Genomic DNA, 144,179 nt, shown 5'->3' with positions numbered 1-144,179 from the left:
GCCATTACTGCATTTTAGCCTCTCACTTCATCTAGGGACTTTCATTTTTAGCCTTTACTTTGCTTGTAAGAAATCAGAGGAACGGGGTAGATTGGCAACCAGCTCAATGCCCCACCACCAATGCGGTACTTGCCACACAGTAGACCTCAGTAAGTATTGTTGGGTGGTTAAATGAAAGCATTGGGATTTGAACCCAGTGCTCCCGGGCAGTTAAGACGCAGCAGGGGCCAGAGGCAAGGGACAGGATGGATCTGCAGTAGGGTGAGGAGAACAGTGGTAGGACTTGGTGACTAGAGCCCTCTTTGCCAAGAGCGGATAAAGATGGGGTAAGAGTCCAGTGGCTCCCAGGCTGGCTGGTTGCTGCAGATGGATACAGGATGGTTGGGAAGCGAAGTGGGTTTTCAACACCTTAGACTCCTCTCAAAACGCTTTAAAAACAAGCATACTTTCTCAGCGATCATCCTCAGTCCCCTTCCTGATCTCCATCTGCCTTGATTTTTCTCTCCTTCCACTTTGAAAACTCCTCGTCATATTGATTGTAAGACATCTTTCAGTGACATACCAAACTTCTGGAATCCCAAGACTTGCACGTGGGGATATCTGCACCCTCCAGGTTCTGTGGATTTTGTGTGGTAAATGCATGTTCTGGGAACTCCCATTTCCCATCAGTGGCCTCTTAGTTTCTTCAATCATTGGAAGGCCACATTGCCCTGGGCTGGGCTTTGCTGCAGCCAAGAAAGAGGGAACACCTGGATCTCACTGTTAGCCCCACAGAGGACCCCGTGCTCTGCCATGGCCAAAAGGCCTCAAAGATTGAGGACAACCCAGTTTCCTTGGAGTGGGGCAGATGGGGTCAGAGCCCAGAATATCCACCTCCTTGTACTCAGTGCCCTTAAACTAGGGGTGTCAGGGATAAGCAGAGGTGGTTATTCCTTTTTCCACATGCTGACCGCCCTCTTGCTTCTCACCCATCCGCCCCTAGGAACTGACCCTTGCTGAGACAGCCCCCACTTGGCCTTCAGAGGAAGACAATGCTCATAGAGTAACAGGCAGTGAAAGGAGGGTCTCGTTATGAATGTACAGAAAATGTGTCTGGCTTAACAACCATCAGGCACAACACAACTAAAGGTCCTGGCTGCCCTCTTATGGAGCTAAGGGGCCCCCAGACAGTCCCCCCAGACTGCCTCAAGCCAGGCTCTTTTTATAAACCCGTGGTTGCTAAATAACAAGATCAAACATGAAACTCAAATAGGAGACCAAAATTGCAAGGAGCTCTATGTTTGACTTCAGATAAAAAAGAGAATGCAGTCGTTAAGCATCTGCCTTCGGCTCAGGTCATGATCCCAGGGTCCTGGGATCGAGCCCCGCATCGGGCTCCCTGCTCCGCGGGAAGCCTGCTTCTCCCTCTCCCACTCCTCCTGCTTTTGTTCCTTCTCTTGCTGTGTCTCCTTGTCAAATAAATAAATAAAATCTTAAAAAAAAAAAAAAAGAAAGTGTCATTTCTCTTCCTCAGGAATATAAAAGGATCCTGAGTGGGAGGATGGGCCAGACTGCTCTTTCTCTGGACAATCAGGAACTTTTTCCAGAAACAAGTCACCTCTTTTCAAACAGTGGCAAAGAGGAGGAAGCAGGGAAGCAACTTCTGTACTCCTGGGGGGTATCCTCAGATGGCCAAGAGGTCAGGTCAAACCAGGTGGGGAAGTGACACCAAGGGGAGCCAGGTGGTGACCAGTCTTGCCCTCACTCCATCCTCTCATTATTTCATTCATTCCTGTGTGCATTCACGGACACTCATTCATCTTTTCCTTTCCCAAACTCTCCTCTTGGAAGCCCCCCAGTTGCCCCCATCCCCCACCCCCATAGTTCTCTGCAGGGAGCCCCTCAAGAAGCAGGTGCCCTCTCTGGTGGGACTCTGTCCCTCACTCAGTGTCTGGCACTTGGAGAAGCTCATGGAAGAATAAGTGAGTAGTAGAACGCTTTGCCAATCCCGGGTGCTGTATCCATTTTTGTGAATATCACACAGCACAGACATTGCTGTGAACATTATGGCATGAGGTGCTGTTACGAAGAGCTATGCAAGGGTACCAACGAAGCACAGCGGGGTCTTGGAGGACCGGGTGAGGATGGCTGTCCTGGGTCATGGGAAAGCCTCCTTGGAGAAGGTCTCCATCCATTGCTTCTTCACTGAAGGAACATTCGTGGAGCGCCAGCAGCCTGCTAGGGGCTGGTGCTTAGGATGAAATCCATGCCGTGAGGCTCACATTCTGCGAGGCTAGCTGACAAGTAAACAGGAGGTTGCACTGCAGGGTTTTAGGGGCTGTGGGCAGGATGTGGAATGTGCCTCGGCCAGACTTAAGGGGGCCCGGGAAAGCCTTCAGGATGAAGAACACAAAAGTGAAGAGCCAAAGCTCGGGGTTCGGGGCAGGAGTTTTGGAAGCTGAAAACCCACATATGTAAAATGCATGGAAAGCTTTTGCAAACAAAAATCGACCATCAGCGTCGGGGAACAGATCAAGGAGGCTGGCGTATGGACACGAGTGATGGCAGGTAGGTCAGTGGTAGAGTGGACAAAGCGTGGGTATTTTAACATAATTCTTAGACATTGGGAAGCCACTGAAAATGTCTGGGCAGGTACATTACATTGTCAGACTGGGCAAACCTCAAAGATGGAACAAAGGCAGGAAGACCAGATTCTTATACCAAGTCCTTTGGAGGAAGAATTGCCCTCCTGGCTGATGTAGGAACCAAGGAGCCCCGGGAGAGAAGGCACCGCATTAGATGCATCAGGGACAGAAATCAGGCCCCAAGCACCACTCCTGGCTCACTTTGGGGAAACTTCCCTTCTCCAACACTCAGCTTCTCCACCTTCAAACTGACAGGACAGAATGTTGTGGAAGGTCTTTCCCATCCTCCATAGACTGTGATAGAGGCTATTTCTCTGCAAGCAGCAGATCAAGCTGCACTCAGAAGGGAATGTAGAGGCCACGGCCACTGTGTATGGTTCTAACATAATGTGAGAAGGGCCATTCCAGCAGGGGCAGGCAAGGCTGTGGGGTCTGGCAGGACACCGCTAATCACTGCGGCAGAGCCCCAGCCCAGAGGCGGCATGGGACACACCAGTGCCTCTGGGTGGGTGATGGTAACAATAGCGGGAGTTTGCGGTACAGAAATTGGTTTACAGAGACAGTGACGCCCCGGAGAAGGCTGGCGTGCACAGTAGGACAACCAGAGAACGAATTCACTGGTGATGCTCAGAGACAGCTCGGGTGACTTGGAGGGCTGGCCCTTCAGTGATGGGGACACGGGGTGCTGCCCAACTGGGTTGTCTTTTAACTGTGATTTAAAAGCATTGCCGTCTGAGGGGCATCATTCACCTTTGTTGTGATGTGGCCCAAGTTCCCTGGAGTAGACGGGTAGCGTAGACACCACTGTCTCCCTGAATCCATACTATTGGGCTCGGTGGAAGCCACATAGGGTGTGGCTTGTGGCTGGGGTTGAGGTGGGGGCTATAGGGGAAGAGGGGCCCAGAGGCAGGATTCACGTGCTCTCCTGGTCGGGCCCCTGGTTGGCTGATAAAACCAAATGCGAGCAGACAGAGGACAGAGGAGAGATTGTGTGTTCAAGCAGAGAATTTGGGAGAAAAGGCATTTGCTCCTGTAGTCTCGAGAGCAGGGACTCAAGTGTCCGAACTGATGGGCAGTGTGCTTTTCCGTCTGTTTGGTCATCCTCATGTGTATCAAAGGACGTCCTTTGTGCCATTAAAGAGAAGTCCAGCCCCTGCATGTCATGCCCATCTTTCACTCCTGTCTCTGTGGCAGGGACAAAACCACTGCTAACTGTCCCTCGTTCCTGCATCCTAGAATGGTTTCCTTGGCCAAACGATCATGAAAGAAATAACGCATTTCCTTTCAACATTGATTTTTTTTTTCACTCACCATTTATATAAAGCCTCCATGAAAGCAGTTGTGCTGAGAAATTCCTTGAAAATATAGCTTGAAATTTGAGGACATGGATCCTACTTCTTTCTTTCATGTTAGGTAAAGGCCAGGATTGGGGGTCATGCCCACACAGATTCTAAATGCCGGGCAGAAGCCCACTCCTGCAGCATAGCCTCATTGGAACAGGTCTTGACATGCTGATCCCTCTTAAAACGAATCCATGTCTTAAACTTTCTTGGGGCCACGTGGCCCATGCAGCAAGACACACGGGCACCCACTTAATCTGGGGGGCATCCCTGAAGAGGCGGCGGGAGTAGGTGGCACAGGGGGCTCCCGGTAAGAGGCTAGAAAGCAGCTCTGAAGACAGGCCTGGGAAGGTTTGAACGGAAGCAAGGCAACCCACCCTCACCCAAGATGAATCCCCCAGCTCCCCAGCCCCTATGCCCTCTGGTTTGCATCATCTTCAAATATCAAAGCAGCCCCGAGCTCACGGGGAGCCTGGGGAGAGCGCATTCTGCCTTGTCGACACTCCCCAGATTGCTCCAGCCTCTACAGTTCTCTCTCTTGTGACTTTTTCACCAAGACGAAATCATCTTGTCTGGGGCTGACTCTGCCTGCATTTTGTTATTGTTCATATTCTCCTTGAGAGTGAAGTGTGAGGCAGCTAAAAGCATTCCTTTGGAGATGCTATCTAATCAGCCAGGGACTTGCAGAGGTCCTGGAGCGGAGCGGGCCACACGCAAGGGCACAGTCCTGCGTGGGGCACCGTCCCCCCCAAGCCCACGTCCGTGCTGAGGTTTGGCAGGTAGCCGTGAGATTTCTCGGTTTGGGCAATGTGGCTTTTTACAGGCATGGGTCCCGAATGCATGACAGTGTTGCATTTTTAATTATGATGATGTTAAATGAACTTAATGCGTGACTCTCTCCCGATTCAGAGCATTTTTATAACATTTATTAAAAAAGGCCAAAGTTTATTTTACAATCAGTAATAAACGGGAACACAAAAATGCAGCCACTGGCCCAATGGCCCTAACACGTTCGTTTGGTCCACAAACTGCATATTATTCTAGCTCGATAAGTGATGAGAAAAACAAAATTGAAGTCCTCCACAACATTTGACCACCTTACTTAATAACAACAGATGCTCTGAGCGGTGGCATTTTGAAAGGAGCTCTATCTGCTGCTGGTTATGAAATGGCAGGACATTTGGCGTCCTCACACATCACACCATTTGAACACCGTAGAGTCACATAAATGGCCAATGAGAGGTAGGAAAATGTAGCTCCTGTCTGCACAGCACGAGTCATTTCATTCCAGTGAAGCAAAACTGCGAATCTGCCTTCCAAAAGAGAAGTCTGTAAAAACTTGCCAGACTCTACCGTGTCTCGTAGTACAGAAGACCCACGCACACCGGCGCCACCAAACGCTGGTGAAAAACAGACTTAATAAAGTGATTTTAATAAAGAAATGCTATTTTCCCATCCAGTGTTGTGTCATGACTTGAGCATTATTAAAAGGGAGTAGATCTACATCCCTGAGCAGAGCAAGGCTGGACCGGCCCCAGAGGAAATGCCTTCTCCCCAGCAGAGCTCATGTGCAGACCTTTGATGGGGGAGCTGGACAGAGGGCCAGGAGAAGCAGGGGACCCATGAGGCGCAGCTCTGTTTGCATCAAAAGCCACAAGATGATTTTACTGTCCCCAAAGCCCAAGAAGTTGCCCATCTCCCTTAGGAAGGATAAACATCTCCATATGGCTGACCCCAGTTGCTTCCCTTTGTTAAGATCTGGGATGTCTCTTCAAGGTCAATGCTTCGAGATGCCTAAACCTCCTTCCAAAGCCCCATCCCTTCTTGCCCATGGGACACATGAGCCTGAGGGGAATGTCCCAGCCCCACAAATCCAGTCTTCTCCCATACTGTCCTCTTCGAGATGACAGCCCCAGCTCCCGGTGTGACCTCCCAGCCAGCAGAACTCGCATCGTTCAACCGTGTGGTGTAGAATACACCACCAAAGCTAAGATAGATGCTCTCCATTTCTCAAGGAAAAATGGAGAGGAGATGTGATTATTTAGGTTATCCAAGCTCAAAATTGCTTGAACTCCAGCTGCTTATATGTTGGAGACAACAGATTAGAACAAGACTCACAGGGCCTTCGCTCCTGCACATTTCGGGCAAGCCTGCACGCGGGCCTTCTCCGCTTGCTCATTCCCTTCTTTCTGCTCTGTAAGGGGGCCGTGTGGAACCAATCAGCAGCAGAGCTTCCAGGCTCTGGGGGCCTTTGAGGCTTTCGGTTCTCCTGGGCACTCAGGAGGCTTTGAGCAGAATATGAAAGAAATCAGAATCAAAATCCTGAAGGAAGGAATTTTAGCTTTGGGAAAAAGAAGTGAACGATCCTACCAGAAGTCACAGGAAAAGACTACTTGCAGACTGGAGTGGTTTTGAATTGATTACACCTGTTGATGGGCCCCCCAGACTCACGTGGTCTAATGACGACCGGGTATGGCCGTCACAGTTTTCGGGGAGGATCAGACATGATAGCCATTGTGATCAATGCACAAGGTGCACCCAGCAAGGCCCAGTCAACTGGACCAGAACCCTCCATGATGTGGGTAAGGCTCTCAACAATTTCATAGTTTTGGCCTTGAATGATGGAAAAACACAAATATTGCCAGGTGCCTCACTACTGTGTGTTCGCAGAGCCCACGACAGAGAAAACTCACAGATATTTGAGCGAGGTTCTCCCGACTCTGTAACCACCACCCCTGAACGGAGCCCAGGGTCCAGCCTCCCGGTGACTCCCTCCTCCGATGGACACTCGTGCATGGTGCCCGGCCAGTGTGGGCGGTGAGGACGTCACCCGCCCGGCCAGGTGACTCTAGTCCTGTAGGAGCACACTGTCGTCTCTTTCTGGGTGGACAGTTTTCTCTGTCATTCAATACAAAATCCCACTTGATATTTGATTCCGTGAATCCGAGGAAAGAGAGTTTGCAGCCAAAACTTGGGGCAATCGCCACATGTTTTTTTCGAGTGTCATTGAACATAAACCCTCCTGGCTAAGAGCTGATTGGTTGGGTTTTATTTCAGCCCAGAGTGATTTTTTAAATGACTGATTTACAAAATCTTTGAAAATAAGAGTTTCTAATGGAAGTGCTTACACAGCCATAACTGGCGTGGCAAATGGCACCATCGTCGTTAAGGGTGTGTTGTTGTTTGTTTTATGCTAATCTGCCTTCAATGTGACAGACTGTCACCTGCATGGGGGGTACCGTTCAGCACTATATTAGCCCATATGGCAAAAGCTAAATTGTATCGAAGCTATGGGCTAATTACGGATGAGTTAATAAAGCCAGGCAGAGTGAGTCTGGCCGTTCCCCCCCCCAACCAGCCCTTGGAGGACCCGCCCCCCACTCCCCAAAGTGAATTAGCCCTGTTTGAGCTTTTCCATTCTTCACAGTTTGGTCTCCGAGAATAAACCCATCGTTCCATTTTAAATACACGTTTTGTCCTTCTGAGTTCCCAGGATTTTGATGTCAGACTTGAAAACAACTTTGGAGACACTGGGTACTTTCCTCTAACAGCCAATTTCCTGATGAACAGTGTGGATCGATTTCATCACAACAGGACTAAATGCGGCTGGGGGCAGACACACGAGTTGATTCAGTGTACTTGGGTTTTGATAAAGAAAAATTAAATATGTTTTACACATTAAGACTGTGAGTAAATCCCCCAAGTAGAGACGCTTCGGAGCCATTAATTATAGTTTAGAAGTGGCAAGAACAACCTAATTGTGGTAACACGTCCATCAGGTTTTTAATCAGAAGAAGCAAACATTTAATTTAGAAGGAATTAATTATCTAGTTTGAAAACATTTCCTTTAAAACCTATTTTGGGTTTCTGGCAAACTCTTCTCTGGAGCTCTTCACCCAAGAACTGGCAGGCTGTGCCTTCCGATGTGGGGATGGTCGCGAGTCATCTGCTGCTTCTCGGGGCTCCACCTCCACCACTGGCCAGGGGAGCAGATCCCCTGCTGGCCGGGAGGGTAGGCTCTGCAGGCCTGTCCTCAGAGACTCACATTGATGGCACTCTGTTAATCAACTGGCACCAGGAACATGGGACACATTTGGCTTCTCCCTCTCCAATGAAGCCCAGGCTGCTTGTGATATGTCAGCCTGGGGAGTCAGATTTCTTGGGTGACACCCTCGGCTTCTCCCTGTGCAGTCTTTAGATACCTCAATTAACTGGGACAGTGACTTGCAAAACATGACAATCTGCCACTTTACTAATATTTGCAAATAACTGCACTTTCCATCCCCTGGAAAAGTGCAGACTGTGAGGGGCCAAGCCAGCGAGACTTCCAGCCCATCTCTCGACACCTGAAATTCACTTCTGAGCACCAGAAAAATCCCTCTGTCTCTCTGATATTTTTAGTAAAACACAACATTTGTGTTCATTCTCTTTCTGTGTTCTCACTTAGGTCATTAGCATCTAAACTGAAAAACCATAAAAGCCAGGAAGAAGAAAAAAAAAAGGGAAAAGGCAAGAAAGTCAGTGTGATTTGCTCGCGAGGGAGGCGATAGGTACCACTGAGCAGATGGTGTCGGGCAGGCGAGTTTCCTCCCTGTGCCCCCACTTCCCCATCTCTGCAAAGGGGACAGGGGCAGGCAGGACCCACCCAGTCAGTGTTACGAAGCTCAGTCAAGTGGTACCGTCTGACCCATTAGCACTGCTTAAGAACTCGACAAAGAGTAGGAAAAGCACGGAGACCACCTCATCACAGGCACTGGGCAAGTGACCTGGGATGTCCAAGAAACACGAACCTTCCCTCCACAGGATCCTAGACAAAGGACTAGACCTAGAGCAGAAATAGCACCGTTTTCTTGAAGAGGCTTCTCCCCCACCTGCCGCCTGAGGTTCGCGCAGCCGGGACAAAACGGGTCCTATTGTGCTCAGAAGCCTGAATGGGAGCCTTTTCCGGCCTAAAGAAGATGCCTGTGGACGTGCATTCTTGCCCCTACGAGTCGGGGTCCGATACAGGGTATAAGTCACAGAGAATGCACCGGAGGCATTGCTCCCAAGCGGTCGTGGAGCCCGATACTCAGTGTAGGTGGACGGGCGGTCCAAGAGGGAGGACAGTCGTGGAGCGGGAGGAGGTCAGGCCCGGCTGGTGCTCTGCGGCCGAGCCGGAACCCACAAGTCACACTAGAACCAGGCGCCACCTTGCCGCCCCTGGCCCCCAGCCTTGCTACTGGGAGTGGTGCTGTAGGAAAAGCGGGTGGGCATCCTCCCTGTGGCCCAGCCGCCCCCAGGCCCAGGGCTGAGAAGCAGAGCAGAAGACTCTGTAGGACCTAAGGGAGGCCTGTGTCCACTGCAGCCGTGAGCTACAGGGGCACCTGGTGCCCCCACTGACCCTAGGCCCCTCACTCACTGGCCGCTTCCAAACACATGGAGCCTCTCCAAGGCCACACCAGCCCAGCCCGCCGGAGGAAAGGGAACTCTAAACCGACCCACACAAACCCACCTCAGTGCTGGCAGGAATGAAAGAGCCAGACCACGGCTGAATTTAATATGACCACCAAATCTCTCAATTTATACAAAAGCAAATGTTATGAGAGTCCATCCAATGTCCATGCTGAGCGTTGCCTCTGGGTCACACGCGCCCAAGGCCCCTGTCCTCGGCCTTCGGGACTGCAGCTTACATGGGAGCAAAGAGGCTTCTAAGGGACAGAGCAGAGCTCGGCTGGAGGTGCATCCCAGGGTCAGGGGCGGCGGCAGGGGCCGGGGGCGTCTTTGCACCCACGGATGAACCGCATGGTCAGGCAGTTCCAAAAGAAACAGACACACACCAGGATGACAACACTGAACTGATTTCACCTGAAGAATGAAAAGACCCCTTCCTCTCTCTTTCCTATGAGGGAGGGCCTGTTCCTCATTCACTCTGGGAATTAACGAATCTCCTGCTACATCAGCCATCCACGTAACACTGCGCTCCTAAGTCCGGCAGCCCCTGCTTCCGAGTTTACACCAACACTAGTGTTTTTCATTCTCCCTCTGGGGGAGACTGCACTGTCCTAGCCTCCTGTCCTTGGCCCACCGCTGACACTCATACCTCCTCATGACCCCTTCCATCTGGGGTGCAGCGAATCACCCCCGAGTGGCGGGGCCCCAGGAGCCAGGCCAGGCCCCCACTGCATGAGTAAGGATTTGCAAGGGCAAGGCTGTGAAGGTACTCCTTCCGTCTCAACATCCACAGGAAGGACATTCAGCCCCTGCGGTCAGCAGAGTGGGCACCATGATTGGATTGTGGACTTGGAGGGGTCCCCCTGGCATGGGGGCAGTGGCCGTGGGCATTGCTGAACATCCCATGGTGTACGGGATGACCCCACAACAGAGGACTACTCAGCCCCAACTGCAGGAACACTGAGGTTGAGGAGCCCTGGCTTATGGGGAGAAGTCAGCCTCTCCACCTCATTCCAGGTCTTTACTTTCCCAGCCAAGCACCTGTCATGTCCTCCTGAAAAGGCACTGTAGGTGCTTCGAGTGGGAGAGATGTCCGTTGTGCAAGTTGTTTAGAAAAAAAAAAAAGCATGGACTATTTTACTGGAGTGGCCCACAAAACAAAAGGAAGACGCTTCCCTGTCTTCTAGAATGCCCATAGGGAAGCAAGGACGCATTATTGCCCCACCAGCCCGTTCTGCCCGCAGACGTGGTGCCGTCTTGCATGCGGACCAACACTGAAACGCACAGGCCCCCTGCACTGTACATCTCAAGCTCCACAGAACCTGCAAGACATGGACATACAGACGGTGAAAGAGGTAGAGACAGGCAGCAGTGCTCCTAAGGAGACCTGCCCTCGGCGGCTGGCGCGTAATGGAAAACAGGCCAGTGTGCGCCAAGCAGGAGGAGGAAACCAGATTTATGGCCAGGCAAGATGATCGGAGGCCCGGGTTGCCATGGAGTCTCTGAAAGCATTACCAGCAGCTCCCGTCACAAAAGCCTGGCTGCCTCTAGCTCTCCTCATGGCCGGACGCCAGTCACCCGAGACCTCCACAAAGATGGTTCCAGTACCTCTAGCAGCATGACCCTGTGGAGGGGACCCAAGGCAAATGCCCACCCTGGCTGGTGGCACCATGGCGAGGACACCCATTAGTATTCTGCCTGGTCTGGCTGCAGAAAACGCCCAAAATAATAACTAAGGCTTACATCGTCCTTCCCACGCGGGCACTTGCTCAGCATTTCCCATACGCTATTTTGTTTACTCCTGTGAGGTAGAAACTATGGTCAGCCCTGATTGAACCATGAGAACACAGAGACACGGAGAGATTAAGGTGACTCCTTGAAGGCCACACAGCTATTACGTGGCAGTCTGGATTCAAACTCAGAGAGCCTGACTTCAGAATCCCTGCTATTAGCTAAGCTACCAGCCCAGAAGGCTGGCATCTGGCAAGAGACAGGTGGGCACCCTGATTTCTAAGGCTTTGTTTTCTCATTGGCGGAATGGCTTTGACACACTCTCTGTGGCACCCAGGAGTGCTCTCGGGTCACTCCACAAACGTGGTGGAACCCATTGAGCTCTAGGTCTATCCTTTCAAGGTGACGTGCCAACCCATCAGTCCTGACCAACGGGGGCCCTGAGTCCCCACGGGAGCATGAGATCATGGTGCCAGAAGCCTCCACCTCCCTGTCCACACCTGGAATCTGAGATTCTGGACTGTGGTCCTGAGATTGGTTCTACCCAAAATGCTTGTTCAGAGCAGGAGGACCATTGGCTGAAAGGGGTGCATCTTCTAAACAAGAGATTCCCTTACGTTTATCTCCATGGGATGTCATCCAGGCAGTAAATGTTTTGCAACTTCCTTCAGAGACCCTTGTTCATATATGTAAGTGTTTCCACTGGTTATTTTTGGTTAGTTATTCCTACAACTTCCCCATTTCTTCAAAGACATCCGAAGACTGGACCATTTAACAGCATACTGTGTTTGCGATATATTTATTGATTGTCTGTTTTTAGACCGTTTTCTCACACAGCCTCCTGTTGTGAGTTGAGAATGGACTTCCACTAGTAAAGTGCACCCTTTTCTCAAGTTCAACCACCCAAAACACTTCTGTGTTACAAGACCTATAGGATGTTCTTACCTTTATTTGATGTCTTCCTGCTCCTCAGGGCAGAAGTATACGCCTTGCTTATTTTGATCATGTTTTTGTACAGTGCGCCGAGGTGCACGGGCTATGGTGGGAATTTCGCGCTTCCTAAATACAGGATAGACTCAACCTATTATGAAATAGGGATCCAGAACTGGAGAAATCACATTGCTTTTCCCTATCATGAAAGCCCTTCTAGTGGCCTGATGGCTGGCAATAGACGTAGGACAAATGTGTGCTTGGGTTTTGAAAATTCTCACAAACATTTTTTAATGTCCTGAGCTGAGACAGAGAATTTCCCAGAGGGCTCATCAGTGACAACAGATTGATTTATATTTGCAATTGTAAAGGTAAAAAGGAGGGTAAGCTTTAATGTCTGGGTTCCACACCAGGAGCATTTGGGGATGGTGTGGGGGGCTTGTGGTGGTGGGGGGGCAGGTCATAAGCAGTAACGGTCCTGGGGGATGAAAGCCATGGCTGTATTTTGCCAAGCATTTGGGAATTTACAAATATCCAGATGTTTGAGTCATAAAGTTAGTTTAATGCCCCACAGCCACACTGAAGTTGCCATTGTCTCAAGAAGTTGGGGGTCCTGCAGCCCCATCCGGAGTATAGGTGCCTGAGACGAGTGTATCTGCATGGGATTTCTAGGTTTCGCTGGCTAATTTAATTTTACCATGAATTGTTATCATACCAAAAACATTACAGCTGGTGTTTTGCAAAGAAAAATAATATTTTAAAATATACTGGCTTTCCTGAAGTGGCATGTCGATCAAATCCCTTCAACTGTTTCACAACCTACTAATTAGATTAAGCCAATTTAATGACTCAGGCATATAAAATGCCTTACCTTACCTCTCCCTCCTTCACTAACGCATACATAGACAGAGAATTAGGTAGGATAATTTTAAGGCCAGACCCGTATAAGCTGGGAGATTCAAATTAAGGTTTAATTAACCTGCTTAGTACAAGAATCTCTGAACAGCGGGAGATTTTACACACTGTTACGTGTGATCTGTAATAACCAGGCACAACAGGCTTCTCCACAACCATTATGTGTACCAGGGTATCCGCCTTGGCCTATGTACTTGATCGAATGTCTGGAGTCTGCTGAAGCCAAAAGAAAAATATTTGGAGATATACTTACAGATCATCCTTAGGCTATGTGTACATACACAAAAGAGTCTGGGAAAAGAAGTTTGCATTCGGTCAAGCTACCTATGATGTTGCAAACAGCTAGTTGGACTCGTCAAATGACTGACTAGTAAATACATGAGTTATTGATTGCCTGCTCAGACCATTTCCCACATAACAGCCCACGGTGAGTTGAGAGTAGAGTTGAATCTGTAACCTGTACTCTTTATTCCAGTTTAACCAGTTGAACACTCATGGGGGAAGCCAGATCATTTGCTTTTATCTCTGCGTTAGAAAAAAATACCTGGTTGGGCTCAGACATTGGGGTCTATGTGGATGAGCACGTTACCACATTTTTGGAGCAGAGGGGCGTGTGGGAGAGTGACTTTTACCATAAACTTCTGGACTGCCCCCTCCTTATCTCAACCTAATTCCATATTAATATGATACCAAAAGTCAGGATCAACTGATAGTGAAGACATTTTCCCATTTTGCAGCCAATACCTCACCTTCCTAGTCTCAATGGTCAACTCTGATGCTATGTTTTATAAGGAAATTATGGGAAGATTGACATGCCATCTAAGTCATGGCTTTGTGTGTGAGTATGTTGACTAGGATGAAAAGAACTCCTCATACAGTTAGACTGATGAAAAATGGCAGCAAGAAAGACCTGTCCATTAACTGGATTCAAGACTCCTTCCTAGAATCACTGAAGAGCTCATGGTGAGAATCTTCATATCTACAGCTGTTTCTTCCCCATCCATGTCTTCCCACTACTTCTGCTCTCTTCCCCACCACTCTCCAAATCCAACATGGTAGATTCTCCCTACTAGAGATGTCAAGTCCTCCAATGGGATTCCTGGGGCGGGGTGGGGAGAGGGTAGCCATGCATAGTTACCAAGACTGGGTTTAGACATGTGACACTTTCCTGGACCTGTCTGGAAAAGGCCATACGAATTAGCAGGGCCTCTGGTATGCCAGCCTCATGGGAAAGGAAGCAACTCTGTTTACCTAAGTCAGCCAGTCATCACTGACTCTTCCTTCCCAAAGAAACAACCAGACATATAGATGGCATGCTCATTGGGATGAATCATTCTAGGTTTACATCATGAGTATCTATATAATAAATACAGTTGACTGGTGAAAAACACAGGCTTAAACTGTGTGGGTTCGCTTATACGTGGATTTTTTTTTCAATCAACATAGTGCGGTACTGTAAACATGTTTTCTCTTATGATTTTCTTAATAACATTTTCTTTTCTCTAGCTTACTTTATTGTAAGAATACAGTCTACAATACATATAAAACAAACATATGTTCATTGACTATTTGTTATCAATAAGGCTTTCGGTCAACAATAGGCTATTAACAGTTACATTTTCAAGGAGTCAGAAGTTATCCTTAGCCTTCCAACTGTGTGTGGACCAGTGCCCTTAAACCTCATGATGTTCAAGGGTCAACTGTATATCAGTACTCATATCTGTTCACTGAGCAGAAAAATTCAAACAATTGAAATTACATAGTGTGTAATGCTTTTATACGAACACTATTTTGGGAGAAATCAAATAAACCTAGTTGATGATGTAAAGTCTTTCTAGAAAAATTCCAGCTGATGAAATGGAAAGGATGATAAAAGGAATAATTGCCAGTTTGTGAACCCCAAGAAAATAGCTGATTCAGGAAGCGATCATTGGTATATGAAACCTTTGGGGGAAAGGTTGTTGGTGAACTTTGCAATGGGGGCATCATGCTGCCATCTGAACTCCTTGATCTATTTCAGTATCATTAAAAATGAACACCCAGACAATACGGGCCTCGTGATATAATGCCACAGGCAGTACTTGAGGGATCTTTGCAAAAAATAAACAAACAAACAAAAAACAAGAACAACAACAAAAAAAACTCTAAATCTAATCAAGCCTTTGGAATTAGCTTCCAGTTTACAGGAAATATGGGGCTATTATTAGGTGCTAAATGACACAAGAAGGAAACAACAGACAAATTCATTCTGAAGGACAGCTGAGCTGGCTTCTTCAACAAATCAAAGTCACAAAATAGAAGAAAAGGGAAGGCTGATGTAAATTTAAAGAGACATAAGGAGACTTAATGACCACATGTAAAGCATGGGCCTTGTGGACCTGGATTTCTACAAGCCAAATTTCACGAGGCCAGAGACAACTGAGGACATTTGATTGGGGGTGAGGTATTTAGTGATGACTCCAAATGTATATTTCTCCTTGTTCTGTAATAATGGCATTGTGTTCATATGAGAAAATGTCTATATTCTTCAGAGTTTCACAATGAGGTGCATAGAAGTAGAATGAGATCATATCTGGAATGTGAATTTAAATACTGGAGCACACACACACACACAAATCAAGTGAGGCAAATTGCTAATATCTATTTAATCTGGCTGATGGGTACTAGGGGATTCATCATACAATTTTTTTTCCATTTGTGAGTATATTTGACATTTTTCTTAATAAAAAAATCATGCTGTTGTGATGGATGGATGGATGGATGGATGGATGGATGGATGTGTGGGTGGGTGGGTAGATGGATGGTTGGATGGATGAATGGATGGATGGATGGATGGATGGATGGATGGATGGATGGATGGATGGATGTGTGGGTGGGTGGGTAGATGGATGGTTGGATGGATGGATGGATGGATGGATGGATGGATGGATGGATGGAAGGGGATTGGGTTGTACCTGACATTTCATGCACACACCTTGTCCATCAGTGACGATTGCCCATATTTACCAAACCATGGTATCATGTCATACCCAAAGACTCCACTGCCTGGACCCACACGGCCAGCCATAGTGCTAGTGAGAACTTTGTCCTTTCCAGAGAGCGATGCTGGATGGCTCAGCAAGGCATCAAGCAGTTGAGCTTCCTCTGGGCACAGCCTCTATCTGAAAGTGCCCTTGAACCAGTTACAGCTTGCCTTGGAAACACCAGTGGAGGACAATAATATTTCAAGATCAGTTCAATTATAAATTTAATTTTAAAATAGCATACAGAAATCACCTTCCTTCTATACCCCCTTGGTCTCAATTTTGAACCCTAAGAAATATCTGAAAGAGGGAGAAACTTGCTAAAATGGCGGATGTTTTGATAACTCCAGAACAAACACTTTTTCAAGTGTATGAAATATCAGTGGGCTATGAAATCAATTTAAAGGGTCATGACCAGCATTAAAAACAATAGCAACAACAAGCTGGGACAGAATAGATAAGAATCAAAATGGATTTCATATAAGCATTGTCTTCTCAAATTTTTGTTTCAACTATGTAAACATGAGTGCAGGGTCATGATGTAAACTATATTTCTTACTTACTCCCGGGACTGCCCTTAAAATATTTGATAAACACATTTCTAGAAATAAGCATGATTTTTTGTGGACTTTCCTTTCATGCAATTTACCCTTTTAACTTCAAAGGGACATACCATGCTTATTCATTATTAAACATCATTTCCAAAAACTGTGCAAGGTTTGAATAAGTTAAGGGAAAATATATAACACAACACTGGATTTCCTTGAAATTATGGTCACCTGCTCTGATTTGGACATCTGGAATGAATTACTGTCTCTGTAAGATGTAATCGAGAGGAACAAGAAAATTTAGTGCCATGCAGGCAAGAAGGTAGAGTTTAAAATATTTGGCATTTCTTCAGCGAACACTAGGCAACCCCTTGCAACAGTGCAATAAAGCATATGCCTAAACTGTGGGCTCGAGCACTGCCTTAGAGAAGTCTGCTTCAGGAGAGAAGTCAGCAAGCTCAGAATGGACGCAAGAACACTTCTTTTGGTTAGCTCTTGGATGCGATGTTGCCATGTGCTTTTCTGACTTCTGGAACTTTCTGCCAGACTCCCTGGCTTTCACCTGGCCAACTTCAGCCATCTTCAGGACCTCCTTAGCTGACCGTCCCAGGAGAGCAATCTCACAAGTGTGGGCCCCTTGGTGTCTGAACTGTATCACTGCTCATTTGGCAAGAGAAGACTCAGCCACCTTTTTCCAGGGGCCCAACCTTAGATGCTACAGTATTTCAGCCAGAGAGTGAGAGAGAGCCTGGAAAAGCAGTGGCCTTCCGGGGCCAAAGGACAAAGAGCTTAGAACACCTTCTGTCATGGCTGTCACACCCAACCTGAGGAAAGATGGAGGCAGTCTGGGCACAGCTGCCTGGAGACTCACTGGCCACCTCACATCTTGAAGGCTCCTGCTTGGGACATTTTTCAGCCCTTGCTTTTTATACCAATCTGGTAGTCGTGAGGAGTCTCTTGAGTTTCCATGGAATCCCACGCTGCCTTCAGACAGTTGATCATAACATTTCATTTTTTGAATCTTATTTTTTGCCCACACACTGGGTCGAATAAGGTCTCCCTAAAATGCATCCACCAGAAAACTGTGAGTGTTGTAAAGAGGGTATTTACAGATGTAATCAAGGTACAACGAGGTCAGACTGAAACAGGGTGAACCCTAAGTCCAATATGACTGGTGTCCTTTGAAGAGAGAGATTGGGACTCGGAGACAGAGGGACAAGGTGACCTGAAGGTGGGGGCAGAGCTTGGAGCGGTGACTTTGCCAGCCAAGGGACTGAGAGATGCCAGGAGTAACTAGCAGTCACCAGAAGCTAGGATAAGGCAAGGAGAGGTCCTCCCCTAGAACCTTCAGTGAGAGCATGGCCCTGCCAATGCTTTATTTACAGACGTTGGGTCTTCAGAATTGTGAGAGAATAAATGGGTTGTTTCCAGCCAGTTCATATTACCAGTTGGTGGTACTTGGTTGTGGCAGCCCTAGGAAACGAACACAACCCACAGACTAATTCTAGATTGAGGAAGACAGGATGGGCAAAGTTCCCTAGTGAGGGTAAAATCAGCACTCACACACAGGAAACAGAGCTGCGTGTTTTCTCTGACTCGGGGCATCCCATGAGGGAAGCACATGATGCCTTCAGGCAGGTGGGTCTGCTCTCTTTGAAAAGTGGCCAAGCGTGGTGAGACCACCAGTGCTTTTCTCAATCTACCTACACTTTATGTAACAGAACATCTCCTGAGATGATGATCTTGCTGGTTGTCTGTCTTGGGTCTGGTATTGCATTTACTGTGTGTGTGTGTGTGTGTGTGTCCACACCCCCACCATGCACTGCACTGGATTTTTGGAGAAATGAGTCGTATGAAAGAAATGACTAAACAAGAGGGACTCAAGGTGAACGTAACAGTTAGACCAGACCCGGACCTAAATGCCCCAGGCTGCTGTCCCGCCAACCCTCACTGCCACCCACCGTGACTTGTACGCAACAGAGACTTCTCGAAGACAGAAATGTTTTCAGGACCAGATGGAAGAGGTCAGATGGTGAAATGGTGGGCAGTGGGAACTTCCTCAGAGTCCCCTAATCCTACGAGCCCTCTAGTGCGACAGGCTGGGGAGGCTAGGGAGGACCGAGTGTTCTGGTACCTGGGGAAAGATCCAGCTCACTCAAGCTAGCTCAAACTTAGTGGGTATGCTGGAAAAAGCAGGAAAGGAATTTCATGAAAATCCGGAAATAGAACACTAGCAGGGGCTGAGCCCACCAGGGCTTTTGGATTTCTAGTGACTTTTAAAACGACAGCAGGAATTCCAGCTTCTGGTTTTGGTCTCCACCAATGGCCCAATGCACAGAACATGAAAGAAGTTACCAGTGGCCACAGGGCAGAAAGTGCTATCCACATGGAGAATATCAAAGTTAGGATTTCTAAGGGAACAATCCCATTATCTCAATTCATCTTATTGAACCACGGGTCACTGGTCAGTAGAAAAACTAGATATCTTTGAGTTCAGTGTCTACCCCAAGAAAATCAGCGATAGGCAGAGTGGCAGGGCCCCATGGCACTGCTATGGCTGCTTGGGAGGAACAGGGGCCACGGGTAGGGTCTGTTCCGGAGGGTCGCGTGGGCAGGCAGCCCGCCCACAGATGTGTGGCTAACACAGGTGTGAGATGAGCCTAAGCCCACTCCTCAGCCCGTGGCGCACACAGTAAATCACGTCCCTGAGGCCGCAGGTGTGTGCGCACACACACACACACACACACACGCGTGCGCATGGGTAGGTATGCACAGCACGCACACGGTCTACACACGTCCTGGAACAGATGCCCCGCTACACTCAACAATACATAGGTCAACACAGAACACACATGCACTCCTACACACACACACTTGTTTCCCCAGACCCCAGCTCACACACAGGCACCCCCCCAATGCCCATATGCACTCAGACCCACATGCACAGCAGCACAGACACGTCCGTTCTTGTAGGAAGGGGCGTGTGCGTGAAAGCAGAACCGGACAGGTCCAGACACCGGCGAGGAGGCGCACAGCATGACGGGCGCACACGGGCAGGTCGAAACGCGGGGGACTTCATCAGTCCATGTATCTTTCCCCTCTCCCCACAGCTGGCTCTGCCTGGACGACACTGGGCTGGGGAGGCAGCTTCTGGGCCTTGCGGGCGCAGGAAGCCCGAGTTCGCTATTGATTTCTGCCTTTCGCTCGGCATCAGGACGGGCTCATCAGAGAGTGAGGCGGTGCGGTCTGCAGGTGGTCCTGAACGCAGGAAGCCCAGAGCCCACAGACTGGAGAGAGAGCAGAGGTTGCTCAAGACAAGGGGTTGCTAAGAGGAACAGAAGTCCCTCCAGCCAGAATCCTGCCCTGCCGGATGTGGGGTGGAGGGGGCGAGGTGCACAGCGAGGGAGACAAGCCTCTGGATATGAACCTGGCGTCCGAGGCAGCATCCTGCCGTGGTCTCGAGCTGGGCTCTGGACTCGGCTGCCTGGTTTGAATCGGGATCCACATTGCCCTTCAGAGCGGTGGTCTGTCCTTCATCAGGCTGCCCGCACCGCCCTCCCCACCTTCAAAAAGCGGGGAGCACTAGGGTCGCATGAGAGTGAGTTGGACTGGTGCAGGCGCGGCTCCAGGCCGTGGAGGGAGCGGCGGAAGGCAGCTGAGGGACCCTGCAAGCCGGCCCGATCTGCTGCAGGGCCCCGTGTGCCCCGCCTCAAATCTGAGAGTGCCTTGCACTTACAAATGGAATTTTTAAAAGTGAAAATCAATGCACCCTAACAGAAAGCACAAATGTTCAATTACGAAATAAATGGAGCATTAAAGAACACATTACGTAACGCGATTGGTTGATTGTGCAGGCGTTAAATATCCAGAAACACCAGCGGACCTTTGGCTATGCAATGAGGCATGGCTGCCTCAGATGAGAGCAAACTCACAAGGCGACTCAGAGATCTAGAAAGACAAACGCCTGCCACTTATCAGTCCTGTTTGTGGGAAGGGGAATGAATCCCGGTGCTCCCATACCAAGAAAGTCCCCAGCGGCTCTTACTCCGATTACTGCTTACCTTAGTATCCGCGTCACCATTGTAGGTAGGCAGAGGCCTCCCTCAGTTAGAGGAAAGGTCTGTCTGCCTCCCCCGCCGACCCCGTGGAGCTGCTGCCGGTGGGGGGCTCGGGGGTTCAGAGCCAGGGGTCCCTGTGAAAAGGTGGGTGCTGCTTCCGGCAAAGACATCAGCTGCTGGCTGTGGGCGCAGGCACCCCGATGCATGAGGACAAGCACCTTTGCCCCTCTTCAGGCCTCCCCGACGCTGGAGGAGGCCCCGTATGCCCTGGCTGCTCAAGGGGCGTTGCACTCCATGCGTCCCCCGGGCTGTGGGACTCGAGTCCAGCTGCCATCACGGTGGTTGTCCCTGGGTCATACCCTCAGGGCACATCCGTATGAGCACACAGCGTCCTCTCATGCTGGCTCCCAGCACCAGGAAGTAAGGATCAGGGCCCATGCACTCACACAGGACCTCCCCTGCCGGCCCCCCTTGCCTGGTCGGCAGAGAGAGGGCAGCTTCTGTGGGAAGCAGCAAACAAATTTTGGAGCGAGGCTGCCCAAGTTCAAATCCCAGCTTCCTGATTTTACTGGTGGGGTGACCTCTCTCAGCTTCAGTCCCGATAACTGTGGGGGAGGTCACTGGAAGGGAGAGGAGATGGGACTCCAAGCTCTCCATTCGGCACAGGGGACGAGAAGTTATCACCAAGTGGCCTCCGTTATTGCTCTTACTGCCAGTGAATTCATGTGCTCTGGTCTGGAGCCCCAGTGGACACAGGGCAGTTGGGGCCCCAGCCCTGGGGGTGCTGGGTGCCCTGTCTTGTATCATGTCACCCCACTGTGGTGACGAGAACCCTGGACAACAGAGCGCAGGGCCCAGGCTCTCCAGGGATGAAGCAGGGACATCCCTGTCATTCAACCGACCCCCAGGAAATCCCCCATGGGATCGGGTGCCTGTCCAGGGAAAGCTCCAGTCCCCACCTGCCCTGGGGCTCCTTCACCCACCCATCCTTGCTGCCGGGCCGATGCCTCTTGCCTCTGGCAAAGTGGGGTGTGGGGGTGCAGAGGCTGCTCACACGTGCCAGGCCCACACCTGCCCAGCTGGGGGTCTGAAGACTTCCTGGAAAGAAACAAATGACTCGGTTTCATCAACAAGCATAGATGCTCATTCGAAAGAAATGATTCCCACTTCACACCTTACTGTAATTTTCCAATTAATTGTGATTTAAATATGTAAATGTGGCTAAGTAGGCTGAGCAGCAACTTACAGACTTCCTGAATAATGAAGCAAGGACTCCTGGTGCACGCGAAGGGGGAAATTTCCCCGCTGAACACAGCAGGATAAAGACATGGCACTGGCCTCAGCCCAGCGGCCACACTAACGCACGGGCAGGTCCTGCAGGTCCTGTGGGGTGGGACCCAGGGGACAAGCCGCAGGAGCTCAACTGGGCCCTCCCTTGGGTTCCGTCTGGCAGAGTATTAGCAGTTCCCTTTACAGTGCTTTTGAGGTGCTCTGGGGAGGTCCCTGATTCCAAAATATTCCCCTTCATAGCCCGCTGCCCCCGCCTGATTAACCCCATTACTGTTTCACCTGCTATCAGTTTTGCCTTTGGATGCCCTGCCCGCAGAACCTGATGCCTGGGGATGTGTTGACCTGGCCACTGCCAGGAGGAGGGCATCCTTCCCTCCCTGGATAGAGCCCCGGACAGGCAAAGAGGAGAGTGGGCTTGGAGGCTTGGCCGACCCACACTGGCCTGAAAGGCTTGGGGCTTGCGTGCATTCTCCCTTCTCCAGGTGAAATGAGCCAAAAGGGACCTGGGACAGAGAGGGAGCTCCTTGGTGAGAGAAATCCACACACACAGCCCAGCTGCCCATCTTCCAGCCCAGGGCAGGCTCTGCAAGCGCCGCCAGTCCCCAGGGCCATTTCTGAATGATTGAGTTTGAACCGTGGCTCTGCCCCTCCCCTGGATTACCTACAACACAGCATTCTTCCCCCACACCTCCCCTGCCTCCCTGCCTATTACACACAGAGGATAAAGATGCTGACCTCAAGGGTTATTGTAAAGATTAAATAGGATCAAGTACATGAGAGAGAACAGGAAGGACAAAGCCCTATGTGTCAGCTGGTAGAGGGCGCCGTTCTGGGTGCATGTCACCGCTCCCTCCGTGGAGGACATAAAGCTTATGCCCGGCGGGCAGGTGGGCAGGACGGCCCTGGCATCACGGTCACCCAAACCCCGAAGCACAGGTCATAAGACAAAAAGCCTTTAAACGCCTCTGACATCACTGTCCAGCATTGCTTTGACTAGGGCATAGGCTCGTCTTCTAGCCCAAATTTACTTGTTATTCAATCAACATATATTTATGGGGTGCCTATAATATACCAGATCGTATTCCAAGCAATGGGGATACGATAGTGGGTGAAACAGAAAAATTCCTACCACCAAGCAGTTTGTGTCTTAGAGGGGTTACTGTGGACTGAAATGCATCCCCCAAGTTCATATGTAGGAACCCAAATCCTGAAGGTGACTGTATTGGAGATGGGGCTTTTAAGGAGGTGATTAAGTTTAAATGTGGTCCTAAGGGCAGAGCCCTGATTCTATAGAACCTGTGTCCTTATAAATAAGGGAAAAAATCAGAGATTTCTCTTTCTCTTGGCCATGTGAGGACATGGCCAGAGGTGTAATCTGTAAGTTCTTGTCAGAAAGTGAGTCTTGGGGCGCCTGGGTGGCTCATTCGGTTAAGTGTCTGCCTTCGGCTCAGGTCATGACCCCAGGATCCTGGGTTCGAGCCCTGCATTAGGCTCCCTGCTCAGCGGGGAGTCTGCTTCTCTTTCTCCCTCTGCTGCTCCCGCAGCTTGTGCTCTCTCTCTCTCTCCCTCTCTGTCAAATAAATAAATAAAACTTTTTAAAAAAAAGTGAGTCTTACCTGAACTTTTATCTTGGACTGTCCAGTCCCCAGAACTGTGATAAAATTAATTTCTTTATTTAAACCACCTATTCTGGGGTATTTTGCTAAGTAAGGTGGCCTGAGCAGATGAAGCTGGGGCAGGGAGGCGATGTCAGGCAGTAGTTAAATGGACAAGTACTCCGTAGGTCAGGTGGCATGAATGCTATTCAAACACTACAGTAAAGGGGCTAGGAAGCCCCGCCCACTCCAGAAGGACACAGCAGCCTGGCGGACCTCTCGTGACTCCAAAAAGCCGCTCGCACTTGGGCATCTAGATGGAGCTGGCCAGGACCTCACCTCTGGGAGCACTAGTTCTGCCCCAGGCTGACAATTCTGTAATGATTCTTTCGCGTCGTCAGGCATTAATGGTTCATTTATCTGAATTGCATCTTCTACTTATAAATGGAAGAGTTAGTTTAGACATTGCCAGTCACTGTCAATTTAGGAAGGCAGCTATGATAAATGCAGATTAATGGGGAGGATTTACTTACCTACCTAGGGCTAGGCAGTGTTGCAGTAGCCTAATTAGGTAAGAGAAGTAGGAAGAGTTGCGTTTGTCCGTGCAGAAGGATACGTTCAGCTTCGATACACAAGAGGCAGATAAGGAGTCATGGCGGCCAAGAGGCCACAGCAATGATAATGGGGCACAAGAGAAAATCTTCCAACACCTCCAATGACAGGTGTGAGGGACAGATTCAGAGATGTGGAATTATTGGACCCAAACCCACAATGAGACAGAAGCCTGGAGCTCCCTGGGCCCCACCTGCAGGGAAGCCATGAATCTTTACCTCTCCAGTCTACAGAGCCAGCCCTGGCTTTTGCAACTGTTCTCAGTCCTCATGCTATGGCTTTTCTTTATAGCAAAGGAGAAGAAAACCACCAACCTGGATGAGCAGCTCCCTATGCTTCTAACCCAAGGCCTCTTTGTGCACAGAGGAGCCCACAGGAGGCTGGTTCCTCTTGCATCTGGAAGAAGAGCTGGAGCCAAGGTGCGTCCCAGGTAGTTTCTGGAAAAAGCAAAGTCTGCTCTCCCCAGGAGGCTGATCCCGTGGAGACCTCGGGTTCCATGCTGGGTAAGAAGCTGAGGCCTTCCTCCTTGTGCTGAGGGTGTCATTGTTTCTAGCCACCAATGGAAAGACAGCTCCCGTTTGGCCTGATATGTTCTGATAGATTTTTCAGCAGAACCTACAAAGCTTCTAATCAAACAGTTAACCTGGTGCTAATTCGGTCAGACAGGCTGGGGGTGGGGGTTCTCTAGGCTCTGCAAACACTGGCCTATTGCCCCGATGAAATTTCTCTCCCGGAATAGTCAGGAGTATTCAGCTTTGGCTGTCAGACCGTTCATTCTAGTTATTTCACAGAATCTACCGTCATCCACTCCTGCTCGATAGCCCAGCCTATCCTGGCTAATATGGGACTGCTCTCAAGTCCATTCTCCAGAGAATGCAAGCTCTGGGTAGGCTGGGACCAAGTGCGAATTCTCTTTGGGTCTGCCCCACTGCTGCTAGAAGGAAGAAATCGACACACCCTGGTACATGGACGGTGCACGGATGGATGGGTGGGAAGGCGGCCTGGTGACAATCCTTGCCCAAAACTGATATGTCATTCTGAGTGAACAGAACTGAGGTGTGATCACCAACGTGATTGGGGACAGAATGATGTGGGATGAACACTCTCAAGAAAGCACAGCCCAGGGTAAAAGATGACCAAGAAGCCATGCCCCAGTGCTGCCCCCTACAGACCAAGTCCATATTTAAGGGGAGCCAGAAAAACCTGGTCTAGTTCACTTCCATGAACTAATCTGGAAGTTTCCATTAAAAAAAAAGAAATCTAAAACATCATAATTCCAACATATCAGTAATTTTTGTATCAGAGGTCTAACATTGCTCATATTTTAAATTACATGTTGGAAGAGGGAGCCATTCCAGTGTTCTAGCATTCTAAAACCCCCCACATGCCCCACAGAGAGCTTTTTCTGAGTCACCAGTTGGGCAGTGGCAAGGACCAAGGGGATCCTCAGCAGAACCCTTCAGGGAAGGACCCTGCGGGCCTGGGTCTCTGAGACTTGTACCTAGGGCACACATAAGGACCTGCCAGGTAAATGTTTTCACTAAGATGAATTTGCTACTGCCTCATAAGAAATGGACTCATTTTATACATGAGGGAACTGGAGGCTCAGGAAGTTGGCAGATTGTTCTAGAAAAGAGCAAGGCCAGGTTCAAACCCTGATTGGTGTGAATTCTCATACACAAGATTCTGCCACTGTGCTAAGCTGCCTCTCTCTCTCTCTCCTGGGCGCTCCATTGCCTTCTCAGTGGTTTTCCCAGCTCCAAAATCTCCCCTGTCCTCCATCCTCTCTCTGTGCACAAGGCTGACACACAACAGAAGTTTATTTTCCACAGTTCTGTAGCCCCAAGTCTGAGATCGGAGAGCCAACAGGGTGAGGTGAGCTCTCCCAGGCTTCACGTCTCCTAGTGTCCTCACCCGGTGGAAGGAGTCTCTCCTATCAGGGCACTAATCCAGGCATGGGGCTCCACCCTCATGATCTAAGCACCTCCCATAGGCCCCATCTACTAAAGCCATCACCTTAGGAGTTAGGATTGCAACATCTGACTTTTGAGGGAATGCAAACCCTCCGACCATGGCAGAAATGTCCCCAGGACTCCCGTTTCCAGTGACTCTCCTGTACAAATCCCAGGGTTACAGTTGGTCTTCTTGCTTTCCCAACTTTTGGGATACTGTCCCCTCTTCCCTTTGTAGCTTTATTATCCTCCATTCTGGCCCAAAGCTGTTTCTCTGCTTAGTCAAGCTCTTGCCTCCTGACTCCCCGACACAAGGCCTTTGCTTCTGCTCTTCTTCTTGCTGGAGAGGCTATGCAGAAATGTCCATCCTTCAAGCCTAGGGTTAAGTGTTTGCCTGATGCCCCTGGGACTCTGCCACGGTAACTAGCAGAGCTTGGCACTGAGCAGAGCCCAGTGTCTACTGATTCATTTAGCCCCTTACTGTGTTCTCAGTTATTCAATAAAGTCGGACTTGATTTTAACCCCACTGCCTGACAGTTCATATTTGTTTGTCACTTGATCCAGACAACTTAAAGGAGTTGTTCTACACCAAACGCCATCCATTTCAATTGGTGGTTTGGTGAGCCATCTTGAAACAGAATGGCAGCTGATAACAACATTCTGATGTGTGTTTGTTAGTCTAATGAGCGACAGAGAGATGGAGTATGCAGGCTCCCGAAGAGACTTCTCTGATCCTCCAACTTACCAGGCTACTTAATGTCCCCAAGAGACACACCAAGGCCACAAAGGAGGTAGAAACCAAGTGACTTCTCTTGACATCTGGTGCACAGGCCCCATCTGGATAACTGAAAGACCTAGTTTGTTGGAGAGTGGCTGACTCATCCCAATATTAATTGTTCATATGTGAATTCCTCAAGGCCTATGCCCCTTGCCCATCTACTTTGGTGGCATTGCTTTTCCCCATCAATTATTTTAGTCCATGTCTTGGGTAGAGTGTGATGCCTTGAGTCTGTGGAATAATGAGTCAGATCCCTCATCTTTTGGTTCTTTGGCATTTCCCCAGCTTTCCCCTCAGAACCTGCCACTTCCTTTGGCTTCACAAGTTGTGTGGCTGATTTCTATTCTCCTTGAAAGACCTGTTTAACGGTGTCTTCCTCCCTGGACTTCCTGGTCCCCCAGCTTCCCAGACCAGGTTCTTTGGGCTCTTATCACCCCCAACCTGTCCCTCTTCACACCACTTAGAACGTGGGTGATTTTTCGCTCACTGGCTTCCGCCACGGATGCTGAGCTCCATCAGGGCAGGGACCCCCGACCCTGTGTAACCACTGTGCGGCATGATATCACCACAGAGAAAGCACTAGTAAATATTTCTTCAGCCAACGAATAAATGTTCAAATTAAAGCCATTAATTCAGTGTGATGATGCCAATAACCCCCACTTAATAATCTGTCCGAAAGCCTTTCTGTCGATATTTTCCAAGAGGGAAACATAAAGAGCCCGGAGGCTCTCAGGGAGGCAACAGCCACATGCATGACAAGGCTTGTTAAGGAAGCCACAACTTACAAAAACAACCAATTCTGGTGTTATCTTTTTTCGTTTTTCTCCACAGAACAAAAGTCGTGTGGAATGAGGTCCCAGGGTCTCCTCTCTAAACATGTTTGGATGTTTCTCACTTAGGTCAACATTGACAGTCATTGAAAGTGGCACATTTAAACACAAAAAGCACGAGGCATTAACAGATCCAGCCACTAAGGGCCCTGCACCCTTTACAGGAAAAGTCCTTAAATAAACACAACAGGCACAAATTGTGTAAATGTCAGGGCTTTCGAAGTCACTCACTCCCATGCCCTTGATGGGCCTTTCTCCAGCATCCTGTTTGTGTGGCCACAGAGGACACGGGCCAGGTGGGCAGGAAGCGGGCAGCCTGGCTCTTGCAATGCCTCCATCCCAGTGAAGCCAGGAGGGACAGGGCACTCAACCCCAAACCACACTTATGGGTATTACACCCGTTAAAAGGGATGCTCACACACTTGTTGGCCCTGCATCCAGTTGGGGGGGGAGGGTCACATTAGATGTGTCCCCTGCACATCTTGGATGTTTTTCCCTAGAAAGCTACATTGTCCCACTGCAGCCCCCTCTGGGTGTGTGTGCATAACCCTGCATCCCACTGCCCTTTCTATCATTCCAAAGGTCTTTGGGATGCACGGTCTCATTGTGACCCTCTCCACGCACCTGTGGGGAGGTTGAACCGGTAGGGGTCCCATGTATTCATGGAGACATTGAGGCATAGACTGACCAGAGGCTCCCCTCCAAATAACACACAGCCCTCCATTTCCACCTGCACAGGTGTTGGTCCCTCTGTCAATGAAGGCCCCACTCCACTGCTCTACTCGGGCCACTCTTAAGACCCTCATGTCTTTGAATTAAGATCTTGGTAGAGCATCATCTCTCAAAGACCCAGCTCATGGCTGAGAGATGCTGGCATATGGAGCCATCGGGGTCTGGGCTTGAATGCATGCCTCGCCAGCCCTGGGCACCCCTCTGGGCACCTGCTGGCCAGGTCTGGAGCTATTCCCTCCAGGCACAGCTCTGGGAAGATGGACACACTGAGTGAGGTTTGACACAGTGAGATGTCCTTCAAGACAAAGAGCTTTGATTTTGCAACCATCATTTGAAGCTAAGAGTGACTTCATTCTGGGCACCTTCTCTGGTGCAGTAGAGAAAGGGTATTTTTATAGGCTCAGGATCAGTCCCCTGAGCAGCAACAATGTCAGGTGAAACTATAGTCATAGGGGTTTCTGTGCTCTTAGGACCATGTTTATGTGTTGGGTTGGGACGGAGGCAATGGCTTCACCCTCTTCAAAGTCTTTGAAAAAAAACAGAACAGGAGTCTCTCCTCTCTACCTTTTTCTCTTTGGCATCTCCCAGCATCCCTGTTGTCTGCCTCCTGGCAGAACCTGGCCTTAATATTTCCAGGTCTCAGCTAGGAAAGCTGGAGAAGGTACAGCCAGGGTGGCAGGGCCACCATGAGGGTGGACATCATTCAACTCTCCTAGGCCACTGGGGATGCGAAGGTCACTCCATGAGCCACTAAGATGAATTGAGAAGCCCCAGGAGACATGGTATCATCAGTCTGTACTGGGTTGACTAGTGTCTCCCAAAATCCATGTCTACCCGGAGCCTGTGTACATGACCTTATTTGGAAACAGGGTCTTCGCAGAGGGGATCAAGTTAAGATGAAGTCATACTACAATGGCTTGGGTCCTATGTCCAGTGGCAGATGTCCTTAGAAGAGGGAAATTTGGACACAGAGACACACAGTGAGGAAGATGCAATCTGAGGGTGGAGACAGACGCTGCAGTGATGCGCCTATAAGCAAGAAGGACCAAGGGACACCTGGAGCTACGGAAACTGGAAGAGGCCAGGAAGGCCCCTCCCCTGGAGCCATCAGAGCGAATGCAGTCCTACCGACGCCTCGATTTCAGACTTCGGACCTCCAGATCGGTAAGAGACTAAAATGCCTATTGTTTTTAGCCAAGCATTTTGTGACCTTTTGTTATGGCAGCTGCAGGAAACTCATACAGGCTCCTTGTGACTTCACCCCCATTTAGGACCAAGAATGGGGAACTGTGCAGGAACACATGGTGGAGGATCTCATGTGTGGGTGTGTGCGCGTGTGGGTGAGTAGGTGGGTTTGTGAGTTTGTGCACATTCAGGCCACAGGATCACCCAGAGGATCACAAAGGCTGGTAGCCTGGTGCACATTTTTGTCCATGTCCCCCCCTGTCCTGTCCTCCATCCAGTGGCTGAGCAGGCAGGTCCCAGAGAGAAGCACTGTCGTCTTGAGAGCGGCTCCACCCGAGTGCTTGGGTTCAGGCAGCCGGCTTGTGAGCTGCTCTCCAGATGGAGCCACGGAGCTTGGCTCCATGCAGCTGGCTACAGCTGGGGAGCCACAGCTGGGGAGCCATGGCCAGGTTTCTGGGGCTCAATGTCACTCGCGGTCATCTTGCAGAGGCAGCCGTGGGCTGCCCCAGACCTGCAGCCTGAAGGAGCATAATGGTCTTCTTCCAGGAGGAGGGAAGGGAAGGCAGAAAGAGAGCAGTTGCCCTGTTGCTGAACCCATCCTCCCTTCTAGGCTGGCCCTGCCAGGCCCAGGATGGGAAGGCTGGTGCCATCGGCCACAGGGGCTAGGTGCTCCACAAAGTAGGAGAGAGAGCCTAAGCTCGGGAAGCACAGTTCCTTTCCCAGAGCCCTCTGGGCAGCCACCACCTCTGGGCTGCCGAGACCTCCTGGCAGGTGCATGCATCAGTCAGCCAGCAGTACCCGAAGCCACCTTCGGGTGCTGGCTCAGCTGGAAGAGATCAGAAGCGCTCTTCTGAGGGAGCTGTTTAGACAGTGACCACAAGGCTGCCTTGCTGGACGAAGAGGGGGCTTTAATCCAGCTAAACCCCAACCCGGGCTTTCCGGTGGCAAAAGTCTGTCTGCCTCTGAGGAGCTCAGGCTTGGCCAGCGGAGGCTGAGAACCCGGATAGGGACATGGCTGTGGAGCAGGGGGAGACTTCCGTGGGGGGTTCACCCCGTCATCCCACTCTCCTGAGGGTGCTGGCAATGTCCCCACCTCTATGAATTGCCTGAGCAGGCTCTGCAGAATCCTCCCCACCTGGGGGACGTGTTGGGGCAGAAGTCAGGAGCAGCAAGAACATAGAGGCAGAGACAAAGTTTGGGGCAAGAAACTTTCAGTGGTCTTCACTGAAAGTGCTGCTACCACCATTCTTGGGACCTCTGGCCCCTGGGGTGAACAGGTGCATTCTGGAAAGTCTCCCTGCCCTTCACCCCCTTTCCAACCTCATTGTCACATGAGTCATGGTCAAGTCCCTGAAGGACTGACCCCAGTCTGGCCATGACCACCCGTTTCTGGGGCTCTCCTGGAGGACAGGGCCACATGCCCTCCAAGCCTGCCCCTGGGCCTCTGAGCAACATCTGACCCCGGGACCCCTGGTGGTGCACAGAGAGAGTCCGCGGGCCCCGGCTTCTGAGCCCTGAACATGCTGCGGGCTTCACAAACATGCAATGTGCTCTAAAAAGCTGCTGTTATGGACTGAACATGTGTCCTCTCCAAAATTAATATATTGAGATGAAGTCCCCAGTGTGATGCTTTGTGACAGAGCGCGTCCTCCCTTTGCTTTCCACCATGAGTGACACAGCAAGAGGACAGCCATCTGGGCCCAGGAAGGGTCCTCGACACACACCCGCTGGGCCGGCACCCTGATCTGGGACTTCCATCCTCCAGAACTGTGAGAATAAGTGTCTGGTACGGAAGCCCCAGCCCGTGGCGTCTTTCTGCGGCCCACACGGACTCCAGCAGTGGGCCCAGCTTGGGGATCAAGGAGAGCACAGGGTTTGGCCTCAGGAGAGTCACCAAGGCCGAAATGAGGGGCGCGGCTGAGAGCACCAGTCTGAGCCCTCCTTCTGGGAGAGCAGGACGACCCCCTTCATTGCACTGAGCCTCTGTTTCCCCATGGGGCATGGGCGACAGGCTGAAGCTGTCTGTCTGGGAGAGTCAGCACTGCCCACAGAAAAGCACTCTGGAAATGTCCCCAGCATTCTCTTCTACCCTCCTGGCCACTTGGGACATGGCTCCTGTGGGCAAAAGGGAACCTGCATGTAACTTCTTCTTGGCCCGCGCCTGCACTTTATTCTTGAACGTTCTGTGGGGGTGCCTGAGAAGGAGGTCCCATTGACTGGAAGTCTGCATCCAGCAAACTCCCAGGTCCTTCATCGGTTGCCCAAGACCAGAGGCATTATAGACAGAAATTTAGTAAAAGCAGTGGAGAGCGGTCTTCAAGGTGGCGATTCTCCCTTGCTTCTCCTTCTAAGGTTGGAGTGAAGTCAAGTCCCTGAATGTGCTCTTGCATGGCTAGGGGCAGCTTGGGAGGCCTTCACTTCCCCTCGGGACCGTCGAATCACTTAGCAGCCTGTCTCTGTCCCCCTAAATCACTTTGTTGAAGCCTAACCCCCAGTGTGATACTATTTAGAGGGGAGGCCTTTGGGAGGTGACTCGGGTCGGATGGGGTCGTGAGGTGGGGCCCCCATGGTAGGAGTGGTGCCCTTACAGGAATGGACACCAATGCAAGCTCTCTCTCTCTCACTCCCTTTCTCTCTCTACTATTCCCCGCCCCCAACCCCCCCCCCACACACACACACACATTGAGGGAAAGGCGTAGAGGGATGGCGGCCACCTACCACCCAAAAGAGGCCTCAGAATGAAACCTACCTTGCTGGCCCTTGATCTTGGACTCCCAGCCTCCAGAACTGTGAGAAATCAAAGTCTGCTGCTCATCCCCCCTCTCTGCCCACCCCCCCAGTCTGTGGCACGATGTCAACACACCGAGCTAACCAGGGCGGGGCCCTCTCTTGGATGCTGGCCCCCTAAGGGACCCAATCCACCGTACCTCTTTCCACGTCTTTTCGATTGTCAACCTGGTTCTGAGCCAGAGCCAGTTCCCATCCGGAGCTCTCTGGCCCTTATGGCTCCTTCAGGCCTGGGAAATTTCTGGTGGATCAGGACTCCGTGGGGCGCGCACAGCACAGCCCCCACGCCCCCCTGTGTTCACAGCAGGTGCCGGCCTGTGGCGGCCCCCCGAGCTCCTGCTTCCTTGCCTCCCGGGCCTCAGACCCGGCCAGCCAGGCCAGGGGCCCCTGCGGCTGCAGCAGCCTCCGTGGGCGCCCCGTGGAGGGCCGGCGCGCTGCTCGGGGAGGCCGGGGCGCCTTAGCACAGGGAGCAGGCACACCGCGCCCTTGGCATGGGCTCGGGCACCAGCTGCGGCCGCAACAACTGTCATCTGACATCAGGACGTGGACGCGCACTGGGAGCCCGGAAGCCTGGGCAGCTCGCCGCTCTCTCCCCGCCACGCCCGGACCCCCGGGCCCAGCCTGCAGCCAAACAGGTGCACCACGGCCTGTTGCGCGTCCTGGGGAGGAGGGGGGGCCGGGAGAGGCCTCCGAGGGGAGAACAGATGAAAAGAACAAAGGAGGTTAGGCCTTGGGTTGACAGGCTCATTGATAACAGTTTAGGGAAACAGGTCTGCCTGGTGACAACAAATTGCTCCTAATGGCTTCTGCTGCCTACAGGCCCAGGGAGAACAAGTCAGGGAGAACAAGCTGTCAGCCTGGTCCAGGGGAGGCAACGTCCCCCTGAGCGGAGGGACCCTCTGCCCGCTCCCTTGTGTGGCCTCATGTGGTGAGAAAAGATACCAGGGGACCCAGCACTGGGCGAGAAATGGCACATGGACTAACAGCTGTCAGGTATCATGTTCCAAACGCGAGCCTCGCTGGGCGTGCTGGGTGGGTCAAGGTCAGCCCTGCACAGGTTGGGTGGGCAAGTGCGATTTTTCTTAAAACCCCATTTTGCACATGCAGGAGCTTGAATTCAGGCAGGTCCTTTGTTGCCAAGGTCACATCAAGGGAGGAAGTGACAGAGCCCAGATCCAAATCCAAATGGTCCAGTTCCAAACCCTAAGCCTCCATCACTGGGCAGCTCGGCCCCACATGCAGGGAGGGTCCCCCAGTCCGTTTCCCCAGCCACTCCCAGACACGGCGCAGGGAGCCGAGGACGAGGTGTCTCCAGGAGATGCCACCAAAAGTCTTCTTTGAGGAAAATGATGAGGCAAAGCCAAACATATCTGAAGGAGGCTGAGGCCACTTTCCAAAGGCCGCTCTGATCATCGTGCCAGCCAAAAGAGTGGGGCCGGGCACTGCTCGGGGGTTTGCTCCAAGGAACGCCTGCCTGGACTCTTGTCCTTGTGCCAGAAATTTCAGAACAAAGTTGTGTCCACAGCACAGGTGTCCAGACCTCTCGGGTGGGAGTGCAGGTCAGCAGCTGTGATTGTCTGATAAACAATGGGCAGGTAGAGTTGTCTCCACGGCGTGCAGGGAGACATTTCTTTGTGGGCGACTGTGGGTGGGGGGCACCTAGAGGCTCTAGCCCTGACCTAGGAGGTTCTGGAGGCAGAAGGGCCCTCATTAGGCCACCTTCCATTCAGAGGCCTCCTTCTGTCTCCCCTCCCTCATGTCGCTACCTCAGGCTGGGACAGAGGGAGCATGACACGGGGCCATCAGTAAGTCCAGCTCAGACAAGACAGGATTGGTGGGGAGGATGTGGCCGGGGGGCTGCATACCAGACCAGTCATGCTGTCCTGTCTGAAAACAAATACATGTGTTGAGAATGGGCAGCACAGTTGCTGGGGGAGGCTGTCTGGGTACCGTGCAAATGATAATAAAAACGGAGCCCCTCCTTCTTTGTGATGTAATCATAATGCACGCATTCATTTGTTTGCCTGCCACGATGTCTACCTAGTGAATACCCCAGCCAGGATCTCTGTTCGTGGGGGGTTAATAAATACGTTCATCTACGGTATTCCTTTCCTGGGGCTGCTAAAACAGATCGCCACAAATAGTGTGGCCTTAGAACATCTGGGATGTACTCTCTCACAGCGCAGAGGCCACCGCATGAACTCCGTCTCATTGGGCTGAGGTCAAGGTGCTGCAGGGCTGTGCCCGGCGGGAGGCTCGAGGGCGGACCTGCTCCTGGCCCCATCCAGCACCTCACGGCTTGTGGCCACCTCACTGCAATCTCTGCCCCCGTGGTCACATGGCAGGTCCCCTTCCTCTGTTAGTGTCAGCACTGCCCCCGCCTCCCTCCTGTAGGAACATTTATGATGGCGTTTAGGGCCCACCCAGATAATCCAGCGTAATCTCCCCAACTCAAGACCCTTAATTTTATAAAGTCTTCGCTACGTAAGGTAACGCACAGGTTCTGGGAATTAGGGCCCTCTTTGGTCTATTCTGCCGTGGAGTGTTGGGTCAATGAATGGTGGTGCAGAGGGGACGGGATGAGAAGCACCTCTCAGGTGTGGTGCTTTTGAAGATTATGTTATGTGTGTTTCTCAGTGCCTAAAGATCAGGGAGGTCGGGGGAAGATGAAGGTAGCTCCAGTCTACGTCTGGGGAAATTTACTGACACCTGAACTGGGAATGCCTCTGGGTGCTAGGATAACAGACGTGTTTATTCTCCTGTTCATTCTTTTCTATATTTTCCAAAGTTTCACTCCAAGAGGATGTTAGGTTGTTCTGCTTGTTGTGATCTCGTCGCCTTGTATCCTGGCACCCAAGCCAGGCCACGCCCACAGCAGGTGTCCCGTGTATACGTTGTATGGATGGACTTTTGTAATCGGGAAAGAATGAACTATGGTGAACGGGGACAAGAACCTGCGCGTGGCTCCCCGTCTGGCCCCAGAGTCTCGCTGCCACACACTGACCCTGCTGCCGAGCCCCTTCCGCAACCCCTGCGGATTTGGGGACTGTTGCTTCCTTCTGCATCCTTTGTCCCCTCCCCCACCGCCTTCAGGCAGGTGCTGCGGAGCTGCCGGCTCAGGTCCAGAGCTCGGTCGTGGTGCCCTGGGCTCCCCGAGAGCTCCCGTTTGCGGTAAGAATGACAACCACAGGGAAGCCACACCCTGGGTGGCAGCTGCTGTTTATTGCAGGTGGCCCATCACCCAGCTCCCGTCACCATGCCTCTAAGGCTTGCATGGCTAGGATTGGGGCTGGTCTATTCCCCTTCCACACCTCAGAAAAGGAGACTGGGAGAATTGGGTGGCTGCCCAAGGTCGCTTAACTCGTAAGCGGCCAGGCCGGGATTTGAACCCAGAGGTCTATGGCTTCCAAGCCTGGAGTTTATCAGAAAACCAAACCAGACAAACTGGGTTGTGCATCACATTTTCTTAAAGTTTTGTTTTCATTCTTTTTATCTAAAACAATCAAACCAGTGAAAGAAAGAAAAAAAAAATCTGTTCCAGAAGGCACCAGTCCTAAGCTGAGAATATTCCAGCCACACCCGCGGTGTCCAGCACACAGCAGGGCTGCCCACCCTGTCTCAGTCGCCCTTTGAGCGCTTCTACATTCACCTTCTAGTGTCTTCATTTAATCTGATGCCAGGTCTTCGGTTCCAGCAACATCTGGGCTCCGAGAAGTCCTGCTCAGGACAAGGGCACGGCGTCTGCCTGCTGCCTGGGGCAGGAGGTGGCCGTATCCTTCCCGGGCCTCCGTGGCCTCCGATGGCAGGGGCCCGTCGGCCGGGCCCCTCCCGGCTGGGTCCATCCCAGACTCCGCCATTCGGCACCCACGACAAAGCTCCTGAGCGCAGCGAGCAGAATGCCATCCTTGCAGGCGGGTGCCAAGCAGGACAGGGCATGTGCCCAACCTCCCTGGTGCGGCCCAGGCTTCTGGATGGGAGCTGAATACTTCCCTTTGATGTTCTTTCTCTCACACCCTTTAAGAGCACTTAATTCACCCCATAAGTGAAGTGGGTTATTTACGACCCCAGCCATCGCGTACAAGAGTGCCAACACACAGATGATGGTCCTGGCATCGTTGTTTCCCAGTGATGTCTGCTCAACAGCATTAAGCTGAAATATCGTTTGCAGGGGATCGCTGCCCATCAGGCACTTAATTACATGCAAAATTAGATTTCCTTGTGGGTTCACTGAAAGCCCAGAGTGTTAGGATAATTACTAAGAGAAAAGATAAAAATGCAAGTTTACCCCCTAGACTGTCCCCCCAAATAGCAATGAGCGGAAGTGTGAACTGACATCCCTTAGAGATCTGTCTTTTCCACAGTGAAGACTTCTGGTGGTTGGCCCCTCACTCGGGCCCCCCCAGGGCGGCGGGCCTCGGTCCCACCAGGAGCTCCACCCTTCCCCAAGCCCAGTGTGGTCCCTCCTTCCTGGGAGTTTCTAAAGGAGGCCACTGTAGCTCTCTCATTTTTTTAATGGGTAAAAAGAGATTAAGCAGAGACCCTATTTCTGGAATTTGGAAGTAGAAAAGACCTGGATCCGAGTCCCCGTTCCACCGGCTAAGTGACCTTGGGCAAGCCTCTCTGAGTCTCAGGTGCCTCTGCTGGAAGATGGGTAAAGTGCTCACCAGCTAGGGTTGCCGCAAAGCTTCCCCGAGACCATCTCTCAGGGCGAGACCCAGGGTCTGGCACCCAGCGGGTGCACGAGAAACGGGAACAGTGATGAGGAATGTTTCTGCAGAATGTTTTGCAGGAATGTTTTCTAGGAGTGAAGGTCCCTGTGCCTTCCATCAGGTCCCAAACATTCATATCTGATGGAGAGTGCCGTGCCCGGATTCCTTGCTTGTTCTACGCGAGGGGGCTGGGCTTTGGCTCACACCTCCTTCCATGAAATGGGAGGGAGGTTGAGGTTTAGAAGGGTTTTCCAGCTTTGTGACTCCAGCTCACATCTCCTCTGCTCCTACCTGCAGCAGCCTCCCCGCTGGTTAGCCACCAAGTGACTGAGTCCTTGCCCCACTGGCGAAGGAAGCCATGGCCGGGGGGCTGGAGCGGGGGCAAAAGTGCTCGATGTGACGTACTGGGGCACACCCACCTGCCCCTAGTCCTTGTTTTCTGTCTCTTTTCTATTACCTCCTAGAAGTTTCCCCAGACAGAGCCAGGCTCCTCTGCACAGAGACCTTCCCGTCCTGCCCTGTCCAGTCCCGAGGGCCCACTGAAGGTCTGTGCTGGCCTGCAGCTGATTTTCGGGGTGCAGAGCTGGGTTCCCAAGGTGCATATGTTCTGCGCTCTTGGCTGAGGCCAGATGAAGCTGTTCGCTGTTTAAGGGCCAATCTGGGTAAGCAAGAGAGTGAAAAAACATGATACCTCTGGAAGGCTGGAGGCAAGATTCATTTAAACAGTTTCCACTGTCATCGGTGTCACCAAGCTGAAGCTTGTCTTGTTTACCGGATGAAGGTTTCACACTGTGTCAACGTTCTGCCAGAACCCGGCATTAAAATGAGCAGTTAGTACAAGTCAGTCATAAACATGGCAGATCTGCGAGACGGGCAGAAGCCACTCGGAGATCTCCCTGGTGCAGCTTTTAAGCACTTGGCATGCTGCTGGCTCAAACCGGGGTGGGGGCTGTGTGCATCATTTGGGCCCGAGTGCAATGCACTTGAAATAATTACTTTAATCAGCAAAAGTTAATTACTTTAAATCATAAATTAATGGCAGAGCATTTGGCAGAGCCTGATGTGTGTGGCGAGGCTGTCAGCTAAAAAGCCAGGTGAACCTGCGACCCTGCCCCAACATCGCAGGCAGGAGCCGGAGTCCACCTACTGTGCGTGCCGCTTCTGCTCCATTAGGAAGAACTCTTTGTAACCGGAGAAGAGCCACCTTAAACTGTCACCTATAAAAAAGGGGCCATAAACAAGCAGACTGCTGCTAAGCAGGTGCTGCCGGGGAAGCCGGCCCTTGACAATAATAAGATCTTAAAATGGCATCTGCCTTTATTTTATAGTACAATTGGAAAGATGGTTAAAAGTAATAAACCCAGCTGATATGTTTTATGAGTTGGTAGTTAGCGGTGTTTACTGTGGACGAAGATTCTGGAGAAGATACTGTCACCCCCAGATGCCCCCCTCCCTGCCTCCCCAGCATTGAGATCCCCGAGTGGCTGGAATGTGGAGGGTCCTCTGCACAGAAGCAGGCAGCAGCCTCGTCCATCATCCCTTCCTCTCCTCCCTGCGCTGGCATTTCAAAGGAGCCAGAGTGATTTGGAGAAGAAAGAGGAGGCTCTTTCGAAGAAACAGGGAAGCCTTTACGAACACATCCTCCGCCTGCATCAACCTCGAGTGACTCCCCGTTGGGGGCTTGGATGCCTTTTAGAGTGTTGGAGACATCAGGGCACCTGGCAGGCCAGCCCACGACCTCCCTCGAGGGTCGAGCGACATTTGTAAGATTCATGCAAGGGGAGGAAGAGCCTGCTGGGGAAGTGGGTCCATCGTGATGCTGTGGAGCACAAGTCCCTCCTGAGAGCCACATCTGAAGAACAGGAAGGATGAGAGCAGAATCTCCAGGGGCTGGGGGGGCAGAGATTGTGCGCAGACCCTCACCCAAGGGTCCAAGCAGATGATGCCAAGACCCGGTCTCCCCTTCATTCATCAGAGACAGGGAGCGAGCGCCCCATGGGCAGGCTTATTCCAGGCACAGAAAGTAGAACTTGGAGCAAGGCCAGCCCCAGCCCCTGCCCTGGTGACCCTTACGGTCCAGCAGAGGAAGCCAACAGAGACAGGGAAAGTGTCATCGGGCCATGATAGAGAAGTGCAAGGTTCAGGTCACATGCACTCACATATATGAATCTGATTCGGGAGGGGCGGCAAATAAAATCCCCAGCCAGCCCCCGTCTGGGAGGGAGGTGAAGACAGTATCCGCTTGTAACTTCAATTTCCATAGACTGTCGGCAATGGTTTGATTTAACTATTTGCCCATTGCTAGGACTGGGTGAGAGCCTTACAGGCATACACAGAACATGATGCTCCTTCTCTCCATGTGTAACTCAAAATGAAGCTAGAGGGTAAAGCACAAGACATGTGCACCCAGGCTGAACTGAAAACAGCTCTGTTTCTAGGTTTTCCCAGCGGTAAAGACGAGGCCCTGAGCCCATGCAGAGTCTGCCATGGGATGATCCAAGGCTTCTGAGCACTCCTAAATCTCACCCGATTCTGAGGGATGATATGATAAACACCACCCTTGACCTTCACGCAGACCCCTTAGTCTTGCAGGTGTAACCCAACCAGTCCCTGCCATTAATCTCCTGTGAGCATCACCTCTCGAGTGAGGCAGGCACTCAGACCTCCCACTCTCCAGTGCAAAGTCCACCTGAAGGGGCTGGGATGGCCATGCTGGCCGCACTGTCAGCAGGTTCCCAGGGAGACCCCAGTTTGGCCCTGAGGTGCTCACTGTAGATTTGGAGATGTGTGGTGTCCGGGCCCTTTGACTGGACCACTCATGGGCTCTTAGGTGGGGATAATGGAAGGAACCTGGATTTTACTTTAGCCAGGCTGGGCTTTGTTGGCCTCAGAGCTCCCGGTCTTGGATATAAAGACTGGCCCTCCATCCCAAAAAGAAGCAGTCCCTCTTCATGTATCAAGATGAGCCCAGGATTGTTTGCTCCATTTTCTGAGAACACGTAGTAGAATCCCATTGGAGGGTCTCCATCATTCCTCCCAGGTCTTAGGAAAGCCCAGTCCTCAGGATTCCCTAGACCACCAAACACATCCTTCGAGATGGCATGCCACCGCTGCGTGGGACTTGCCTTTGGCTTGAAGAAGACTTGGCTTCAGGTCTGAACTCCGCAGATTTTGCTCAGTGTGACCTAGGACTAGTTATGTCACCCGCCAGCTTCCATATCGTCATCTGCATGCTGAAGATGACAGTGCTAATGTCATGGGAAGTCATGAACATGAGGAGGCGCCCAGCACACGTTCAGGAATACAGCAGGTGCTCACTATTAGCTAACAAAAAAGTGATCATCAAGATCCAACTGCTCTTGAGGGTCTCCCCTGATTGTTTTCACCCTACTCTTAGGACTTGGCTTCCTCAGAACCTGCTATCCTGTCCAGTATCATGGACCATGCATAGGGCACATCCCTCCATTGTTTGGTCGTCACTTGGCTCAGCTGGGCTGGGCATGCGCTGACCGTAGGGAGGTGCCTGGCCTGACCTCAGTGTAACCTGCTTGAGGCAAGTGACTAGAGGAGAGCAGTCTCTAGAGGCTTGAGCCACTGGGAAAGCCATCATGGCAAGGAAAATTCAGACACTGGACCTGGCTTGTAATAGACACTTCATCAAGTTTGTCAGCCTCTGAAGGATATGCAGGGAGCTGGGTGTTGCTGCTTTGGGTTGGTTGCAGTGAATACAAAATAACCTTTCAGCACAGACCCATTGTCTTGAAAGTGTTGACCACTGGAAATAAAGCATTCCCCTGGCTGAGCACGAGGATGGGATGTTGTCAGAGGTGAGCTTGGGGAGCCCATCACCCAGCCTCAGCGTGAGGGTGCTCAGAACCTGAAGAGGGACGCTTCCCTAGATGCAAGGCATCTAAGAGTTACTAAATAAAAGAAATGTTGCAGAAAATGACAAATATTTCTCTTGTGTCATTAACGTCAGTGACTTGAGTACTTGGGATATTCTAATTGCCCAGAATTCGTTTCCATTTCTATCCGTCACAACTATTTTGGCAGAACCATCGTTAACCAAGCCCATCTTCAAAATATTCTGGGTTAGATTTAGTCTTTGGTCCCACGTAGGAAATTTCTACTTTCATCAAAGTTTGTCAGGAGCTCACAGATTCACTCTCACATGGCAGGGTTTCAATTAAATGTGGCCTGGGATGAATGAGAGTCCGTCTCCTTCATGATTTTCTTAGGATCATGATGAAGCTCGAACCCTAGCAGGAGCTTCTGCCACGATAGAAATGCTCTAATGTGAGCTCTCTGGTATGGTGGTTAACTGGACACTTGGCATGTGGGAAGTGTGATGGAGGAACAGGGTTTTAAATTTTGTTTCATTTTTTATTAATTTAAATTTGAAGAGCCACATGTGGCTCGTGGCTGCAGCATGCATAAATGCCATCATAATCTACATTAGGAATACTGACCGGAGTCTTAGGTTGTGAAGCAGTACTCGGGAGGGGGGCTGTTGGGGAACAGGTGTCCAACCGACAGGGTGATCACCATCACAGGTAACTGCCTACAGCAAGGGCAGACACTATGGTCCACCTCACACTCATCGTTTTGGTTGGCTCCAGATTGGACTGCTGATGACCCGGAAAATGCCTTTAATTCCAACACCTGAGCGTACCTTGTCCATCTTGCCGAGAGATGGGATTTATCTCAGACATACTTAACAGCTACGGGTAGGTGTGTTCCACATCCTCAGACCTTTAAAACCAAAACGCAGGCCACTGCGTTATCCTCAGATGAAAAGCAACAAATACAACAAAATTTCATCCCAAATTAAATGCATGAAAACTATTTTCATGATTTTGAAGAAGATCAGAGGAAATTAAATATGAATTTTGCATATAAAAAAGGCAACATTTGCAATCCCACAAAAACATGTCAAAATGAATTTGTGGCTCCCAGCAGTGCCCAATCTCCCAAGGGTTTAGGTCCATTTTCTCCCATTGAAAATCCCATAATAGCTTTGGATGAATAAACGTTGGAGGACGCCGGGTGAGACCTACCAACTTTTTTCTCCCTGTCATCAAAGGTTGGGGGAAACTCTGGCATAGAAGTAGAAGCAAAAGAATAAATCTACCTTGTCTAGTAAACCTCAGAGAAGTCAAGTAGAAAAAGCACCTCTGGCCCATTAGCCCAGTGGTAAAAGCAGGGAACGTGAGGGAGCTTTGTAGGGAGTTGTGTTGGAAAGATCATCCAATTAACTTCCCTCTTCTTGGTGGCACTCTGAGCTCCTTAATCCTGGGGCATCCTCTTAAGAATGTGGTCTGGGTGCTGGGGAGCCGGGGAGAGGCAAAGAGCTGCAGCTGACCCAGCGTGATCCCACCCCCTTCGGGGGAAGACCAACCCAAGGTCAGCTCAGAGCACACAGGGCTGACCCAAATGAGGACGTCCCTGGGGAGGAAGAAGGGAAGCCCAGGGCCCCACTGTTACTGCAGTTGCAAGCGCAGGATCCAAGCAGAGAAGACCAGAAACCAATGCCACCAGAACATTCCCACAGAAAGTACGAGTCCTGCCTTGCACCAAACTTTAATCTTTTCCCCCAGGCATCTACTCAAGGAGCATTATTTAATTTAATTTTTTTTTTTTACTATTAATATTCTGCTCTCGATGTTCCTGCAAAGCAACTTCCTGAAGGAAAGAATGGACTTACCAGGAGGACTCATTTGTCTTCAGCACCTGGGCTGTTTTAAATTAGAAAGCACCCAGCATGGGAAGCCAGCGCTATTTTAATCATTCCAATGTGTCCAGTGCTGGAGACGAACTCAAAAGGTGAGTATTAAAAGTAGTTGTGGAATTCAGTCATTTCACGAATGAGCACGTAATAGCCAAAGGCAAAACCGGAAGGCAGCTTCACTTCCAATCAGTGTTCCCATTTTATTGAAACCAGATTGGAATTCCTGGAAGGAAGCCTACAGATCACATCTTTAATACTCATTTTCATATACTCCAGTAAAACTGTCAGGGAGAATCAGTTGTTGAGGAAGGCTTCCTGTATAATTTACAGATGTGTCTCCCGTAGCCCATTATTTAGACCCGAAACAGAAATATGTTTTTGATCAAGCTTGGAGACTTCCTCCCACCTGCCCAGGTGTCTGTGGTTTTAATTTGTTGATTAATACTGGCCTTTGCACACTGTGCTGACCCACCACACCAGGGACATTAATCCCCCCACACACACAGCGGCAGAGAATGCTGGCCACCGCCTGGGCTTCCTGGGGGGGAGATGGTGCAGCATGCAGGACGATGGAGCACAAACCTGGCTGCTCGGCGGCTCCTCCTCGATGGAGGGAGCGGCTCTTGGGAAGTCCCAAGGGCTGGTGCAAGGGGCCTTGTCTCCTGCTCTGAGAGACGCCTCGCTCTCCCCTCCTCCTTTACAAACAGGTCAGGACAAGCTGCAGGTGGTACCCATCATTCCTACTTTTCCCTTTTTTCCTTTTGAATTCCCAGAAAGTCTAGTCCTTCCCAAGGGCTGCTCTGGCCAGCAGCCTGTCCAGGCCACCCATGGAAATGCTTAGCACTCCCGTTTCTCATGCCTCTCCGGCCTCCTTTCCATCTCTGATTCCCACCATGTAAGACACCATTTGGGGGAGTAGGGACCTCGGGCATGTGGACAGGGCGGCAAGGTCCCAGGAGGTCCCTGAGCTCTTGGGCTACCACTGTGGGGTGGGGACCATGGGACAATGGTGCCCCGGCACTGTCCCAGCTCAGGGCACCTGCCCCATGGTCCTCCTTTGGAGTGGGGGAGGTTTGAACTACTGACCAGGAGATTTCCTCAGCTGAAGGATTTTGGCTTCCAAACAGCAGAGGCCTCGTCCCTGTTCCCAAACCATGACTTTTGAAACATATTTTTAAAGGAGGGAAGAGAACCCACATTAAATGAAAATGCATCTGAAAGAAATGAATACAATGTCGAAGACCAGGACTCCCTCCTTCTGAGACAGCCCAGCGAGCCTGGGAGCCAGACTGCCAGAGTCCCAAACCCAGCTCTGTGACACACAGTTGTGCCACCTCAGACAAGGACTTTGCTCACGTGCCTTGGCTTACTGATCTGTCAAATGGGAGTGAATATGAAACCACTTTACATGCTGGCAGCGGAGATGCACCAAGGGGGTGGACTGGCTTGCTCTGTGCCTGGGGGATAGATGGCTATTGTCACTGTTGCAGTTGTCCCACAGAGTCCCCTACCTGGGCTGAAGCCTGGCTGGCAGGAGGGCTGGGGCTGGCCCACAAGGTCAGACAGGTCAATGGCTCATCACCAGGTTAGTTCAGCTGGGGCACAGCCAGTGAGAAGCCCCCAAGTCCATTGTTTCTGGGGGTAGAAAAAGGCCATGAGATTGTCCATGGAATCTTATAGGAACCTTAATGAAAGGTAGGAAGACCTGAGTCTGGTCTTGCCCCAGCCTCTGAGGCTCTAGCTCGTCACTACAACATGGAATTTGTTATGAGTCATCCCCCACCCAGATGCTGTCATTGACATGAGAACATGTGTGAGTGGCAGAGAACGGCCTCACTGGCTGGACACATGGAAGGCAGAGGAGCAGGGAGGCCTGGTGGGGGCAGAAGGGGGTTTGGTTTCCCTGCATCATCTTTACAGAGGGCTGGGGTTTTCCTACTACCACTTTAAGAATCTACACGTACACACCCCAATATGGTAAGGCAGGGAAACAGCTAATGTTAAAGCAAACCCTAAAAGATAAGATCCTGTCTCTAAATAAAAAATGAACTGACTTTACTATCAACATAAGAAAACCGGAGTGGAGTTTTATCACACACCTGTTAGTGGGACCCAACCACCTAAGGAGTGGACTCTTCCTATGAATGAAACCTAGAAAAGCCAGTAAAATCCCTGCATCCAGGTAGGTCCTGCACAGAGCACGGGGGAACATCATCCACATCAGGTATGTTTAAGTTTGGTCTTAATAAGCAAAAGTCCAGGGGCACCTGGGTGGCTCAGTTGGTTAAGCGACTGCCTTCGGCTCAGGTCATGATCCTGGAGTCCCAGGATCGAGTCCCGCATCGGGCTCCCTGCTCGGCGGGGAGTCTGCTTCTCCCTCTGACCCTCCTCCCTCTCATGCTCTCTGTCTCTCATTGTCTCTCTTGCAAATAAATAAATAAAATCTTAAAAAAAAAAATTTTAAGCAAAAGTCCAGAAGGTTCTATTCACTCCCAGGCTGCACCTACCTTGCCTGTCTCCTAGAGAGCAGGTGCTGTGCTCAGTGTGGGGAAAGCCTCCCTAAGTTTTTGTTGAAGGAGGCATGGGATCCATGAAGATATATTCCTGAGCCCCAACAACAAAGCATGGTTTGTATATCACATTCATTCCAACATATTGAGAGGAGATAGACTCGCTCTTGCCAAGTCAAGACTTCCAAGGACAAGTCCCATGTCCTCACATCTAAGTAGCCAGTGGTTTATGGCAGGATCAAAGTCCTGTTTGCCTTTTACCTTCCTCATCTCCACACGGAGCTCAGTGCTCAAGGCAAGAATACATCTCATGGAGAAATCTACTGATGTTGCCTGCTTCACCTTAAGCCAAGATTGTCCTCGCTGCCTCCTGCAGTCGCCCCTTCCCCAAGCCATCACCCAGTTCCCCATATGATGCCTCTGCGAGCTGAATGCTCCATCACCGGGACAGAGAGAACAGAAATGCCTCGCTCACAGAGCACAACAGCTAAGCAAGAAGAGCAGTGAGAGGAGGATGCTCTTTCTTTATGTACTTGACAAGGCTCCTGGAAAGTTAGAGGGGCTATAGTCGTTGGTGGGAAAACGGCCTTTGAGTCTTCACACTTCTCTATCATACACAGGCAGGCGTGTGCACACCCTCCCCTCGGGGGATGATGGCTGTCATCCAACTATTTATCTGCTGAGTTTCCAAAGGTCACAGAGTTTTACTCTGAGTGTTTCTGATGTTTTCCATGTCAGAACAGGAAATGAGAAATAAATCACGGGGCTAGTTGGAACAGACAACACTGGGGACAGACAGGAGGCAGTCACCTGGAAATTGTGCACGCAGAGCTCAGAAGGAAGCCTGGAGCCACTGGAGGATCAGGGCGGACACTGGAAACTGCTCCCTTAAAGGTTACTCATGCTGAGAACCTCTTCCTGCAAGTTCCCCTGTCACCATGCCCAGACATCAAGTTTCCCTTTAAGCTTTGGGCATGCTCAACATTCATCCAAACCTCAGCCTGAGAGGTGGAGTGTGACCCTCCAGACAGCCCTCTGCCCAGTAACCTACTCCCCTCCACCCCAGAAGGTTAATACTTCAAGGTCACAGACAGAACGATCTGGTATTCCTCAGCCAAAGCGCTCAGAAACTTCAAATTCCCATTGAGGATATAATGCTTCCTTTTAAATTCATGCTAAAGTGTAAATGACCGATACAGGATTCTTTCCTGAGAACAGGTCTAATAAACGGAGACAGCTTTCTTTTAAAGGAAGGGGGAGAGGAATGCCTATTTATTGAACATCTATTATGTCCTTTAGCTTATGTGATCTTGTTAAATCTTCACAAGACCCTTATGAGGGAGGTAATGGTGTCTGTCTATAGATGCAGGAACTGAAGCCCCGTGAAGTGAAGGGACTCTCCCAAGGATTCACAGCCAGGAAAACAAGTCAAAGCTGCAAGTCGGCGGAGGTCTGCCAACCCCTAAACCTGAGCTCTCTCCTCTGCCTGACCAGGAAGCCCCAATGTCAACTGTGTATCTATCACCACCAAGCTCCCGAGTATGACTGCAAGACACAGCCCTGACCTCTGAGAGGGTGCAGAGTGCTTCGGGACTGGTACAGAAGTGCCCAAGAAGGAAGACTATGGCTCTGGACAGACTACAGTCCTGCTGGACTAAAACCAAGGCAGGAAATGTGGTCACCACAGGGCCTTCCGAGAAAGGGGGGAACAGACCTCCCCTGAGCCATTTGTTGACAATAGTGTCTTCCCCAAGAGGGAGCTTGGTTCCTCTTGAATGACCAGGTTATTCCTTCTTTCCGGGCCCCAAAAGTCTCACCCTCCCAGAGGGGAGCTGGACTTCTTCCCTCCAGGAACATTTTGGAGAAACCAAGGGACTGTTTCCGGAGCCGTCAGAAAGGACCCCAACCCCCCAGATCCCAGCCAGCGCCAAGGTGGGCCAGGGCAGCAAGCAGAAATCCAAATAAGCAATAATAAATAAACTTCTCCCTCGCTGGGCATTTTCTGGCTCACAGATTGGCCAAGGCACAAAAATTCTTCAAGTAGAAGGAAAAAATAGATGCGCCGAAAAAATAGGTGTGTGATTTTGAGGTTACCACACAGATGGACGGAAACAGGCCAAGGAGGCCCCTTCGGGCCCCCCAGCAATGGTATTTATGGTTTGTGAAGTCACTGGGTCCCTGGCCACCGAGGCCTCCCCTCTCCTGGGAGCCAGGGCCAGGGCTAGCCAGGTCCAGTCTCTGTCTCTGGACGTTGGCCTTTGTCTAGAAACTGTGAGCCTCCCCTGAGCTACGGGGACATCTTGTGTGCCCAGAAAGAAAAGAGATCCCTGGTTGCCCACAGCCACAAATCCGCCCTTCCTAAGAAATCCTGAGAAAATGCGTTATCAACGCGGTGTGACGGGGGAAGGACAATGAATATTTCACGACTCCGTTTTAATTGTCAAAAAAGTTCGTTGTCGAAGGGAAGTTATTTTTTTTAATCTTCACTTTTAAACCCTTAGCATAATGCCTGAGTGGCTAATATGCAATGGATGCCTTTTTAAAAGGCTCCTTTGAAAAGCCATTCAAAGCTGAACTCGAGCGGAGGACCACAGGGAGGGAGAGGGGGCCCGGGCAGCCCTGGCAGAAGGCGGCCCCCGCCCATGCCAGCTCCGTGCTCCGACAGAACAAGTGTTGCATGAGATGTGAAGGATGACCGAGGTGGCCGGCGAGCCCCGGAGCAGGTGCTGCTCATCGTCAGCGGCAGTAGAGCGTGGTCCCCCGCTCAGCGGGCCGCAGCCAGCGCCTGGCAGCCCCCCACGTACCTGCGCGCAGAGAGGCCCTAATGATCATGGATGTGGGCCGATTAGCCAGCCCATTTGGAAGGGCACACCGTGGCCTGGCTCGGGGCGAGCGCAGGCGGTCCTCGTCGGGGGGAGGGGGGAAGCAGGGATGCTGGGGTCCCCTGGGGGCTCTGGGCTGTCCCCGGCATCCCCATGCCCAGGGCTCTCACAGACAGAAAGGTGTGCTGGACTCCTCTGGACTCACCAGTGCCTGCAAGTGACATTAGTCCCAATTTCATAAACAAAAGGACATGCGGCTGGCTGCCCACTCTTGTCCTCAGGAAGCCCCCCCCCGCCCCCCCAGCCAGGGTAGTCTTGCCGGTTGGGCTGCCGGGGCATTCTCCCTGGTGATGCGCTCCTGGTTGGTGGAGTGCTTCCGTCCACTCATTCCTGGGCTCACGGGTCCTCCACACCTACTGGGTCCTCTCATTGATTTAGGACACAGCACAGCCAGGAGTCAGCCTGCCTTCGTTCAAATACCAGCCCCTTCCCTTCCTAGCCATGCCTCCTTGGTGCAATCCCTGAGCTCATTGAAGACCCCACCACCCTGAAGTGATTGTGGGGGTGAGAACCATGAGGTACAGCAGGTAAGATTCTTCGCAGAGTGTCTGGCACTCCTATGATTGATGGATATCAATTTGAATATGCTAATAACCTAATACGGTGTTGCAATTACTGTCAGACTGCTGGAGGTCAGGCAGAGGGGATACACCAGGGAACAAGACACGTGTGGTCCTGTCCTTCCAGAAACCCCTCTCCAAGGATGGAGATGGTCATGTAGCTGATCCTGTGCTCAGGGGTCCGTGAGAGGCACGTGGCAGCAGGAACAGTGGGCAGAGCCTCAGGAGTCCAGGAAGCCCTCATAAAGGAGAGTCCTTGGAAAAGCATCCCAGGGACCAGGAGCTCTGACTCCAAGAGGAAGTAAGGAGCTGGTGTTCCAGGCAAGGATGCAGCTTTGTGGAGACCTCTGCAGAACCTGGAGAGCTCAGCCCACACAGACCAAACAGAGGGCAGAAGTAGGGCATGCAAACAGGTGAACCGGGCAGGGAGGGGCCTCTCGTCATAGCCTCTCCCCACTGACAAAACAAACCTATTCCCTCTCTCAGTGCCAAGAGGTTCCCCAGCCAAGGCGGCTGAGCAGGGGGTGTTCCCTTTAAGGACAGGTGGGCCCTGGGCCCTCCGCTGTGTGGCCTGGGCCTCTGGGGGGCTCAGCTTCCTCCCCCTTGAGGAAAAGGGCCCCTTCTAAGCCGAAACTGGTGGTCAGTGATTGGGAAAGCAAATGGCATCAGCATTTACCAAGAGATGGTCAATTATCTCTTCTGTGCCCGCCTCATTAACCAACAGGGTACAAAACCTGACTTATCAGAGATGGCCCAAAGGGGGGCTTTGAAGAAGGCCTTATGAACAGTGATTCAGGTTACTCAAAAACTCTTGCCACCAATTTATTTCAAGAAGCCAAATGGTCCATTTGTCTTTTTAGTAGTGTAATTTTGGCGTTTGGTTTTGTTTAGAAGAACTGATCTGGACAAATGTACTTGCTGTAAGAATTTTCCAGAAACAACACTTTATGTGGGTGAAGTCTTTACCACTTTCAAAATGCTCCTCAACTCATCACTATTTCATCTGAAGTTGCCTTGGGAGGGACGGAAGGAGGGTGCGGACAAACCTCTCTGCAGCCCAGAAGGGGGTTTTACTCAGGGTTTGGTGAATTATGTGAGCAACCATCCCCAGCCTGGGTGCGGAGGAATCGCCCTGATCTGGAAGCCACTCTCCTGGGTTGAGGCCCTACTTGGCCACTGGCCAGTCATATGTCCTTGGAAATATTCATTTTCCTTTAGGTTCCTTAGGAAGGCAGCTCCCTGCTTTGTACAAGTCTTGCTTCTCACTCAGGGATAAGTTGATCAGGATGTCAGAAGTTTAGGAGGAATGAAACTTAAAGCACGTTGGAAGTCAACCGGAAAAGCCATCAAGCAGCTCAGAAGTCGACTGGAACCAGTCTCAGGGTCCCAGAGCCACCCTGGCCCAGGCCCTGTGGGGGTGAAGCTGGCCTAGTGATCTGGGTGCACAGGGCACCCCGGCCAGAGGACCACAGCTCCTCTCTAAGCCAGGTGCCCAGGAGCACCAGCTTTTGCAAAAAGGGTACTCAGATCCAGCCAGAGGTCCCTTTTCCACCCCATTCCTGCCTTCTTCAGGCTCCAAGCCCAACACTGTCCTCAGCCCTGGCTCACCCCTCTCTGTCTACCTGTCCTCAGTGGTCCACAGGCATGGCAGCTGTCCACCTGCCATGTACAATGCACTTCGGTGGAACGTGTCCACCATGCATAGTGTATCAATAGCCAATATGGGGGCAACCCCATATCTTAATTTATAGCAGCAGCAACATTTTCAAACTGGTCATAAAGTATGCCCCCCCTCCAGTGATCGGGGGGCTCAGCGTTCTGCCCTGGGAATCGTGCACTGGCCTGGGAAGCAGGAGGGTGGTTTACGGAGCATCTCGAAGGGAGCAGCATTATTGCTACACAGGCTAGGCAGCCAAAGAAATGAAGATGGAAGTATTTACGTGATAAAACCCCAAATAGAGAAACATATCTGTCGTCCTTTCTGTGCCAAACAAGCAGGGTTATCATCACTATAATTGTTTCGTGGCCTTGTTCATAGAAGAGATACAGCATTATGGTGACCGAAAGCAGGAGTATAATTACATACGACCACACAGAGGCTCACCCAGCAGAGCCTCACCAGGCTGGAATATTCCAGAGCCAGTTGTCAGATCCACAGGGAGTCCTGGCTTCCCCCTGCCTGGGCCATCCCTCTCGGTTGGTTGGAGTCCTCCAGCCCAAACCCAAGGGGACAGCAGAGGCCCAGCTCCCTGTGAGGCCCCAGCTGGTCTGAGCCCAAGGATGCTATGGCCCCAGGACCCAGTCTGGAAATGGGCTTATCCCTGAGACAGAAACCAGTTCCCCACTCTCAGCTAGGGCATATTCACCCTCATGTTCAGGTGTCACTGTAGAAGGAACAGAAGTAACGTCGACACGCATGCAGAGGGCAAGGTGCCCGTGGTCCACACCCGCTGCTGACCTCTGCCCTGCTGGAAAGGCCACCGGCTTCCTGCAGCCTTCCCCCTTCATGCCTTGCTCTGTGCAGGGCAGTGACTCTCACCCCCACTGTGGGGACTCTGAGCATTGCCCGTGCACCCTCATGATCACCTCCTGGTGTCCACTGAGTCACCTCACCTTTACGGATGAGGATGCAGAGCTCAGAGGCTGCTCGTGCTCCCCCAGGTCAGGGAGCCAAGGAAGCCGAGTGGGGACTTTAACTCCAGCTGCTCTAGTCCCCAAGACTATGCCTCCAACAGCTACGCTGGGGCTGGGCCACACTATCACCTACGAACCTCAGCAGTAACAAGAACTGTCCAAACCCCTGACTCCCGCCCTGGAGCCCTGGCCTATTGCAGGAACGGCCTTGGCACCGACAGAGCCCGTGGGCAGCCCCCACCTACTGGCACTCGCCTCTCAAGACAGCTAAGCCGCCCAGCCCTGGCTGCTCGATTTGCCCCGGCGGACACCAAGTTCACCCAGAGCAGCTCATGGAACAAGATGACGGGCATGGCCGGACTTGACCCCTCTCCTTGAGAAGCTTAAGGTTTAACACAAGAACATACGGAACAAAAAATCGCCAACTAAAAATGACAGTTTTGTTCGCTCACTAGACAAGAAGGCATTTCTCTAGTTGACCTGTTCTTTCCCAAGAAGTCGGGAAGAAAGGTAAATTAGGGCCGAAAGCTGCGATCATCCATGAGGGTGACTGACGAATAAATACTGTGAAGAACAAAGAGATTTCTCATGAAATAGAGTTCATGGTGAGGCTGAAGAAGATTCCCAGCACAGGTAAGCCAGTGGTGCCCGTTCTGGAGGCAGGAACTGGCCGGGGGGAGGGGGCGGGGGGGAGAGTGACATGTCCTCTTTTGGATCAAAGCCAGAGGTAGGTCTGTGTGAGAAATGCCTGGGGAGAGGTTCCACAGGACGGCCAGGGAGGAACGGCGGCTCCCAGAGCAGCCAGAACCTGGGGGGCCTGGACGTTGCCGGCTCAGGCTGACACTCAGAAGCCACAGCTGGACCCAGACCTGGCCGCCCCCTCCCCGGCCCCAGGGAGGCCTCCTCACTGAAGAACAGAAGGACTGTCCCAACAAGGGGGCAGCACGCAGCCACACGCCTGCAGAGCCCCCTCTGGGATGCTGGGCACAGGGGTGCCCAGGGATCGGGGGGGCCAGGGAGAACTCCATCCCTTGTGCAGGTGACCTGCCCTGGTCAGTAAGGCACGTGTCCCTTCCTGGGGACTGAGAAGGAGGCGGAAGGCCACAAGGAAATGAGGGCCACCTTTATTTTCAGATCAGTCTGGGCACTGAGCACAGTGTCTCCTCTCCTCAAGAGCTGGAGCTCAAGCAAATGCAGGTTGCTTGGAGGACCGGCCCCACCACGTGCTGGCTCTGCAGCCTTGGGCAAGTCACTTAAGGTCTTGAACACAACAGTCCTCATCTGCAACATAGGTCTGATACCATGAACACCCTTGCAGGATGGTGGTGAGGGCCGTGGACAGGAGTGTGCCAGAGAAAGACTCATTATCACTCACATCGCCTTCCTAAGCACTCACTGTGACCGATGAAATGTGCTTTAGCAATCCTGCAGATAGTGTTCTCTAGGCTGATTAAAATAAACATCTGTGTAATTTTCATTCAAAGCCTTGATGTGGACTTTTCCGTACTGTCGGTACATAGCTGTCTTCTGCACGAATGACCTTGAGAAGTCAATTCGAAGATTCTCCGTCAGTCCATCTGTCGGCCGGCATTCGGTCGTTATTTGCTGGCTGTGGGCACAGCACTGTTCGTGGCCCTGGGCATGCACGTGGAGCAGAAAGTGCCCGTCCACAGGTGCCCACAGGCTCGGGAAAGTGTCTGCGAAGGAGTAGCCCTGTGCGCATGTGTCATGACGAAGCCAAGTTGTTCAGAGAGAGAATTCCCATCAGCCCCGGGGGCACATGACGCCCAATCCCGTGTCCCCCACAGTCCAGGAGGAAGAGGCCTCAGAAGGATGGGGACACACCCCCGTGTGAAGGACACTTAGAGCACGGACCGGGCAGAGCCCACACAGGCGGGGCTCTCTGGCCACAGAAACTGCAGCTGTAACCCCGAGCTCCTGCCCCCACCAGCCCCACCCTCCGCCACCCTTCCCCCTCTGCCACCACAAGACTCTGTGTTCCTGTTCATACAGAAGAGCCCTTTTCAAAGCCGCAAGCCTATCACCGCAGAAGGTTTGATTTCATCCAGTTCTGCCTGGCTCTCTGCCGTCAGCTACCAGTTAGGTGATGGTAAGTGAGGGCAGGCGGGTTCTAATGAAAGAAGAAAGGGGAGAAGCAGAGGGGGGAAGGGAGAGGGGGACAGATCGGGTGGGAGCCCACAAAGAACTGGGGGCACATCCAGTCTGTGGTTCAAATCACCCCCCTCACTCTCCCCACTGAACACTCCCACGGTCAGCCTGCTCCCAAAGGGCCCCTGGATTCCCTGGGACTGTGGCTGAGGATTCCAGTCATGGCCTCAGGGAATGTGCTAGAAACTTTTTTTTAAAGATTTTATCTATTTATTTTTTGAGAAAGAGAGAGCGTGCCTATGACAGGGGGGCAGGGCAGAGGGAGAGAGAGAGAGTCCCAGGCAGACTCCAAGCTGAGCATGCTGAGAGTGGCTCGAGCTCACAACCCTGAGATCATAACCTGAGCTGCAATCAAGAGTGGGACACTTAACTGACTGAGCCAGCCACATGCCCCTGACCTAGAGATGACGTTGTGGGCATCAGCCTCCCTCTAACTGGAAGGGGAGGGGCAGATGAGGTGACAGGATAAGTCTTTGCCCCCCCGGATTCCCTTGTTTGCATCGAGAGACGCTGATGCGTGAGTCCAGAGTTCGCTGGTGGTGACTTTATGAGCACAGAGAGGGAGTGACGGGCCCTGCTGTCCTGAGGGGCTGAGCCCTCCGCTGCCCGGCTGCCCGGCTCCCCGCCTGGGCCAGCTGTGCCAGGTGAAGCGGCCCTTCCCACCGGGATGCCCCACTGCAGAAGGAGGTCATCCCCGGGGCCAAGAGAAGTTGCTTCTGTCACCAAGCCGGTTCAGCGATGCGCCAGCCCTGCTTGTGGGAAACCCTGATGAAGAAGCCATGTCTCCTTTCCCACTAGCCCGTCCTCCCCAGCCAGGCAGCCGCCTCTCCCGACCGGCCGAGCGTGCTGGTCCCCAGGCCCCCGCGCTCCCTAGTAGCTACTGGTACATTCCGCCTAATTATTATTTTGTGCAGCCTTTCACAGCAGAAGGAGAGAAGATTAGGGGAAGAGCAGAGAAAGCTGAAATCTCTATAATGAAATTTTTAAATCACAGAGCTCCTGCTGTTAATATTTTCCCAGCCTCCAAAAGCATCAAATATTGTTTTATCCCACAACTAATCTCAAATGTATATATATATTACAATATTTGGACACGTTAACTCGGGGTTGAGTCCTGAGATGACAATAGCAGCAGCTGAGCTCGGTGGCCCCACCACCAGGCTCTACAGAGTTAATTGGTCACTTTGTCCAGCTGAACAATGGGGGTTCGGGTCCATTCCAGTCATTAAAAGCTGCCAAAGTCTCTACCACTTTGAATCAGTGGATATCCTCCTGTTCCATGTTGCTTTTAAGCACCTGCCTGCCCAGCATCCTGCTTCTGACTGAAAGCTTCTGGTTCTTTGATGAGGGTTTTGGATAATTTAATCAAGTTTCTGTGGTCCTCTCCATAAAGAAGAAGTGTGCAGCTCACTTTGGGGAGACTCTCGTAGCCACACACACTCTCTTTCCAGTCCTTTAATAAGCTTCCCAAATGTGTCAGCACGACAGGATGTTTATCTCAATTAATGCATTAATAGCTCCACCAAATTGCCAGGAAAATCTGACACAGACTCATGAGAACAGGATCCCAGTTGTACACCAAATGTATAATCTGAACCACATTTGGAACTTCAGACTCACCCGCAGTTTTTTGTTTTGTTTTGTTTTGTTTTGTTTTCGTTTTAATTTTGGTTGATCTCACACACACACACACGCACGCACACACAAGCCTTGGAGCATAAATCACTTGGAAGCTTGGTAAGACAGAGCAAGGGGAGTGTCCAGAACAGGACAAAGGTTGGGATCCACAGGAACGCCAGGCGGGGCCCATCCCCAGCTGGTCCCTGGAGCAGTCCTTCGGGGGTCACACGGGGGTGGGTTGGGGAGGGACAGGGGACTGAGCTCCTTTCCCCTCCCTCTGCATGCACGTTCCCTCACAGCTGCACATACTCAGAACCACGCCAGCAGCATTTCTGGTTTTGCTACATAATCCAGACACAGAGAACATGCTTTTTTGTGCTTTGCAAGACTTTCTGTCGTGGGCCTCATGCTCCAACACCCCCCTCAGGGATCACAGTGGCTGGTGGCTGTGGGATGAGAAGGGGAAATTTCCATTTCTAAGCTCACAATCCCAGGCTTTTGTGGGTGGCAGAGATGTCTTTCTGCATAACAGACACAAATAGGCCCTGAAATCTCAGACTTTATATAAAAGAAACACAACAAGTCTTCAGGCCCCAGGTAGGCCCCGGAGGCCCCAGGGATGGGTTTTGAGGTGGTGGCCTCAGAAAGAAGCAATTTCTAGCCCACCGCTCAGAAAAACAATGCCTAGGACCCGCACATCCCTGGAAAAGTTCAAACCTTTCTCCTGTTTGCTTCTGACAAGGGCCTCGGCAGAAACCCCATCTTCTTCATGATATTCGCTACCCCCTGGAAATAAATTGATATCATACCTGGTTCCGAATATGACCTTGAACCCAGTGGCATGGAGGCTAATTATTCATCTTCGCTGCCCCATCTGCCTTGTTTACTGGGGTGTGGACGTTGGGCAAAAGCTCCTTGGGGAAGGTAAGGAGTGTACAGCCCATGCCTAGCCGGGGGCAGACTGGGCACCTGGGAGGGAGCCACCTGGACCCTCAGTGTCATCTGTTTGTGGGTGACGATCCTCGCTCCCAGGTGCAACCCATGCAGTGTGACGTGAAGATGACGTGCAGGCTAGACAAGGGGAGGCTGGTGGCAGGAGACAGGACCCCCTAGAAGAAAGGCATATTAAGGAGGGCACGTACTGCATGGAGCACTGGGTGATATACGAAAACAATGGATCGTGGATCACCACATCAAAAATTAATGATGTATCGTATGGTGACTAACATAATAAAATTAAAAAAAAAAAAAAGGCATAAAAGTAGAGGAAGGAGAGGACCATATTCCTGAAGGGAAGAGTGAAAAGCAGGAGACCTCAGGGAGGAAACTAGTCAGTGGGGACAACAGCCTGTGGCCAGCAGATCCTGGTGCCAGGATCTTAGTCCAGGAGTTGCAGAAGTTTCTGGGACAACAAGCAAGGGTCTGAGTCTACATTCCACCACCAAGGCAAGGCTTGACCTTGGTCTTCAGAATCCAAGGACTCACTTATCTCGAGCTGCACCCCAAAGAGTATGATGACAACAAGGATGACCATGATGACCATGACAATGAAGACGAGGAGAAGGAGGAGGACAATGAGGAGGAGGATGGCCATAACCAGCAGGCATTGATATGCTATGCTGGAACCCTGTCCTAAACATTGTACATTGATTATAATTTTAATCTTCTCAACAAACCAAGCTGTTGGCATAGTTGTTACTATATCATCCCAGGTGGACAGTTAGGTCCAGAGAAGGTGAGTAGCTGGGATCCGGCCCCACCAGCCCCTGTTCTCAGTCTCCACTCAAAGAACTTTTCTGTCCCATCTAACCTTTTTTTTTTTTTTTAAGATTTTATTTATTTATTTGAGAGAGAGAGTGAGAGAGAGAGCACAAGCAGGGAGAGGGAGAGGAGACTCCCCGCTGAGCAGGGAGCCCGATGTGAGACTCGATCCCAGGACCCTGGGATCATGACCTGAGCCAAGGCAGGTGCTTAACCGATTGAGCCACCCAGCAACCCCTCATCTATTTTTTTTTTTAAGTTCTGTTTTTCACTTCTTAATCCATTAAAGGGTGTCTGTGTCAGAGCTCCCTGAGCAAACCCTGATGGTGGTCATGGACCGTGGGCTGCTCCACACAGGCCCCCACCAGCCTACAACACCTGCTCTGCCACGCGGCTCCTTGCAGCCTCCCTGGGGGCTGGACCGGGGGGAGAAAGATGGTGGGAAGAGCCTTCACCAGCTCTGCTTCCTTCTCAGGGTGCTGCAGGGGCAGCAGGGTCTCCAGGGAGTCAAGCCGAGGCCCAGTGTCCCTGTGGCCAAAAGCTTAGGTGACAAGGTGTCCAAAGCCCTCGCTTTTGTTTGGAAGGAGAGTGGCTGTCCATGGGCTTTGCAGAAAGCTCAAGGTTCTGTTGGAGTGGAGCGCTCACTCACCCTGGGCCAGGTGAAGCCAGGAGGCCGACTAGCGTGGGTCACCACTCATGCTGGGACTCCGCTGCTGCTGAGACCTTCAAATGCACCACGCTCCAGTCGGAGAGATGGCTCTGGGAGGCGGTGTCGGGCACCTCCCCGGGAGGCTGGTGTTCTGAAATGCCCCACACAGATCGCACCGCTCTGCTGCTGGGGGACCATTCCCGCCAGCGCCCTGGAGCGTGGTTGGACAGGACTGGCTGCAGCCTCTGGATGGGGAAGCAGTTGCAGGACAGTGCCCAGGGCAGTTACCTCCTCTGTCATTGAAGAAGGTGGGCCCAGGTGAGCCTGCGGTTGCCTCCCACCCTGAGATTTGGCATGTCCGTCATATCTCCAGCACAGACCCTCCCATGGGCCGGAAGAGTCAATGGAGGCCCAGAAAGGCCAGCTGCCTGTGGGACAGTGGCCTGGCCCTCCACCAGGGCCGAGATCAGGGCCTTGGAGGCTCACAGCACACACCACAAACTTTCTCCCAGAAGCTTATGAGCAATGAACAGCATTAAGGAGGGCTGGCTTGTCCTCCTAGTTCTGAGAGTGGCAAGAAAAGCAGGGCTGGAGGAGAGGCACTGGTTCCTCCAAGAAGGCATGAGTCAGACTTACACCGAGAACCCCTCATTGCAAGGCAGGCAAGGCACCAGGCTTAGAGGCAAAGACAGTGCTGCTTGTGAGGCTGACCAAGAGTGCTTAGCTGGTGTGGCACCTGCCGGGGACCACACCGGTTCTCCATGCCAGGACCTCATCTACCCTCTACCACATCCCCAAGAAGCCCCATATGACTGTATTTCCAGATGCACAGGCTGAAGCCCACAGAACGTGACACCTCCAAGGTGACACCTGCCTGGTGCATAGGTGACAGGCCAGAATTCTCTTTCCCGTGCCCCACCCCCACACCTCGCAGCATAGCTGGATTATGCTATGAACACGGGGGATGAATGACTACATCAGCACATACAGATCCGTTACCAGATGCTTCTTCCACCCCTTTCTCCCCCTCAGAGGGATCCCAATTGCACACTGAATGTCAAACCCATGCTCCGAAACACCACCCCACAAGCTCTGGGTCATCTTCCCAAACCCTGATCACCAACAGGACTCTTTCTATTCCAAATGAGACTCTCTCCTCAAGGAATTTCTCTGGAGCAGAGGAACAGGCCCCCACCTGCCACCAGCTTCCGCAGCTGGTGTGAGGTCAGTGCCAATATCCCTCTCTGCCACCTCACCCCCGGCCCCTGCAGGTCACTCAGGATGCCAGCTCTCGTCTGCAGAGGGCCTGGGGACATGAAGAATATCAAGAGGAGGAACCCCCTACCCATGCTTCTGGGCTCCAAGCCAGCAGGCCTTTTCTGCCTCCAGGAGGAAGTTTCTGCAGACTCTACAAAGCCTGTGCTTTGGGGGGGGTCTAAAGTTGGGTGAATCATGCCTGCCCCTTTCTTCATCATATGAAATCATTTCTCCTGAGCTCCTGCCAGCTCTCCCCAGTGGAAAGCCCCAGCAGAGCGGACCCCTTAGGCATTAGTGAGACAGCTGTGACAGACAGGAGGGGGCTCTGGGTCTAGAGCAAGAGCCTGTGTCCTTACATAGCAGCTCTGCAACCTTGAACCAAGCACTTGGCCTCTCTGAGTCCCACTTTACTCTGGCAGGGTGGACATGAGCTTAAGCAAACTCGTGTGCATGTGACTGCTTTGACTCAATGGCAAGAGAAAGAAAAAATGTCCCTCTATTTGACATGAATGCAAATACAGGGCAGTCTTCCTGCTTCGGGTCTACTCCTACACTGGGTGGATCCTCTGCTGGACGAGTGTCCCCATGGAGCCCCTAACCCACTCAAAGAGGAAGCTGCCACAGGCTCTCCCCTACCTCCTTTGTTTTTTGTTTTGGTCCTACTGTCCAGCATCTTCTGCCCCGGTGTCCATTCTCCAGCCTCCTTGTCTGTGCTCCTGAGCTCTCTTGCACAACTATTAGACTCATCCTTGTCACTGCCAGGCATAGCCCCTAAGACCACCAGCAGCCAGCCCACAGCCTGTGGCTTCCCTGTCCACCAGCTCCTAGAAGCACAAAAGAAGTAAGACATGGCACAAATCCAGTGACTTGTTGCATGTGTTAGGATGGGGTTCAGTTAGGGGGAAACGGGCATCAGTGGTATTGGTGGCTGTAACACATGAGCATTCAGTCTCTCACTTAAGTTCAGAGAGAAGCAGTTCAAGACTGGCTCAACAGTTTCATAAAACCCTCAGGGACTTGAGTTCCTCCTATCCTTCTGCTGTCATCCTCAGCTCCCCACTTTCATGTTCAAATTTAGCTGATGGCCCAAAATAGCTGCCAGAGTGCCAGCCTTTGTGTTTACATTCCAACCATCAGGAAGAAGGAAAAGACAAAGAGAAAACACAGCTCATCTCCCAACTAGATTAACAATCTTTAACTGCCTTATTAGCTGGAACGAGGCAGCACTTGGTTACAAAGGAGTTGGGGAAAGAGCCTTTTTCTTAGGCTCATTGCTACCCCCAATAAAATCTGGGTTCTACTGATAAGAAAGAAGGGGCACATGAACATTTGGTGGCATTTAGCCACCTCTACAAGATCAGACCTAATAAGTAGATGTATACTAATATAGTCAACCAGAATTCATCTGACTCGAATCCCATGCTGGTTACTTCTATATGGCATGCCCTCAGTCACCCCACTGCTGTGTCCCATGGAAGGAGCTGACCCAGGTCTGCTGGTACAGCCCACAGCACAGCTGTCCACCTGCCAAGCACCTCACCCCCTCCCTGCAGCCTGGGATGCCTGTAGTGCTGGGAAGGAAGAAAGAAAGCATTTCAACTTTTCTCAAGCCTCCCGCTGCCCCCCTCCCTTGGCCCAGAGGCCTGGCACAGTCTTAGGCACTTTTCTCTGGTTATTACAAGACTTCTCCAAAAACCTGTAACCCAGAGAGGGCATTGTCACCTCCCCCATTGGCACAGGAGAAAACCTGAGGTCAAGAAGTTCAGTAGCCTCCTCACCCTGCAATAAGAAGACTGGGATCCACCTTGTCCTGCTGGTCCCAATGCCCAATCTCTTCCTGCATCACCACTCTGCTTTCCAGAAAGATGCCACCTTGGATTTTCTTTCCAGGAAGAGAATGAGTCTTCCAACAAGTCCTGCAGGCCCAGAACACCCAAGCGAGTCTTTGAGGTCTGACTCTCTGGAAGCCACAGAGAGATATGGGCAGCATGTTCACTGCCCTCTACCTTCCCAAGCGAGGGCTTCCTTTGAAGGAGGCGATGAGCCTCTGGTGGATTCTTCTAATGGATCTGATGCATTGTAATGAGCCAATGAATTTGCGCTGAGCTTCCAAGATGTCTTCTTTGGCAAATGAGGCCAGAGAAATTAGCTTTCTGGATAACTGAGGTTTCTGGATAACTACAGTTATAAAAAATATATAGGCATTTATATGGAAAACTTTATAAAATGTAGCATATGAGCCCCTACAAAGAACAACATAATTAAGCGGAGTATGAACATCATTTAACTTCCCCTTAATGACAAGGCCATAATTAGGAACATCAATTATAGTACTGAGCTCTGCTTCACAGGGCGCCCTCAGGAGTTGCTGACGTGTGTAGGGCCATTTGTCCCTGCACAAAATGGCCCCATTTGTTTTGTTTTCTTAATTCCTCTGGCTATTTTTTTTTATTATTATTAATTTGTCTGGTGCCTCCCTCCTCCATAATGGCTAAGACTTCTTTTTTTTTTTTTTTTAAGATTTTACTTATTCATTTTGAGAGAGAGAGAGAGAGAGACAGAGCACAAGCAGAGGGAGAGGGAGAAGCAGACTCCCCGCTGAGCTGGGCGCCCGACGTGGGGCTCGATCCCAGAATCTGGAGATCATGACCTGAGCCGAAGGCAGACGCCCAACCATCTGAGCCACCCAGGTGCCCCAATGGCTAAGACTTCTTGATGCCATCACTGAGTCCTGATAGCTCTTGGTTTTTCATTTTGCTTTCTCACTGTTGCCAGGCCCTGGGCCTCCAGGTCTCTCCTCCGGGGGAAAATCCTGGGATGCGTGCCAGAGTCCTGTGCAGAGGCCCATTTTGTTTATTCCCATGGTCAAAGTTGTGTTCTGGATTCCTGAGACTGGTCCAGGATTCAAGTCTGTGTGTACAAGGGACCCACAGACCTTGAAGGTCCCACTTGGATCTGTTGTTGCTGCTGACGTTGAGACTGACTCGTTCTCAGTGGACGTGATCCAACAGGAATCTGAGCCAGAAATGAAGAGATGGGGCAAGGATATCAGCCACACAGTCATTTACTATGATCAGCTTTTTATTTCCTTCGCAGATGACTTGAATGATTGTTAACCCAGATATGCTATCCTTGGAAGTTGGCCTCCCAACTTACGCCAAGGAGAGCTTTGAAAAGCATAACCAGTTCCCTCCCTTACTCCTTAATATGGATGCTTGTTATCTATGAGGAAGTAAAATTGAAGATAAACCTGGAATCTAAGCTTCTTCAAATTCTGAGCTATTCATATATTCATAAAACAGTAGCAATTTGCAAGTGCTTGCTTTTCCCTGGAAGCAAATGAATAGGTAACAATCCATCAATGTGCCGAGTTAAATACAGCAAATACAAATCACTCTAATGATCATATTTTCAAAATCAGTTACCTTTGTTTGGAAATAATTACCATGTGCTTTTAGTTCTCCAAGTGAAATCAAGAAGGTTCGCCGTTCAAATTTGATCCACCAAAAGAAACAGATAATGGGAAATTGATACTGATCCATGTGTGCTCCTGGTTTGCCCTCCTTCTGATATCCTGCCGATATTTGCATGACGATGACAACTTTGGTTCTCTGGACTCCCTGGCCTCTGTTCCTCCACTGAGACGACTATACTGTGGAGTATCACCTCTGGGATGTGCGGAGATGCCCGTGTGATGCTAAGGAGAATGTACCAAGGTCCCGTCTTTAATCTGAAGTTGGTCACAGGACTGCTGTAGCTGTAGGTAGAGGAGAAGGGGGTATGGTTCCAGGGAGGCCCCAAGCTCTCTGCAGTGCACCCCCCAGGTGTGGGGCACAACCCACGTCACCCAATGGGATCCTCGACACCTGCGTTTCTTCTAGGTCCCGTAGGCATATGCACAGATGTGCGCATGTCCTCCTCCATCCACTAGATGAAGTGGTAAAGGAGAGGCAAATACAGTTTTAGCCAGGCTCCTTCCTCATGCTGCCCACCATGGGATTTTTCTCATCATTATCACCTAAATGAAACCAATGTAGGATTCTAAATCTATTTCTAAATAACAAGACAGGTTGGAAACGATTTGAAGAAAAGTGTTGCTGGTTTCGAGGGCGCCCCATGTCCCCCTTGTGCTGCTGGAAGGGCCAGTTCCCCGAGGGGGGGGTCTCCTTCCTGTGCTGCCCTGACCAGTGTCCATGGAGCCCGGGATGACCACGGGGGCTCATCTAACAGGGTCTGGCAGAATCCTGTGACGCCTTTCTCACCATCAAAACTAAAGTGTCATTTTGATATAAAAGAGGACAAAAAAGCCGTACTGAGGAACATCAACTGAAACATCAGTCCTAGGAGAACTTAGGAAATTATTAAATGGTGTGAAAGTGAGGGATTAGCGTTATTTCAAACAAACGAGAACAGCAGAACTTCGAGGAACAGAAGCCGAACTACCATGAAGAACATCAGTCTATATCTTGCAGTAGAGGAGGAAAGACATTTTTAAACTTATTCAAGATTTAACTATAAGACATAAGGGATGAAACATATTTACTGCCGTCCGAACAGCAAAGCCATGACGACCTGGGGTGTCGGCTTGCTTGTGCTAAGTTGCCTTTTACTCAGATAAGTCATCTTAAATTAAATATTAAAGATTAATAAATATAATACCCATAATAAATGACACATACTAATTTAATTAAAAATAGATGGTGAATTTTACAAATGGGACATTATTGTAATGATAATGAATGGACTTGTTATGCTAAAAATGTGCAGTCCTGAAAATGTGCAATCTCCATGCACATTTTACCCGTATTGTGTCTCATTAAAATTTTAAAAATAGCTATTTTAATTGTCAAGCGTTTGACAGACTGCTATAAAAACTTGACACTTAAGTTTCAATTTTACAATATGCATTTTAATGACTTCTTTCGCTGCATGTTTTGTTATCTATAATCCAGTTTTTCAAAAAAAGAATTAAAATGTCATTTCCCGATAGTTTTTAGAGAACAGAGTCGAGCTTGCTGTGGGGCTGCAGGAAAACATGTTTAAATCTTTGCAAATAAATATGAAAATTAGAATATATTTTATTTCCACTGCAGCCTGTGGTTTAGTCGTTGATTTCAAAGCCTAAGGGGGACCAAGAAAGGAAAGGAAGAGACTCATGGGAGCTCAAGCCAGACCTGAGGGAGCAGGGGCTGTCAGAGATTTTAGCACCAGCTTTTTACAAGGATTTCCCAGTTCCTCCACTTGGGATTAAGACAAGGCGACAGAGATGACTCACAGAAGCCACCGCAGACGAACCTTCTATTAGAAAAAAGGGCCCTTTTTGGGTAAGTGGAATCGTGAACGCCACGGCGGAAAACTGCCTACGTCATCCAGAAAAGCTGTGTGAGTCTTTGAGGGCATTACGGTTTTGTTGGCATATTCTAGGAGGAACATTGTTCGAGTCAGGGCTTTCCAATGCCTGACCACTTGAAGAAATCGAGTTTCCCAAAGATCTCACCTGTTAATATCCTGGCAAAAAATCCATCTGTTGACAATCCAGGAGTTGCTTTGGGAAAAAAAAAAAAGCAATATTTAGATAAGCAAAGGAGAAAAACATTATATTGTATATTGATATAGGGTTGGTACTGATGACAATTTGATTAGCATCCTCAGGGTACCAGACAAAGTACATATGCTTTAGCTTCTTACCTTTCCAGCAACCAGAGACGTGGGTGCTCGTATTCCATCTCTGTATTTGGCAATACTGTGGCTCACACAGATGGAGTAAGTTATCCAACAGCCACATTAATAAGCAACCACATCTGAGTGCAACAGAACCCTCTGACAGCAAGGGTCTAGGAAGCCCCTACTTGGAAGATGCTCTGAAGGTCCGATAATGTGATGGGCTGACATTTTAAAACAGGTGAGCTATTCCCAAGTGTCAAGTCTATGAGCTCATTCATCAAGGTTTTCAGCCACTGGTGTCTGGTTAAGGTTGGTGGGGACCTTACTTATCCACCCATCTACTGAGGCCTCACCACTCCCTTTTCCAAGCAAAGTGACCAGTCCCTGCTCCAGGTACCGCTGTTCAAGCCCTGGGCTCCCTTCCAAGTGGAGGTGAGCTTGATGCTCTGGTGTGGTGACTTACCGGCCGTTTTGGGGCTTCCCTGCACTTCCTGCTCTTGCACGCAGACCAACCACCAAAAGAGCATCATCTTAGGCCAGCATAGGGTTCATCTGTTTACAGCTGGACACAGAGGGGGGCATTTGCAGAATAAGAGCAAAAAGGAGACCGGCATCATGGCAGTGAAGTCCAGTCAGTTCTGAAGAATTCCTCACAGGCCACTTTTTAAAGTCTAATAGGAACCGTGAGCACATCAGGGCTGCCCAATGCTGTCTTGGAGACACTGGGGAATCTAATGCAGCGCTACTTCTAGAGATTCCTATATTGAGGGGTCTTCATCCCGGGTCAAAGCAGACACTACAAAAGGCCCCAGAAACATCCATCTTGGTTCCTGGCAGGGTACGGGAGCAGACAGCTCCCTAACCGAGATCCAGCTTTTCCCTGCTTCTCCTGCTGTGGGCAAGGAGAGAGCACAGCCTTGTATACACAATACACAGTAAGCCCACCACCGAGCGAAGGTTGTGCCCCAGGCAAGGAGGCATCACCCCTCCATGCCACAGATCAAAGGGCCCTTCCAACCTTACCATGGTGCCCTGGAGCTGCCCAACCTTACCATGCAGAACCTGGAGCTGCTCTGTGCCTGGAGATCAACCTGACGCCCTGCTCTAGCCTCCTGGGTCTATTCCACTGGACAACCCATGGACCCTGGAAAGAAAGCAGATGTTGCCAGAAGCCCACTTTGCATACTCAAGAATGAAGTCAAGAGCCACCATGGGCGTCAGGCCTCCCAGGGTGCCAGGATTTTTATCTTTGTGCTTGTTGTCCTGCCTGGAATGTTTCCTCCTCCCCTAGCTCCCCCAAAGATGTCCCTTCCCTGGGGAGCCCTTTCCTGACAACCGGACCAGGCCAAAATCCCCTTACACTTGCAAGTCAAGACACTGTCTGGCAGTATAGTGCTCATCAGAGTTGGTGATAGAGATATATGATAGATAGATAGGTAAATATAGATAGATAGATAGATGATAGATAGATAGATAGATAGATAGATAGATAGATAGATAGATAGATAGATAGATAGATAGATAGATGATAGATAGATTAGATAGGTAGACAAACAGACTGATGGTTAACTTTACATGTCAACTTGCCTGGGCCACAGGGTGCCCAGTCATTTGGTTAAACATTATTTTGGGTGTGTCTGTAAGGGTGTTTCTGGATGAGATTGGCATTTGAATAGGTCGATTGAGTGACGATCCCTGCAATTGAACTCCTTCAATCCCCAGTGGCCTGAATAGAACAAAAACACTGAGAAAAAGACCATTCGCTCAGTGCCTGACTGTCTTCCATCTGGAACACTGATCTCCACCTGCCTTCAGACTCACACCTGGACTGGACTCAACACCATCGGCTCCCCTGGCTCTCAAGCCTTCAGACTCAGAATGGAGCTACACCGTTGGCTCTCTTGAGTCTCCAGCTTCCTGACTGCAGATTCTGGGGCTTCCATAATCACACGAGCCAATACTTTATAATCCCATGTTGATATATATAATATATAAATTTTATAAATTGTGTTTTTTTCCATTTGTTGGATTATGGTTTCCAAATGTGTGCTATTCCCAATCACACTGTATAGGGCATGAGAAGGGCTTCTCGGGGTTCTAATATAGAAGAGGGCTCCCCCAGTCACCTCCTGTGCGTATCTTCAACATCGCTACCTATTGCCAAATTTCTCATCAGTATGGCTGTGATACTTTTATATCACCTCGTGCAACGTTTGAAAGATTCCTCTGATCCATCCCTCCCCAACCCTCGATATTATATGATTTCGGTGTTGATAGTCGGAAGGATGAGAATGTTTTCATTTACATTGGCCCTATTTTTAGTTGACTTTTTCCGCAGGTATATTCATGATTTTATGTCCTTGACTATAAATTATCTCTTCAAACTGCTTACCTGTTTTACTATTGGGTTGTTCATATTTTTATAATTGATTGTAAAGTATTCTTTAAAAAACTGGTACTATCTATTATAAGTGTTTTCTCCCAGTCTTTGGCTTAAGCTTTAATTTTCTTTATTTTCTGAGACCCCATCCCCTTAAAAAAAAGTGGCCAAATGTATCAACGATTTTCTTTATAGCTTGGAGTTTTCATATATTCTTTAAGAAATCCTTCCCTGCTCCAAAATCATGAGGATGTCCTCCAAGAGTTTCTTCTAAATGATACGAAGTTTTGTTTTTACACATGAGTCTTTCATTCTGCTGCAATTTACTTTTGTATATGTCTAAGGTGGGAATCTAATTTCATTTTAGTTTTCCACGGGAATAACCATTTGGTACAGCTCCATGTATATAATCATGTAATGTCTCCCACTAATTTGTAGCAGCCTACTCTCACATATATAAAGTCCCCAGGGACATCCATAGGAGTCTCTTCCTGGGCTCTCTGCAATGACCCTCTGGACCATCCTCCTTATCTTGATTACCAAAGGTCTATCGATGGTCTCAAAAGCAGGCAGAGGGAGTTCTCCTATGTTGTTCTTCTTCAAAAATTATCTTGCCATTTATCTTTATAAATATTATGATCAGTTTATCAAATTCCACAGAGTATCATATTAGAATTTTTGTCAGAATTCTTCCGGGTAGACTTGCTCCTTTTAAGAAATTTAGTTTTCCCATCTATGAGCATGAAATAGTTCTACTTTTATGTCTTTCAATAAATTTTATTTTCTTCAAAGATTAGTTTTGCTTTTTCCACCAGCTTATCCTGTTTTCTCAAAGCTTTTTATTTTGATTTTTTCTAAAACTACAGAGAAATTGAAAAAAAAATGGAGTATCATGGATACTCACATAGTCTCCACCCAAATTCATGAATTATCAATAGTTTACCACATATTCACTTTTAATGAACAATCAGAAAGTAAGTTGCAGAATCATGAAAATCACCCACAGATGGTTTGCATCTCTTTCCTGTCAAAGAAAACATTCTTCCATATAACCACTTGGTAACAATTCTCATTACCAAGACATTGAACCTGATTAAATATTACCTGATATATAATTCACATTTAAATTTCTCTGTTGTCCAAAATATATCCTCAGTAGCTGTTTTCCTTCTCCAATCAAGAATTATTGAGCAATTGGTCAATAAAGCAATTAACCCATTTTGAACTACAACATTCCCATACCATTTTTCTTCTATCATTCTTGGTACTAACACCTTTCAAGTGTCCAGGTCCAGGCCAGGTATATTAACGAATGTCCCACAATCTGATTGTTTCTTCATAATTAGATTAAACATTGTTGGCAGGAATACTACACACGGAGAGACACAACATGTCTGCTTGCCCCATTACTGGGTTTGCTCAGTTGGATCCCTTGCTTGAGTTAGTGTTTGCTAGTTTTCTTTCTTGTAAAGGGGCTTTGTCCTCTTTTCAATGAAGAAGCCATCTTTGGGGTGACACTTTGAAAGCATGTGACTATATGCTTTCACTCAATCATTTTGGAATCTACTGATGATCCTTGTCTAAATCAGTTGCATTGGTGGTTGCAAAATAGCAATTTTAAGAATTAAGTAATTTCTAATTTTAAGATTCTTTCTGCTTTACTAGCTGGTCATCATTTGTATGGAAGAGCTTCCATATTTCCCCACCTTCCCTCCTTTTCTTTCTTAACTATCACTATGGATGCATGAATTTCATTTTTTGCCCTAAGTGTTATAATCAATTGCCATCTTTGCTTTTTGTAAGGAAAATGTGACACTTTCTGTGGTCTTCAAGGAGACCCAAATTTGGACAATTTTAAATCCAAGCTGCCTCCCACATCCTTCTCATCCATTCTAATAATTTTTGATCATTTCTTTGATTTCTGACAACAACATATTCTAGGCTCTTCTTGTATTTTTCCTACCCATCCACTCCTCAGACATAGACTTGGCAATTTTTCAAAGAAGACTCATTCATTTTGGTCAAAAAACACATTTAGTCAACAGGATTTTTTTACTTTTTTGTGCTATTAACTTCAGTATAGTTTTTGTGCTATTAATAAATGGTATCTTAAAAATTATATTGTTGGCTGCTTATTGCTGATATATAGGAAAGAAGTGACTTATGTATATTGATCATGTATCTGGTAAAATTTTCACAAATCTTTATTCATTCTGATTATTTACCTGTAGAGTTTCTTGGGTTTTCTATGTGTACAATCATATCAGTTGCAAATAATGGCAGTTTTATTTCTTCCTTACCAATTCTTATACCTTCTTGCTTTATACTTTCTCATTTTATTGTGTTAGTTGTAGTGTTTAATGGCATTTAATGGTGGTATATTTATCTTGTTCCTGGCACTAAAAAAGTGCTTCTAATGGTTCATTATTAAAAATGATCTTTGCTATGGGACGCCTGGGTGGCTCAGTTGGTTAAGCGACTGCCTTCGGCTCAGGTCATGATCCTGGAGTTCTGGGATCAAGTCCCGCATCATAAGGCTCCCTGCTCAGCAGGGAGTCTGCTTCTCCCTCTGACCCTCCCCTCTCTCATGTGCACTCTCTCTCACTCATTCTCTCTCTCTCAAATAAATAAATAAAATCTTAAAAAAATAAAAAAATGATCTTTGCTAGTAATTTTTAATTGATGCCATTTTCTAGTTAAATACTTTTGTTTTTCTTTCAGTTTTATAAGATAGCTTTATCATTAGTTTTTATCAAAATCTTATTCTACATTTACTGAAATTGTTGTTTTCATTCTTTTTAAACCATTAATATGGAAGTCAGTTTCTTAATGTCAAAACATTTGTATAAGGACATGATGGAATAACCTGGATGATATGCGTCCTTTCACCATATCTAAACTAGAAGACTGGACAAAATAGACAAACCAACTGTTTTCAGACATTGGAGAGTGGGCGTCTCAGAGAGTGAAGCCTCAGAAAAAGAAAACAGGTAATCCCCACAATCACCTTGAGATTCTATCTTGAGGCCCTTTTTAGTTTGATATAGAAAGGAGGATGCTAAATAGAGCACAGTGATCTTGCTGAGCTGAGGAAACAGATCAACGTTTCTTGAGGCTGAAGGAACTGGAAAGTGTGGGATATAGAACCAGAGACAAAGGAGCTACACAGAGAAAGTCTCCAGAACTCTGCTTAGAACTCTTTCAGGTTTTGCTCAATAAGATAGATAAATTCAAAGACTGACTAAGAAACCATAAGTGTAACTATGCCCAGAATTCACACATGCATTGGAGAACTCACAGTGCTCCAAGGATCCAGATTGGAGGGTCCCCATTGAACACTCAGCGTAGAGAAGGGTCCAGTTGAGTTACACCTTGATGACAGAGAGAAACTAGATCAGACTCTAACACAAGTCTAATAAAGTTTAAAAACAAGCCTTGTAATAATCAAGCTGATTCTTAAGTAACTTAACTTCCTGCAAGAAAAAAAAAAAAAATCCCAACATTAATTGAAGGAAGACAACAAAACCCAGTATTCAACAACACAAAATTTAGTGTCTAACTTTAAATTAAAATATGGGGCGCCTGGGTGGCTCAGTCGGTTAAGCGACTGCCTTCAGCTCAGGTCATGATCCTGGAGTCCCGGGATCGAGTCCCGCATCGGGCTCCCTGCTCAGCGGGGGGTCTGCTTCTCCCTCTGACCCTCCCCCCTCTCATGTGCTCTCTCTCTCTCTCTCTCATTCTCTCTCTCAAATAAAATCTAAAAAAATTAAAAAATTAAAAAAATAAAATATATATATACATTGGAAATGGGAAGAAACAGAAAAATATTACCCATATTCACTAATGAAATCAAAAAATGGGAGCAGAAATAATTGAGCACAATTTTTTTTTTACAAAAAGTACTATAAAAATATGCAACATACATAAAATGAGAAAGAAAAGGAATACTAATAAAACTTTTAGAGAAGAGAAATGCAATATCCAAATTGAAAAATTCACTGATTGGGTTAACAGCAGAAGAGACCAAAAACAAATATCAGGAACCTTGAAGACAACCGTAAGATACTAGCCAATCTAAGCAAGGAGATAATAAATGACTGGAAAAAAAAAATAATAAACAGCTACAATGATGTGTGATTCAATACCAAGTGGTCTAACACACATATAATAGGAGATCCAGAAGGTGAAGACAAAGGGAGATGGAAAACATTAGACAAAATAGTAGCTGAAAAAATCCCAATTTTTATGTAAAGTATAAATCCAGGAGTCCAAGAAGGTCAAGAAACTCAAAGCAGAGTAAACAAAAAATACTAGGGGACATCATAATCGTATGTGATATAATGATATCCTTAAGTAATGTTAGAGATATAAAGCACATTATGTGCAAAGGAACAAAGAAATCATAACCTTCAGGGTCCACATGGAAGCCAGAAGACAATGGAATAACATCTTTACAACAGTAAACCTAGAAGTACACAAGTGGCAAAAGGACTTTTCAGAAATAAAGATGAAATAAAGACTCTCCAGGCCAACTAAATCTGCATGGGGTACTACCAGTCCTGCACTAAAAGAATGAAGAAGGAAGTTCTTCAAGTGGAAAGATGATTATACCAGGCGGAAATATAGATCTACACAACAAAGGTGGAAATATGTGGGTAAATGTAAAAGGTTTTTCTCACTTCTTAAAAGACCAGCACTAAAACCAACTATAACACACCTAGATGTGAACATTTATTGATAAGTGAGTAACTCTGAAAAAAGAGCTCTATTTCAAATTAAAGATGTAAACTAAAAGAAAAGAACAAAACATTTTTAAATTCCTAGGATAAAGTCAAGTTGCCATGGGTATTTTTTGTTTTTGGACTTGGTGAGCTAATGTTGAATATTTGGTATAATTTGCCCATAAAATCATCCAAGCAGATATTTTGTAGATATCTTTTAAACAAACATTTCAAATTATTTAATATCCTTGGGTCTATTAAAGTATCTTGTTTATTTTAATTCAATGTTGCCATCACCTGTGTAGGGGATTGACTCTTTTACATAGGTTTTCAAATGTATTGTCATGAAGTTTCTTAATAATATCTCCCTTTCTTCTCCCTGAAATTGTTTATTTGTACTTCTTTCAAACATCAGAATTTTCTATACTTTGTTAGTCTTTTCAAAGAAACAGCATTGGTTTTTACTGAGCATCTCTATTTTCTTTCTCTTTTTTTCTATTTTAGTAGTTTCCTTTCCTTACTTTGTTTCTTGTCTTATATTTTCTTTGGATTTATTTGGTTATTCTCTGCCTAACTTTTATAAACACCTTTATTGACATGTAACTGACACATAATAAAAATGTACATTTTTAGCATTTACTTCTTAATAAGTGTTGACATATCTAGGTATACACCTGTGAAACCATCACCATAATCAATAATGAATATAAAGTTATGGCTATGAATTTCCTTCTAATCATAGCTTTAGATGTATCCCACAAGCTTTAACATGTAGATTTTTCATTCTTGCTTTGTCCAAAGTAATCCCCAATGTCCATTGTCATTTTTTCCTTTGGCACATCGGCAATTTAAAAGTGTATTGCTTAGTTTGCCAACCCTTGGGATTTTCTCCTGTCAGAGAGAAATAAAGGCTACACATTGGCTCTCCCGAGACCCCAGCTTGCCCACTATGGATCCTGGGACTTTTCTCAGCCTCTCTAATCATGTGAGCCAATTCCTCGCAATAAATCCCTTTGTGCACACACACACACACACAAACACAAACCTTCTGCATGTGGCTGGCCCCCTCTGATCTTATAAGATTCATCTCACATGTCACCACCACAGCAAAGCCCTCACTACCCACCCTATATAAATCAACCCCCCCCATCCAGTTATTCTATCTGTTTCTTTCAAGGCACATATCACGAGTTGTATTTATTCCTTTGCTTACCTGTCATTCTCCCCCTTCCCCACTACAGCACAACTTCCGTTTGGACAGGGACCACCTTATCTTACCCATTGCCAGCCCCCATTACCAATGTCAGTGCCCTTGCCCACTAGTCTCTCTCCAAGTACCTGTGGAGTGTAATAGAGGCATTTCCTTTTCCTTGGTATCCACACTGCCCTCTTCCTTTTAGAATTGCTAACCTCTTGCATTTTAAGTGGGGACATGGCAACCCAGCTGCCCACTGTATCCCCCTGCTGGACTGGCATCTAGATGTGGTGGCATGCCTATGCTTTGGCTGTTGAGAAGCGAACAGATGTGATGTGGAGTTCCCTGATGACAATTTTATAAGGAAATTGCTTGCTGCCCACATTCTCTTCTATTCCTTCCTGAGGCCTGGTGCTGGATATGGTGGTGGTGATCTGGGTTAAGCCTTCAGCCAGGGGCCACACTTTGGGCTGAGGTAAAAAGACAGAAATAGGGCGCCTGGGTGGCTCAGTTGGTTAAGCGACTGCCTTCGGCTCAGGTCATGATCCTGGAGTCCCGGGATCGAGTCCCGCATTGGGCTCCCTGCTCGGCAGGGGGTCTGCTTCTCCCTCTGACCCTCCCCCCTCTCATGCTCTCTGTCTCTCATTCTCTCTGTCTCAAATAAATAAATAAATAAAATCTTAAAAAAAAAAAAAAAGACAGAAATACCTGGGTCTCTACACAACTGTGGAGCAGTACAGGAAGCCTACTTTGGGACCCCCAACAATTTGGGCTATTCTGTGAGAAATTCATACTCTCCTGCTTATCTGAACCATTCAAATATAGCCCCCTCCCTTATTACAGCCTAATATCCTAGTTGAACATTGAGTGGTGGGCAAAGGGAGGTAAGAGTGTTGTCATTGTCCCTTCTTCCAGCTGCAGAGTAGTGGTTCCCAAGTCGTTCCCAATGTCTGCACACATTTTTGGTTGTCATCATTTGGTTGTTGGAGGTTTCCATTGGCGTATCACGTGTGGAGGCCGGCAATGTGGCTACGTTACAATGCACATGACAGCCCTCCACAGTGAAGTATCCAGCCCCAGATGTCAATAGTGCCCACACTGAAGAAAGTCAGTTGTCTCACACCTCCTGCTGGAAAGGGAGGTGTTTTAGTTCTGCCTTCAGGCTGGGCCACTCGCTCATCAGTCAACACTGTCATTTCTAGTGGTATCCTTGAGGGAGATTAGACTTTTTCCAAACACCCAAACTCAGTTCCAGGACCCAGAACAGAGAATGTGCATAATGACTGTTAGTATCTCATACATGTACACATTTGTGGGTCTCAGTCATGGTCATCCTTCCCTGTCCGTCTGTACCTGGCCAACCCCTTACCTTCCTGCAGGAGCCTGTCCTGATCCCTCTCCCAGCCCTATTATAGGTTATTAGGGGCCACTTCTCTGTGCTCCCAAGGCAGTCTGTACATTCCATCGTAGTCCCCATCATGTGGTGTTAGACTTGTGTTCCTGTGCATCAAGTAAGATATGGACCAAGATTTATTTCATTGTCCTGTCAAATCAATGCAGACATGAATATGCATGATTTTAAAAGAATCCACCAAGAAAGAAACTACACTTTATGTTTGTTTTGTGGGTGGATATCTGTGGATTTATTTCTAGGTCATGGTGGGGCAAGTGGCTACATCACACCTCTTCTCTGTCAGGTAAGGCTGGTCAGTGAGTGCCAATTTTGAAGATAGCCTGGCACATGAAGGGAGGAAGAGGGGACTTGATAAGGAAGCTGGGGGTTATAGGGCACCTCCATTTACCAGTAAGGCATCCCATATCTTTGTGGTCTCCCTTAAAAACTCAGGAGATATCCAGCATGCCTATAATAACTAAAACCAACATACCTTTAAATAGACACAGTATAGCTCTTAAACACTGAGAATAATTACAATAAGTCAAGGACATCTCCTTTCCAAATAAATGACACAAGACTAAAAACACGAAGCAATGCTAGGTGGCGAAGGATCTGTTGTCTTTCTTGTTGAGAAGCCCCAGCACTGGAGTATAACACAATGTAATTGGTTCTTTTGAAGTTTTTAATCACTTTCCTTGTAATCGAGAGCGATGCTGACAAGCAGGCTATCAGAACCCAGCTCCACACGTCAGTGACACGGGGGACCTCCGCCAGTGCAGGCTGGCATTGGTAATTGTTTTAGAATAAAGCACCCAACATCCTGGGGGCTCGTTACAAAGATTCTTCTGGAATAGATGAGGGGGTCAGAATTTCCCATCCCCACAAATCATTTGTCGGTGAGCGTGTTATCAAAATATGAGGCGGCCCCTTCAAATATATTTTAAACACTGTTAATGTATTTCCACATGTCACCGTCTGACAGCCCCGCCATCCTCAACTTTGCCACCAGGGAAATTTACATGCATTTGAATTCACTGGGCCAAGCACAGTCTCCCCACTCTGACAGCCCATTTAGCTCCATGATAAGTTAATCTGTGCGGCATGTGATAGATTTCTGTCTTTTACCCAAAACAGAGTTTGCAAAAATGATTCAGGAACAAAATTTGCAAAACATTTGTGCTCCAGCTTCATCACCGCGGAAGCTGAAACACTTAGAAATGTGTGATTCTGGATGGCCAGCCGGGCCCCGCTGTGGGTGACCTCCCTTGCCTGTCCTTTACCCGTGCTCCACGATCCTTCACCATTTTGTTATCAATCCTCACATATTTATTCAACGAGTCAACAAGAGAATTGATCAGCCACTGTGTCCAAAGGCAATAAAACTCAAGGAATTAAATTTTCTGCCTACTTATTTTAAGCCAATGAGCTCCATGCTACCAACCACCTCTCCAACCCCCCCCACCCCCGCCAATGTTTTCTGATCATCGTATTAGGTTTTCCGGGGCTGTAGTAACAATTGATCACAATGTGGGTGGCTTGAAACAAGAGAAGTTTATTCTCTCACAGTTCTGGAGCCCAGACGTCCAAAATCAAGGTGTCAGCAATGTTAGTTCCTTTGGGGACTTCAAAGGGAGAAAGCGTCCCCCACCTCTCTCCTAGCTTCTAGGGATTGCTGGCAAACTTGAGCTCTGCCTGTCCTCACAAGGTGTCCCTCCCTCTCTCTCCTTCCCTTTTAGTCAATCTCCCCTCCTCCCTTTCTCCAACGGCAAACACACTGACAATTCTTGAAGGTGATGGGTTACCGGAGGTCCCCAAGGACCCTCTGCCTGAGTGCATTCAGTGCATCCCTCCCTGCGCTCTAGGCGGATGTGCCCTCGCGGCTTCAGCTCGGTGCAGCCAGTGGGCTGGGGGTGTAGACCACAAGGGTGGTGGGACACGGTCGGTGCACAGCCTCTCAGGAGCCTGGGGTCCAGGCTTTGCCGCAGAGAAGGCCTGAACCCTTGAGCAAATCCACTAACCTTTAGTGGACCCTTGAATGTCAAAAACAAGCCACCCAAATCCAGACCTGGAAGATTGGTAGTGTGGGGCTCCGTGGAGGAGAAGAGGGTGTGAAATGATCCTGCTGACGCGTGGGAAAGATAAGGCACGAGGAGAGGGCAGGTGGGTTGACCCCCGGGCTTAATGTGCTTTGAACTGGTGGTCCTGACTTTAGGTGACCAGTCATCACGACTGCACGATTGTAGGGGTTTTGGCCGGCGACACCCATCTTGGCTGCTGCAGCAGAAGGTAAGAAACAAGCGGGGTTGAACCAGGCCTGGAGCTTCCCCTTGCTGCTGGATGGGGAGAAAGGAGGTGGGGAAACTGTCCATGTACGTGGGTCAACTGAAATTTCCAACCAATGATCCGCTCCAGACCGTGCCTTCAGGAGACAGGAGAGAAAAGGAAGGAGTTGCACACATTTGGGGCTCTCAGCCATTCTTCCCTCAGGTTCGGGGGGTTCACGCCACCCTGCCCCACCCCAGGCCCACCTGTCAGAGAAGGCTCTGGCCTTTGGGCATCCACGCTGCCATCATGCCCTCTGTCTGAGATGGTTGGCCTCCCTTCCTGCCAGGCCTCAGAAGTGTTTTCTTAAAGCCTAGTCAAGCATCCTTCCTGTCGAGACCCCTGAGAGGATGTGACGCAGCCCTGCCCCCAGCCCCCATCTGTAACCGTCTGTGTGTCGTGCACGCCCCTGGTGAGTTTGAAGCACCCAGGGGTAGCACCCACCCCTCGGGTGCTGCTCCCTGCCTGGCTGCCCCGTTTAGCATGATCCCTGGTATGCAGGAGGTACTCAATAAATGCACATCGGATTGAAAATGTATTCCATCTTCGTGGTACCTGATACCCTTAGGAGGATATAAACACAGATTTGTTAAATGTTTGAATGCTCAAGATGAATGAAGGGTGCTCTGACTGCATCACACCTTCTGGGCGCCCAGGGAACCTCCTCTGGTATCAAAGTGGCCAAACCTGAACTCGTTAAGGGCAGTGTTTATTTATTCAGGAAGCTGTGTCCTGTCAGAGCAGTTGGACTAAGCTCACAGGCACCCAGAAAGACACACTGGCAGCCAATCAGAGGAGGAGGATGGCCCCCTGACACCCACGATGGCCTCTTCTGGAGGTCTGGTGCCTGATCCAGATGTGCAAAGTTGGACCACAGCCCAAGAAATTAGGGCAGGCAAAGAAGCCTCCAGAACTAGGGCATCATCCCTCGAAATTAAAGAAGGGTTGGCAGATTTAAAAGAACAAACACAACAAAAAAATAGGATACCCAGTTCAATTTGAGCCCTTTAGATAAACAATGAGCAATTTTTAGTCTCGGTATGTCCCATGCAATGTTTGGGACATGTTTATACTGACATGTTTATACTAAAAATTACTCACTTATCTGAAGCTCAAATTTACCTTGGCATCCTGTGTTTCGTCTGGCAATGATACATGCAAATGACTCCACCCACATCCACACCATGCCCTTCCTCCTGCCACAGGGGTCCCATGAGGACGGGAGGCTGGATGGAGCCCTGGTCACAGCAAGCAGGGCCTGGGTCCCCAGCCCACTAGGAACCCTGGCCCCAGGCGCAAAATGTCTTGTGGGTGCTGGACTAATCATGCAGCCATGTGGGGGAGCATTCAGGGGGCTTATAAAAGCACCAGTGGTTTCGAATACTAACCACCTAGAAAGCATCTAGGTGTGAATCCAGAATGTTACCAGCAGAGAATTGCCAATATTGTACGGCTGAATTAGGATATACTCAAGAACAATGATCTGCACGGAATTGGTGCGTAAAATTCAGGGGTGGGGTTTGCTCTAGCGCGTCTTTAGCCCTTCCTCAGGGGCTGCCTGGGAAGGATGCCATTCATGGGGCAGGCTGCCTGTGTCCCTGTGTGGAAGGAACAGCATCTTAGCTGTTTGCCACCAACTGAGTCACCTGCAGAGCCCTATGAGGAATGAAGCACATGACACCATCAAGGAGGGCGTGCACCTTCCAAAGGGGGGACGATGCCCGTGCTTTTAATGGGAGAATGTGGATCCCCTGGGACAGACTTGATTGTTGGAAAGAAGCCAGAAATCTATATTTAATTGGTGAACGTGCTTGACATCTCGTGTTAGTAAAGACTGCAACATTCTTTCACATGGTGCAGATCACGTCCACAGGCCGAATGTGGCCACGGGTCCGTCTCTCCTTGGCTGTCAGTTCTCTTGACCGGATGTTTCTTGTGGGGCAGGCTCCGGCTCCCGATCCTCCTTCAGTTCAGGCCTCAGCCAGCACCAGCCGCACCTGAGTGCCTGTGAGCTCCATCCTCTCAATGCCTTTACCTTCTTGCTCTCACCTCCTTTCTCGGGATGCCAGGAGTCAAGAGTCACGGCTGTGACGTGACAAATCGCCTCCAAGCCCTCTGTAAATACTGGCGTATACATGGGGTGCGCGGCACTGGGGAGGACAAATGCATCCTGGATGCGGATCTGTCAGCACAGACCTCCAAATCACAGCCTCGCCGGCTCACGCCGGGCACACCTGCGGCCTGTTGACAGTGTAGAAATGAGAAATTCGGAGGCAATTGAACACCCCGTGAATTCACACAACCGACCTGCACAAAGGTATTTAGCAAAGGTGTTTCCGTAATTGTGATGCATGAGGACACTTCCCAGGGTTCAGTGGCCCTCGGCACTCACACCTCCACCTGCTGGGGACTGGCCGGCGGGCAGATTTGGGCCCACGTGGTGCCGAGGTGAGACGCAGCTTTGCCAGCGGAGCCCAAACGCCCCCAGGGTACGTTCTTGCTCATACTTGCCCTTTGGGGACCCTTGTCAGCCAAAGAGCACTTAAATGTCTGCTCAGCCCTCTCCCGGCCTTGCTCCCTTTCCGATTACAGAGGGTCGGTGAGTGGCTTCGAGAAATGCCCTGGAAGCAACGGCAACAGACAAAGGGAGGCAGGAGAAAAATGATCACGCTCACACGTGGAGCCTGATAAACTGGGGATCCTTCAAAGGAGGTCAGTCAAGGGAGCTGTCAACTGGCAACCAGGGCCCCGAGGTGGGGAGTTCAAAGTCCCACAGCTGCCGGAGCCATGGGCTGGGGCACCAGGGACCCGGAGCCCCGGCATAAGTGGCTGGGGCCGGAGGCGTGGGCAGCCAGCATTGGAGCGGAGGAGGAGGCAGCCGGGCGCCAGCGGGAAGGGGGAGCATCCCAAACTCTCTCGGGCACAGCCAGCAGGGGCCCCAGGCCTCCTGACCCGCAAGTTGCAACAGAGCAGGTGGAGCAGGGCGCGCGGGAAGCCATGCAGCGCACCCACTCCTGCGGGTGCTTAACGGGGCCTCGGAGCAGGCCAATTACTTCTCAGTAAAACTGGGGGATGAGGGAAAAGAGGCAGCTCAGAGCTTCACGTCGGCCTGCCCTTTCCATCGACCGGACACCTGTGTCAGCCAAGAGGCAGAGCGGAGACAGAGAGCCAAACACAAGCGGGCTGTGGCACACGCAGCCCGGCCACCACTGTCCGCAAGCAGCGGGGACAGGGGACAGGGGTGGGCTCTGCGCCATGGTCACCGGCGCGGGCGCGGGCGGGCCCCCTCGGAGCGCGGCGTGAGTCCGTGTCCAGGATGCGCCCGTGCCTTGGCATGGGGGGCACCCGCCATCCAGAATGCCATTTGGCACCTCTTTCACTCCTTACCTAGTTTTCAGTATTATTTCTCCATTGCCACATGGTGAATTGTGTCCTCCTGAGAGCCAAAGACAAACACCGGCACACGCCACCTAAGGGGACCGTTTCCTAGCGACGGGAGCCTGGGTGGCCAGGAGCTGCCTTCCCTGGATGGGATGGGAACGCGGCCTGTGGGCTCCACAGGGGCCCAGAGGGGAACCAAGGTCCGCTACGCTCTCCTGAGGAGTGAGCTGGGCCACGCCCTGCCCCATGTCCCCAGGCCACCGTCCCTGCCACTCCCGGCCCCGAAGACAAGGGGGCTCTTTGTGGCACATGGACTCTCTCACACGCATGCACACGTTCACACTCTCACACACACTCACACACATCTCGCACACTTTCACACACATTCACACGCTCACATATAATACATGTTCACACACTCACACACTTCACATGTGCCCACTCACTCCCACGCGTTCTCACGCATACGCACACACACTCTCACGCTCACATGCATCCACACAGGCAAGCAAGCACACGTGCACACACACACCCTGGCACCATCACCCCCTCTGTCTGCAGAGGCCAGTCAAGGCAACCCAGGCACAGCTCTGCACTCCGTGGGGCTGGGGGCGGGTTTCCCAGGCCGGCCCAGCCTTGCTCCTCTTGGTCTGCAAGGCAGGGACGGGGCCCCAGCAAGGGCAGTGCCCCTCCCACAGGACGGCACTGCCTGCCTCACACTCCAGGCCACCGCGGGACCAGCGGGCAGAAGCCTGCAACTCTCCATTGTCTAACTCCCACCAAGGTGATTTTCAACCTAGTCTGAGAACCGCTCAAAAGAACACAGCCACTGCTCAAAAGGGGCAAGGCCCCACCTCCCTGGCACCTCCTGCTCAAGAGCCCATAGCATACATTTAATCCTCTCTTGGCCCAAAGCCATCCTGGAGGTTCTCTGTGATCCTACATACATCCAGGCACTTCGTGCACCTGGAACCATGCTTCCCACTGCCTCAGATCGGGGTGACTTTCCGGGAGGGGGAGGGGAGGGGCCCCATCCAGGTGTTACAGCCACAAAGGGAGCCGTTCGGTCTTCTGGTGGTTGAATTTAACAATTTCCTTACTTCTATTACTTTTAAAATATGATTACCTTGGATTCTCTAGTTAAATACCACCTTCATCTACAAATAATCTCTTTTCAGTTTGTTTTTTGATTTTCAATATTTATTTCTCATTTTTTATGTCTTATCAAATTAGTTTGAACTGTCATACTATGTTAAAGAATACAGTTTAGGATGTGTATGGAAGCCAAACTGGCAGAACATACTTGCTCTCTATGGTATTATAGCCCCCCGACCCCCAATTTCACATGTTAAAGCCCTGACCACCCGTGTAATAGCATTTGGAAGTGGGATCTTTGGGAGGTAGCTGGGTTTGGATGAGGTCATGAGGGTGCAGCCTTCATGATGGGATCAGCCTTCATGATGGGATCACGAGGATGGAACTTTCATGATGGGATCATGATGGGCTCTAATAAGAAGAGACCCCAGAGAGCTTGTTGGATCTCTCCGTCCCCATGAGGACTCCATGCCACAGGCCAGAAGGAGATCTGTCACCAGACACCAACCATGCGGGCATCCTGCTCTTGGACTTCTAGCCAGAGTTGTGAGAAATACATGTCTGCTGTTGGAGTCCTGCAGTCTGTGCTATTTTATTATGGTGCTCATACTAAGACAGAACGCTAAAGCATAAAAACTAGAATTGACACTTCATAAAATTTAAGAAAAGATTACAAGCTAATTGGTGGGTTATCCTTCCACTCTATGGTGGAAGATGGGGGACACACAAGGACACATGGAACATTCCCTTCTCTGAACTCAGCAATATGAACTGACCCCACATGAAGCAGGGAAAGAAAGACTCATCCAGACACTTACTTCCCTCTCCTTCTGGAACCAGGGTTGGGACTGACCCCAAAAGAGCCAGTCTGTACATGAGCCTCCAGACCCAAAGCTGGATGCATCCAATGGGGAAATGATCCCATGACATTGAGCCAAGCAAAACCTAGAGCTCCTGCTCCCCAACTCTCACCCCTGCCCAGTTCCTTGCTCCCCGACCTGGAAAGAGACAGGGGAGCAAACCTGGAAAGAGACAAATGAGCAGAGAAACCCCTAAAAGCCATTATTATTATTTTTCCACCCTTTCATTTCTAATTTGGTTTATACAGACTTTCTGTTCTTACTTTTGGATTTGCCAGTGATGCATAAATGTTACTGGTCTTGCCCTTATTTTCAAAGCAATAGCTCTTGGATGTATTTCTCATTTCTATAATTACTGTTCTTTTTTTTTCCTGCCTACTAAGGAATGAAGCCTCTGAAAGCTTCTGTACTTTGAAGTTCATTTAGATTTTCTTCGGGGCTTTGTTTAGTGTCCATTTGCTTTTGTATTTGGATCAAAGGGCAATCTTTTAATTGGAAGATTTTATCATTTTTATTTATATCCTCCCTTGTTACAGAAAATTTTTCATAGAGATGAGTAATTCCTGCTTTGGCAAGAGAGTCTTGCATATGCTTGTTTGCTTTTTTTTTTATTTATATTAACAACTTTCCCCTGCCCTCATGTTATTTGTATATTCTGCTACTAGTGAATTAATGTCTCTCCTTGTAATTGTGGGTTTTTTTAATTATCCAAACAACTCCATGTTACTTTTTAACAGATTTTATTTAAAATGCCTTGATGCTGTATTATTTGACCCTATACAAAAAGTTTAATTAATGTCATGTATTCGCTATTCTTAATATTTTTATCAAAATCAATTGACCTTTTATCTAATTTTTTAAATTAAGTATGTCTTATCTATTTTCCTCCTGCTTTTAAGCCTTCCTCTTTGTGTCGACGGATGTCTAATAAGCAACATCTTGTACAGTTTAGTTTTTCATCAACCAGAGACATGACTTCTTCGGTTTTCATCAACCAGAGACATGACTTCTTTGGTAGGTGAATTTAAACCCTTGTGGTCACAATATAATCATGAACATTGTCTGTTGCTATCATCATATAGAGAAGCTTCATCGCTGATGGTTTTTGATGCGTTGACTATGATCTATCTGGATCTAACATTTAAAAATTATTTGGGGGGCGCCTGGGTGGCTCAGTCGTTAAGCGTCTGCCTTCGGCTCAGGTCATGATCCCAGGGTCGTGGGATCGAGCCCCACATCGGGCTCCCTGCTCAGCGGGAAGCCTGCTTCTCCCTCTCCCACTCCCCCTGCTTGTGTTCCCTCTCTCGCTGTGTCTCTCTGTCAAATAAATAAATAAAATCTTTAAAAAAAAAAAAATTATTTGGAAGGTAACATTCCATTCTTGAGACTACTGCAATCTTAAGACATCATACATACTTTTTCAACCACTTAACATCTACAGGATTTATTAGCATCACATCCACATGGTCCTTTTGACTTCTCTGACAGAGGATGAGGGGTGGTGTTTTCCATCTTCTTCTCCTGCACCTGCTCTTGCAGAACAACAAAAGTCCTCGTCCAAACGCTGAAATTCTAGCAGAGGAAGACAGACTCTACAGGAGATTGGCAGATGGCAGGGAGCACCATGGAGAAAAGGCAAAGCGGGAGCAGAGGACTGTTTTCTGCTACAGCTGGGGAAGCCGGTGGGTTAAGCCCACATTTGAACCAAGACTGGAATGAAGAAAGGGAATAAGCCATGCAGATAGCTGGCATGGAAAGAGTCAGGCAGGAGTGGCCAGGGCAAAGGCCCTGGGGCATGTGTGGCTTGTTAAGGATCAACCAGGAAGTGAGTAGGGAGGGAGCAGGGAGAGGACAGTTGGCAAAGCCAGTGAGGTTGGGCCATCGGGGTAGGAGAGAAGGGCTGGCATAGAAGAGGGAAGTTTTGAGAAGGTTTTGAGCAGAGAAGTAATTTAGATTTTAGATTTTAAGTGATTTGCCACTAAGTGGAGACCAGGTTGCAAGGAGGACACACAAGAGCAGGTAGAGGCGAAGAAGGTGGAAAAAGCATGTATGATGTCTAGCAGCAGGTGGTAAAGTGTGGTCAGAGCCTGGCGATATTTCAAAGCAGGGCCAGCAATTGGTGGATGCATAGTATGGGAGGGGAGAGAAAGGAGGAAGTAGAGGTCACTGAGTGCTCTTCTGTTGCTCCAGACATCACCAGCAGGTTACAGATCTGCATAACCCCACCAGCCCCTCCTGTTCCTACCTGTTCCTGCTCTATCCACAACTGCTCTTCTCCCATCGATGTTTACTCGTCTCTTAACTTGGTAGTTTCACTGGTCCGCAAAGGTGTTTTCCCACAATTATATTTTTATTCAAGATTTCTTTATTTCAGATGCATAAAAGCCTTCCTGTGATCTCAAAAGAAAAGGCATGTTCTGGAAAGGGCAGGGTCTTCCAAGGTCTTCCTGCTGCTCCCGTGTGAGAACGATAGTGTGGTTTACGTTATGGACCAAACTGTATCCCCAGAATTCATATGTTGAAGCCCTCATCCCAGCACCTCAGTGGGGTTCTGTGTTTGGACATAGTGGACCCTGATCCAGTCTGACTGGTGTCCTCATAAGGAGAGAAAAGTATGGACACACAGATAAGAGGAAAATGCGTGCACAAAGGAAAGGCCCTCGGCAAGCCAAGAGGAGAGGCTTCGGGAGACACCAAGCCCGTGGACACCTTGGTCTTGGACTCCCAGCCTCCAGAACTGCCACAAAATAAATTTCCACCATGATGCCACCATGCTGTCATGGCTGCCCTAGCCAACTTGTCCAGCTTACATCCTTCTTTTTTTTTTTTTAAGAATTTATTTATTTATTTGAGAGAGAGGGAGATAGTGAGCATGAGCGGGGGGAACAGCAGAGGGAGAGGGAGAAGCAGACTCCCTACTGAGCAGGGAGCCCACTGCAGGGCTCGATCCCAGGACCCCAAGATCATGACCTGAGCAGAAGGCAGACACTTAACCGACTGAGCCACCCAGGCGCCCCAGCTTCCAACCTTCTTTAAGAATTATCAAATCTTTATTCCACTCTCCTCCTGCTTTGTTGCAGTTGGGAAGCTTGAAGCTTGATTTTTACTTCCTCTGAAGGGAGTTCCATTTTTCTTTCAAAAAGTTTAGAGAAGTCCCCCCACCTTTATTTTTCCCGGCAATTTTAGAGTGTTACCATAACAGTATAATCCAGCATGTGGCTTGTTACTGATTTCAAGGGGAACAAACATGGCCCCTCTTTCAAGACCCCTCGGGGTCTGGCAGGGGTCCAACAGGGAGATATCGTGGAGCTTGTCCCCTGCACCACCATAGCAGACGAAGGTCCAGGCACGTGGGGGGTGCAGGGAGGGGACTGGGTGAGGACCCAAGGAATGGGGGCAAGACCGCAGGGAAACTCAGCAGGAAGAGCTCTTGATCTTTGGACATATAAGTGGGTTCACCTGGTGTATGTGAGAGAGTGGGGTGAGCCTAGAGCGGACTTTCCAAGAAGACGGAACGTTTGCAAAAGTTCAAAGGTTTGAAACCTAAGCAAACGAGGCTTGGTCTAGCCTGGATCCCCGAGCATTGGCAACGGAGTGAGATGATGGCCAAATCTGCATTTCAGACCCCACTGACACGCCACAGGACAAACCAAGGACTGCAGAGAGAGAAAGGAGTCAGTGAGGATGTTTTCTTCGCAGACCAGCAGCCAAACTCACCTGGCTTAAAGAACCAAAGAAACATGCTCCTTCCAGTAGTGACAGGTCAGGAGCGGGCGGCTGTTCCCAGGCTCCCCTCCACCCCCACCGCCCAGGTGACAGGCGGGACCCACCCTTCCCTGGGGGCGGGTTTGGTGGTTAGGCTAGGAGCTCCGGTCTGGCACCCAGGCACAATGGGCCCCAGGCACAGTGGGCCCCTCGAGAGAAAAGTTTCCTCAAGCCTCCTCGGCAGGAGCCTGGGGCTCACTGGGTGACTCCTTGGCCCACACCCCCTCCTGAGCATGACCTTGGCTGGGAAGTGGAGTGTGCAGCCTGCCTGGGGCCACCGGGTGACCCATTCTGGGACTACTGAGGACTGGGAGGACTGGCAGACACACCCGCAGGAAGGAGAACTCTGTCTGGAGGAGGAAGGCATGGGGGTTGGAGGGCAGGAGGAGTGCCAGGATTCTGGGAGCAGCTGCGTCACAGAAGGGGGCGTCCTGCGTGGAGCCGGAGGGCTGAGGCCATCAGACACGGAATCGGGCCTTGGAGTCCGTCCCGGAGCCCGGATGGTGCTTTCTATTCAACTGACCTGCATCATTACTCTCCCATGTTCCAGCATTGGTTTTCTTTTCTTTTCTTAGTAGTCACCCAGTATTTATTCTATTTTTCTGAGTTTATTTTTCTAAACCCTAACGGGTCCTCCTGAAGACGGGTTCTTTTCTCTGGGCTCTCCAAGGACCCGAGAGCTCCACTCTCCGTGTCTCTTTTTTTTTTTCTCCTCACATGTTCCTCTCTGTGAATTCAGCCAACATTCTAGAGGCAGTGCCCCCAGGTTCAAATTTTAGAATGACCCAGTTTCAACCCCAGTGCCGCCACGCCCCAGCTTTGTGACACTGGCAATGTACTTAATCTCTCTAAATACCAGTTTTCTTATCTATAAAGTCACGGCAGTTATGACACTTACCTTGTGGGGTTGCTGTAAACATGACATGAAAGTGCCTGGCAAACAGGAACTGCCTCCTGAAAGCTGGTCGTTCTCGTTTCCAGTGTTATTTTGGGGACATTCTCATTGTCATCTCGATTAGGAGTCTATTTTGGGCATGTCTGCTATTTTACAGTGTCAATCCTAACTCCCGCACTCCCAAGAACAGTCTGACTTCACTGGCAGAATTCAGCTTGTTCTGTTTTTGTGTCAGAGCTAGGACATCCTCTTCCATCTTCCTGAAAGGGGATCAAAGCCCTTTGCCTAAATCTTCTTAAGTTTCTCATGGGAGATCAATTCCAGAGTGAGATTAGCCTTTGTACTTTTTCTGTGTGTTTTTTTTTTTTTTCCTTCTCTTTCTTTGAAACAAGGGAAGTTTTGCAATGGGATCAGCTGTTCTTTACAATACGTAAGAGAGTGGGTTGTCTGGGAGGCCGCTGTGAAGTCTCCGGTTGCTCAGTTAACAACATGGTGAACTGCCAAGGACAGCCTTAATGGTGCAGTAAGGTGGTGACATTGTTGAAGGAACGGTTCCAGGAAATTCTCTGGCCTGACAAAAGGACTGTGTGTAATGTTCATATCATCTGGAAGTAGAGCCTTTCTTTCCCCAATCCCAGCACACCAAACATCCAGGCCCTGGCCAGCAGCCTCTAGAGCTGGGCTGGACACTTGGGTCGGGGCAAATGTGTACTCAAGCGCCTGTGAGAGATTACTCTTGGGGTAATTCATTGAGTAAGTTTTTCTGGAGTACCTACTATAGTGTTCCTATTCTAGCAGCTGGGATGCCATCAATGAATAATACCAACAACAGCCCCTGTTTTGCATGGCCCCGTTGAAAGGGCTAGAGCCCCATGTGGGAGACACACTGGGGTCTGGTACCTTGGGCCTTACCCATGACCAAAGGCTCACACCCAGCTGGTGGTTGGCCGTTTGCCCCCACCAAAGGCTCAGCTGCCCCAGTCAGAGACTTCCTAAGCCACAGCCTGGACGGTTGGTCTGCCCTGGTCCCAGGTCTTCCGCTCAACCAGTGGTGTGGAACATCCTACAAAATCTTTCTGGAACATTCCAGAATTCTAGCTTCTTTAGGGGATGCTCTAACTGATAATTGTATTTCTTTCTTTCTCTTTCTACCCCCTGGATGATTTCATGAGTATTTTACTGGGAAACAGAAACAGGGCTCCTGGGGGGTCTCTAATATCCCCTCTCCGGCCTTTATCGTCTTCTTGGGTGCCTCTCTCCTGTGTTGTCTTAAAACACTCCGCTTTTAGTACATTTAAGGTTGCCCCACTCAGCACCATGTGTCCTTTTAATGACATTTTTTGCTGGATTATGTACTCAACCTTTTTTTATATAAGAGGTGTTCCTTTGAGATGCCGCCAATCTGATCTCATTGGAAGTTTATGAGAAAATCCAATATGCTCCCATCCTACTGCCGAGAGGGCGCGAGCCAGCTCGCCAGATTTATCCACGACTCCAGTGCAAACACGGCCGATCATTCCCCGGCTTTGTCCTGCACTCACTGGTTCCAGAGTGGTCTCTGGGGCTCTGCATTCCTGCCAGAATGTTCATGACATCATTCATATTATTAATAATTACAGGTTATTCACAGATGGACGGGCAGATGGACACACGGCGACAGAGATTTGTTTAATCTCAGCAAGGCTATTTCCCCGCACATCTCCCTTTGCCCACTCTTGCTGCCTCCCTGGAGGAAAAAATTAATGAAAAAACAAAATGTCTATGAAAGATAAATGAAAATCCTGTCGGAGGTTTGGTTGCATTTTCCCCCTTTAGGAGGAAAAAAATGACCCGTCCCCTTCCCTTTCTCAACATAGTCTGTGTAACGTGTTCCTTCGTGAGCCTTTGAACTATAAACATTCTTGAAGAAAGACATATCCCTGTCCCTCAACTGACCGCAAGCTTGATCTGTGATCCAAAATTCACAGAGGGGGAAGGAGTAGAGCTGATGTGTGTGTGTGTGTATGTGTGTGTTCATTGCCTGGTCCCCAGTTACTTCCTGGGTTTTCTGGAAGGAAAATGGAGCATCATTCAGTCTGTGGGGCAGCAGGGTCCTTGCATGAAGAGTGTGGTTGCTCAAGACTGGACTACTGGCCACCTCTCCTTGGTCAGCTTTAGAGGTGACCAGCCCCACCTGGTCAAGGCTTGAGGCCATTCAGCCAGACCAGAGCTGTCCCCGGAACAGGCACCAAAGTGGTTGTCTATACCAGAGTGGGGGGGAAGGTGCCAACCAGTGAAGGGACATGCGGCAGTGTGGGCTCGCACCCAGCACAGGCCCCAGATCGTGACTAATGGCACTCAGCATTTCTACTGTGCGTATGGTCCATACACTTCACTTCCTCAGACAGCTCATCCTCAGTCTCCGAGAGTGTTGCCCAGGGTCTGTCAGCACCCTGGCTCTTCCTTCCCTACCTCATCCAACAGGTCCAAACAGCAGGCCTCATTCCCTCCGCTCACTGCCCAACCCTGAGCCACAATTCAGTAAAACTGCCTGATGACACTATGTCTCTCGGCTCAGTTGGGGTTCGCCACCTGAATATGAAATATTCAAATCATCCTTTCTAGGATCTTAAAGAACAGACAGAGCCTTAAGTCCTTTGTGTATCACTGAGCCAGGCCTACCTGATCCTTGGATGTCCTGTGAACATCTATTACCCCTACAGGTTCTAGACCAGTCATGTTTGTGGCCATAGGTGAAGAAACACAGCTGCTTTATTTGCAGGTAGAACAAGCAAGACATAATCATAGTATCATCCAATTGGGAAAAAAAGACATTTTCAGGGAACAGCTCACCTTATAAGTGTCTCTCCATACAAGATACGTTGGGGCGAAAGAGCTACTGATCATTTTTTAAACACCCAGGTACTTGACTGCGTTCAACCTGTCTCATGCTGTTTTCCTGCCAAATCTTTCTGTGTGCAAACACCACCTGGCCGTCAGAGACTTGGCCACTGGGCTTTGATACAACTTGTGTAAACCTGGCCTCCAGCTGCCAAGCATTTCTCTATTGCCCAAACTCAGAAATATTGGGTCTTCCTTGGGTTTATTGCAACCCCATGATTATCAACGGAACCTATATTCTTCTGATAAGACTCACCCTATTTAAAATGCTAGAAAGATTGCCAATGTCACCACTCTACAGAATTCACTGATTCTCCATTGTGAGGCCTTAATTCGTGTAGAATGCCTGCTGCATGGGAACTGCTTAATAAATGCATTCTTCTTAATAAAAAGATGCATAAATATAAAAATGTGGACTCAATCTCCCTGAATGCAATTGCATCCATCCCAGTGCAAAGGGCAGGGTCGTTTTGAAATAAGTTAATGGCAGAGAGAGGAAGCAATCAGGCTGTCCTGGTTGATACACACAGCACACGGCTTATTAAATATTGAAACTCTTTAGGAAGGTCTACTGACCACGGAGCCCAAATCATCTGTGGTGATTAAAAATACGTGATTTCTACAAATCACACCCAACCACCCCAACCTGCCCCATTGAAGCACCTGCCCCCAGGATGGGGTTATTTTTCCGATGGCCCAAACAGACCTCCCCACCATTCTCAACCAGCAGAAACGCAGAGGCAGACCAGTGGGCCGGGCTGGAGCTCTATTCTGAGGCCAGCCACAGCGGCCCAGCTAACTGGCCCACCTGGGGCTCCTACCTTTGACCTCCGCTTCATTAGCACAGTGCTTCTGCCCCCTGAGCCAAGGAGGCTGCTGAAATATAAATCAGCTGCCTTCTCCCAATTCCCCTTCCACTAGCAGAGGTGTTAATGAACAGGGCAGTGGCCAAAGAGTGCAATGGGAGAAGAAATAGATTTGGGGATGCCACAAATTGGATAATCTACCTCTGGACAATGGAGAGGTGGATTAGGATGCTTTCTATGCAAAATTCACCCACCTAACTGGGCCCCTCTGACCACACCCCACCCCCAGCGCCAGCATATCCAGGCTTTTCAGTGTCTCCAGAGACCTCTGTGTCCTCACTCCCCATGCATACCACCCACGGAAACTATTCTTGCAGGCTCTGGGCATAAAAGCAAGATGGTGCTCCAGCAACCCCTAACGCCCTCGTACATTTAAAAAAGAAAAAAACACATATGCTGTGATTAGAATCGCTTTGCTCTCAAACTTCCTGCCTATGAAATGATGGATATTTTGATCAGAGCTAGAGTTTGTTTGTTGCTGTGTCCCCGATGCCCTGAGCTGGGGCCAGTCTGTGTGTGGGTCCCCCTGCCTGGCACCCCAGGTCCTGATGCCCTGGAGGGCTGACAGAGCCCACCCTGACCGGCTGTTCATATTGTCCTCTTGGACCCCTGTCCTCCAATCCCAGAGCAGTCTGATGCCTCTCCCTAAACCAGGACTTCTGCTCCCTTCTGAAATCCACATTCGTTTTGAACTCGTAACCTTGATCGCCCTTCATAGAGTGGGTATTCTCAACATCAGCGCCTTGCCACTCTATGAGCTTCATCTATGTGGTGATGCTGAGACCTGCATGGCAATTCCATTTTTCTTAGCGGCGCTAAGCAATCATCATTTATCTTAAAAATTGGCACATTCCTCCAAATACATTCATGAGAAGGTTGGGTGTCCACTCCAATGAGAGTCAGAATCTAAAAGAAAGCATCTCCACCTACTTTCCCACATCCTAAAGCTAATATGAAAAAAAAAGATAGGCATCCTGTGTTCTATAGAAGCAGAGATTTGGGGAAAACAGACATTGAAATGCATGAGGTGAAGTGCATCTGAAAATATAAGCTCAAAATGTCATTCCATAATGAAACAAATACCAAGTAGAGGGAGAAATTCTAATCGCATACATAGAGATCAAGAATGTATTGCATTTCTATGTAAAACAAACTGATTTCTCACAACTCAGAAAGAAATTAGAATTATTCATTTATAACTTCATAGATGAGGTTTCGCCTCTAACATCCCACTAATCCCTATTTTCATCACAACTGGGAAGGAAGAAGTAGTCAAGCTTTTTACTTTGGGGACATCCAAGCTCCTAGGAGGGAAGAAAGAGATACATTCAGCCTATTTTTTTAAAAGCGTGTCATCAATAATTCTGGGCCGAGGCTCTGTGCCCTGGTTCCCATCAGAGAGGAGTGAGATGCAGGAACCCGCACTCCCGTAGCCCCCAGCACCAGACACACCGGACCCTGCTCCAAAGTGAAGGGGCCAGAGCCAGCCAGGGACCAAGGGCATTAACCTCTGGATGTCAGAAGTTAACTCCTTGGCTTCAGCCAGCAGACATTTTCTGAGGAGAACCTAACTTCATTAGCTGATGGCTCATTGCAGAGAAGAAAACTGTCTCTACGCGTTGAAGGTCTATGAGCAAAGCCAAAACAAATCTCACCATGTACAAGGGGCATTGGCCACAGAAAGCCACTGCCCATTTGTGAGGCCATCAGAGGTCACAGAAGAGATTGTCTCTATGCCCAATGAAAAGAATTAGGAACACAGCCCTGCGCCCACCGACTCTAACAACAGGACCCCCAAGTTGGGACCTGTGCTGACAAAACACTGTCAACAGAGTCTCATGACCCTGCAACAGGGTACACTGTGGCTTGCCTAGAAATTTTTATTGCTTCACTTAAGCAGCACAGACATCCCGTGTGTGTGTGTGTGTGTGTGTGTTCATGCATGCATATATGCATTTCTATGCACATACTCCAATAGAAAGGAGGTGGATGAGGACAGTTTTAACGGGCCTGGGATCTGTGCCTGGACTCCCGTTGCCTGAAAGGATCCATGCCTTCCCCCCAGGATCCCAGATGGTGAACTCTGATAGAAGGCAGCTCCCTCCTCTGGCCTCTGCCTTTTTTTGGAAAATCTCCTCTAAAATCCAACTGGCAAGGCAGGTTTCCCCATTTCTTGGATGGAATTCATGGGATGGTTTTAAATCCAGAGTTGTGTCTTACCCAGGTACAAAGACCAATTTCCTAACATGGGAACAATGCTGAGAGCATCCATTCTGTGTGCATTGCTCTTCATAAACATCGCAAAGACCCCCAAGGACCAGCGTCTCTGCGACCCCCTAACCTCAACTGTCCTCAGATATTCACAATTATGACTTGACCATTTCACAGTTATGCACAAATTATTCTAAATGGCAAGAGGGATAATCTCCACCCGGCTCTTATTGTAAAAAAGTTTCAAATAGTTCTGATGAAGTCTGCTGGTTTAGAACTGAATATCTTTTGTGGGTACAAAATTTATTTTATTTTATTTTTTAGGGAGAGGGTGGGGGAAGGGGCAGAGGGAGAGAGAGAATCTTAAGCAGGTTCCACATCCAGCGTGGATTCTGACACCAGGCTTGATCTCAGGACCTTGAGATCATGACCTGAGCCAAAATCAAGAGTCAGACACTTACTTACCTGAGACACCCAGGTGCCCACAAAATATATTTTATAATAGTAATTAGGCACTAGAACTGACATTTTAAAAACTTCCAGGCTCTAACTAGATATAACTTCCTTTAGGTGTGCTATGGGTTGAATTTTATTCCCCCAAAAGATGCTGAAGCCCCATCCTCCAGTACCTGTGAAGGTGATCTTATTTGGGAATCAGGTCCTTGCTGCTGAACAACTGAGAACAGGCTCATCAGGGTGAGCTTTAATCCAATGTGACTGGCATCCTATAAAAGGGGAAATTTGGACAGAGATAGACACACATAGAAGGAAGAGGATATAAAACCACAGGGAGAGGACAGCCAAGGAACTTCTGAGGCCACCAGAAGCCAGGAGGGGTGGGGGCCAGAACAGATCCTCTCACAGTCCCAGAAGGAAACAACCCGGGCCACATCTTGATCTGGGACTTCTGGCCTCCAGACTGTGAGACAGTACATTTCTGTTGTTGAATCCCCCAGTCTGTGGTATTTGTTATGGCAGCTGAGCTGACTAATACAAGACATTTGAACAGTCTACCCCCTCATCACCACTGGACTTGGGCAGCTGGAGTTTGCTCTGTCCTCTGCTGTGGGTGGCAGGGGGGTGGGCTCCTGTGTCTTCATGGCCCCTGAACTTCTGTGGGGCAGTTATTGACTGATTAGTCTTGGGAGACTGAATACATAAATAGACAATGTCCAGACCATTTACAAAGACAGAGCAATGACCCACAAGGTCTGTAGTGTCCAGCCTAAGAAGCCAAACCACAGTGTCCATCTGCTGCCATTGCCCACAACCGTCCAGATGGGGTCAATAACTGCCAGTTTCCTTCATCTTTGCTCCTGCTTCCAAATCAGGACCAACCAGAGAAAGCCAAATATGCTCCCCAAGCTCTGCTTCTAGTGAGCTGCCTCCAGCTTCCCCAGGCCAATGGCCAACCTCCAGGTAGGCTCACCTGAAGCTGTCCCTCTTTGTACTGTAAAGCTTTCCTGCTCCTCTGCCCGCCTTTGAATCTCTGCCAAAGGCAAGTGATGGAGGCTGAGTCCCTTGCTATGGCAAGCTCTGAGCAAATACCCTCTATTTGTTCTCATCTGGGTGGTCTTCATTTCTTTCTGCAGTCTGACTCCCATATTATGTCACAAATTCCATGAAGGGAAAGCACATTATAGGTTTCAGGAAATACTTTTTGGATGGCTAAAAAATGAATGAAAGCTGTCATGACAACAAATAAATATTTATTGAATGAGTGAGTGAGTGGGTTTTGCACAACTTGTATAGCTGGGAGAAAAAAATTTTTGGAGAATATGAAACACTACCATGCCCGAATTACTTGGTAGCTTTGGGCTTTGGTCAAACTGGAGGAAATGGCCAGGTTGTGAGTTTCCACTTTCCAATACAATATGCATTATTCTTTCAACCTTATTTATTGTGGTATTTTTCAAATTATAATAAATTTGCTTTCTTCTGAATATTCAGATGCTTCAAAAGGTACCCAAAGGATGCAATTAGCCCCTGGGGAAATATGCTATTATGTGCACATATCATGTTTTGCATAGGCTTTCCATCATCTACATAATTTATGTGCTTCTGCATAATTTTGCTTCTTTTTATGTTTTCTATGTGTTTGTGAGATAATCTAGAAGTCAGTTTCCTACCATCACAAACACAGAAAGCACTCAAGTCAGTTCCTTCACCCAATCTGCTTTACTTCCAGTGAACCCCCTTAGGGAACTCTCAGGAGACCGTCGCCTTTCATAGGCACCAAACATCAAGGCAAGAAGAAAGTAGAAGGTTCAGGGAGCTCTCAGAAATGAAACGGAACCTTGCCCATTTTCATATTCTTCTGGGTATTCACTGGGGTCTCTGATGGATGGTGCTAGCATTTTAAAGCTCTTTAAACTGTTTATAATCCTCACTTTGGTTTTGGAACAGAAAAATAATGCCAGAATTAATGGCTTTTTAAAGCTTCTGATGTGAGTTGGTTGCATACAAATTTCCCTAAAACTGAGAAAGTCCCTCATCTGGGGAACAGGTAAGTTGTGTGTAACCCTGGTTGGACTATAATTGATTTTTCTCTCCCAACAGCCTTTTCTTCTTCTCATATTTTTAATTTCTGTCTCTCATGTGCTTTCTTTACTGCTCAAATCTCCTTATACAACAGTCGTTAAATGCTGAATAGAGTTGCCTCCTTGAGCAGTGACCCCACGTGGGGATCTCAGCTCGGGCTTGAGCCAGCTTTGTCACCAGGCCAGCCCTCCAGCCAGCCTCGCCTGAAATCAGAGCATGCCAGAATTTGTCCTAGCCTCCTTTTTCATGAGGAGGTAGTGATATAACTTTAACACTGCACATGACTTCCTTCTGGGCCAAAACATGGAGGGAGCGTGAATCACAACCATTTTTGGAAATTACTCTACCTCTTACCTCATTTTCACAGATGAGAACTGAGACGACAACAGGCACAAGAGGCCCTCTTCACGGCCAAGTGGTGGAGGAGGGTATCGGAGTCTGGATGAATCCTTCTCTCTTCTCTCTCTGAAAAGAGCTATTGGGGGGCAAGTATTCCCAATCCGCACACATCAGGTGCCAGGCTGTGACATGCACTTCCTGGAAGCAGCCAAGCAAGGAAGAGGGTGCTGCCCCCATGGACTAAAGCAAAACCAACTGACCACCAGGGCTCAGGCCTCTTTCAGGTGCCCATGAACCATATGCATCAGCCACTGCTTCCCTTCTCAGTCAGGAGCTGCTCTAAGCACTACAACTTAATTGTAGAGACTCCCAGGCCACCCCTGGAGACACCCCAACCCATTTATCTGTATAATCATCACAGAGGCACACTCAGAAGTCACCTGAGAGAGGCCAGACAGTACATGAAAAACAAGGTGGTTCCACAGATAGACCCTAGGACAACATTTTTCCAAACACTTTTAGCAAATAAAAAGATTTCCTATTGGAGCATAGGAATACTTAAATATTGAAAGTGGAGATCACTGGGTTAAAAGGAATGTTGATTCAAAATTTATAATTTTTGAAAAGAAAATTTATAATTTCTGCAGAAGAAATGTCAACATCTGTGAGGGCCAGGACAAACCTGTAGAACTGACAAGAATAAGACATCCAAATGAAAAATAGATCCTCCTTGTCCCCACACAAAGCACTGCCCAAAGATCGAGCAAGGAAGGGAAACAAACATTACTTAAGTTGGCATTGTTAAAATCTTGCATCTGAAAATCATGCCAGCAATCAGAACCAAGGGCATGAAGAAATCTATCTTTAGAACTGTAGAATATGGTGCCTTTGCTTTTGTGGTTCCATGCCGAATCAGCACAGATGGGCCAGCTGAAGGACTGCTGTTTCTTCTGAGGGTCCTTCCTCATGGCACTGACCACCAGGCTACCATTTGCCACTCTGTTCCTTCCAGGCATTGCCTTTGACTTCTGCTCTCCCTCCCTCTGCTGTTCTCCCCTCACTTTTCTGCCTTCTTCTGATTGTTCTCTTTCTCTTCTGCTCTTCTCCCAACATGACAGCTTCATTCTGATAAAAGCTCTTTCTTTTTTTTTTTTTAAGATTTTATTTATTTATTTGAGAGAGAGAGAATGAGAGAGAGCACATGAGAGGTGGGAGGGTCAGAGGGAGAAGCAGACTCCCTGCCGAGCAGGGAGCCCGATGCGGAACTCGATCCTGGGACTCCAGGATCATGACCTGAGCCGAAGGCAGTCGCTTAACCAACTGAGCCACCCAGGTGCCCCTAAAAGCTCTTTCTTAAGTAAACTACAAAACATCCGTGATCCTTTCTAACTTTAATACCCAGATCAACTGCTCTCTGTTTATGACTGAGCAAAGTGAGACACGGGGAAAAGACGTAGAGGCTAGTTGAGAAAGAGGCAGGGCAAACCACAGTTCACAGCTCCTCTATACAACTCCTAGAATTCTTCTAAATGAAGGGTCATTGTCTTTGGTAACAATGAAGAAGGTAGCCACAGGCTCCTAAGTTAAAAAAAAAAAAAAAAAAGCAAACCTTTGGTGTAAAGTTGTGATCTTGAAACAAGTGTCTAACTACTCATCTCACCAAAACACCACCCAAAGTACAAAAGGAAACTGAAAATAGGGAAGAAAACATGTATATATATCACCCCCCCATACCCACTGCATTTGGTCAGTGCAGGCTGAGGCTGTGTGTGACCCAGGACACCAGTAAGGAAGGCACCTCTCCTCGGTAAATCAAAATTTTGAAAATACCCTCCACTCAAAGGACCTATGGTTTATTCAACTTCTTCACCAAGCACAACTCAACGGAGGAGAGGAGTCCTACTTGAAGATACAGATAGAATGTAAGTGGCACCAAGATGTCACTGAAGGATTCTGTTTCCACCAAGAATCCACACATTGTCAAGGAGCGGGGGTCGAACAAAGAGCAAAGAGCTGGTTATCTAAAGCTAGTTTGTGGTATAGCAGCTTATATGACCTATGGAACTATATTATTGAACTATGTAATTAGTTTTTTTTTTATATTTGTTCCTTCTACAGTAATATATGCTCCCTGCAGGCAGGAGCCATACTGTCTTATTTCCAGGCTCAGCACCAAGTGAAGTGCACTTGATAGTGAGATGCAAGACTGATACTAGATGAGGGAATCATCAAATGGATGAGTAGAGTGAGACCATCTTCCAGGAACGAACATACCTGTCGGACTGCCCGGGGCTCCCTCCCCACCCCTCACCCCGGGCTGCTGGTCTCTTCGCACACACCTGTGCCCACTAATACTCATTGCAATAACACTGGGGATGGTAGAACCCGCCCCATCTCTTATGACCATTTATCGGACCTGGAGAGACCTGCTTTCAGTAATAAGTGAAGAGAAAAACAAAACCCAAAGATACTGTGACATTAAAGAACAAGAACTCCCAATATGAAAAAGAGCACTTTAAAAACATATGTTGAAACTTTATAAAAATAAACCAGATAGCATCTATTGGAGCTCTCAAAAATGTCTTTAAGAAATAGGAGAAGAACTCTCAGAAGCAAGAGATGAAGGATGAAGGAATAACCAACAGGATGAAAGGCAGTGAATAATTAAAAAGGAGTCAATCAAGAACAAATTTAAGGAAAGAAAAGATGTCGACACTGAATAAAATAGGACCAGAGGCACTACGTGAGGGAACTGACCCTGCAAGAAAACATCAAGTCAGCCAGTAAAGGATTTATGACCTTCCAAGGGGTGAGAATGCAGAGAGAAGAGCCAAACAATTAAAATAGTAAGAGTGAATGTGACAGCTAAAAATGGCAGAGAACGGAGATTGGATATGCAGATGATTGCTTTTCATGAAGAAGCACCCAGAGTAAATGGAACAGAAGAAACAGCTGCAGAATATATCTTCCTCAAGATGGGGGGGAAAGCTTGGACCTGAAGTCTAAAAGGGCTCCTCGCCAGCAAAAAAAATGGATTTTCACTAAAAAAAAAAAAAAAAAAAAAAAAAGAACCCATAGGTATGTATACATTGGTAAAAGTCTGGAGTTTTAAGGATTAATAAAACAATATGGCAAGAACCCATGCAGCAAACAAAAATAAAAGCAAAAAAGAAAAGAGGTTGCCTACAAATAGCAACTCAGGTCAGCCTCAGGTTTCTCCTCTGTGACATTAAATGTCTTTATACTTTTGAGGGGTTTAGAATCCCAGGAGGATGGAAAAGAGTCTAAGATTAATTAATGTCTTCCTACTATACAGCTGGAAATCCAAAGACCATGTTTTATGCTTGATATTTAAAAAAATATGTTTTAAATATATGTTTAAAATTTAATTTAATTTTCAAGTTAATCTAAAATATTTAAATTTAAATACAAAAATTTAATTTAAATGTTAAAGTTTAAAATGCAGCCACTTCCAGAATTAAAGCATGTCAGTCAACAGGGAAGATCCAGAGGTAAGATTCTGTTACCAGTAATGGCAACTAAATTATTGGGATTAACTCTGATTGAAAACAATGAAAAATACTCCACAGAATACACAACCCTTTAAAAGCAGAGAATTGAAATGGTCATATGGAGCCCCAAGCCATATTCTGGAACTACCCAAAGAGGGAGAAGTCTCAAAGAGGGGAACAACCCTGAGGACCTCTGAGGAGCCCACACTATTTGGGCTGTTTTTAAGGATAGTGAGGCAAATACCAAGATACCCTTGCTTCCCCCATCCTGGGGGAACCATGGAAGAGAGGCCCTTGGAACCGGCCATAGAAAAAGCAAAAGAACTGGAAAGGCATCCTGTCCCTCAGAGGCGGAGACCCCGGGGCAGCTGTGCACAGGCTTGGGAGCCCAGGTGCGACGGGGAAGCTCAGAAGAGAATGTGGGTTGAGTTGAGCCCCAACTGGCACCTGGAAAAACAACCACAGAGCCTCTCCTGGGAGGGCGCAATCGTATAAAATTTTAGAATAGATGTTCGCAGGGCCACATGAGGAGTCAGGTAGGATGGTCAAGAAGGAGCAGAAAGAACCAACAGCCCAAACATTACCAACTCCGGTGTTGGAACTATGCGTCGGGCGTGGTAACTCGACTGTGCCTCCCCTGGTTGAGGAAATAAACCACCAGCTTGAAATCTGCAGAGAATGAAAAACAGGAAAAAGGGATATGGCGTATTTGGAAAAGGGCCAAAGAGAACTTCTAGAAATGAAAGACAGTCAACAAAGCCAGTAGGCACCCTTGGCAACATAATGGACAAGAGAGGAGGAGTGGGAGGGGCTGGGAAGAAACTCAGCCCCAAGATGGAGGGAGATTCGCTTGCAAAACTCTGAGATGGAGAAATAGCTGGTGTTCGGGTCAGGGCGCTGGAAGCCACTGTGTTGGGTTCTGCTCTAGGACCCTGAGCTCTGCAGGCCACAGGGTGACTGCAGGGGAGAGCCCCCAGAAGCAGCCCCTGTGAGGCCCAGAGGGAGGAGGTGAGCCCGGATGTGGCGGCAGCAGGGGCTGCAGAAGATCCGAGGGGTACCTCGGGTGGGGATGGTCCTCCCGAGATGGTGGGACCCAGGCCAGGGAACCAGGAAGCAAGCTGTCAGGAGTAGATGCCCCAAGGAGCAGCTTACAACAGCAGTTTGCAGAAAAAGACTCAGTGGTGGGCCTTCGGTATGAGCCAACATTTCTGGAAGCTGGAGAATGGGAGCCTCCCTCCTGAAGGGAACCAGGACGGCATAGCACCCGGGTCTGGGAAGATGGCCACAAGCATACCCCAGTCACCTGCACACAGACTAGATCCGACCCCAGCTCTCACAGTGGGGCACTCCACCTGCCTTCCCTTGCCACCTTCCTCCCCACGATCCCTTGGCCATGGCCAAAGCCCAAGCCCTGTGATGGGGTCCCATTTCTGCTTCAACTTTCCTGCCTTGGACCCTACAGGGCATGAGACTGCTCATGCCCAGAGGGTGCCATGCACAGCATGGTCTACGCCAGGGACACCCAGGAAGTTGGGCGGCACACAGAGCGGATCTGGTGACTCAGAGCAGTCTCTTGGGAGAGCGTCCCCGGCAACAGTCTCTGTGGGACAAGTGCCATCAACTTGTCCAGAGCGAGTTTCCTGGTTTTTCAACAGGGTCTTCAGAGGCACCATGCAGAAGCTGGTGCAGGTCCTCCAGATGGGGCTCTGGGAGAGAAGCTAAATGCAAACAAATAATTAAGATGCTTTTCGGTTAAACATCTCCCTTAGTTTTGTTTAGATTGTTTCTTTCGAGTCTAAATGCAAAGTTTTTTGAAGGAAACGGCTCAGACATCCTGAAATCCTTGACTATGGGATTGTTAGCAAGAGAGGAAGGAACCCTAAAGCTTCCCACCAGAAGCTCCCGAGGGCACAGAGGTGGTGCTGTGAGCCCAGAGGACTCAGCCTGACTCTCCTGCCCCCTCCTCCCTGGGGGGCCGGACAGGTGGGAGGCTGTGTGTCTTCTGGACACACAAACTCTTGCCAAATTGTCCCTCTCCCTAGCCCTCAAAGTTGCCTGAGAATTTGGCTCCATTCCAACAGCTCACAGAGAAGAAGGGCTGGAAGGGACACTTCCCAAATTTTCTGGGACAAATTACCACCCATAGGATGGTTTCCTGTGCAGAGCCCACAGCCTGGCTCTGCAGGACCCCAAAAAAACCTGGAACGATTTAAAGAATTAAGTTATTTGTGGAACATAGAAGACCGTACCTGCTGCTTCTCTTATCTTTTATTTATTATAATTAATATGTTTAACTCATGCATCATGCCAACGCAGGAAACAAATAGCTGAGAAAATAATGAATATGTTTTATTAAAAAGTTCAGATGAAGTTGAAGAACTTGGAGGGTTAGTTAATCACACTGGTCTCTAGTTACATAAAAGCATATAGACAGATGCTTTAAATTCAGTTTTAAAACAATGAGCAAAATATCTAGTTTCTATCCAAATTCTTCCCCATGGTCTTCTCAGGGTAACAATTGTAGTATTTCTTATATATTACGTTCAACCTGGAAGATGTTGTAAGCCAAAATTCAACTTGTTCATGATACTTTGCAAATATCCTAAAACATAAATGCTGTGATCTCCATAAATCTGACATCATTAGAATTGTGTACAATGAGATTAATGGTATGAAATATTATTTCTCATCACTGTGTCCAAGGCCAGGGGTTCACAAACATTCCAGAGAGTTTTACAAGTTACTTGAGAATTTTTAATTTTTTTCTGTTGTCATTGGCTGAAGGTCTAAAAAATTATTTTTGTAATATAAAAACCTCTCTTTTACTGTGATAATTTCCCATCAAAAGCCATATCCCCGGAATAAAATTTCAGTTTCTGAAGTGACTTTTTCTCTTACTGAGGCCTGCAGAATCCCCCAGGGTGTCTCAAATATACTTTGGGGAATTTTCCTTGGCTCCTTCTCTTATAGAAATATAATTGGATTCTGATGCCACAACTTAAGGAAATAGTATACTTCAAATCGACAGGCTCCCTCAAGTAACTGAAATCCTTATTTGCCTCTTGTTTTAAGAAAAAAGAGAGAACATTTACTCCCACACAAAAAAACTTATATTGGGTATTTAGTTATTCAAATTTTTTTGATGACAAAACTTGTCATGTCCCGGAATAGGCACTGGCAGACTCCCAGGTGGCCCAGGGTCCCCTCCCGCTGCTGTGCCACCCCCCCCATCCCACCGAGCATCCCTCCCTGCCCTCACCATGGGGGCCGACCTGGGACTTGCTCTAACCAATCGAATGAGGCAAAGTGACGGCATGAGAACATCACGACTGCAACACCTGCCTGGCTAGGACGCTCTCCTTTTCACTGGCCTTGTGAGCTGACCAAGGAGAGGGGCCATGTGGCACCACACCGACGGTGGTCTCCAGCCAACAGCTGACAAGAAACTGAGACTCTTGGTACTTCAGCTGCAAGAGAATGACACTGCCAACAAACCCATGATTTTGGAAGCAGAAGCTTCTCCACCTGAGCCTTCAGATGAGAGCACAGTCCTGCACCAACACCTTTTCTCAAGCATGAGAGAATCAGGGTCACGAAATTGACCCAGGGCCATGCTGGTGAGTGATCGTAGCTCAGAACTTCCAAAAGCAGACCCTGCTCTCCTTCCACCTCTCCCTTTCCTCAGCACAGTCAGCTTCTCTCTTCCTGCTTTAGGTTCTGCAGGTGAGCATGACAGCAAGAATGCCTCGGGTCTGATTGGTCCGAGGCTGTGGACTGTGCTGAATGCCTGCTCTTGGCTTTCACATCCACCCTCGGCTCTGCTCCATGTGCAGGAGGTAGACGAACCTGGATGTATCATGGGCTTCTTTACGCTTCAGTTTAATGGGGCTTAATCAATGAGAGGCACCTGCAGGAGATCCAGAGGGCTGGGGAGAGGGGGCTAGGGTGTTTATGCCCCCGGCTCCCTTCCTATCAGGTCACCTTGGGGCAATGCCTCCCTCCACCTACAGCCACAGCTGTGTCAGGCACCTGTCTCCATGTAATTCTCCCTCTGGGTTCTGGGGACAACTCTCCCCTGCTGCCCAACCTAAGGGTGGCAATGTCCCTAGGGGCACCAGCCCAGGGATACCTCACTCTCCATTAAAGTTTCCCCAAATCCTGCCCATATGGGTAAACAGTCCCTTTATTAAATCCTGCGCAAATTCCCCAAGCTGGGTATGGTCCCTCTTTCCCTCCAAGTCCAAACTGATACAGAGCCCTGCTGGGCTGGGATCAGGGCACCTCCCCCACCTAGAAGGTGGCTTGAGCCCCTCCATGTCCACCCAAAAAGAGCAGGAACCACTTCCAGAGGGGCCCTTCCTCCCCTCCCTGCAGTGCTCTCTCTAGGACCCACCCAGCCTGGCGCTGCCTAACTCAGTGCCACCTGCTGCCGGGACACCTGCATCTTCTCTGGAGCATCACCAACCATTTCACCGTGGCACAGGACATTTGTAGGCATGGCTGTGTGCCTTGCGTGTGCATGCAGAACCATCTGCCTCCTGCTCTTTATGACAGAGAGCACCATCTATGTCTCCTGGCTTATGAAAGAGTTCTTTCATTAATTATTATCTGCTGAAGTATACTTGACATAACTCCAACTGATCCCAGGAAACATGATCTTAAAGAAGAGCTTGCACAGTAATTAAATGTAGTATTGAGAACATCGTTAAAGTCAATGACCCAGTCCATTAGCAGTTTAAACACATTTTACCTTAACGTGATTATATTCAATGAAATTCTGATGATGTTAGACAAGTGAGAACATATATAAAATCAGGCGGCGCTGTCATACTTCCCAGCTCCCCCGTCATCAGGTGGTTGGGCTGCCTCACGCAGGTGACCATATGGCCGGACGCTAGGGGCACGCCCCGAGCAGCAAAACCCCAAGCCCAGTTGCATTCCCATGCCTACTACAAATATGCTTAAATAAACCCAAGTAGATTCAACAAATAGAGTGGTCCCTATTGCTCTGTAATGATACGTATTATCTGAAACTGATGGTTATCAGAGGGGAGGTGGGTAGGGGGGTGGGGGAAAGAGGAGAAGGGGATGAAGAGCACACTTACCATGATGAGCCCTGAGGAATGCATAGAATTGTTGAATCACTATATTGTACACGTAAAACTAATACAACACTCTGTGTTCATGGAATAAAAATTAAGCAAATAAACAATTTAAAAAGATAGGTGTTCTCTAAATCACTGGATAGAAAGTCAACAGCTGATTCTCAGCTACTATGGCAAGGGATGGACTTACGTTCAAGTGGCTCCTCAGAGGCGTGGACCATGGGGGTGGCCAGAATGGCCATCACTGGCAATGTGGTTTTGAGCCCCTCTGGATTCCAGGAACACTACACACTGGAATTGGCCTCGCACACTGGAATCGGCAGGGATGACCACGAGGGCAAGGAAGCATCAGCCCCCAATTTGCTCAGATAGACATGAGTCAGCCCACGTGGTGAGAGCAGTTTTAAGTCTCAGAGGGCGGTTTGTTCTTGGGAAGTGACAGCCCTTTCCCATGGAACATGACATTCAGGAGCAAGAACATGGCCTGGTTTCAAGGGGAACCATGCTTATCCTAATTTAGGCAACATTCTGGAAGATGTTATGTTCCATTCCTCAACAGTGAGAGGTTCAGGTCACTATTGTCCTAGACGAGCAGGGAAGGAAGAAGAGCTACAGCCTAGCCTGTGACTTTGATCAAGCCCTCACAACCCAAGTGCCCCTCACTTCCAAAGGCACCTAGGATCACCCCCTCTTTGGGCACCTGTTAGACTACATATCCCAGCTCCCTTTACACTTAGGCGTGGCCCGTATGACTATGTCCTCCGCCACATGGGCTTATGTGGGCAGTCATCTGGGCTTGGCACATTAACCGGTGCTCTTCTGTGCCTGGCTCCTTCCAGGTAACTGTAACTGCCGCGCCCAGGCTCGGAGGAGCCCAGATGCAGGCCTCACGCAGAGACCACACTGATTTCCCGGGGCACTCTCTCAGCATCATGACAAGAATAAGAAATCAACTTCCGCTGTCATAAGCTACTCCGATTTTGGCTATTTGCCACTCCAGACTAGCTCCCTGGGACCGATACAGCTTCCTTCACTCAAGGCTGAGATTAAGAAACTCGAATTATGTAATTAAATGCGTCACGGAGGAGGGGTAGGTCTTCACGGTCTGCCCTTCTGTCCCAGCAGCAAGCCCTCACCCCACAGAACTCTCTGAGCTTGGCTTGGCTGTGCTGTCAGACCCTGAGCCCCTGCCTGGGGCTGAAGGCACAGGGACACCTAAGGGCCAGCTCTGAGGCTTGGGGTGCTGCCCGCTGAAAGCACATCAGGATCTGGGTGTCGTCTTGCCTGCCCACTCTCCCTCCTTGCAGGAAGCTGTCTTTATTTTCTTATGGGTCTGCTCTCAGGATCCAGTGTCCCAGAGCCACTCAACCAAGGGTGTGACAGTGAGGGACACATCAGTCGTTCCTAAGGAGCTGCTCCCTTGGACCCAGCATAACTGAGCACGGCAAGCCTCCTTCCCCCGACCCGATGAAGAAATAACCTTTATACTCCAAGCCACTGAGATCTGGGGTGGTTATTACAGCTGTACAGTCTGGCCCAGCCCCCCAACTCCCACTCTCCGGGGCCCATTTACCCCACTCTGAAACCACCCTCCCAGACTCAACTCGTTTCCTTCCATCTGTACAAACTGCACACTAAACATGCACTCATGTGTCTATCTCACCAGCTTTTATCCATCTCTTTATCCCCCAGGACCTCATACCAAGGGTGGGATGCAAAAGACACTTACTGAATCCTTTTCAAGTCCCCAACAAGACAGGCTCCCAGGCGCAGAGGGGGCCACCTGCTAAAACACATCGGAGCGCATTGTCTCACTCCCTGGCATAAGCCTCAGGGACATTCTCATTCCGGAACGAAATTTCAAGGTGTTTTTTGATTCAAGTTACAGGTCTCCTCTGCTTCTGTCTGTGCCATGAGCACAGCAGGAAACGGAGACCCAGGGAAAATAAAACCTCACTCAGAGCGAGGGGGCGGCAGTGGCAGGAATGCAGGCTCTCAAACATTTAGGGATGAGCCCGAGCGATGGCACGTCTCCTGCAAGCCAGCCTCAGCTGCGTGGGGGCTCCTTCGGTCTGTTCTCAGTGCCAAGCACTCGTGCCCTGGGCAGCGTGCTGTGACATGACATTATTCTCTGTGACAGGGATGCCGAGGAATGAGGAAGCCTTCCCAGATGGAAGCCTATGTGAGTGAAAAAGGTTATGAGCAGCTGTTGGCATCAGGTAAAATGCCAGCAGGACTGCAGGCTCTGACCTGGGCAAACTGGAGCCTAAATGCCGAAGCCACATTCACACGGGACCCCCGGCTCCTTCCAGATCTGGGGGAAGGCACACGCAGCCAGTCTGAGTGGTAGATGGAGTTGTTCCTGCACCGGAAAGTCTAATAAGGTTTGGGGCTCAGACGAGGCCACCCACACACAATGCTCAGTTCAAGGCAAAATCAAGCTTGCATTGGTGAGCTCCGAAGGGTCAGATCCAGTCCCGCAGGGATCAGGGGTTCTAGGCCCAGGCCCCTGCAATGCCCAGGCGACAACAGGTAATCAGAGGACCAACCCTGGATAGTGAGTCCCAGGAGGGTCCTGGGCTACCAGTGGGTCACCATCAGGGGCGAGGTGTCACAGCTAATCCCTTGCCAATAGCCTTGTGGCAGGGTGAAATCGGTATTATCTCTAAAGCTGGCAACAATAATACAGAGGAGTCCCTTAAGGGGAAGATGAGACCCCCTAGGGCGTAAGAGGCTCTGAGGAGTCTGGCTGGGGACAGGAAGTGGAGAACAGGGAAAAGAGGGGTTGCAGAACAGAGACCATTGTGGGCATGATGGTGATGTGATCCAGTGAGCTGGAGCTCCAAACCCCCAGCCCTGGAACCTGCCATCCTTCTCAAAGGGTTTGGGCTTCCAACGGGTACAGATGGAGGTGCTTTTGGACTCATACTGCTGATACCCCAAAGAGGAGCCAGCCTCCTGCTTATATGAGATTCCAGTAGTTAATGTTGGAAGATACTGGATCGTTTCTATTGTTCAAGTCTGTTAGAAACAGGTCAAGTTTCAGCTTGGCCATGGAGGAGGCTGATGATATCCATGGGGAACGGTAGGTGGGGGGAAGGGAAGAGTGCAAAGTGTCCACTTGCACTGAGTGAGTGGTTTTGCACTTAGAGCCGGGATCAGACCTCCAGGGAAAACTTCAACTTCTTAGTGTACCTAAGTCACAGGTTTTTTGCGGGTGTGGGCAGGAATATCAAAAGATATTCCATTATCATAAAAAAAAAAAATGTCAACAGCAAAGAAGGAAATCTTAGTCTCAGCTAAAGGACAGCCTTGCCGACCGAATTCACTGAGTTTTGTATTCACAGATTGTCCTTCTTGGTTTTCTGGCTTTCCTCTACCAGAACTGACGGAGGTCTGAGGACAGGTGTCTGCCACCATCCAGGATACCTTTAGAATCACAGGTGGGTTTGCTACACATGGTCAGTGAGACAAGGGGGCCTCTGAAGGAGGCTATCTAGAGAGAAACCTCAAAACTGAAGGATGGCCCCCCCAAATGAAAACATGTAAAATTTACATTGCACACATTTTGTCCATTTCTTTCTTTAGAAAAAAAAAAAAATACAAAGACGAGCCAGTTTCATCATTCTGAGGCAAGGAGGACTACCCAAGGATTTCAGGGGTGTTTTCCTCGGAGGACCTTGTCTTTTCAGCCTGGATCCTAGGGCCACACGCTCCTGAAAGGGATGGTCAGGACTTCCCGGCAGCCTCCTGAGATCTCTCCACCAGAGCCCAACCTCACTTCTTCATGACCAATCAGGGAGTTCTGTTTCAGACATCATCCCCAAAGGCCTGATGCAGATTACAATGTTTGGCGAAGCTTATTTCCTCTCACCTACAGAAAATTGATCACCCTCACTACCCAATGCCCCTTCTCAACAGGGGGTTCTGGTCACCATGTGCCCTCTCCCCAGGGTTCCAAGTCCGCCATCACTTTTCCTAGGCCACATTCCCTGGTAGCATTTCTCAACCTAGAACACACCCAAGACTCCCCTGGGGGTCTTACTGATGGCAGACTTGGGTGCAGTACATCCATCTGGGGCCTGATAGAAATTCTAACAAACCTCCCAGTAAAGCTGTTCTTAGCCCATGGACCACATGGTCAATGTCTAAGATCTGAGACCTAGAGCACATCCCACCCAAAATCAGAGATATCCTCAATCCCAAGGTTATCTTAGGCCAAGGGTTCCTTTGAACAGCGTTGTTATACCAACCTGACTAGAACATTCATGTGACCCTATGCTGAACCACTAAGATACCCAACATGACTGGACAGTGTTTCAATCTTATTTCATAGTTGCTTCATACATAACTAGGACCAAGTGTACACCACAGGGACCATCAGATACGGTGCCTGCCTCCTGCCTATAAAAGATCTAAAGAAAATGTAGCATCTGCTAATGAGGGTAGATCTGAAAATAATACAGAGGATTTGATATCTCTTTATACTGCCCTATGGAACAGGATCTTTTTGAAGAATATTTTACTCTCTGTACACACATTTAAAATGTTATATTATCATACACACACACACACAAACACAAACCTACATAATGTGTGTTCATTGTGGAAATTTTTAGACAGAAAGATAAAATGAATGAATCAGAAATCATGTCTACTTTCACTATCCACTTCTTTCCCATGCATAAAAATCTTGAGGTCATGGTTTTGTAGCCTTCCTTCTTTTTTAACTTAACATTTTGTCAGTATCATGGCCCCACTGGAAACTAAGTAAATCTCAGTTTTGTTGGCCACATAACGTTCCATTATGAAGTAACAATTCACCTTTTTACCAAATGGTTAGGTTGCTTTCTTTGGTGGGGCTATAAAAAAGTCTCTTTTTATTATATATTATTCTCTACATTTTTTTCAGTTCACCAAGTCTGAGCTTCTACAATGTGTTAGATACTGATCATTTTTTTTTAGGATGGCTCCCTAGAGCAGGAAATACTGAGCTAAGTAGTAAGGAGATGCACATTGTGAATCACCGTCCAGAAAGTTGGTGACAATTTGACACACCCAGCAATAGCCCCGAGAGAGCCTGGCTCGACCCCAGATCTTCAGAAGCACTGAGTTTTATGAGTTTTTACATTTTAACAATCATTTTCAAAGGAGATAGTCACATACTTTGCCAACGGCCATGTTTGCCTTTAGCCCAGCTAAGGATGCTCCATGAGTCATCCACCCTGTCTTTGGAAGAAGAAAGCTCTGTGTTCTCACTCTCGAACTACTGGAAGCAAGGTCTTGAGCCAGCAATAAATGAGTGAGGGGGGCAAAACCCAGAATCTTGTAATTGATTATTTAGTGCAGAAGAGGAAGAAAATGATCACAGGTGGCAATGGCAGATGTGTCCTGCCCGGGGTACTTGGCAAAGCATGGCTCACATCCGATTGCTGGTGTGATGGCTTCTAAGGTATCAAATGTCCAAGCACAGCTCCGTTGTCCCCCGCCTTCCCATCGCAATGAATTACTGTTTTTATTTTCTTCACTTCCTTCCCTCTCTCTTTTCTAAATACTTAAACCAGTGACATCAATAGCAGATGCTGCGTGAAATTAGATGCCTAAGCGAAGCTATAAAATTCTCTCAGCAAACAATGCCAGCAATTAAATGTTTCAAAACAGAACATCACTGTCATATCTCAAAATAGATGCATGACAACTAGAAAGACAGACGCCATAGATACTAAGTTTGGCAAGGAGCCCGAATCAGCTCTCATTCTAGGCACCAATTCAAAATGCTATTACTATTATTCTTAATTAGTGCATACTAATTACTTTCTAACTTTCTCTCTGCTTTTAAAAAAAAAAACTCCTTCTCTTCTCTCCTGGAGTTTCAAGGATACTCACTGACAGTCTAATTTGATAATGAATGCACCCTCATAGAAAAGGCAGCCTGCTCACCAGCCAGGCTCCTGCATGATCCCGCCACTCCTAAGATGATCACCCTGGCACTGAGGTTTGGGAAGACTTTGGCTCCAGGAAAGAAAGTCAGAAACAGCTATTAGGCTTCTGATACATCAAAAGCAACTTCATTTGCATTTCACCACCACAATGAGGATTAATAGGCAAATGGCGCATCATCTGCAACCCAACTGAGTTGAAAGGTGGATAAACATTCCACGCTGAAGCAAGAAGACGGATCGGGCTGTTCCAGCCAGGGCGCCAGACCGTCTACACCTCAGCAGTGCTGATGGAATAGCAATGAAGACTGTAAACTGAAGGTCCCAGCCAGTCCCACCCTTATGCATATTGTTAAGACTTTTCTCTCACCCAGAAAGCCTATGCCTCACCAAGGAGATCTCTGTATCCCCAGCAAAATATTAAGGAGACAAGAAGGGGTGGAAATGAAACTATATTAGCCCCTCTAGCAAAGTCAACTACAGAAGAGAAAGAGAAATCAAAACAACAAAAAATACAAAGGAAACACACACACACACACACAACAGAGAGGTGGTACAAGAGCCCCCCTATAAACTGTTCTGTTGGATGGGAGGGATTCCTTCTCTTGCTCCACATGCTCTGTGTCCGTGGTTCACATAGATCACATTTGACTCAAATTCTCACAATTCTCAATGGTTCTCAATTCTCAAACGGTTAAAATAAGGTCATTATTGGGCGCCTGGGTGGCTCAGTCATTAAGCGTCTGCCTTCGGCTCAGGTCATGATCCCAGGGTCCTGGGATCGAGCCCCACATCGGGCTTCCCGCTCTGCAGGAGGCCTGCTTCTCCCTCTCCCACTCCCCCTGCTTGTGTTCCTGCTCTCGCTATGTCTCTCTCTGTTAAATAAATAAAATCTTTAAAAAAAAAAAAATAAGGTCATTATTGCTCATTTGCTGGTGAAAGAACCGAATGAGGTCCCAGGAGCTCAAGGGCTGGGAAGACTCTGAGCCTAGCCCTTCCGGGCTCAAACACATAAGCTTGTTCAACTGGACCCCATGCTGCCTCTCTGCATGCTGGACCTTGCCCTCTCATGGGCTGTTCTGGCTCTGTCTGTCCTCCTATTCAGGATAAGCTGTGCTATTTAAAGCCGGTCTCCAACAGGAGGGGTTGGTCATGGGTGGTGGAGACGATGGTGTGATTGAAGCCTTGGCTTCCCTGGAGCCATCTTTATTCTCATCTGTGGTCACAGCCAAGTTCTTTCACAAGTGTGTGGCCACTGACCTGTGATGCCAGATGAGTGGTGATGGAATCTTCCACCATCAGGGCAACCCCAGCCCAAAAAAGTAGGAGGTGAGGAGCCTACATTTTGTACCCAATGTTTAACTAAGATCATGAAACAAGAGAATGAGAGAGAATACAAGTCATCAGCTACTGTCTATTTTACTTCCAACCACATCTGCATTAGGTACAACTCTTCTGATCACAAACAGTAGAATACACAGCGAAAATTGGCTTAAGCCAAAACAAAGGAATGATTGTCTCATGTAGCAGGGGGCGCAGAGGTAGGGTGGCTGTCCCAGGGCTTGGTTGATGCCACCAGAATACCTCTCTCAGTCCTCCTTCCCTGGGTTCTCTTGATTCTCATCTTCCCCCACAGGGTCCTGTTAGCTTCAGGACCACAGTGTAGAACAGAGAGCAGCTTGGTCTCTACCAATACCTCAACCAGGGTCCCATGAGTAAGTCTTGTTGGCCCTCACTAACCTGACTGTGTCCTGAGCCCATCCCTAAATGAATGCCTACATCCAGGAGTGAGTTAGCTCAAGCCAGAGGTTCCAGCCATATACATTGGCCGAGCGTTTGGCAGCTGTATCCACCAAGATGAGGGTTGGAGTCTGCCGGATAAAGGTGTGCTGGGAGGCAGAAGCAACAGGACTAGAGAAGTGTATTTATGGTTGCAAGTCAGACAGAGCTGGAGCTAGAGCAGGAATTGAGATCATATCATATTCAAACCAGGACAAGTCACGGCCATGCCATCACCCTTCGCACACAGTGACAAGGGTGAGCACATTCACGCTGCACACAACCAGGATCCCCAAAAAGTTGTCAAGCTAGTTCATGTGCCCAAATCAGAAGGCACTCTAGGGTCATGTGCCTGGCGGGGCCACTGGCTTTGAAGAGCGGTCATGAAATAAACCACTGTCCGGTCAGGAGCCATGCCGGGTACCTTCCCCTGCTCTGGACCAGCATCAAAGCTAACCCTGGAAAACCTCGTGTGCTCCATGGGTTATTTCTATCAGAACTACTTTCTTGAATTTTCTGAAAAACTACGTGAACTATCTCGACATTCTTGTTACAATTTGTTACCCCCAAACACAAATTCGTCCTGTGTGTGTTTCCTGATCATGTTTCCATCCAAGCCCGCTTGTTCCAGTCATCTTTCCCCCATCACTGTTCCCCTTGCACCTGCTGCAGGCCAGGTGCTGCTCTAAGCTCTGGGCATCCAGAACTGAATAGGAACCAGTGCTGACCTTCAAGGAAGTCATGTTGTAGTGAAGGAATTCATGTCAACTGCGGAATGTACTGAGACATGAGGGACATCTCTGGTCCTAAATGACTCTCTATAAATGTGTAGAAACCAAGTAACAGTTTTTAGAATGGCAAATGGATAATGAAAGGAATACTCCTTAGCTCTGTGTCATTCCGCAGGTACAGAATTTATGGTGTTAGTTGGTCAAACACACACACACACACACCAACATTAAATTAAATGTGAGGCAAAGCCAAGTGTTGGCAAGAATGCAGAGCAACTGAAGCTATAAATACACCGCACACAGGAGTGAAAATTAGTACAGCCACTTTTAGAACAGGGTTTGGCAGGGTCTACTAAAACTAAAATACATCTACCCTATGACCCAGCAATTCCACTCAGAGGCATGTTCAAGAGAAATGAGTTTAGATGTCCAAAAAAGAATCCTACAAGAATACCCAAACTGGGAATAATCCAAGTGTCTATCAACAGGGTAATAAACAAACAAATTGTATCTTTAACAAAGACTGGGCTATTGGTACATACAACAACAAGGCTGAGTCTCAGTTCCCATGTTGAAAAAGAGAAGCCAAACACAAAAGACTATACATTGCATGATTCTATTCATATGAAAGTCAAGAACAAGAAAAACTAATGGATGGTGGAAGGATTCAGGATTGTGATTCCCTTAGGGAGGAGTGTATTGAGTCGAAACGAAAACAGAGAAAACCTTTGGTGGCTGGACAGGTCCTACATCTTGATCTGGTGTAGACACATGCAAAACTTTGTCAGATTGTACACTGAAGGTTAATTGTCCTGTGCACACGTTCCGTGGCATGTGTTATACCCCAATAACAAATTAAAATTCAAAGTTAGACTTTAGGACAATAATTATATAAAATATAAATGTTGATAGAAATCAGATGTCTGAGTGATTCTAAATATGGCTGGTTATCGATGTGGTTATCCAAGCCCATACTAATACGTGGCTAATATTTTTTCACATAAGAATCCTAGGCAGGGAGCAGATAAACAAGGAATGCTCAGTGAGATGTTTATAATAACTTGCAATTCATGTGACAGTTTTTTGGTTTTTTTTTTTCAGCCCAGTCTCTTTTTCAGGGAACTCCTATAACCACCCAGGGCGATAAGCCCCACTCACGGGGAAAGGAGACATTCCGCAGACCCACGGGCAGACGTGGTTTGGCCGGTTCCCTTCTGGTGGCCCGGGGGCTGTCCTCTGTAACAGGAGTCTGGTTCTAATGTGGATACACAGGTAGGAGTAAAAAGCAGTAAGAGTCCCACTACGTGAACTTCCTTGAAAGGGGAAGGAATCATTTTAAAGTCTAGAGAAAAGTTCTCCAGGAATCTTTGGCATGACGACACAATGTGGATAAGTAAAGAGGAGACCCCACAAAGTCCCGGTGACCTTCCCTTCTACAACCGCACTCTACATCGCCTTGCGGCTGTCCGCAACTATAGGAAGAGGTCCGCCTGGTCGCCTGCAAGGTATTTCTAAGTGTGTCGACAGCTTGGTGTGAAGGGTTTAAAGCTGACCAGGCGCTAGCCATGCAATGCTGCCATCTCACGTAGAAAGCCATTCTCAGGAGCGGGGCATCTGAGCTGCTCAAGCGGCCTCCAGCAGGGCACCACCCAGCCACCTCCCAAGTGGGCTGGGAAAACCGTTCAGACTAAACGCCAAACACCCATGCTCTGGTGACCCTCGTGCTTCCCAGGGCACCCACCACACGAGCCAGCCTGTAGGGTCATGATCTGGTCCCGCTAACTGCTCCACCTTCACCCTTCCCTCGGCCCTGTGGTCCACCACCCTATGGGGGTGGAGAGCGTGCCTGGCCCTCGTCCACCTCCGGGCCCTCAGGCCTTCCTGTCCCCCTGTGGGAAAACCCTCCCTCTTGCCCTTTGTGGTCACCTCCTCCCTGTCAGGTCTCAGCCGAATTCTCCTTCCCTCAGAGGGCCCTTCTCCAAAATCCCATTTGGAGCAGATCCACCTTGATATTCCCTCACATAACACAGACTCTTTTCCTTTGTGAAACACATCATGATTTATATTGTGTAATTGTTTATGTGCTTACCTTTCTAGTCTCGGACTCTTAGACTGAGCTCATAAGGAAAGAGCCCAAACTGAGTACAGTGCAAGGTTCCAAACACTAGCAGAAACAGCGAGTAATGGGAGAGCAAAATAATACAAGGATTGCAAACATGTGGGTCACTGCTCCAGTCTGCTACCTAGCCAGGAAGTGCTCATTAAAATGATAGGCATAAAAATCAATTAGAAAATAAGTTTTAATCCTAAAACCCATGCTGATGAAGCTGTAGAAAAAGAGAAATCAACTCATTGCTGATAGTGCAGAAAGCAGCAAAACACCTGTGGGCCAGTAACAATTATTTGGTATAAGGAATTAATTCAAAATAAACAAAACTACCTCTACAAAGATATACATTTCCCATGTTTTCATAATAATTATAGATTAGAAATAGCCTCAAATATTTAACAAAGAGGGAACTGTTAAATCTAGCATGCCAACTGGATGGAATATTTGCAGCTATTTGAAATGATAATATGTATCTTAGGATCATAACAATTAGTTTTGATCATTTTTTCATATCAAGCAAGAAAACATAATAACCACAGTCTACAAAACATGTATGCTACCATGCATAGACCTATGAATAAAGAATCTAAGGAACTCCAACACAAGAATAAAGAACGCTAACATTAACATCTTTGTGTGAAAGAACAGAAAAAATACTTTTAAATTCTCCTTGAATGACAAGTAAATGAAGTTGAATAGCACTGGAGATTCTATCTGGATCTCAAAATCCAAAAGCATTTGTCGTTGATGGTTACAGACCCCAAGAGCTCCCAGTTCCACCTGCTCCCCCAAGCCCCCAAACCCTCCCCAAACACCTGCTCCCTTTCCTTCTTCACTTGGCTGGTTCTCTCTTCCAGGACTGCCACCCTTCCATGCAGTGCCCACTGCACACACAGAAGCCCTGCTTGGAGGGAGGTGGACACCAAAGGGACCCTTCAGATACTCTGTCCTTGGAAGTTGGGCTTCTTTCTTTGGTTGTAAGACCGGCATAAATAAATGCTTCCCCAATCAAAAGAGACTCGCACTGAACTCGACAGTCTTGGAAGGAGGGAGTTTTCCAGAACGTCCCTTGAGGATGCTTGGGAAGGGGGCTTCCGTTCCACACCAGACTCCTGGGAGGCCCAGCTGAGGCTGTGGTGCTCTTGCTATTTCCTCTGCACAGAGAAGCAGACTCTGGAACTTTTGCTCTGAGGCTGACCCGCGTTTGACAACAAAGAACAGGGCATTTTTGGTTTTCCACATTTTTTGCCTATCAGTTGGCCCTCCTCCCCCACAGCGGATCAGGAAAAGACCATCTTGAAGTCCATGCTTGACTTACATACCAGAGAGTTCAGTGGCTTTTCAAGCTGTTCTCATGAAGATGGTTTTCACAGGGAAGAGGTGGACGTGAGGTGAAGAAAATGTCCTCACACTCACACAATAGAAAATGACTGATTGTTTTGTGTTTTGTGTCCTTGGGTAGGTCTTCCTAGAGAGCTAAGTAGATTAACCACCTAATTAGGAAGAGTCAAGATTGTCATGTCTTTATTTTCACGGTCCTTAAAGTTTGGTCAGAAACTAGACCAATCTGGTTTCCACTTGTATCCGTGGGCGTTAGGAGGGAGCCCGCTCCTCCCCAGAGCCGCACAAGCCTGCCCGACGCTCTGCCGTTCCCGGGGCCGGGCGTCAGCCCTGCTGGGAGACCGTCCCTCGTTACTCTCGAGCTTCCTGAAGGCTCATTTAGGCCTTGGCAGGATGGAGGGTACAGAGCAGCTGTTTGCTCTGACTCTTTCCCATCATCTGACCGGTTTTTAATCCGCAGCAACGCTTCCAAAATTGAAAACGGAACCAGGCTGGATTCCCGACCAGAGCTGACCAAGTGTGGGGCTGGCCGGGCACATCACAGCAGGTGCCAGAATGAAGACGAATCTCCATGGCCGCCTGCGCTCCTGGCGGGGCCGAAGCTGGCTGCCAGGAGCCCTCCGTGAGCAGGGGAGAGGCCACCGGCCAGCACCGGGCACCCTCCTGGGCAAGGCGCAGGGGCGCTTTGTCCTGACAAATCCGGACATCCCCTGACCCTCACCACGACATCCTGGGCTGTCTCTCAGTCACGAACAGACCATCTGAGAGACTGTATTAATAACTGAGAGGCACTGGCAGGAGGGACAGAGTTTTATCAGGATGCCACGGCAGCCCACCATTCTGGAATCCCCATTCTAATTCATATTCATTTAGAATATTTCTTAGGGGCGCCTGGGTGGCTCAGTCAGTTAAGCCACCAGCTCTCGATTTTGGCTCAGGGATCGAGCCCCGCATCGGGCTCTGCACTCAAATAGGAGTCTGCTTGGCCCTCTCCCTGTGCTCCTCCTCCCGTTCTCTCTCTCTCTCTCAAATAAATAAAATCTTTCAAAAAACACAAAAATTTAAAAAATAAAATATTTCTTATGAGGACTTCATCTAGACATTCAGGTTTCTTTTTTCTTTTTAATTGTAGTAAAATGCAATAACATAAAATTTGCCATCTTAGCCATGTTTAAGTGTCCAGTGTGGTGGCATGAAGTATAATGTTCTGCAACCCACTCCACCATCCATCCCTAAAACTCTTCATTCCGCAAAACTAAAACCCCATACCCATTAAACAATGATTCCCTATCCCCATGGCCCACCCTCCAGCCCTCAGCAACCACCATTTTTCTCTCTGTCCTTATGAATTTGACAAATCCAGGAACCTCATGTGGGTGGAATTACACAGTATTTGCCCTTTTGTGACTGTCTTATTTCACTGAGCATAATATCCTCAATATTTATCCATGTTGTTATCCATGTTGTAGCATTTTCAGAATTTCCTTTCTTTTTAAAGCTGAATAATATTCCATTACATGTACATAACCTCATTATGTTTATTCATCCATCCTTCGATGGACACTGGGGTTGATTCCATCTTTTGACTCTTATGAATAAAGCTGCTATGAACATAGTTGTACAAATATCTGTTCAATCTCTGCTTTCAATTCTTTCAGGTATATACCCAGAAGTGGAATTGCTGGATCATATAGTAATTATATTTTTTTAATTTTTTGAGAAGCTACCATACCATTTTCCACAGCAACTACACCAGTTTACTTCCCCACCAACAGTGCACAAGGGTTTCAATTTCTCCACATCCTTGCCAACACTTTGTTTTGGTTTTATTTTGTTTTGTCTTGTTTTGTTTTCATATGGTCACCATCATAACGTGTATGAAGCCAGGTCTCATTGTGGCCAGACTTTTTTTTATAAATCCCCAAAAAAAAAAATTGAGCATGCATAAGTTTTCCATAGGTGAATTCCATCTGCCTAATGATAATAGGAACCACACAGCGACCTCAAGAGCAGCGATTGCTCCTCACAGGTGCATCTTCAGGCCTGGCACTCAAGCGGTCACTTTATATGGATGCCTTGGTGTCTAAGGAGTGAGGTGATGACTTGGTGACAGATGGAAGCCTTGGCCACTATGTGGCTAGAAGGTGAATGGATTAAAGAGCCAGGTGAGAGGGAGAAAAAGATCTCTCGAGAAGGTAGAGGGAAAGAAGGAATGAAAGAGGCTTTTGAAAGATCCAGTCCTTTGGAGAGAAGCACAGAAACTTTGATGTCACCCCGTGTGAGCTTGTGGAGGGTCCTCCTCATTAATTAGCGTCCGCGTGCATATGGAGCTCGGGAGGACTGCTCACTAGCCCAGCCAAGACCGCTAACTCAGCAAGTCATCTGGAACAGAAGCAGCTCTGCAGAGCCGCACGCTGAGAGCGGGTCATGGATCATCTTTTGCTAAAGAAGAACCGAAGAATGCGCCCTATTAATGAGATGCCACCCATGACAGACACCACACAATTAAACCAGGAGAAGCCAAACGCAGGAATTAAAGAGAACAGATGAAAACGGGAGGTGGAGGGAGAGGGAGAGTCAAACAATAGTGTAGCCAAACTCCTGAAAGATGGAGAACGTGCTAGGATCGCAGGAAGTGTTGAAGGCAAGGTCCATTCCAAATGATTTTTCCATGAGTTTCTTTGACTCCGTTTTTGACTCTTCCACCAGCTGTGAATCCTGCCGTGCAGAAGGGCTTATACCACTTCCCCGATGTTCCCTGCATTATCCTGTCCTTTCTTGCATTCCTGGCATTTGGATTGATGGGCACACATGGTGTACCTCGTTCTGCCTCCTTCCATCCCCTGAGTAGGCGTGGCAGTGAGCACAGGCCACGCCCCTGCAGCTGTGCCCAGGGCCCTGACAAGCTGTCCGGCCCTGACCAGCACCACCTCCATCTTGTCACCAGCCAGGAGGGGCCATTTCTCCAGCAAGCAACATTCAGCCCCCTCCCTTTCTACAAGTCAGAAAAATGAATGGATTCCATCCAAATGTCAGAGGCAATTCCTTTTCCTGGACCATTCTGAAAGCCTCAGTATGCCGGGTCCATGTCTCCTGTCTTCACTATCAGCCGGCGGATGGATGCCATGTGATTTCAATTTGCCAGCAATTGGGGACATTGTGCAGGATCCCCCAACTTAGAAAAGCCAGCTCTCCCGTGACTGTCTTGAAATTCTTGATATTTATTTAACAAAGGCCCAGAAAATGACATAGCAGATCTTCTGCTAAGAATTTCTAATGTTTTCTAAAATTAACCGAGCTCTAGGCAAGTGCAATTTCTCTAGCTCTTGAATGTGATCTTTCCCCTTGTCTTCCTTTTTTTTTTTTTTTTACTAACCTTGTTCCCACTCTGTGCATAGCACCTGTGAGTCAGTGCAGACAACTAGGTAATGAGTAAGTAGGTTTAGTATATTCCCTGTCTTTATTTGTTAACAGTCTCTATTTTCAAGTAAGAGTTTGCATGTGGAAAGAAAAAGAGAATCTCATTATTTAAATACATAGAGAAAAAACATGATCTATAAGGACATGTCCATCTTAGGGGGCAGAAATAGCCTCAGAATAAGACACACCCATGGGGTGCCTGGATGACACAATGTGTTAAGTGTCCGACTCTTGATTCAGCTCAGATCATGATCTCAGGGTCCTGGGATCGAGCCCCATGTCAGGATCCAAACTCAGCGGGGAGTCTGCTTGAGATTCTCTCCCCCTCCCTCTCCCTCTGCCCCTCTCCCTGCTCATGTGCGCACATGTTTTTTCTTCTCTCTCTCAGAAAAAAAAAAAAAAAAAAAAGACACACTTGGTAGCCCACATCTATGATTAGGTAGATTCATGAGGATAACTGGTTCCAAAATTTTTAAATTGCTATGTTCAGATGACTCCCTCCGGCTCTCAGATTGTCCTCATTCTTCAACTGATTTTTAAAGAGAACTATCATTGTTTTATGTTCATTGTTAAAAATAAGTACAATGCATACAAACCAAATAAATGAAAAGAAGAGATCATACCCAGAGATAAGCAATGTTGGCACATGGCCTCCACTACATAAATCCTTGCTGAGGCCCCTCTATACACTCAGCATGCTCTTACATATTGGACACCCAAGCATCACAACGAGGCTCACGGAACCTGCATTTCAGTGTGGGAACTCAGTAGAACGTGAACACTAGGTCATATTGCAATACACTCCAAATGCTCGGCAGAATGTCATACCAACAGAGACAGAGGGCAGTACTCTTAAATTGTTGGTCTGGGGAAGGTATCTCTGATAAAGTGTTACTGAACAGGGGGTTGAGGCAACAAGCAAGGTTCAGTAGAAACAGCACATGCAAAGGGCCTGAGGTGGAACACACCAGGTTGTCTGAGGATAAGTCTCAGAGCCAGAGGGTCCAGGGGAAAGTGGTAGAAGGCGAGGTCTGTCCAAGAGGCAGCAGGGCCAGATCACAGAGTGTCCCAAGGGCTGTGTGAGGTGCTGCCTTTTATTCTGAGGGAGACAGGAAAGTGCCGACAGGAGTTCGAGCAGAGGAAGGACAGCGTCTGACATAAAAAGTAAAGAGACAATCATAGTAATAGCTAGCCATACCTGGAGTGCTCACAATGCTCCAGGTGCTGTGACGTAGAATTCAGAAAGTATATATTAAAGTAATATCCTTCTACCAGGAGATAAGCGCTGTTAACACATTTCACTCATTACACAAACTCACACACATATATACATACAAATAAATACATTTTAATATATGCACAGAAATATCTATGATTCCTATAGGTAATACATATATTTAATCATAGATATTTTGTGCCATATATAAAAATATTTTGTAAGTATTATTTTATATATGTATATACATAATCCTATATGTGGGATTAAAGGAATATATATATGTGTATAATGAGTATTATAAATATATGAGTATAAATATACATTTACAAGTGTGTAGTATTGAATTTATATAAATATATATACATATAAGGAGCATTATATACACATACAGTTAATATCCAAGGCCAAATGAGTTTGCTCTCATTTACTCCTCACAGTTACTCATTTACAGATGAGTAAACTGAGGCACAGTGGAGCTTGCATAGTCACAGAAATAGGAGGTAGGGCGGGTGCAGTCTCGAGCAGCCTGGCTGGGAGCCCAGCTTTAACCCCAGGGCATGGGGCATCCAGCAACAGTGCCAGGGGGCTGCTGAGCAGGGCTGGGGGAGCCGGAGGTGCAGAACACGGAGCGGGGAGCCTGGGGGAAGGGGTCCTGGTCAGGGAGACAGGTGCAAAGCTATCAGCCCTGGGATCTCCGCCATGGGCATGCGTGCTTACAGACACAGTGGCGAGTCGTGCCCTGGCACCATCCCGTAAATGGCCTTTAAAACAGAACTGCCTCTGGGACAACTTGCCAAGGGCCTACATATCGCTGGACCACGGTGGCTTTAAACCTTCCTAAAGTGAGGAAAGTTTTGTTCAAACTAAGTCTTTCACGTTGGTAAAAAATCAGGAAGACAGCCCCCACAGCTGCTCTCCAGCCAGCCTTGAAGGGGTCCCCCAGGAACCCTCGCGTGTTGCCAGGAACACAGTCTGAGAATCGCTGAGCTTCGGCGATACAATGTTTGCTTTGACATGAACATGTTGCTCTTTATTAAGTAACCCTGTGTTTCCGAACAAGTAAGTGGTTTCCAATGCTTCGTTGTCAAACACTGCAGCAAACACCTGTGAGCCCACTTCAAGGCGGTCTCGGTGCAACTCCCGGACTAAATCCCTCGTCCACCATTACACGTGCAAAAGCAGGGTCAAGGCTGTGTCCTTTTCTATGGTGCTTGGGACATACTGTCAAAACTGTCCCCCAGACATGCTGTACTCATTAACATTTCTACCAGCTCTTCGAGACTAGCAATTTCTACTCTCGCACGCACACACACGCTATTTTTACTCGTTTTAAAGTTGACTGATCTTGCCATAATATGACTTTACTGAATTAGAAGTATTTTTTCTCCTACACAGTCCATTTGTGGTTTTCATTTTCTTCACGAACTGTTTACCACCTGTTTTTCTATGAGCATCTTTATATTTTTCTCATTAATTTGTTCATTTTTTTAAATATATGTTAGGTACTGAAGCTTCCACTGATCCTATGGGTAGCTCACGTCCCCCCAAGTTCTCACTTGCTGTGCAGCCTCATGTACGGTGTTTGAGTTGATATGTGGGGGGGGGGGACGTTTGATATTTAGTCAAGTCTACAGTGGTGCCTTTTGGGACGTCTGCCTTTGGTGTCTCACATAGAAAGTTCATCTGCACTCCCAGATTGTATAAAACATACTCCTATAGTCTTTTCTAGTATCTTCGGGGGGGGGGGCTATATTTTTACACTTAATCTTTATCCCTCATCTTTAGCTGATTTTCAAGTGTGTTTGGAAGCAGGGGCGAGGGTTCCTGCCCGATTCCATGCCTTCTCTCTCTTCCTGATCTTGCATCACTGAGTATGATGTTTGCTGTGGGTTTTTCTTACGTAGCTTTTATTATGTTGATATCATTTGCTTTTATTCCTAGTTTGAATGTTTCATCATGAAAGTCTTGGATTTTGTCACATGCCTGTTCTGCCTCAATTGAAATAACACATGGTTTGTTTTTTTTTTCCTTCATTCCGTGAACGTGGTATATCACACTGACTGATTTCCGTATGTTGAATCATCCCTGCATTCCAGAAGTAAATCCCATTTGGTCATGGCGTATAATCCTTTTAATATGCTGCTGGATTTGATTTGAGAGTATTTTGTCAAGAATTTTTGCATCAGTGTTTTATTTCTGGTGGTGACTTGGTCTGGCTTTGATATCAGGACAATGTTGGCCTCATACAATGAGTTAGGAAGTGTTCTCTCCTCCCCAAATTTTAGGAAAGTTTTTGGAAGAATTGGTGTTAGTTCTTCTTTAAATGTTTGATAAAATTTACCAGTGAAACCATTAGATCCAGGGTCTTCCTTCACTGGGAGATTTTTGGTCTCTGATTGAATCTCCCTATGAGAGAGATGTCTATTCAGATTTTCTATTTCTTTGTGACTTGGTCTTGGTAGGTTTTGTGTCTAGGAATTTGTCCGTTTCATCTAGCTTGTCCAATTTGTTAGTGCACACTTGTTCATAGTATACGCTTCTAATCCTCCATATTTCTCTAGAATCGGTAGTAATGCCCCATTTTCATTTCTGACTTTAGAAACTTGAGTCTTCCCTTTTTCCCAGTCCATCTAGCTAAATGTTTGTCAACTTTGTCAATCTTTTCAAGGAATTAAATTCTGTTTCATCAATTCTCTCTATTGTGTTTCTACTCTCTATTTCATTTATCTCTGTTCTGTTTATTTATGATTTCCTTCCTTCTGCTACTTTTGGGTTTGCTAAGCTCCTTTTAATCATGTGAATATTTCACACAGATATTTTTAAAGCTTACTGAGCAATTGCCTTGCAAATATTTTATTTTACTGCCTTGGAGTTAACACACAGTCTCATTGTCAAATTCACCTCCTTCTTAAGCTGCAAATACCTTTTTCTCTCTTACAAATGCAAACCTAAAAGACTCTACTGTCTCCAACTTGTATCAAATGGCTTCATTTGAAGAACATTTCCAAAGCAAACAAAGCATCTGGCTCATTCTGACTTTTGTTCTTTCCTTCCACTCCTCTCATTTAAGTGAGTAGCTGAAAACAAGGTTGTCCCCAGGACCCTCACCCTCCTTGACTGTTGCCCCAAGTTTAGTGGGTTTTGCCTCCACCCACAGGATCTGGGGCACCAAGTCTACTCCACGAATTGGTGCTCAGTCCCACTCAACAGGCAAACATTTTGAGTGGCATGTGTATGATCTGGAGACCATTTTAGGCCCTCCAGATCTCGCTTGCCTTCAGGGGGTGCATGCACTCATCAGAAGTAGACAGGTGTGCAGGCTAATTCAGCTCCCAATTGTCCAGAAATTATATATAATTATCCCAGCGTAGAAATGGTGTTTTATCTGGCTCAATATCAGCTCCATTCCCCTGCTGACAGAAAAGGTAAAATGAGTCCAAAGGGTGGATTTCTCAGCCCTCAGCCTGCCCTACCTGGCCGCACACCCCCTGCAAATAGGTGGCCCAAGTTGCTGTAATTGACACCCGGTATCTGCGTGCAGCCCAGTGGCCGAAGCCCAGCCAACGGCACCATCTATTTTAGTAACTTGCCCTTTTGCTGCTTCCAGCTTGTCTCCGAGCTCCCCGAAGTATAAACTTTTCACTGTGCCTGCTGCGCCATGGACTTATTTCAAAAAGACAACCAGGCCAGGTTAAATCCATTTCCTAACAAGGTAAAATTATTGCTCTCTATTAAGACTCTATGCCTTCTTCTGTGGCCAACATCAGGAGGAAGAGAGGCAGAAGGTTGGCAGGGGGAGGCAAATGAAAGGCCTTGTTTATTTCTACAAGTCAGACTCACAAGCTGCTATTTCTGCCCAAGCCTGTCATCTGCAGGATGAGCCATTTGCCTGGGGAGTTTCCAAGGAGAGCAGCAAGCTCTGCATTCTGCTGATTGGCTGCTGAGCGCCCCTCCTATCCAGACACCTGTAAGGGGCACTAGAAGGCCGCGATGTGGTTACACGGGGCCCTGTGAAGCCTGACACTTGCTAGCATAAATGTGTGTTTAATTTATTATGTGACCACTTCAATTGGATTGCAGATACCGGGTGAATGGCTGGCTGGATTTGCATACCTTATATTTACAACTGGCAGATAAAAAACTCCTCTGAGGTAGGGACTGCGGGCGCATCTATTAATAAATCACTAGCAGAGGAAGGAAAAATCAGAAAGAGTTTCAAGGCTCATATTAGAAATAATTATGCTCAGAAATATAAAAGCACGGCTATACGGGGAGATGACCTCCAAGCCCACAGAAGGATTCCTGATTCTCCTCCCTATGTGAGGGCAGAGGGGACCTCCCTGTCCTCACCTCCCCAAGGGAATGATGGTTGGTGGGGGCAGGGAGGTAGTGGGGGGAGGCACTATGGGAAGGATACATTGAAATGGCCACCCCCAAGATGGAGACTGCCTAATCCAGGTCACACGGTAGTATCCTGCAAATGCATGTGGCATCTGCTAGCCCCCCTCGATGGCCTTGGGGCAGCTTCAGGAGGATGGACCAGGTGAGATGTTCCTGTGCTTCCAAAAGTCACTCATAGCCCTGCAATAAGGAAGTGTGGGGAACTCGGTCCTATGTCACAGAGAAACCAACAGCACCTCTCCCTGCATCCCTCCATCCCCTGACTTGAGGCCAAGAGGCAGCTGGCCTTTGGAAAGGTCCAAGTATCTCTTTCCTGGCATCGTGGGCCCATGCCCATCCTCATTCCAGACACTCCCTACCTTGAGAAGTTGGAGGACAGGCCGTGGCCATAGGCTGAACAATAAGCAGCTCCTCCAAATACAATGTTCCTTGACCTTAAGAAAGGGTCTTTGTGGCCCTGCGTGCCCAGAACGTTTGGGGCTCAAGGTCAGAACTGGGAGTGGAATGGCTGACCACAGTGCCCAGCCTCAGTTGCTCTGAGCAGACTGGGAGGGGACTGGTTCAGCAGTGCTTCCAGCCCCTTTTAGGTTTTTTTTCTCTGTACATCTAGCTCTTCCTGCTAAATTCTTCGGGTTGAACTGGGTCAGAAGAAATGACATGCGAAGATGGTAACCAAGCTACACACGTTCATTAAGGCCCCCTTGGAGTCCATTTCGACTATCGGGATGTGGGGTTTTACCTGCTTCCTGTATGGCTGTTCTTATCTGTTAAGTAGAACATACTCTACCCGATCATACAGACCTGACCCAAGAAGGTCATAACTCAAGAGGGTTACCAGGATCAAGGAAAACCAAGACATACTCTAGAAAACCCAAGCAGCCTTAGACAGCTGGGCGTGCATGCTCTTCAATGTTAGCGCAAAAAAGGTTCTCTTCAACAGGTTTCTAGGATAGGTCTCAACCCCATCCCAGCTTTTCCTGGAGTCCTGACTGTGGGACACAGAACAACACATAATAAAACCCCAGCTTTCTTTCTCTGGGAGTGGAAGCCATGAAAACACAGTCCCACCCCCAGAAGAGGGAAGTTGGAAGACAAGTGGCTTGGTTTTCTTTCTTGGTTTTAAATCAACCGCTGACACTGGGAGAAGGTGAAGTTCCCTGGCCGACCCTGGTGTCAGGATGACGGACCTCGAGTGGTTTCAGCCCCAGCGATTCGCAGATGGGAAAGGCCGCTATGTCATGGAGATCAGGGCTGTCACCCCTGAGCTGTAATTTCTGGGATTCCCTCTTAGTGATTATTCCCCAAAATTAAAAAACAGAACTGATGGGTCCCCCAGTCCCCAGGGCTCTGATCAGGATCTTCCTTTTCTTGCCATGAGCTCAAGTTCACGGATGTATTGTATATTCTTCTCTCCATGGACACTCGGGCGACGTCCAAACTACAGAAATCTATAGAGAAAGAAAGCAGATTAGTGGAGGCTCTGGGCTGGATTCCGGCTGGTGGGGCTGGGAAGATAGGAAGATGATAGCTAAAGGCATATGTTCATTTGGGATTTTTTAGGTGAAGAATATTTTCTCAAATCGACTGTGGTGATGGCTGCACATGTCTGAATATACCAAACACATTGAATTCCACACTTTGCATGAGTGAATTGTATGTTATGTGAATTCTATCCCAGCAAAGCTGTTTGGGGGAGGGAAATTATGTCTCATGAAATATTTGGCATATACTTATACTAAAAATTTGTTTCCTCTTTATCAGAATATCCATTTTACTGGGCATCCTGTGTTTATCTGGCAACCCTGCTTATAGATGCTGTCCCTCTCTTACTTAGATTTTTTTTTCAATGACCTGCTTTGCAAAGAAAAAGAATTCACAATCCTTAAAAATCTTCAAGACCAGGAATTACCTGGCTGCCACCCTCCCTCCCACTCACCCTCAAGCAACATCCTTCTTACTTTGCTCCAAACAGGGCTGTAGGTCAGTGTTTCTGGCTAGAAGTGCTCCTCACGGACTGCGCCTTTTCTGCAGGTGGTTTCCTCCCTACAATACCCACCCCCATCAGCACAGACTGCATCCTGTGCTGGAGATCCCTTACATCTTACCTGCAAAGGTTCTGCTGAACTAAGGTGCCAAAGGTGATTGACAAAAAAAAAAAGTACATGGAACATCACGGTCAAATTATCTAACCTGAAATGGTCATCGTTTAGTCCTGATGTTGAGGCTTTGTCTTCTGATAGTGTTTATCAGGCACCTTCCAAGTGGATTTGACATCAATCATGGATCTGGCTTTCCTTCTATGGGGGGGTGGAGGGGTATTCCTTTCTAGTGGGTAGGTTGCTGTCCCTGTCCCCGCTGGACCCCATTGTCATTCTCCATCCCGGACTGTTCCATGGATCTTGCACCCGCCCACCACATCCCGCAGGTGAAGACACCATCACACCCCTGCTCCCCCCACAGGTGCTGTGGCCCTCAAACGGCTCATAATTCTACAGTCCTGGAACAGTGCCTGGACCATGGAAGGTGCTCTGGAAGTGTTTGCTAGAAAGGGAGGAGGTCGATAGATACTTTTTGAGCAAAACTCCCAGGAACTGGAAGGACTGCTGAGTTGGCCCCCATCGCTGGCCGTAGGAATCATCAGGAAATAACCCCCAGGAAGGGAGAACAGGTGCAGACCAGAGTTCCCTAGGCATACTGCGCAAGGGCACAGTCCGGCACCACTGCGTCTCCAAAACCTTGCCCACCTTGGCCAGCGCGGAAGTACCACCTGCCTACGCTCCCCGGGTTTCACCTGCAGACCAAAGTCGGAAATGAGCACAAAGCTCCAGGATCTGCGCCATTCTGCTTGTACCTGCTCACCCACTATGTTTCTTCTAGACTGTTCTACCTCAGACCATGAAATGACAGACCACTCCACTTCATGTGTCTCATAAATCCAAGAATAAGAGGCCACATTATAACTCTCTCATCATCAAGAGGCCCAAAATAATGCTTATTCTCAAATCTCCTCTATGAAAATCGCAAAGCTATCTCTTTATGCCTCTATTTAAATCATTTGCATACTTGAGAGAGAAAAACCTTCGCACAATGGAAAAATCAATAGAATTTTTTTTCTTAAAATGTGAAAACTTTCAAAAAGAAAACCATCACCAAGTAATGTACAAGCAGGAAGAGCTCATTGTTGACACTTCTCAAACCCCCTCACCAGCTTCATCTCCACACCCCACTCCACCCGGCCCCAGGTGCACAGCTCCCTCCCCACAAGAGAGAAGGCGGGAATAAAAATTAAATCCATCCATATACTAGGGGAAAAAAGCCCTCCATATCAGAAGTAAACTCATAACTTCCCATTTTTTTTCCAGGCTAGGAATTTCATTACTGATGTTCCATTTATTTTTCTTTCAATCACTTTTGGGATGTAAGTCCACCAGAACTATTAGAATTAAAAAAAAAATAGAAGTAGAATTCAAAAAAAACCACCACAACAACAACAACCACAACAAACTTCTGTAAGAATGGCTCCTCTCAGAACAGGCTCAAGGTGACCTGCAATCGCTAAAGCTCACAGAGAAGGTTGGTCCCAGAGAAAGGATACAGCGTGGTGGGGAAAACAGAACAGCCCACAGTGGGAGCCACCTCAACATCCCTTCTACTCTCCATGAACATTTGTTCAAATATTATTCCCATCCTGTGGCCTTCTTGGGTTGACTTGAGGCAGCATTCAGTATTTCATGGAGCCTAAGAGAGAGATGCAAATTTTCCTTTGAAACAGGGATGTGAGTAAAATCTTGACCATGGATAGTAACAGATGGTTTGGAGCAAGAAGTAAACATCCCAAAGCAAATGCCTCCATGTGGGACCCACTCAGCCACGAAGCCACGAAGGAGGATATGGAAGACCCCGTGGACAAAGTGAACCTGAGAGGAAGAGAAAGTTCTCACCCTCGTTCCGGGTTTTCAACAGCTTCTGAGAAACTGGAGGCCAAGCCCAGGATCTTCTGCACAGCATTTATAATTTATCGCCTGTGAGAATTTAAAATGACTAGTTGTGGTTCTCAGAAAAAGGCAACATAATTCTTCCTCGAAGGTAGATGACAATGACCGCTTTTTACCTTGCTTTTTCTTTTTTCCCCAAATTGTAACTGTTAGGGCAAATTTTCAGAAGTGGTGGGACATCTGACCCAGGAGAGCAGGGGGACTGATGCGGGAATTTCCAAGGGGGGCCGCTGGATCCCTGACGGGGGACTGTGAGCGACAGCTGCTCCTACCACCGCTGCCACCGACCGGGGGACCGTGTGCCCTGTGGCCTCGGCATCATGGAGGAGGCCGTGCACCTGGGGGGGGCACCTCCTGATCCAGGGCCCACAGTTCCAATGTCCTTAGCTCACTGCTCCCCATCAGGCAGGATGTTTTAAGCAGGTATCCGCCCCCCCCGGTATAAACAGAATACTTAATTTTCTTTTTTAATCATCACGTTTGAGCCAGAGGGGTGCATGTTTCCCAGCACTCACTCACTGGAAGATGTGGAAGACAAGGCTCAAGGCGTTTAGGAGCTTTTCAAAATTAAGTCTTTTCATTTTCCTTCCGTCATCCTTACCTGGGGTTTCCTGTCACCGCTGATCCATGGGAAACTGGGAAATTGTTGGAGCAGATGAAACACCCCAAACGCTCATTCATTATCCTGAGGAAAGTGATAGAGCTGCGAATGGCAAAGGGGCCCCGATAATCTTCCGAGTGGCCATTTGTAGAAGATCTGGGGGCAATCCATTTTTTAAAAAATCCTCTTCCTTTAATGAGTTGAAAATATCGAATATTCAAGCTGAGGGAATAGCGATCCTAATGAAGGCAGGATGGATGGCAAGGCGAAGGTCGCTGCGAATTGCTGCTCTCTCATCCTCTCACGTCGAGTATTCACGCGGCCCCTCCAGACTCATCTTCTGCCTCCACTCCGGGCCGTCCAGCGCACGGCTCCTCATTTGTTACAACATAAAAGTCCCCTTAATATTTTTCACCATTTCACATCACAGACACGTAATGACACCCACAGGAACAACCTGTCCACCCGTGTATGTTTTTAGCATTGCTGGCGTCTTCTGCAATTTTGTGAAGCCAGGAATGAGCCTCCGCCGTGCTGGGGAGAAGTGACAAATCACTCACTGGTTGTCACCCCCATCCGGCCCCACTGGTGGCGATGCCTCGACGTGGCTCAGCCTCTGTGACGGGGTCAGGCTCTGCGTGAGGCTGGGGCCAGCCCCGTGCTGTCATCACCTGTGGCTTTTGGTGACACATGCAGTGCGAGCCCTCTGGCCTCATCGCCCCCGAAGTTTTACAAGTCGGGGTGCACCAAGGTATTGGTGCCTAGCAGAAAGTACTACACAATACTTATCCTGGAGGAAGGGAACCCACATATTTCCAGCAGCTCTTTCTAGTCATTTTCAAAGACACCCTGCAAAGAATTTGTTTTCTGTTTTTTGTTTTCCTTAAGCCTATTTTGCTTAAGGTAACAAAAATGCTGGGGCTGTCCTGGGATTTTGATGCTAAGTGATTTTGCAACATTGCCAAAGATTCTCTGAGCCTCCTGTCAGCTGTCTTGGGCACCCAAAGTGAGTCTCCAATGATGCACTTAGACATTCATCACCCTGAGACCAACTGACCCCCACGTATCGTCTGCTCTGATATTCTCCACAAGTGCTGCCTGTCTCACCGCCTCGAGGGCTACATGGCAGGCAGCCTCTGGGCCGCCAAAGCAATTCTCGGCCTGGGCCCTTCCCACCCCTTCCTCTGATCACCACTCTGGCAAGGAATTTCAACGGGGCTAAGTGGCCCTCCGGATGCAGACAGCATCCTATCACATCAGAGACGCCTCCCTCCAGCAGCCCCAGGCCCACCCGTCACCTGCCCCGGCCAGGCTGCCAGGGGTGAGCCTCAGATGCCTCCCAGCCCATGGCTTTGTTCCAAGGACACGCACACCGAGGGCTACCTCTGGTTCGGCCCCTGCCTTGAAGAGGACCAGTGCGCCACCTCCTGTGGGAACTCGGGAGAGAGAGGAGAACAGCGTGCAGGAAGGAGACCGATCAAGACCCCGAATGATGGTTCCTGCCACCCCACAGACAACAGTGACTGAAAATAGAAAAAAAGAAATGACTCATTTCTCCTACAAAAATGTTACCAGGAACCAGGCGTGAATATGACAGAAATTACCAAATTGCAGGTTAAAAAAAAAAAAAGAAAAATGTCACGATAAACCAAATAAGCTTGGTTATAAGTCATGGTTTCCTCCCTCTTTCCCCAGGCCCTCCCGCCCAAGAACTTACTGAACTTGCTGTTAAAAAGGGGTGGAAAGCAGGAAAACAAGGACAGAAGCAGATATGGAGAAACACATAAAGCATGCAAGATCACAAGCACATAAAACACATCAAAATAAATCTGTCATATTACTATATTTACTTCTTTGTCCCTCTTCTGCCGGCTGGCTGCGTTATAAATCTCCCGTGGAGGAAGGGGAGGTGGCGAGTGCAGGTAACATATCCTGAGATTTCGAACATAAATATGGAGTTGTGGGAGAAGGCAAGCAGCCTGTAATGCGCCGCCTTCTTTGATGAGTTAATATGCCCTCATAGCATAAGGCACCGGCGAGCTTGACATTTGAATCATTTATGGCTTGGGGGGGAAATGGCAGCAGCCTTATTTTTTTCTGGAAAAGAACCCACATGTCTTTGTAAGCAGTGAGAGCATCATTGATGGCGCTCGGGAGCTTTTCTGTTTCGGCCATAAGCCATGTGTTTGGGAGCCGGGCCACTTCTGCCGAGGAGGAGAGCGCCCACCAGCCAGCCGAGCTCTCTGCGCCCGAGGCCCAGCGGCCCCCGAGGCCCAGCACGGTCATGGCAAGGCCCAGCGGCCCCGCGCTGCCATCAGCTGGCCGCAGTCTTGGCGGGGCAGGGAGTCCCGGGGTTCCTGGGAGGTGTATTCAGTATATTCAACGGATGAAACCCACTGGCAAGGATTGTCTCCAAATCCCTCCCATCGGCTGGTTCCTTGGCGCCGAGAGGGAGGCCCGGGCCCTGAGCGCAACCTGAGATGCAGCCAACCTGACTGCCTTGCAAACACGAACCACCTCCAAGCTTAACGTGCATGAGCGCTTCTGTCTCCAGCCCAACCCCAGCCCTGTCACAGCACCCTCCGCGGGACCTTCACTGAGCACCTGATCTGAGCGCCCCCCCACCAACCCGTGCGCTGAAAAGTCAAACCACTGGAGAAGCAGTGGTACCACCCCTGCGGGTGCGGGGGGCTCGGAGGCCAAGGGAGGCGGAGGGCCCGGGGAGCGGCGGCCGAGGCGCGCCCGATCCTCTTGCCCTGAGCTGTGCGTCGGGTGTCAGCAGCAGGCGGCCCCAGGCTTCCCGACGCCCGAGCCAAGCCCTCCGCTACCTGCACACAGGAAGCGGAGTGAACAGAGCAGGGTGGGGTTCAGCACGCTGGTCAACCCCAACGCTCCCCTGGGATTTTTCTCTCCCTGTATCTTTACCTTAGCTCTACCTGCTTCCCCAGTAGCACAGGGAGCCTGTCATTTCCCTCCATGTCCTCCCAGAGGTTCATCTCGGTGGCCCCATCTGTCCCCAGATTCTACAGGCACCTCGGCCCCTCCAGGCCTGTGGGTTCTCTCTTCCAGGGATGTGGGTCTGGGGAAGCCAGTTCCTTGCCTGCCCTCCGCCCGCCCTTAGCCTCTGATGCTGAGAGGCCACCTGTTCCTCCTGCTTGGAGGCAGCCTAGCCATCCCACGGCCAGGTGGCTTCATCACCCCGCGCCGGCCGCTCCTGAGGCCACACAGCTCGCCCCTCTGCCACCTGCTCAGGAGCTGCAGGACTCAGCCTGCCTTTTGCTGACCAACCGCTACCGTGTGGCTGGCACCTGCTCCAGGCCTCCACCTCTTCCTGGGACCGCGGACACTCGGCCTGCTGCACCAGCCAGTGCGCATGGCTTGGCTCTCACTCTCGCTCCCTCCACGGTGCTGGCTCTGGCAACAAGCCCACCTTCCTGCTGTGCCTTCTCCTTTGGCTTCAAGATAGGACCCTCCTGGTGGGATCTCTCTAGATTTTTCTCATCTCCAGACTAACCCTTTGAGGCCTTGCCTCTCCAGGTGTGGCCCAGGGGCCAGTAGGGAGCTCTAGGAAATGCAGGATTCACCCCCTGCCCCAGACACCCGGAGTCCGAGTCTGTATTTTACCTGCTCTGGTTCCTGTCCTGTCGTCCCAGCAAAAGAACCTGCCATCCAGCAAGACCTGGACATCAGTTCTGACATCCACCACTCTCCCTACACTGCAGCCGTCAGGTCACATTTCTGTCTCTCTGTTCCCGCTGCCCCATCTCAGGTTAGAGTCCCACCATCTGTCACCAGAGCCGTGGTCCCAACTTCTCCTGGTCTCCTGCCTGCCAGGCCAGCTCTCTCCACTCCATTGCAGGCCAGTTCTCTTGTGAAACACCAATCTAAAAACCATCTTCCATGATTCTGATGGAAGACCAGACTCCTCCGCAGGGTTTTCTAAACCCAAGATGCACTGCCTAGCCCCCCCCGCCCCGCCTTCCGCAGACTTGCCCGTCCTCATGGCTTCACCTTCTCATGTTCTGCGTCCCAGGCATGCACACTGCCTCAGCTCCCACACACACTGTCTTCTGGAGGCTAGCATTTCCTTCTCTTGCACTTTCCAGCTTACACATCACCTCCTCTGGGAATCAGTCTGAGGCTCGAGTCTCTTACATATCTCTCCACTTTGCTTCTGAAGCATCAGGTATTCACTCCCAGCACAAGGCTTCCCTTGCCTGATTCCTGTCCTGAGCATCTCACTATGTGACAAGGAGCGTTAGGATGGGGTGTGGCCGTCGTGCACCCCAGGACCCCTGTGCCTGGACAGCACCTGACCCGAGAGGTGCTGCTCAGATGTTTGTAAACGAAATTGAAAGAAAGGGAACAAAGACTGTCTCTCCTCTCCTTCATGGGCAAGTCTTAGGCTCAACAGACTTTGCAGAACAATGAGCCTTCCCAGGGAATATGGACTTCCTGGCCGAAATCAGCGGCTCGATAGTTAATTGCCTTGTAAACTGTTTTCTGAAGCTTGTAGCATGGAGAATGTGCTTAACTACCCTGTTCATCCTCTTTACTCATCAACCCCAATGGAAAGGTGATAAAGGGCTGTCACAATAAAATGCCCTGAAAACCTGGATGATCCTGAAATGCGTTTTGTTATTTTTTAATGAACAAATCATTTTATCGGGTCTGTGGTCTTAGGAGGTTTGAAGTGATCAACTGACCACTCTGGCATCGGTTCTTCTTCGAATTACTTAAGAGAAAGCAAAGAACCTGTTTTTGGATTGGTCCTACCCCTAAGGAGCCCTTTACCTAATTAATTCCCATAAAACCACTGTGAGTTAGGTGAAGTGAGCTAAAAGTCAGACCTAATTCACTAGAAGCCAGGGGACCACATCTCAAAAATCACCCTCCCAAATCGAATCAAATCAGGGTCTCCACAGAGAGCTTCACAGCTGAATGGGGTTCGCCGGCGTAACCCGCCTCCCCACAGTGGGCCCTCCCTGGCACGACCATCACGGTGGAGGTTCTGCTCTGCCTTCCTGTCTGTCTTCTCCCTTGGACCACCATCTTGGTAATCCCAAAGCTTTGAGCATGCCTGTGGCCTGGAGTAGGAACGAAGGAGAAAATCACTGTGTGGGTGAGTAGAGTATTAGAAGCGGCAATCTTCAGCTGATGGAACCTGCAGACTCCTCCAGTTTAAAAGTTGTCCTGTAAGCCAACACCCATATGCCACGCCTCCAGCTATTTTGAACATGCACACCAGGACTTTTACTCTTGGTATCCGGAGAAAGGAAAAGCGGTGCCTTCCCAACCCGTAACACCTCCTGAGCTCCTGACACTTGTGTCCTTTGCATTCAGAACCACACGCAGATCGCATTTACAGAGCAACTCTCTCCCCTTGTCACTGGCCACCAGCAGAGGATGGGGATTAATGCAGCATGCAGCGTATCGCAGGTTAAGTTCAGCAACACGCAAAGACATCTATGCATGAGCTACGGGAAACAAAGCAAGCATGAGGCAGCAATGTGGAAAGGAGAAATGGATTTAGAAGTCACAGACGAATCTCCCAAAGTGCAGAGCTGCCATAGGGTTCTCCAGACAATGGGATCCAGGAAGAATTGGAACAAACTAAATTCCAAAGGGGAGGAGCGTGGCCAGGCCACATAAGACCACCTTGAATTAGTGCAACTCCACGCTTCCCCATGGACACAGAGGAGGTTGTCGTGTCAGCTCATGTGCATGGGCAGGCCCAGCCATTCCCCGAGACCTGGCTGTAAACCCTCCGTTGTCCCACCCCTGGTCCCCAGCCCCTGCAAGGGGCCATCTCAGAAGCAGGGAAATAAAAGAGATGTCATGCCAGGGATATCTTGAACCTAATATCTTGCAATTATAAGCAGTAGGAGTAGAAGTAACAAACAGCTGTGGTACCCCACCACCCATCGCCACACACCGTTGTGCAGTGATCTGGGCACATCCCTTTCTGTCTTCTCTGAGATCATCCCATCATCCTGTCTCTCTCCTGTGCTGTCAGCCTCCTCCCCACTGGTTTCTTCACGTTAGCCCATACTTAATGCCCACATCTCTCCCACATTAAAAAGTGCTCCTGGACCACAGGTCCCCTTTAGCTGCTGTCTCGACTCCCTTCCTTCCCTGAAGGGAAGCACACAGAGCTGGTCTCTAACCTTTGAAGTCAGTGTCTTCTACCCATGGTTCCCTTGCCTCTACTCTTTTCCCAATTCAAGAACGCATGTGTACTACAAACACTCACAGAGAACCTAGCATCTCTCAGACTTGATGCTTGGCTTGGCGTTGCAGGAAAACAAGCCCCCTCCTTCAGGAGGTCATGGGACACTGGGGGAAGGACATGAAGTATAGCCATGTGCTAAAAGCCTATTGAAAAGAAAACATACTCTGAAAAGCCCCTTTCCTGAAACTACCACAGTCATGGTTACACTTTTGTGCTCTTCTGAAACTCCTCTCTCCTCACCTGGGTCCCCAACATTCTCAGTACCAGATCCAGTACCGTCTTTCCTCTCCTTCTGCTCTAGCTACAGCCTGTGCGGCACTAACCACGACCTCCTCTTCCACTCACCCTGGCTTCCCCATCCTGTGTCTTCCAGCCTCCCCAGGACCCACTGGGATGCATCTAACCCCTCACCCTCAACCATCAGTCTGTGAGGAGAACTCTCAAGCCTGAATGTCTAACCCAGCCCCTTGCGCTGAGCTGAAGTCCTGCTGCTAGCCTGAACCCACTCAGGGACGCCAATGTGCCCCCAAAACTCAGCATGTCTTAGAGCGAAGTTGTGAGCTTTCCCAATGTGGTGAAAGTCACAGAAATGGTCCTAGATCCATCCTCCTCCCTCACCCACTCCACCCTCATCATCACAGATTGATGCTATTATTGCTGGTTTCAAAATGCCCCTCAGATGGGAATATTCTCTACTTCTACCGCCCTGGTTTGGATAAGTAATGACAGTCAATATGACTTTAAGGGACCCCCTCCAGACTCTCCCTCATTCAATCCTCTTATCCTCAGATTCATCCTTGCAAAACACCACTTACCTCCTTCCTCACCTGAAGGTGGTAACTCCTCACTGCCAGGAGACTGAAGTTGAAACTCTGTCCGGTGGATATTAACACACTGCCTAGTCTGGCCCGCTTCCCTTTCAAACCAGCTTAGCTCCTACCTGGCACATGGTGGCATTTAAAAAAATGTTATCTGGTAATTATCATTGTCATTATAATTGCCATGGCTGTAATTCTTACTGCTTTCACATACACGCACGGTGCAGGAGCAAACTCCATTCATTCTCTCACTCGCGTGCCCCAAAATGGTAACTGAGCACAGTGCCTGTGTTCCAGGCACACCCAGGCACTGCTGATTCATTGGAAAACAATACAGAGGAAGCCCCTTCCTTCATGGAGCTGACTGACCTTCTAGTTGGAAGAGACCACCAATAACAAATTAAGGCAAGTGCGTATCATTTCAACAGGTGAACAGAAGGGCAGGGGGAAGGAAAAGAGGATTCAGGACTTACTATTTTATGCAAGGTGAGCAGGGAAGACATTTCTAGCCAGATGGTCTTTGATGAGACACCTGAAGGAAGTAGGCAACAAGCCAGTGACTATCTGAGGGAAGAACATTCCAGGCAGAAGAAACAGCTATGCAAAGGCCCTGAGGTGAGAACACATGGGGTGTTTTTGACGGGGAACAGCCAAGAGGCCACTGGCTGAAATCAGAGCAGGTAGAAGAAACAGGTAGAAGATCAGGTTATTATGGGTCAGAGAACGAGATTCCTCAGGGTCTTACAGGCCACAGAACGGTAGGGTTTATCATCCTTTCCTCTGGGAAAGTATTCTAAGGTCAAATATGCTTAAAAAATGTAGAGTAGGGGCACCTGGGTGGCTCAGTCGGTTAAGCGGCTGCTTTTGGCTCAGGTCATGATCCCAGGGTCCTGGGATCGAGCCCCACGTCGGGCTCCCTGCTCAGTGGAGAGTCTGCTTCTCCCTCTCCCTCTGCCTGCCTCTCTGCCTATTTGTGCTCTCTCTCTATCTCTCTGTCAAATAAATAAATAAAATCTTTAAAAAAAAATGCAGAGTAAACTGAAGGATTTCTTGGTGTCTTTCATATGCTAATGTTGAAGGGGGGAATTTCTAAATTTCTAAATCTGTTCTCCTCATAGAAGTCTTTGGTCAAGTGAACCTTTACTCACATCTCTGTGTGGAAACCAGTTTGGGAATGTGGCCTTAAACATTAACTAGAGAATATTAACTTTTGAAATTGTTAACAATCAAACAATTCTATGCTCCAGTTGTATGTAGAAATGCTTTTCCTGGGGGCCTGGATGGCTCAGTCAGTAAAGCGTCACCTCTTGATTTGGGCTCAAGCCATGATCTCAGAGTCGTGAGATCAAGCCTTGTGTTGGGCTCTGCGCTCACTGGGGAGTCTGCTTAAGATTCTCTCTCTCCCTCTGCCCTTTCTTCCCAATTCACTCTCTATATATATATAAAAAGTGTGACAGAGGCACAAAGGCTAGGGAAGGTTAAAAAAAGAGAAAAGGAGAGAGAGAAGAAATGTTTTTCCTTTTTCTTTGAACATGTGTTCTCTACAGTAAATTTAGGAGCTTATAAATAGAAAGTGAGATTAAGGTCTGCATGCCGGGGTCATTATTTAAGGAACTAAGTCTGTTTTTATTTTATGAAAATCAAGAGTCAGTGTGGGTGGGGGCGGGGGGAGTCGTTCCCATTTCTCATGCCTACCTTCTTGAAGAATAAATGCAGCTGAAGTATTCATAAGCTTTTCCAGTATTTCTTAGAAAACTTCTTTTTAAGGTAATGGAAATTCCCCATATACTATGGCACAGCATAATCTACAAAACCCACAACAATTCCAGTGTTTTGTGTTTTTTTTTAAACTCAGAAAAATGAATTACTTTCTTAATCTATAGTAACTTTTTGTTACAACTCACTAATAAAAATACTTCAGGCAGTAAGGAAAGAATATGGAAAATGCTTGTTGACATTGTTTGCAAATAATGAAAACAAAATAAAAATCTCCAAACTTTACTGAGTTGCACCGATTTCCATACCTCTCACTAGGTGATATTTATGACATCACATATTTTTCTTAATGTGTTAGTGATAGATTACCTAAGAGTCAACAGAATCTTGATCAGCACTCTGGGGCCAGTTCACATATAATAAGAGCAATTTCTATCACCCATTCTCACAGCCATCTTAATTAGGTCAAAAGACCAATATGGAAACAGCTAGCTGAATTCCCGTAAACATGCTAGTAAGCAGTTATTATCCCCTTGCTTTCAAAATAAGTGATAATTAAAGTAAATTCAACCCAGCATTTCCAAATAAATTTGATGTCCACAGAGAACTGACATGGGAGCAAGTGTATTTTTTTTTAATTTTCTAAAAATTATAGTTCATAGTCCCTAGACAGAATGAAATGGCCTACTGGAGAAAACAAAGAGACTATTCTTCAATTCTTTTTTTCTTGGTTTGCATAAAAAGTTAAAATATCCGACAAGCCATTTGAATTCAAAGTCATCTTTGACTTGGGAAACTTGAAATAATGAACATATCATAAAGAAATTTTAACTATTTCATTCTTTAAAGGAAGCAAAATTACTTAGATTGAGAAGACATATAATAGCAAGCATATCCCATAAATATTTAATACTGAATCAAAAAAAGCAAATAATGACCACTTGTTTTATATTTTTCTTATCTCATTTTTAGGATATTAGAAAGTGAAATAAAAGTAAATTTTTTTAAAATTATGAATTAGTAAATACTTATAAGGACAAATGTTAATATTTTTTGAGTACTACTGAATAAAACTCAATAATAGATTAAAGGAATAGAATATTATGACAGGAAATTTTGCTCAAGAAAGAAAGGGAAAAAAGAAAAAAAACAAATAAATTGGGGGGGGCTCATAGGATGCATCCTAAAATCTTGCCTCTGTAATGGGAAACAATTAGATCCACACTAAATGCTACTTTGGTTTACCTAAAAGAGGTTAACAACAGGCCATGAAAGGATAAAAATGCTTTTAAGTAACTTAACTGCATCCCAGAACAAAGCTCAATAATTTTTGTAGAAACACAAAAATATTCTGCCTCAACTAGATAAAATTCACAATCTCTGGCATACATTTAAAAATTACCATGTATGCAAAGAAGAAGGAAAATACAATCCGTAATGGGGAGAAAACCCATTCAATCCAAACTGACCCAGAACTGACACTGATGTTAGAATCAACAGACTAAGTTATTAAAACACATATTGTAACTATATTTCACAAGTTCAAAAAGCCAAGTAGAGGCATAAAACATTTTTTAAAATATCCAAATCCAGATGCAAATTACAATGTGTGAGATGAGCTGGATGGGGTTAACAGCAGATTAAATAATACAGAAGAAAAGATTGATGAACTTGACATAGCAATAGAAATTACCCAAAGTTAAATAAAATGGGGAGGGAGAGGGAAGGATATTAAAAATAAACAGAACATCCATGAGCTCAGGGACAAATTCAAGTGATATAATACATATATTGGAGTCTCCAAAGGAAGGACAGAGAATGGAAGACAGAAAAATATTTGAGGAAATATTCAAATTTGGTGAAAACTATAAATCTATAGACCCAAGCAGTTCAGTGAACTTCAAGCACAAAAAATTGAGTCATGCCATAATCAAATTATGTCGAAAACCGTTCTAAAGGGAGTACATTTTAAAAAAATCATACTAGATACATATAATCAAAATAAGGATGGTAATGCAGATGTCACTGGAAACAATGCAAGTGAAATAGAGTGGATCAAGCACTTTAAAGTGCTTCTTTAAAAAGCAGTTAATCTATAATTCCATACTAAGCAAAAATATTTTTAATAAAGGTAAAAATAAAGAATTTTTATGACAAACAAAAGCTGAAGAAATTTATTTCCAGTAGACCTACACTAAAATAAATGTTAAGCAAAGTCTTTTAGGCAGAAGGAAAATGATAGTAGATAGAAATAACAATTTACAAAAAAGGAATCAAAAGCATCTGAAATAGTAACTACATGGGTAAATACATGCAGTCTTTTTTCATATTATGTAAAATTCTTTAAAATATGATTGATTGCATCAACAACAATAATGACAATGTAAGGTGGAGTTTGTAACACATGTAAAACTTAATAGTGTGAAGGAGGCACAAAGGCTAGGGAAAGATAAATGTGCATATAGTATTGTAAGATTCTTGTGCTATGAAGTGATGTATCACTTGAAGGTGGGTTGTGGTAAGTTAAATATGCACGTTAAAGCAATCACTAAAAATAATGCAAACAGTTCTAATTCACATATCTACAAAACAAATGAAATAGAATCATAAGAATTTTTAATAAATCCAAAACAAAAAAGGAAAAGAGAACAGGTAGGACAAAAAGAAAACATATGGCAAGATGATCTATTTTAACCTAACCACATCAATAACAACATTAAATTTTAATCTTCTAAACATCTCATTGAAAAAGCACAAGTGGATGGAACTGGAGGGTATTATGTTGAGTGAAATAAGTCAAAAAGAGAAAGACATGTATCATATGATCTCACTGATATGAGGAATTCTTAATTGCAGGAATCAAACTGAGTGTTGTTGGAGTGGGGGGTGGGGTGGGAGGGATGGGGTGACTGGGTGATAGACACTGGGGAGGGTATGTGCTCTGGTAAGCGCTGTGAATTGTGCAAGACTGTTGAATCTTAGATCTGTACCTCTGAAACAAATAATGCAATATATGTTACGAAAAAAAAAAAGAAGAAGGTAGCGGGAGGGGAAGAGTGAAGCGGGGGAAATCGGAGGGGTAGACGAACCATGAGAGACGGTGGACTCTGAAAAACAAACTGAGGGTTCTAGAGGGGAGGGGGGTGGGAGGATGGGTTAGCCTAGTGATGGGTATTGAGGAGGGCACGTTCTGCATGGAGCACTGGGTGTTGTGCACAAACAATGAATCATGGAACACTTCATCTAAAACTAATGATGTAATGTATGGGGATTAACATAAGAATAAAAAAACAGCTTTATTTAAAAAAAAAAAAAAAGAAAAGGCACAAGTGTCAGACAATGTTTAAAAAAAGAAGAAAAGGCCCAACCGGATTCTGCCATCAAGAAACCCACTTCAAATACGACACAAATTGGTTAAAAGTGAAATAATGGGAATATATCTATATCTATAGTGCTAACACTAATAAATGAAAGCTAGAATGGCCATATTAAAAATAGGACCAAGTGGATTTCAGAGCAAACAATAATACCCTGGATGAAGAAGATCATAAAGAATAAAGAGTTAATTCATCAGGAGGAAATAACAATGCTTAACATTTATGCATCTGATAACAGAGCTTTAAAATACACAAAGCAAAAACTGATAGAACTTTAAAGAGAAATAAACAAATTCTCACATATAGTAAGGGATTTACATACCCCTTTCTAAATAATTGATAGAACAAATAGAAAGTTAATAAAGATCTAGGAGACGGGGCCACAGAATCAACCTAATTGACCCAACTGACATGCGTAGAATACTCCACCCAATAACAGGAGTTTATATATTCTTTTCAAGTGGACAAGGAATATTTAACAAGATAGTCCAATCAAGACTCGTATTAAAATCATAATCATAGGATTTTCTTAGACCACAATGGAATTAAATTAGAAATCAATAGCACAAATATATCTGTAAAGTCACAAAATATTTGGAAATGAAATAACACATTTGTCAATGTTCCATGGATGAAACAAGAAATCAAAAGGAAAATTAAAATTCTTTGGAATTGACTGAAAATAAAGATCCAACATATCAAAATTTGCAGAATGTTGCTAAGGTAGTGTTTAGGGAGAAATTTATAGCATTAAATGCCTATACTAGAAATGGAGAAATGTCTCAAACCAATGACCTCAGCCTCCACCTTAAGAAACTATAAAAAAGGAGAATAAGTTAAAACCAAAATAAGCAGAAGAAAAGAAATAATAAAGGTCAGAAGATAAATTAACGAGATAGAAAACAGGGAGAGGGGAAGGAGTAGGAGAAGAAAATACATGAATCCAAAAGCTGATTCTTTGAGAAGATCCATAAAATTGATAAACCTCTAGTCAGACTGACCAGAAAAAAAGACAGAGGAAAGAAAGTACCAATGTCAGGAATGAGAGGTGACATTACTATATATTATAATGTTATCAAAAGAATAATAACACAATATTATAAAATTTATGTCAACAAATTTGACAACGTAAGATGAAATGGACAAATTTATTGAAAGACACAAACTTACAATGTTCACTCAAGAAGAAATAGATAACCTGAATTTCTAGTTAAAAATCTTTTCATTAAAAAAAAAAAATTAGAGAGACAGCTGTCTTTACTGGTGAACTTGATAGAATATTAGAGGATGGAATCAGACCAATTCCACACATACTATTCTGGAAATAGGAAAGCAGTAACAATTTCAATGAGGTCAGCATTACTCCGATACCAAAACAGTGAGTAAGCCAACTGCCCCCAAACTGATCTATGGGCATAACATAATTCCAATCAAAATCTCAGCAGGATTTTTTGCAGAAAATACAAGCTGTTTCTAAGAATTAAATAGAAATGTAAACAACTGAGAATAGCTACAACAGATTAGAAAAGAATCAAACATAAAGAACTTAAATTGCTGATTTCAAGGTTTAATACAAAGCAACCGTAAACAAGACAGTGTGGTCTTGGTGTAGGGATAGACATAGATCAATTGAACAGATTACAGAATTCAGAAATTGTCCTACACATATGTGATCAATGAATTTTTGACAAAGGTCACCAAGGCAGTTCGATGGGTATCCACATGGGAGAAATGAAGCTTAATCCTTACATTACACTATACACAAAAATTAACTCAAAATTGATCATAGACCTATGCATAAGAGTAAACCTATAGAACTTCTATGGGAAAACAGGAAAAACTTTCTGTGACTTTGCCATAGACAAATATTTCTTAAGTAAGAAAAAAGAGGAATAATAAGCAAATGTGATTAATTGGACTTCATCTAAATTAAAACTTCTCTTTCGGGGCGCCTGGGTGGCTCAGTTGGTTAAGCAACTGCCTTCGGCTCGGGTCATGATCCTGGAGTCCCTGGATCGAGTCCCGCATCGGGCTCCCTGCTCAGTGAGGAGCCTGCTTCTCCCTCTAACCACCCCCCCTCTCATGTACTCTCTCTCTCTCTCTCTCATTCTCGCTCTCTCAAATAAATAAATAAATCTTTAAAAAAAAAAACTTCTCTTTCAACAATGTTTTATAGTTTTCATGATATAAGATTTGTACTTCTACTGTTATTTTTTTCTGATTATTTTTATGCTACTCTAAATGGAATTGTTTTCTGAATTTCATTTTAGAATTGTTCATTGTAAGTATATAGAAATACAACTGATTTTTGTATATTGATCTTGTATCCTAAAGCCTTGCTGAATTTATTAGTTCTAATAGTTCATTAGTAGATTCCTTAGGACTTTTTATATATAAGATCATACCATCTGTGAATAGGATAGTTTTATTTATTCCTTTCCAATCTGGATGTCTTTTGCTGCTTTTTCTTCCCTAATTGTCATGGCTAGAACTTCTAGCACAATGTTAAATAGAAGTGTCAAGAGTGGACATC

The sequence above is a fragment of the Mirounga angustirostris genome, unplaced genomic scaffold, assembly GCF_029215605.1.
Source record: "Mirounga angustirostris isolate CCGP_5_RB_7025 unplaced genomic scaffold, mMirAng1.0.hap1 SCAF_6, whole genome shotgun sequence".
Classification (NCBI taxonomy): domain Eukaryota; kingdom Metazoa; phylum Chordata; class Mammalia; order Carnivora; family Phocidae; genus Mirounga; species Mirounga angustirostris.
This window is presented reverse-complemented; position numbering follows the sequence as displayed.